Genomic DNA, 144,179 nt, shown 5'->3' with positions numbered 1-144,179 from the left:
TGATAAACCAGATGGAGTAACCTTGATATTTCCGCTCCTTCCCCTGACCAAAAAAATGAGCAAGCAGGAAATTTTCAGTCACCACCATTTTGTGGCCTGAACAGCTGCTCTATTTCAAAACGGTCTCAGAACAAATTAATCGCACTGGGACACTCACATTTGTCACTTTGTTAATCACATGGCTCAGCTTTTCAAAGAGAACATTGTTTAGGCTTGGATTCAAATCTTTTGCTTTAGGAGCTTCTTGCAGGCCAAGCTCTGCTCAGCCTCATTTTCAAGCAGCACTCTAGCCACTGGGGAGACACAGTATTCCTAAAAGGATGGCTCCCTCTTCTCTTTAATACATAAAATAATAGACAAATACTCAAATTATTATGAAAAATAAACTTGGGAACCCTCCACTCCAGGACCTCAGATGAGAGAACACAGAGGTACTTCTTGTGGGTGGGATCATTTTTTTCTACAGTATTTGAAAAGCAATGGACTGGGATTATAACTGATTTTTTTTTCCAGAGAGGTAGCCATGTTTATTTCAGCAAAAACAACAGAGTCTGGTGGAGACTTAACGATCAACAAATGTATTAGGACATAATTAAGCTTTTGTGAGTTTAAGCTCCTTTTGTCAGATATATGAAGTGAAAGATCAGATGCCAGGGATTTATACATGCATACCCAGATGGGTGTGTTACATCAGTGATAATTCAATCACAGTGGATGTGGCCCACTTCCAATAGTGCTGAGAAGGTCAGGATACCGAAAGGGGAAAATTACTTATTGTAATGGGAGAGCCATTCCCATGCCCATTCTAACTGTGTCAAATGTGCATATGAATACCAGCTTAGCAGTTTCACATTGCAGTCTACTTTTGAAGTATTTTTGCTTAAGAATGGCAACTTTCAAGTCTGTAATGCTTATGCCCTAATAAATGTGTTCGTTTTTAAGGTGCCTCCAGACTCCTTGTTCTGTCTGTTTTGTTTTTTAATTGAATCTTGAGATTTGAAAGCCATTTTATTGGTTCTGAGGTAGCTAATTGTACCCTCTGATGTCACCACTATAAGTGTGAATGGGGCATGTCACACAGTTTCTACATCACCATATTCACAATTAGGCAATTCTGTGATTTTCCATTTGTGGAGAAGATATCCACCTCTTGCAAGCACTATCCTTAATGCATATGAATGCATTCCTCTGTCTACAGGCAAAGCAGAATCCTGGGACTTATTCCATTGCTCTTCAATTAGGTCTTTGTTGGTGAGGCTACAACTGGCCCATGTTTTGAACCAGTGAGAGCTGGCGTCCTTTCCGTTGGCCTGTAGCATTGATACAAGGATCCAGAAAGGTTTCTTGTATCTCAGTAGGGAGTGCAGAAGTGAATTGAGATTTTGATGTACTGGCAACTCTGAGGCAGCAAGGCTCTTGTTGTTTGCTGTGGTCCCAGACCACACCAGCATCTTGCCTGATGTTGGCTGGTGCAATGCCTGCCAAAACTGGGAGCCAAGGCAGTAATTTGAGAAAACCATTACCAATCCTGAACATAGCATTAATCTCAGTGTCAATGCAGAGGTAAGTGCTTTTGAAGCTTTGGGCTTCTCTCAGCACATGAGAACTGGCAATTCACTCAACCAACTTTGCAATATGTATCAAGTGCTTGGAGGTTGTTATTCATGACTTTTTCTTGGCTATCAGAGAGGGTGCTTACTTTGCTAGTACAATGTTGTGTGCAAGAATGAATTTTAAGGATGATGCGACTTTAATGTTACTAGTATAGATACTGAACCCCACAGGTGCTAATACAAATCTCCTTGATTTGCTGTCAGATTCACCAAAGGTGTATGGTGAATCTTCTATTACTCATGTCAGTGATGAAACTGATTGTTGATGGGCATAGAAAAACCAATGATAACTTCATCAAGAAACCTGTGGGTCATACAATTTTTTATGTAGAAGAAAGGTTAGTGAATGCTGATGCTGGTTTTAATTATTTCTGGTAGCTGGAGTCTCTGTAGGGCTGTGTCTACACTGGGCCACTTATTCCAGAAAATCAGCCGCTTTTCCGGAATAAGCTGCGAGCTGTCTACACTGGCCCTTGAATTTCCGGAAAAGCAATGACGCTCTACTGTACAAAATCAGCCGCTATTCTGGAAAAACTATTCTGCTCCCGCTCGGGCATAAGTCCTTATTCCGGAACACTGTTCTGGAAAAGGGCCAGTGTAGACAGCCCAGTAGTCTTTTCCGGAAAAAAAGCCCCGATCGTGAAAATGGCGATCGGGGCTCTTTTCTGAAAAAGCGCGTCTACATTGGCCACAGATGCTTTTCCGGAAAAAGGGCTTTTCCGGAAAAGCAGCCTGCCAATGTAGACGCTCCTTTTCCGGAAAAACTGAAAACGGAATAGTATTCCGTTTTAAGCAGTTCCAGAAATTCATGCCAATGTAGACACAGCCAACGTGGTTAAGGCCAGCACCTGGACACAGCACTTATGACCAGTTCTAAATCCAGCCTGCTCTTTGGGGACTAGTTCCTCCAGTGTAGTCTGTAACCTTTGAAACTGAAGCATCTTCAACAGTTTCTAGCAACTGATAAGGAAGGAGATGGGCCATCATCCTGTAGGGTCTGTGGTTTCTTTTCCAAACATCAAAATGGCTGAGATCTTAACTACCGTCCACTCTTTTGGTATTATGCTAGAAAAGTCAATATTGCTGAAAAAGTCTGCTAGCCACCTCCATACCTTTAGACCAAGGCTCTTCAGGAATTCTGGATATAACCTCTCTATTACTGCTGCTTTCCCGTACTTATGGTACGTATAGACTGCAGGCTTCTTTCGGAAGAAACTTTTCTGGAAGAGATCTTCTGAAAAAACTTCTTCCAAAAGAGAGCATCCACACTGCCAAAATACATTGAAAAAGCAATCTGCTCTTTTGAAAGATAGTGTCCACGCTGAATGGACGCTATCTCACATTTAAACTGTGATTACTATGGGCGGAATGGCCACCAGGAACCTGTGCTTTTTCCTCTTTCCTCTTCTTTTGAAAAAACTCCCTCTTCCACATCCACACACACCTTTTTCAGAAAGAGTTATTTTGGGAAAGGTGTTCTTCCTCATAGAATGAGGTTTACCAATGCTGGAAAAACCCTGCGTTCTTTTGATTTTCTTTCGAAAAAACTCAAAAGTAGTGTGGACGTAAGTGAAGTTTTTTTCAGAAAAACAACTGTTTTTCTGAAAAAAACTCTACAATCTAGATGCACCCTTAGTCTTGGAGAGACCCTTGTCCACTTTATATACAGTGTAGGGGACTGAAAGGGATGAAGTTAACTGGCACTGGAAAAGTTGTTCGTGGACTTGCTAGATATGTTTATCTATCGGCACATGGGAGCTGGCAATTAACTGTGTAGAGATGGGATCTGTTCTTATTTTGCTGTAGTTTGTAAGCTGCTGGAGCCATATTGACTAAAAAGACAAAGGAACTTTCAGATTTTGCAGCTTGACCTTGTGAAGTCAAACACTATCATGGTATTGCCCCTATATTGAATCCCCTTGCAATATTGAATTGGTGTCTGATATCTTTAGGCCTAAAAAGTTGTGGTAATGATCATGTGTGACACTGACAGAGCAGCCAGCCAGTGTATGTTCCATAGCAACTTAACAAGAAGCATTGCATTTGTAATCAAGACAATCCGTTTATATAAGGATAGAAATGTAGCCGTGTTAGTCTGGTGTAGCTGAAACAAAATACAGGACTATGTAGCACTTTAAAGACTAACAAGATGGTTTATTAGGTGATGAGCTTTCGTGGGCCAGATCCACTTCCTCAGATCAAATAGTGGAAGAAAATTGTCACAACCATATATACCAAAGGATACAATTTTAAAAAATGAACACATATGAAAAGGACAAATCAAATTTCAGAAATCAAATCAAATTTAGCTCACAGACATTTACCTTCCCCCCCGCCCATCCTCCTTCTGTTCTGAAATTTGATTTGTCCTTTTCATATGTGTTCATTTTTTAAAATTGTATCCTTTGGAATATATGGATGTGACAATTTTCTTCCACTATTTGATCTGAGGAAGTGGGTCTGGCCCACGAAAGCTCATCACCTAATAAACCACCTTGTTAGTCTTTAAAGTGCTACATAGTCCTGTATTTTGTTTCATTTATATAGGGGTACCAAAGAAATGTTAACTAGCAATCCCCAACTCATTTGCTGTGTATTGACAAGAATCAAAGAATAGTTGCTAAGAGTATTTCTTTATGTTAACCTGTATCTTGTTAGAAGTTTACCACAGTAATCCAATTAACTTTTACATGATGATTCCCTTTCATGTCTTAATTGCTTTACATTATATATGCAACTGGGTTCAGTTAACCTTAAGATCAAAGATGTGAGATACTACAGGAAATTAATATTGTTTACATTGTCTTCAGCTTATCACTGATATAATGAATGATCAGACATCATCTTACAGTGCAACTAGTTTACTGGTGTATGCATAGAAAATAGAAAATTAATTGCAAAGCAAAGTTCTGCATCTTACCTGCATTACCTATTCTTCCCCAGAAGAAAGCTCTGCTGTGTTAATTTTTTGTGAGAAGATTTGTCAACAGCTAGAGAGCTCTAAAAAAGAAACTTCGGATCAAAACTTTTCATCTCAGATTTGCTTAATCTTTTACTGGGAAAATCTAGGCCATAGGACCAAGATCTCCAGGATGTTAGTTGTATACCTCTGGAATTCTCATGGAAAAATGCTGACAGATTCCATACCTGAACTGCCTTTTGGACTATAGCCTTTTGAATTGATTCCAAGTCCAATCAATTTTTTTTTTCAAACTATCACTTCTATGATCCTGATTTAAGAAAACTGAGAAATCACACACAAACCGCATACTCACACTTCCTTAACCTTGGAAGGTAATAAAGTGATAGGGAATAGCCAGCATGGGTTTGTGAAGAACAAGTCATGCCAAACTAATCTGATAGCTTTCTTTGATAGGATAACAAGCCTTGTGGATAAGGGAGAAGCGGTGGATGTCATATACCTAGACTTTAGTAAGGCATTTGATACGGTCTCGCATAATATTCTTATTGATAAACTAGGCAAATATAACCTAGATAGGTCCATGATAAGGTGGGTGCATAATTGGCTGGATAACCGTAGTCAGAGAGTTGTTGTTAACGGTGCTAAATCCTGCTGGAAAGGGATAACAAGTGGAGTTCCGCAAGGGTCTGTTTTGGGACCCGTACTGTTCAATATCTTCATCAATGATGTAGATATTGGGATAGAGGGTATGCTTATTAAGTTTACAGATGATACCAAACTGGGTGGGGTTGCAACTTCTTTGGAGGATAGGGACATAATTCAAAATTCATAATTCTTAGCAAGTTAGAGAAATGGTCTGAGGTAAACAGGATGAATTTTAATAAAGAGAAATGCAAAGTACTCCACTTAGGAAGGAACAATCAGTTCCATACATACAAGATGAGAAGCGACTGTCTAGGAAGGAGCATGGCGGAAAGGGATCTAGGGTTAATAGTGGACCACAAGTTGAATATGAGTCAACAGTGTGACGCTGCTGCAAAAAAAGCAAATATGATTCTAGGTTGTATCAACAGGTGTGTTGTAAGCAAAACTCGTGAAGTCATTCTGCCGCTCTACTCTGCACTAGTTAGGCCTCAGCTGGAGTACTGTGTCCAGTTCTGGGTGCCACATTTCAAGAAGGATGTGGAGAAATTGGAAAGGGTACAGAGAAGAGCGACAAGAATGATTAAAGGTCTAGAGAACATGACCTATGAAGCCAGGCTTCATGAACTGGGCTTGTTTAGTTTGGAAAAAAGAAGATTAAGGGGGGACATGATAGCGGTTTTCAAATATCTAAAAGGGTGTCACAAGGAGGAAGGAGAAAATTTGTTCCTCTTGGTTTCTGAGGACAGGACAAGGAGTAATGGGCTTAAAGTGCAGCAGGGGAGGTTTAGATTGGACATTAGGAAAAAATTCCTAACTGTCAGGGTGGTCAAATATTGGAATAAATTGCCAAGGGAGGTGGTGGAATCTCCCTCTCTGGAGATATTTAAGAACAGGTTAGATAGACATCTGTCAGGGATGGTGTAGACGGAGCTTGGTCCTGCCTTGAGGGCGGGGGAGCTGGACTCGATGACCTCTCGAGGTCCCTTCCAGTCCTATGATTCTATGATATGATTCTATGATTAATAGATCTTCTTTTATTAATACATGTCAGTTAGTTTACTAAGAATTATTTGGCAGCATGATATTTTGGTAAAATCTGAGATTCAAATTAATCTGAGAGTAAGTGGGAAATAAATTGGATTCTGTCTCCATTTTTTAGGGCACATGGGAAAATTCACATGTCCCGCTGTGGACAACTTTTAGCTTTTAGAAGAAGGAAAGGAAAATATAGATTTTAGAGATATTGGGGAATAAAAACCTAGATTACACATCAAACAGCATATGAATGATACAGGAAAATGATGAATCAAGCATCACACTGAGTCTTCAGACCTGTGGCATCTTCACATAGGTTTGCCTGATCAACACTTCACTTCTGGAGGTTCCACTTGCTTGAAAGCACTTTAACCTTACCTACCTTGGTGTACTCAGCAGCTCCCAAACACAACAGCAGCTCCCAAACACAACACACAGTACAGCAGCTCCCAAACACAACACACAGTACACACCACCGCTTCTCCCTTATCCACAAGGCTCGTTATCCTATCAAAGAAAGCTATTCTTTGGGAGTGGTAGATGAGAACCAATGGCTGAAATGCCTAAAAGGTACTGTGTATCGTTTCTTGTTAACCAGTGTGGTACTTCAGAAGCGCTTTTATTATTGGCTGGGTGAATCTAATTATAGAATAAACCACCAGTTTTGAGGATTGTCTACCCTATTTCTCACAGTCTGCCCTGAGAGTGACATTTTCATTGTCACCCATCCTGGCACCAGTCACAGTGGAATATGGTGAAAACTGCTTTATTGAGCCCTATAAGATTCACTGTACAGCATGATCAATCAGCAGATTGTAAATTCTAGCATGGCTTGGGGAGGAATAGAATGATTGGAACTTGTTGACCTATGCCAATCATGACTGGGAGATGTTGGCTATTGGGTAAATCATGGAGAATTCACCATGTGGATGCTATTAGGTGGCTATGGATGCTAAGTGGCACAAAACAAAGGTCAGCTGTGTATACTTCTTCCATCGAGATTACCTGAATCTGCCACAGTCTTTGGCATTGTGGAGGAGATACTAGTCTTTAGTAAAAGTCCAGGGTGTCAACTTTTTGCCATCACAGTCATTTTTTGTTATTGTCCCATTCTTTAGCACTGGTAGCTAAAGAAATCACCAACATGGATAGTAAGATGGCTTAGTGTTGGTAACATTGGAAGTGGCTATTCCATTGTACATGTTGAGGAATTTCAGTACACAGATCTTGGTGACTGAAGACCAGGAAATGGACAGAAATTTTTACATCATGTTTTATGTATAACTTAAATCCACATTAAGAGTGCTGGCTTGATTATATTACCAGATATTTCCTTCTCTTTGATCAATGTCCTTACCTCTTCAGATATGTTTCTTATAGTGCAAGAACCTCAGACTATTTCTATGCTACACTTTTTTGGAAAAAGGTACGTAAATTGCGTTCTGCAATTTGCGTACCTTTTTCAGATTGTTTTTTCAGAAGAGGCTTTTCCAAAATTTGGCCCATCTAGACTGGGCCAAATTTTGGAAAACCACCTGTTTTGGAAGAGCCCTTCTTCCTTGTGAAATGAGGTTTACAGGACATCCGAAAGAGCACGTCTGCTCTTCTGCAAAAAATGTCGGAAGAGCAGATGGTTTCCCTGGCTATGGTGAAGTTTTCCTGGGATACTGGCGGTATCCTGGAAAAACTCTGTAGTGTAGACATAGCTTCAGTGGTACAGGGATTGGGATCAATATATAAAATACACATATCCTGGATCTCTGTAAGGCTCTTTCTTTATAGAGCACCCTTCTTCACATAAACCCAAATAAATTTAAATCAGGCATAAATTCACTAACTTCACCTCACTATGGCCTGGTCTACACTGCATTAGAAGGCTGAAGTAAGATATGCAATTCCAGATACATAAAATATGTAGCTGTAGTTGATGTATCTTACATTGTGTTTTTACATTGTCCACATGGTGGGAGGCTGATGGGAGCAAATGATCCCATTGGCTTCCCTTACTCTTTGTGAGGAGCAGGAGCACTGGTGGTGATGGGGTGCCCTTTGAGTCTATACTACACCTACTAAATCTAACCCCAGAAGATCAACCATGGCAATGTCAATCTTCCATACAATGTAGAAGTGCCCTAAGTGCTGTCTCATTCTCTCTCTTTAAATGAAACAGAAACCCATTTTAGAACATTTGCCTGATAAATAAATGTTCACAGGTTAAAAAAAATGCCCTCTCCTAACTCTCTCTCAGTCCCTAAAACATACCATGGTGGATGAAACATTATCCTAACTGGGGGCTTCCCTACTAAATAAAGTTAGAATAGTACTGACCTGTATTCAAAATGGTACAGGTATTGGAACACATCCCTCACAGCAAACATATCTCTTGATCTTGAGTTAATCATTTGCTAAATCCACAGGGATATCTTTATCTCTTGTATCTATAACTTTTGCTGTTTCAGTCTGAATGGCTCAGCTTTCAGAGAGAGACTAAGGAGAAACCTGTAAGTTTGGTCACTCATAAAAAAATGTCCTGTTCAGCATCAAGCCACATCTAAACTATAGCCATTGTAATGGTACAGCTATGTCACTGCTGCTGTAGTGCCATAGCTATGGCAGTTCCTACATGAATGGAAGGGATTTTTCCATCAATGTTAATCCATCTCTCCAAGAGACAGTAGCTAAAATGATGGAAGAATCTTTCTGTTGATAAGCATATCTATACTAGGGCTTAGGTCAACCACTCCATAGGCACACATTTTTTTCATAGCCCTGAGTGACATAGCTAGTTTGATCTAAATTTTAAGTGTAAACCAGGCCTCAGAAACAATGACTGAGCATATCAGTTTACTGCTATATCTTCTTCTGGAAGTTTCTGACTCCTTCTGTTTGAGCTACCCTGTCCTACACAGAATATCCAGCCATGATTGTAACAGAGAAGTAGCCATGTTAGTCTGGTCTAGCTGAAACAAAAGACAGAACTATGCAGCACTTTAAAGACTAACAAGATGGTTTATTAGGTGATGAGCTTTCATGGTATATATGGTCATGCCAATTTTCTTCCACAATTTGATCTGAAGAAGTGGGTCTGGCCCACGAAAGCTCATCATCTAATAAACCATCTTGTTAGTCTTTAAAGTTCTGCATAGTCCTGTCTTTTGTTTCAGCTATGATTGATGTCTCTTCCCTTAGGGAAAACCCCCAAATTTCACAGTATGGCACACCCATACTGCCACTTGCTGACGTTGATGTAAAGGCATTGATTTTGAGGGGAAGGAGAATTGAAAACTAATGGGCTTGTGAGAGAGAAGTTGTGTATCTGGTTTGCGTGCATACTAGCATTTGTGTACTGGACTTAGCAGCTGGGGGCAGAGGGCACTATGACAATATTTGGATGTAAAAAAAATGAGAAAAGGGGGAGGGAGAAATAAATTGGATTCTGTCTCCATTTTTTAGGGCACATGGGAAAATTCACATGTCCCGCTGTGGACAACTTTTAGCTTTTAGAAGAAGGAAAGGAAAATATAGATTTTAGAGATATTGGGGAATAAAAACCTAGATTACACATCAAACAGCATATGAATGATACAGGAAAATGATGAATCAAGCATCACACTGAGTCTTCAGACCTGTGGCATCTTCACATAGGTTTGCCTGATCAACACTTCACTTCTGGAGGTTCCACTTGCTTGAAAGCACTTTAACCTTACCTACCTTGGTGTACTCAGCAGCTCCCAAACACAACACACAGTACAGACTGGGATAAAGATTTTAGCATGCTCTGCAAAGGTTAAACAGCGAGAATGTGATTCCCTGGTAATATTTTGAGTTTCATAAAACCTTCATATAAAAAACTATTACTAAGTTTAGAATTTAACAAAACTATTGGGAGGTCCATAAAACTCCCCCTTTCCAACCCTATCCCTAATTTAAAGAGTTGATTTTTCAAGGGAATTCTAATAAAAAGTGTGCATTTCTAAGTGAAAGTCTCTTCTATGCAAATAATAATGATTCTACCTTGAAAATTATTCTTGCCCTGTTTCTAGGGCTACCATGGGAATAAAGTTTAAAAAGAATTCAAACAACAGTTCAAACATAGCAGCCAGAACTTATGTTTTGATAAGAATCAGACAGAACTCACATCTCAAAAGTTTCAGGTTCTGTTCTAAGTTTAGGACTACTGCAGGCTGAATAATAAAATAGAATACTTATATTTTACTATTCAAGAAGCAAAGTTCAAGAGTATAGAAAGAATAATAATATTCATGAATACATTTGCTAAGTTTGGTTTAAAATGATTTGTGGGGTCATTTGGTGAGGGATCCCAATATTTGTTATACCAAGACAGCTGCCAGCTATAATCCCCTACCAGTTTCATGAATTTTGTCATGAATCATTGTCTATCCAAAAGGTGATACTATAAATGTTATTCACTATTTATTATTCACTATTTTCTTGTTTAAACTGATTCTGTCAGTCAGGGAGTAAAAAGTACACCATGAGACCTATTTGACACTGAAAATAGTCTAAAGAAATAGATTGCAAACAACCCACAGTCAGAAGACTACTCATCCAAAGTAGCCAATGAATATTTACAAATATAAATACATTGAAAAATCAAGATCAGCTCATAAACAATAGATTAACTCTACAAAAAGGCAACATTAGTTATGAATATTATACATGGCAATTTGATCCCGTCAGTTGCCACAGTGCTATCTGACCCTCTAGTCTGATAAGCTATTTCTAGAATTTCAGATTGGATTCTAACTTTGAATTATCTCTTTCATCCAGAATAAGAAACATATTTGAAAGAAGAAAATATCAATTGGTTGCAACAGGTTCTGCAAATCTCTTTCCCGGGTTTCTTCTTCAACTCTCCAGAGAAGTCAATTATTCTGTGCTCTACCTCCAAAGAAACACATGGTATGGAAAGTTTGGGGGGGAGGGGTTGGTGTTTTATTAGGGGGAGGGTTGTTCTTTTCTTTTTCATTTTGTTTTTGTTTTCTCTTTTTTCCCTTCACACCATTTTGGAAGAGAAAGCTGACACTGCAGGTTGCTCAGTGCTCCACTAACACTGTGATGGGCTAGAAGAACACCATTCAGAATGGTGTGTTCTGGGCAACCATGTCTATGAGTTCTTACTTCACTGCTCTTGGGAAGCTCTGCTCTCTGTCTTTCCTTTCTCATCTTTTCTCTTTCTAGCTCAACATTTTTCAGAGAGAGTAAGGGTTGGGCATGCAGAACTGCTTTGAATGCTTTCCAAGAGCCTTCAATTTGTGTAAGGGTTCCTGTTAAAATAAATAATCAATTTCATAATTACCAATAATTCATAATAATGAACTACATAAACAAAATGTTATTTGGCTGGCACTCAAACCAGTCTAATGCATTCACCTTCTTCATACAGCCTATGCATATTTAAAAGCCTTACTAGAAGGCAGCATCTTTTAATCTAGCAAGCATGAGACAGGATAATTATTGGTTAATTGGCCAGCCTTGACCCTATACTTTTGTACACCACACAAAGCAAAGGGGAAACCAAATGGGCCTCACTGGTTCATAGAATCATAGGCTATGACTACACTACATGCTTCTTGTGTAAGAAGCCTTTTGCACAACAGTTTTTGTGCAAAAACTTCTTGCACAAGAGCACATCCACACCTCAAAGCACATCACAAAAGTGATGTGCTTTTGCGCAAGAGAGCGTCAACACTGCACGGACGTTCTTGAGTAAGAAAGCTCTGATGGCCATTCAGAGAATGGCCATCAGAGCACCTCTGCTTTTTCCCATAGTGGTTTCTTGTGCAAGACCCCACTGTGGAGCGTCTACACTTGCCTTTTTGCACAATAGCTCTAGTAAAAGGAGGTATACCTACACCAGAAAAAGCCCTCTTTTCTGCCGTTTAACTGTTGATTTACTTGTGCAAAAGTGCATTTGAGATGTGGACATTGCACGGGTTTTTGCAAAAACCTTGCAGTGTAGACATAGCCATAGGGTTCAAAGAGACCTTAAGAGGTCATTGAATCCAACTCCCTGCCTAAGCTGGACCAATCCCAACAATTCATGCTCCTCCCTTACTAGAAACAAAGATATGCCTTATCCCTTCCTTAGACCCTGATCTATGAAATTGTGTCCCTCATCTGAGAAGCCACAGGTACAAGCAAGCAGGGCTGAATTTTGCTTCAGAAAGACAGTCAGTAGAGTCCACTGTGGTCCAGGGAACAAATCAGTCCTTGGTGTCTGAAAAAGTAACTTAGCCTCATCTTTAAGAAAAAGTACATAGTAGGATACTGAGTCTTAAATAGCTCTCTTCAGCTCAAACATACTTATTGCTGTGACAAGCTCTTGCAGTTTCTCCAAAGTATAATAAAAAAAGAAAAAAATACAGGCATTCTTGAGTGCCTGTCAGTGGTAGATGCAGTACATTGAACTTCACCTTAAGATAGGCCTTCATAGTAATACTTGGGCTTTAAACCCCTGTCAGCACTGTCCATTTCTGACTGTGAAAGGATCAACACTCCTTTCTTCTTTTCAGATAAAGAGAATTCAGTTCCACCCATCCCCCTTCTTTTTTAAAGATCTCATCCCTATGGCACAACATTTTCCCTGTGCATAGGCAATGTCCTGTCTCAATTTATGCATCTAATCTTCTGAAAAGCTCATGTGATTTTCAGCTTTGTTCAAGCATTTTCTGAAAGTGTCTAATTTCGTCTTGATGGAAATGCAATTTCTTAGTTCCCTAATACAACCATTCACTTTATCCATTCCTCCTCTAATTTTAAAGATTATGTCTTCTTCTGATCTCATTATTACTACACTTGTCATTCAAAATGAGAGGAGGAGGAAAAGAGTTGGAATTATGGCTCCCTGATGAATTCCATCTGTGCTTATGGAAATCAGGAATTTGATGTTCATTTTGAAATGGCAACACAGCAAAGTAGAAGCCAATACAGGAGCACTAAATTATACAGATTAATGAAGTAAACAGAGTTTGGAAAGTCAGCTCAGTGGCAATGCATTGCATTATTATTGTTATTTATTTGTATTTCTGTGGTGCCTAGGAGTCCTAGTTTTGGATCAGGCATGGGGGGGAATTTTCTAATTGTTTTTACTACTTGTCCCTTTCAGATAAGGCAACAAAAATGATTAGGGGTTTGGAATGGGTCCCGTATGAAGCAAGATTAAAAAGACTTAGACTTTTCAGCTTAGAAAAGAGGAGACTAAGGGTACGTCTAGACTACAGAGTTTTGTCAACAGAAGTTTTGTTGACAGATACTGTCGACAAAGCTTCTGTCGACAAAGAGCGTCTACACTACATTCAGTTCTGTCAACAAAGCAAACTGCTTTGTCGACATGGCAGTGTAGACGCAAGGACAGTTTACATTCAATAACGCCTTCTGTCAACAGAACTCTGTCGATAAAGCCTCTGTCAACAAAACTCTGTCGACAGAAGGCGTATGCCTCGTAAAATGAGGTTTACCAGCGTCTACAAAACTGCTGAGTTCTGTCAACGTTATGTCGACAGAACCCAGCAGTAGTGTAGACGCAGGTATAGTTTTGTCGACAAAAGTCCACTTTTGTCGACAAAACTCTGTAGTCTAGATACACCCTAAGGGGGGATATGATAGAGGTCTATAAAATCATGACTGGTATGGAAAAAGTTAACAAGGAAAAGTTATTTACTTATTCCCACAATATAAGAACTAGGGATTACCAAATGAAATTAATAGTCAGCAGGTTTAAAACAAACAAAAGGAAGTTTTTCTTCACTCAGCACACAGTCAACCTGTGGAACTCCTTGCTAGAGGATGCAGTGAAGGCTAGAACTTTAACAGGGTTCAAAAAAGAGCTAGATCAATTCATGGAGGTTAGGTCCATCAATGGCTATTAGCCAGGATGGGTAGGAATGGTATCCCTAACCTCTGTTTCTCAACTACAAGATCTTTATCAGGAATTCTTAACACTTAAATATTCACCTGGGGAAGTGAAGAAACAGACTGACAGAGGCAGACCCAACAAGGAAAATATCACAGCACTATAGTGCATCACTGATCATCCTGGAAAACAATCCCTCACTCTCCCAGACCTTGGGAGACAGGCCAATCCTTGCCTATCCCCTAACCTGAAGCAAATACTTTCCAGCAGCCACATATCACTCCTCAGATATACTCACTCGGAACCTACCCTGAAGCAAACCCTGTTGTCAACTCTGTTCACACATCCATACAAGCAATACCATCACAGGTCCTAACCACATAAGCCAAACAACTGCACATCCTGCATAGTGTGATATATACCATCAATTGCCAGCAATGCGCCTTTGTCATGTATATTGGCCAAACTGGACAGTCTTTCCGACAAATGATAAGTGGACACAAATCATACATCACAAATGGTAACACGTAGAAACCTGTGGTAACACACAGAAACGTGTTTTAACCTGGTTACTCAAACATGGATTTAAAAGTAGCCATTCTTCTACAAAGGAATTTCACCAGCCATTTAGAGAGAGAGAGAGAGAGAGAGAGAGAGAGGAACTGACATTCATCTACAAATTCAATACTGTTTCTCTGGGCTTGAACAAAGACATGAAATGGATTGAATGTTATAAAGCTAGTCTTCCCTGCATTTAACATCTCATTTTACATCAAAAGCTAAGTATGGGACACTTCCATCCCATTTAATTAGCCTCATTAGCACAGGTCCTACAATTGACAGGTACCTTTCTTCCCTCCTCCCTTTCTTTATGTTATAAACTACTGGGTTTTTGTTTTTCCTCTCCAGCTCATCACCTGATGAAGTGGATTTTGCCCATGAAAGCTCATGATGGTGCATCTATTATTCTTTGTCTGTAAGGTTCTATAGGACTAGAGAACAAAATGTGACAGCTTAGCTGATATTTGTTACATTGTTATCCTTTTTTCTTCTTCCTAAATTGCTCTTAAGCATGGAATTGGCTTTGATCCTGAGGTACAAGTTATTTTATTCTATAGTAGTACAAGAAAAGAATTAGGAAGACTGGATACTGTAATCATCTTAATTGGATATTTTGAAGCATTTGGGCAGGCTCTTTAGGTATATACAAGAAGAGAGGGAACCAAATGGCATAGCTCAGCTTTTTCCAGTCTCATGCCAAGTCAGTATGTACACAGACCCAGTATGTACACAGGAGAGCAATCACCTTACAACAGGATGCATTTGTAATGCTAGGTACCATAGATACAAATCTAGCAACCCCATGTCATCTCCAGTTGCCCACAATTTTTTAAAGGATCTATGTGACAAGTGAGGCTGTTTATTATCCCATAAAAATTGCACAATAAGCCTATTTATTCATGGAGAGAGTAAGGGAGAGACCTTGAAAGGCATTAGGTTAATGAGATAAGTCAATCTTGGACAGACATTCATTTTTTCTACTTCTATTTTCCCCACTAAGAATAGAGGGAAGATATGCCAGCCCTCTATTTTCCATACATTTTGAGTTGTGAAATTCTGTTTACATAGCTAATTCAGGTTCTGTGCCCAGTATTTGAGCACCCACAGTAGGATCTGTCACTAATCAATCCATTTGACACTCTCCAGAGAGGGAGCATTTGGGATTTCTAGAATAAGTTAATTCTTCAGCAGGAGAGAAACAACTCAGGAAAGCCTTGCCTAGTCTACTTACAAAGTGCATGGTTAACATCAAATTCAGTTTTAAGTTTACATAGATACAGTCCTGCAGATGTATGTTCAAATTCTCCAGTTGAACTGCTGCTCTTTCCATTACTTCTTCCATGTGGCATTTCCAAGTATGAATATCTGTATTTTTACCCAAATTTTATATACATTTTTTAAAATATACCTTTGTCTTAAGGGTACCACTGAAAGTCACCCTCTCAGCCCTGGCCTACACTAGGGAGTTAATCTGAAATATTCCCCTCCCCCCCCAACCCCTCGCTTAGGTCAAAATAATAAGCAGAGTGTCCACACTACCATACCTGTTATTTCAAAATAAGGAGCTGGTTATTTAAAAATCTGTATTCCTGCTTTCCACAGGGAATAACACTAGTTTCAAAATAGTTATTTCAAAATAGTGTTAGTGTGGATGTTCCTCTGCTGCTAATTTGTCCTCCAGAGACCTCTCAGCTGCAGTTCTGACTGCTCTGGCCATACCTGGCATCTCCACTGCTCCCCTTCTCCTGCAGAGATTAAAACTCCAGGCACCATGAGATGAGCAAGCCGAGAAAGCCCCGTGCAACACAGCAGGAAGCAAGGGAACACAGAACACCTATTGGGCATCCAAAGCCTCCCAACCAACCGGAGGCAGGTGCCACTGCCAGCCCCATCCCTGAGCTCCCCTCCCCTCTCCTCCCTATTCCCTTATTCCAGGTTCTTTACCCAGTCCTGTTGTACATCCCCCAATACACAATCCTGTTGTTTCAGAAAAGAAGGCCCTTCCCAACTAGAAAAGTCTCCCCCTTGCTTTTGCAAAGGTTGTGGAGCACACAGCAGGCTGCCATCATGAAAGGGCTGTTGAGCTCATGGGTAGACTCCTGAACCTCCCCTTTAAACAGCCAAATCCACATTTAACTACCATGCAGCATCTGTTGTTGAAGTGCTACATCCTCTTTAAACAGCCAAATCCACATTCAACTATCATGCAGCCTGGCATTGAAGTGCTTCTTGGGGTGGGGTGGGGGAGCATGTCCAGGCTGCCCATGTAGGGCTTCATGAGCCAGGGAAGCAAGGGATAGGCTGCATTGCCCAGGATGACAATGGGCATGATCACCTCCCTTACTCTGATGGTGTGGTAGGGGAAAAAAGTACTGGCATGCATCTTTCGGAACAGGAAGGAATTCCAGAAGCTGCAGATGTCAGGCATTTTCCCCAACCAGCCGATAGTGATGTCAGTGAAGTGTCCCTTGTGATCCACGAGGGCTTACAGCACGATGGAGAAGTACCCGATACTGTTTATGTAGTCCAAGGCACAGTGGTTGGGGGCCAGAATGAGGATGTGCATGCCATCCATGGCCTTTCCCTCACCCCCTCGCAGTTGGGGAATCCCGTGGCAGCAAAGCTATAAACAATGCTGTCTGCATTGCCCAGAGTGATAACCCTCTGTATTAGCAGCATCTTGTTGATGGACTTGACTACCTGCAGGAGCACAGTCCTGACTGTGGATTTCCCCGTGCTGAACTGGTTCCTGATGGAATAGCAGCTCTCTGGCATGGTGAGCTTCCAGAGTGAGATGGGGATGCAGTTCTGCACCGGGATGGAAGATTGCATGAGGGTGTCCTGTCACCTGCGGGCAGGGGCGAGCCAGTCACAGAGCTTGAGGAAGGTGGCCTTCTGCTTGAAGAAGTTTTGCAGCCACTGCTGGTCATCCCATAGCTGCAGGATGATTCAGTCCCACCAGTCCAAACTGGTCTCCCACCATAAGAAGCAGCATTCCGTAGGGTCCAGGGGACTGAGGGGCACGTACAGCAGAAGGAGTGACAGGACCTGGGTAATCAGGGCCTGCAGTCAAGGCTGGTTCTTGTCCTGCTGGAGCAGCATGTGGGCAGTGTGAATGAACTGTGCCATAAAGCGCAGCATGAGACCTGTGAGTTTAGCATTGCTTTGCAGCAGCTCTGGCTCCATGTTGTGACTGCTGTGGTGTCCACAAGGGCAACCAGAGCATGCTGCATCCATTTTGTGTCCCACGAGGAAGGGGGCAGTGGAAGAGTGGCATGTGAGATGTGGCCATAGAGAGGAGCCCCCGTAAGCATGCATCACAGCTTGCCTGACCAAGCAGCCACAGGAAGCCTCCACCCTCCTGGTGCCCTCCCCAGAGTGCTTCTGGAGGCTCTAAGCCCAATGCAGGCTACAATCAGGGATGACACACTATTTCAAAATACTTCTGAGCTATTTCAATGCTCCCCCGGAGCGGGGACCCGATATTTCAATTTTGTTAAATTGGGAGTTATACGTCAATTTTAATTATTTTGACATAATTTCCTGTGTAGTCATGCCCTCGGTGACATCAGAATGGAGTAATGTTGTATAATAGCATAATTCAATGTAGCACTCAGGAAAAGGTCTGCTGTCTTAAGACATGGGTCACAATGCTCTGACAATGAATGTGTCTGTGATGATACCGGACAGATGGAGCTTCAGAAGTTGCTAGTATTTTCTGAGGCCAGGTCAGATATTCTATTCCAGTGAAGTTGTTGGCTTTGCTTCTTTATTACCTGTACCACAATATTATTTAATACTTAGTTTTCCTGCCCAATTCTTTAAAAATAGAGCAGCAGTCCGAATAAAGTCACTTATAGTAAGCTATGATGTAGTGTAGTAGAGCCAAGACATAACAGTGGGTTCTGAGTGCTTCAGAGCAACATAATTTATGTAATAGGACCACTGTCAGCTACTGCAAGGTACAGGAGAATAGATAATAAGGCTGATTATTCCTTTCCTGTGTGTATTATAGGGTATATGAATCTGTGCCTTGCTCAAATCAACTGGCTACATTCCTATTAGTGTTAACATATCTAGCATCCTTTACTCAAGTTTCCCTGTGGAGACACACACCAAGCTGCACAGGTGACTACAGAGTCTCCACATGGGGAATTTCTATGAATTGGGTGAATAGCATAATGAAAACTTATCATTTCTACATTTCAGGGCCCTACATGAACATAGAAGAGGATGTGCCCCTTAGTTACATTTTAAAGACACAGAGACTCAACAGTACTTAGAAAAGCAGCTGATAGAAAAGCCAGTTAGGACATTTTTTTAAAAAAAGTTCCATGTTACCAACACTTTAGCACGTTGAAACTGAAAACATGTCACTGATGCTGCTTGCTGCACTTCTCTCAGCATGGACAGTAAAAATAGATTAGGCCAATGTAATTTTGTTTATAGTCATTTGAGTAACACCTATGAGGCTGCAATGAGTTACTAAACTGTGTAACATCTCTTCTACTCCTGCAAGTAAATGCAGCTGTATATTCCACATAGGGATGCGCATGATGAGGACATATCTGGAGTATTGCATCCTCAGTGGTGACAGATGACAGAACAAGGAGCAATAGTCTTCAAGCTGCAAGGTCTAAGTTGGATATTAGGAAAAACTATTTCAATAAGGGTACGTCTAGACTACAAGCCTCTTTCGAAAGAGAGCATCTAGACTGCAACCTCTTCTTTTGAAAAAGTAAGCCGCTTTTTCGAAAGAGAGCACCCAGGCAGTCTGGATGCTCTCTTTCAAAAAAGCCCTGTTGCATTCAGGAACGCCTTTTTTTGAAAGAGCACATTCGAAAAAAGGCGTTCTTCCTCGTGAAATGAGAGTACTGCCGTCAAAAGAAAAGCCTCATTCTTTTGATTTAATTTTGAAAGAACGCGGCTGTAGTCTAGACGCATGTGAAGTTTTTTTGAAAAAAGGCTACTTTTTTCGAAAAAACCCTGCAGTCTAGACACAGCCTAAGGGTACATCTAAACTACATCCCTCTTTCGAAAGAGGAATGTAAATTAGACATTTCAAAATTTCAAATGAAGCCAGGATTTGAATTTTCCACGCTTCATTTGCCTTTTCTGAAAAAATCCTGTAAACCTCATTTTTTGACACTGCTTGGTCCTGCCATCCTGGTCTTGCTGTGATTGGTCTGGGACTGGACCTGATGACCTCTTGAAGTCCCTTCCAGTTCTAGGATTCTAATGACTGTATAAAAATCATGCATTTCTCACTCATCTCTGACAAAAACTCTTCCAAATGGAGAGATCTACACAAGAGGCTGGTTCTGCTGAAGCATGGAAAATGTGCACTCTGTTTCATTTTTAACAGTAATACTTCAAATGTACCAGTACTGTCTGATCCATCTGGCTAGAACATCAGTAGGGGTTGGAGGAAGTTGAAAGACTGAATACTTGCACACTAAACTTCAGTATCGTATAAAGATAATTATGCTACATGGAAATCAGATAGTAGAGCAGCACTAGCTGACAGTTCAATTGAAAACTTACTCCTGAGTGAAATACTCACAGAAACTGATAATTTAAAAAAAAAACTGCTTAAATGTTTATTGAATGTCATTCTTTTTCTTTCTGAATGGGGATTGGCTTTGTTTGGTTCCAGTCAACATATCAGTGACCCTGTAAACAGAAACTTTCTTGGTATACTTGAACTTCTTAGCAAGTATCGTCCACTTTTATCAGGCCATGTTAAGCATGTTTGTGAATCACAAGAGAGCAAAAAATGCATTCAAGTCCATTATCTGTCTACCAGAATACAAAACGCATTTATTGAGCTGTGTGGAACATTTGTGCAAACAATTGTTGGAGATACAACATATGAAGTACTTTTCAATTATTATTGATGCAACTCCGGACTGTTCCCATAAGAACAGATTACATTGGTTGTTTGATATGTTAAAATTGCAGGAAGTTCAAAGGTTTGATTGAAGAACCTTTTTGTTCATATCATTTTGCTTGATAATTTCATGAAAAAAATGGAAAAGAAATCGCTGCTCATGTATAAATTTTCAAATCTGCATGGACCATGCCTATGACAATGGATGCAATGTCTGGGAAGTACAATAGAGTACAAGCAGTCCTTCCTGAGCAAAATCCAAACTGAATTTTCTCCAGTTGTGGCAACCAAACACTAAATCTTGTTGGCACTGATAGTGCTGAATCATGCAAGGAAGCAATCACATACTCTGGAACAATCCAGTAATTGTACAACCTCTTCAGTAGAAGTCCTCTAAAGTGGAAAATTCTGAAGCAGTATCTGCCTGTTTCCATTCACAGCATGTTGATGAGATGGTCAGCACGAATTGATAGCGTTAAACTAGTTGCACAGCCTTTGGACTCTGTGAGAAAGGCTTTAAGTGAACTTAAATCTCTTACTATCACAGCACAGGCTCACACTGAGCTTAAGTCAACAGATGACTTTGGTTGTCCAATATGTTAAAATTGCAGGAAGTTCAAAGGATTTAATTAAAGAATGATTCATTTTGTTAGATAATTTCCTGAAAAAACTGGAAAAGAAATTGCCGCTCATGTATTAGAAATTCTGGAAGGTTTCAAATTAAATTTTCAAGTCTGCTTTGGCCAAGCCTATTATAATGGATCCAATATGGCTTGGAAATACAATGGCATACAAGCAGTCCTTCTTGAGCAAGCTCCAAACTGTATTTTCTCCAGTTGTGGCAACCATATACTAAATCTTTTCCGTGTTGATTGTGCTGAATCATGAAAGGAAGCAATCACATATGAAATTAATCTTGTAATTGAAGCATGCAATGCTACAGTAGATGTTGAGAGGGATAACATTGAATGACTTCTTAAATATATTAAAAAAAATCGTGATCAATGGTACACAATCCTTTCTGAGTCCAAATCAGTACCACAGAATATTGACATTTCATCTGAATTTTCCACCAGTAACAACCTAGCGTCTCAATCTAATGCAGAAAGGCACTATCGAGTTAATTTTTGTTGTTGTTCTTGACTCCATCAAATCTGGTGTTACACATTGATTTGAGTCACTGCTACTAATTTACACCTTTTTTGGAGTTCAGAAAACTAAGTGGTAAGATCTATATTCAGAGGCTGAACAGTTTTAACAGAGGTACAATGAAATTTCAAGAGATCTCTGTGATGAGATCATCTTCCCGAAATGTATGCATTTCACCAACTTTAAATTGGACTGCAAGACAAAAGAACTGCTTCAAGAAATATTCGATCTTGTCCTGTCAACTGTATTTCCTTATATCACAATTATGTTATGTATCAGTGGCTTCAGGTGAATGCACATTCAACATGTTAAAACAGGTAAAGAATTGTCAGCATTCTACAGTGGGACAGGAATTTGAACGGGCTCACAATGCTTAACGTTAACAGTGATGTTGCATGTAAATTAGATTTTTCTTCAATTATAAACAAGTTTGCACATAACAAAGCCAGGAAAGCACTCCTAAAATGAAGAGTTCTGCTTGAAATGGAAACACACAATTAAATTTACTTTTTTTAGATACTTGCTACAGGTATAATGACTTAATTGTTAATACATTTTCATATATTTTCATATATTCTTTTGGCTTTAGTATGACCATGTGGATGAGAAGTTAAATATGTTGGGACCTGGGGCTGGACCTGGGCTGAGGCCTCTAAACTCAAAGGCTACGTCGAGATTGCATCCCTTTTTCATAAAATAAACCCTTTTACGAAAGATCCCTTATCCCTTATTTTAAGAGGGATAAGGGAACTTTCGTAAAAGGCTTTATTTTCCGAAAGATCTGCGTCTAGACTGGTGCTTTTTTCCAGCAAAGCTCAGTGCCGAAAAAAAGTGGCAGCCATTTTTATGCTAATGAAGCGGGGGCGATTTAAATCCCCACTTGATTAGCAATTGCGATACGTCTAATTTGCATCCCTTTTATGAAAAAGGGATGTAATCTAGACGTAGCCAAAGTGTCCTGGGCCTCTGTCATTCTCTGAGAGGTTCAGTAGGTTCCAGATAAGGTCCTCTATTAGAATAGCTTTTTTATCAAAATGGAAACAATTCGCAGTGTGTTCATTGGCCCACAGAATTCAACCAATGGTAGCTTCTACCTAGGATATCTTGGAATACCTGCTGTACCTTCAGTCATAAGGACTTGCCATTAATTTATTGAAAATGCATATGGCAGCGACACCATCATTTTATCCGCCCATTCTGGGAAGATGAATCTTCTGCAAAGTCATGATTGAGAGATTCTTAAAAGGGGGTAGTTATCTTCTTCTTCAGTCAGGGCATGTCGACACTGGGAAATTATTTTGAAATAACTAAATTCAAAATAACTCCTGAAATACCTATTTTGAAATAAGCTTATTCCCTGAGGAAAACAGAAGTACAGATTTCAAAATAACCATCCCGTTATTTTGAAATAATGGGCTTGGTAGTATTGACATTCTACTTATTATTTTGAAATAAGGGCGGGGGGAAGTATTTTGAAATAACTCTCAGAATATAGACCAGGGCTCAGAGAGCTATTTCTCTGCACAGCTCCTAGAATTTTTGTCTCTTTCCACTTTTGAGTCAGAAAAGCTGAAGTCTAAGCAGTGATAACATTGACAAGACGAGTGTATGTGATGCACTCATCTGGCAGAACCTTCTTATACTCAGTTGTCTAAAGAAAAAGAGTCTTTAGGACCACTCCCACATTTTTCATCTAACGTGTTTTCTTGGTTTCATTTGAACCAGTTGGTATATTTACCTGTGATTTTTTTCCTAAATCATATTAATCTCTGGGGGAGCAATGACTTCACACATTTGATATGAGACAATTTCTGGCCTTCTACCTGGACATTACAACATTGTTTTGTTCTTCACCTTGCTTGTTTGTGTCATATGCAGATCATACAACAGGTCAAGCAGTCTCTTCATAGATAATGTCTAAATGGATAACTTCCTCTATTAAAAGTGACACGGAGTCCTGTGGCACCTTATAGACTAACAGATTTATTAGAGCATAAGCTTTCATAGGCAAAGACCCACTTCAGCAGATACATCTGACAAAGTGGGTCTTTGCCCATGAAAGCTTATGCTCCAATAAATTTGTTAGTCTATAAGGTGCCACAGGACTTCTCGTCATTTTTGTATATTCAGACTAACACGGCTACCCTTCTGATACTTTCCTCTATTAAGACTGACGATGAAATGGCTTTGACTATGGAGGTGCACACATACCTAAATGGAATACATATCTGCATGACTTCTCAGAGAGCCACAGTTACAGAAAGTAACCATTTCTTTTCTATTGATTTCAAGTGTCTCTTCATTTTGTTATATAAATAATTTCAAAGAGGCTGTGCCAAAACCTGCCTTTTGTAATCACACAGGTGCAATATTAGTAAAGTTTAACTCTCTAAATGCACCAGTATCCCTAGATCAGAATGTTCAAACTGTGTGGAATGTATTCTGAGAGGGTGTGAAGAGGTTAACCCCCCCCCCACCTTAATGTCCACCTTCTGAGTGGGGTGGCCAACAATTTTAGCTATTCTACTCTCCATTTTTAGTGGGAAAGCTCAACAAGAGCTAGCATGAGTATGGGTATGGCTACGTCTAGACTGCAGTGCTTTTCCAAGATACAGGAGGTATCCTGGAAAAGCAATGCCACGCCCAAGAAACGCATCCACTTTTCTGAAAAATTTCAAAAAAAGCGGCCATGCAGTTTCGCCATCCCTGTAAACCTCATTCAATGAGCCATAAGGTATATGTTGAAAGAGCAGGATTTTCTGAAATTTGGCACCATGTAGACATGCCCAATTTTGGAAAAGTGCCTTTCAAAAGAAAAGATACGCAATTTGTGTATCTCAAACTCTAACTCTGCAGTCTAGATGTAGCCTGAGTGAGCTGAGAAGCACAAGTATAGCTCCAAGAGCAGAGGTAGCCTTAGATATGAACTAGGTCCATTGGACTAGAATGCAGAAAGATGCACAAATGCATTAATCTTGCTTTGGGCCTTATTCATTTGAACAATATTTATTATGTAGGGAGAAGGATTACATAGAATTACCCCTCTCAGGTATAATTATCTTGATTTCAAAGAGGTGTTAGTTAAAATGTGCTTATCAGCTTCCAGCATTGTCTTCACATGCTGTAGGGTTTGAGGGTTTTTTTTTCTGGTTGAAACTTGTTACAATTTAAATCTAGGGCAGCTTTCACAGAAAGAGGAAACCATGACACTCTGACTGGTGTATAATGCTATGATGAAAGATGAGAAATTGCAAAGGGATTAGGGAAATCAAATGTAAAGAAATCAATCCCCAAACTATTCATTTAGGACCTACTTCAAGAAAAAACTGTAGCATGTGTTTCAATTTAAGCATGCACTTAACATTTCATTGACTTCAAGTACATCTTCCATTTAATAAGTATATACACATAAGCTATTCCTGAATAGATTTGCTTTCCTCCAATGAGGATTTACAGTTTCATTCTATTCTGAAAAGCAATAGACATAAATATATATGTGTAAACTTACATGTTTCACACTGAACTAATAGCCTCCCTATATATATTTGGAGCAAGTGTACTTTTCAAGTACCAGCAAATCTGGAGTCCTAGTTATGGATTTTCTTTGACATATTCAAACAAGTTTCCTCCCCAGATCTGTAGCACATGCACAAAGCATGTGAAGGCTTTCACAAGGTTATGAAACACACTTTACTCCTGTTAGCCTGGGAGAATTAATGAAGACTCAGGACAACAGGCTGGATTTTAAAACCACTTGTTCATAATCAGTAGAACTGTTAGCTATTTAGCAGCTTGTCATGACACTGAGGTAATGAAGAAAACCCGAGTTTTTTGGTTTGGCATAGTGCGAGAGCTCCCTCTCAAACTTCCCTTTTGCTGGGTAATAAACAAGTTCAGGCAGAATCTCTTTAACAAAAAGTCCCCTTTTCCAATTGCCTTATTTGTTAACACTAGTCATAAACTAAGTAAGGGTATGTCGACACTAGCCTCCTAGTTCGAACTAGGGAGGCTAATGTAGGCATTCGAAGTTGCAAATGAAGCTGGGGATTTAAATATCCCGGGTTTTATTTGCATCTTCCCGTCCAGGCGCCATTTTTAAATCCCCTTAGTCTGAACTAACTGCCCGCGGCTACACGCAGCAGTCAAACATTAACTTGAGCTAAGACCTTAGTTCGAGTTAACTGTTACACCTCATTCTGATCCCAGGTCCTTACAGAAACAGTGCCTGACTTCCTCCCTACCTCTGATTCTTCTTGGGACCCCTTCCTTTCGGTCTTTGTCCTTTAAGGTCTTTGCATATTCTACTGGAACTCTCAAAGCCTGAAAGAGCCATGCCAAATGGGCCCTTCTGTCTTTAAGGGCAGACTATCCCAATACACAGCTACTCAGGTACATTCTGCTTTTAGAACAATATTTTATATAACAATCATAACAATTTAAAGATGTTGCATTTAGTACCCCAAGTCAAATGACAAAGAAAACAGAAGTGGTTCCTATACTATATCTTCCTATTAATTCTATGCAGAGATCATTTTAAAGCTTTGAATTAAAATGTTAATGCCTTGAAGAGTTAGACAACTTTCCATATGTAGCATTTTAAAAATATGAACAGGAAACATTTGTAAAGTGAAAAATAAATGTTACTGGACCTATATAATTGAATCAATTATAATTTCTGAAGCTTTCCTATAATGTGGGCTTTAAAGGCTATATCTAGACTGCAAGCCTCTTTCGAAAGAGGCTCTTTCGAAAGATACTTTCGAAAGAGCCTCTTTCGAAAGAGAGCATCTAGACTGCACGCGGAATTTCGAAAAAGCAAGCTGCTTTTTCGAAAGAAAGCACCCATTGAGTCTGGATGCTCTCTTTCTAAAAAGCCTGTTTGCTTTCAAGAACGCCTTCTTTCGAAAGAGCACTTTCGAAAGAAGGCGTTCTTCCTCGTGGAATTAGGTTTACCACCGTCAAAAGAAAAGCCGCATTCTTTTGATTTAATTTCGAAAGAACGCGGCTGCAGTCTAGACGCAGGTGAAGTTTTTTCGAAAAAAGGCTACTTTTTTCGAAAAAACCCCTGAGTCTGGACATAGCCAAGTGAAAACCTCTCTCATTGAATAGCACATTTGAAAGCTTAGGATTCCATTCGGGAACTTTAAACTACTCCTCTTCCTCTTCCTCTTCCTCTTCCTCTTCCTCTTCCTCCCTCCCTCCCTCTCTCTCTCTCTCTCTCTCTCTCTCTTCTTTCTAACATTTGTGGGCAATCCTTTACAATAAGTAGTTAATAATTGTTAATGCTATTAGTATTCACTGTAATAACTTCAATGTGGCTAGTAAAATGTAATTATACAAAGATACCTGTGTAATTTAGCTTTAAATAATGTTCTTTAAATGATTAGCTTTGAAATTGCCTGATTTACACCAGTTCAACTACCATCTCATCAATAATGTACCACACATGTACATATTATAAAATGGAGGAGTCAGACAAAAAGCGCTATTTCTGGCATTTGCAAGTTTGTACTGCACTTAACTCAGTCTTGGTGTTTCATTATAACATTAAAAATATGGTCTTGTTCTCCTAAGAAGCTGTGTACATTTTTGTTCCCTTGTTATATATAATAATTTGGAGTTTCACAAGTGCTGCTAAAGATATGGAATAATCTCATTTCTAAATAAAGTCAAATTTATTAGTTCACAAAGGAAACAGTCTAGTGAATAAATAGCTAAAATGTCTTGACCCAGAGCATTTGTAACTCCCAGCATTATAGTGAAATTAGAAAAGCTGTTTCACTCGTAAGGTAATTCAAGTTGGACCTCCTGGTCCAGCACCCTTGGAACTTGAGCTGTCCCTAACCAGGGAGTTGCCGGATCAAGGAAGTCAGCGCTCCCCACCTGGCTGCCTTACTCACGGGCTACCACATGGCTTCCCAACTCTGCTGAACCAGGGTCTCCCAGGTTTCCCAGCAGGGACCACTTGGCCACTGCCAGCCCTGATGCTCAGGCTGTTCCCGGAGGGGGCCACTCACTGCCAGCCCTGTTGCACCAGAGATTCCCCAGTAGGGGCCACCTGGCCACCCAGCCCCACTGCTAGGGCTGCCTCACTACTGCTGGGGATTCTGGCCATCCACCTCCACCAGCCCCACTTCGGCTGTGAGATTACACAGCAGAGACTGACCGGTCACCCTGACCCCACTGTCACTGGAGTGTTCTTGGGGTTCGTGGCCGGGGCTGCCCAGCCACCAGCTGCAGCTGGGAATTCCATGGCTGGGGCAGAATTCCCCAGTCACATGGCCCAGCTGATTCTGGGGGTTCCTTGGCTGGGGTGGAAGCTCCCAGGCACTGCCTTCCCCAGTAATGCCAGGTATTCCCCAGCCAGGGATGGGGCTCCCCAGTCACCTTGCTCTGCTAACAATGAGGGTTCCCCAGCCAGGGCGGGGAGGGCTCCCCAGATGCCATCTGGCCCACCCAGAGCTCCCTAACCCCTGCGTTGCTCCTGCCTCCAGGCTCTTTGGTCTAGAAAAAGCAACAGTTGCTGGACCAGAGAGTCCCAGATTTGGGACTTCAACCTGTTGTAATATAATAAAAATAATAATTAATCCAATTTTCATAATAAGGTTGTTATGCCAACAAGGGTCCTGATTGTGTCATAAATCAGGAAAGTGATTGAATACTGGAGCATTCTACAGAACTGAAGATATGGATTTAAAACTTGGTGGTGTCCATTCCAGCATTCCCATGGAGCCAGGAGCCTCTATAATATCAGGTAAAAAGGAGTCAGAAGTTCAACCAAAGACTTTCTGATAAGAGAAAAATACATGAAGTTTCTATTTTGTAAAGAATGGTATAGTGTACTCTGAGGGCATTCTTTACTATATAGGGTATTGTATAGTGCCCAAGAGTGAAGTCTTTGGGAATGTCTATACTGGGAAATTATTTTGAAATAAGTTATTTCAAAATAATAACTCCCAGAATAACAATTTTGAAATAACGCCATTCCTCTTCACAGGCAGGAGTTATTTTTTTGAAGTAACAAGACCATTATTTTGAAATAAGGGTTTGGGTGTGACGCTTACTTTGCAATTTTGAAATAAGGGACATGCCCTTTAAGAATAAAGGTTCATGCATCTGAGGTACAAAAGCAAAGAGTTGCCGCACTAAGGGTGCATCTACACGACACCGTATAAGATACACAATAAGGTAGACAACAGGAAAACTGAAAGGAGGATCTGCAAGACAGATTCAGCAGTTTTTAGAGAGACAAGGTGGCTGAAGAGTACCTGTAATACCTTTCATTGGATTAATTTCTATTGGTGTGAGATATAGTCCTTTGAGCTACACAGAGCTCTTCTGCAGGTCTGGGCAAGGTACTCAGAGTCATAGCTAAATATAAGGCGGAGGGGATGGGACAAAAAGAGAAAATAAATTTTTCTAATTTCTTATGCTAAACTAAGGGACTATTCTAGGTGAAGTTGAACATTAACATCCCTCCAGTCATAGAACAGCAAGATAAATAAATTGAGATATAGAACACTGTAATAAGCTGTAAACCCAAGCAATGTATCATGCAATGGTATACATTTAGGCTCACCTTTGAAAGGTGTTGTGCAGGTTTCCTCAGAGGATGAGGATGAATAAGTCAGATATAAACTGTCTGCATTATGGAATGTCTTTCATCATTTTCCTCTAAAAGTTCATTAGAGAGTGTAGTGATTGTCTGGGTTCATCTACTCTGTTGTTGGAACATTTAGTGCACTGGCAACAATAGATGAAACATCCATAGACATGTCTCCAGCGCCACAATGCATCTTTCAAGATCCATGGGTCCTACACATGACTATCATAATATATATCTTTGCCAGAGCACTAAGTGCCCAAACAACTATGCTACAGGTGTTTTATTGAAATAAAGATGTAGCCTCTGAATACATTTCCTAGATCTGAAGAAGAGCTCTGCATAACTTGAAAATTTGTCTCTCCCAATACAAGTTGTTCCACTCAAAGCTATTACCTCACATAGGGCTTATCTAGACTGCGCTAAAGTGTCGAAAGAGGATAGGCAAATTCTGTGGGAATTTGCATATCTTCTTCCGATCTCACTTTTGAAAGTGAGAGCTTTCGAAAGTGAAAGTAGTTTGGACGAGGTTTTTTTCGGCAACCCTCCTTTTAAAAAAGCTGCATAAAACTAATTTTTTGAGGAAGAACCTAATTTTTCTCCCACGGAATTTGCATATCCTCTTTAGACACGTTAGCATAGTCTAGATAAGCCCCCACTTGTCTCTCCCATATCTTGAGACCAGAATGCCTAACAAAACATTGCATACAACTACAGAAAGGTACGATACCAGCTATAGTTTCTAGCATTAGATAGTGGGTTATTACTGAAGGGAATGTTGGGCTTTACTACTCCATTATATAGTATTTTTGCAGTGATTTCAGTGCACTCACTCCAATATAAATTGTAGTGGTGAATCATGGGCCAGTATGTGTAGAAAGGCAAAAAACACTGTGTCCTACACAATCTGAATTTACCTGTGTAAGAGTCATTCCCCAGCCTAAGAGTTTATTTCATTTCTCTCAGATTTTATAAAACCTTAATTCATGAAACTTCTTGGTGTGTCCCATGAGAACAATGTTTAGTCAATAAGAAAAAAAAACAAATTTACCAGCTGAGAATTCATATTTAACCAAAAACCATCCTTCCTGAGTGCCTAATTATGGGGCATAATTTTGGTCCCCTTCCTTTGCATTTTACGCTGGGGTTCCTGTTAACGATGGACTACAACAAAGAAAATTTAATAAATGCTCAATATGAATTCGCATATAAATAGACCAGTTCAATCCATAAATCAACTTATTATAAATGAATGTATATGTAGTACGCAAGTTTATAGTTCATAAGGAAAATGCCCTGCTGGACATTTTGAAACAACCTACTCAATAGTGTTCATGTTGTTCAAGATTAAAATTAAAACAATAAACTTAACTCTGGATGTATCTTCATTACTAAAGCATTGGATCATTTACTTTAACAGTGTCAACATGCTCTCACTATTGCATTCAATTTAATTAGGAAAAGTAGTAATATGCAAGAACACACCTCATGGTGTCCCAATACCTTGGAGGAATGTGTTATCAGCTCCTAAAAAAAAAGGTAACCTTGTCCTCTTTCCCCCTCCATGTTGTACCAGTTACACTGTGGAAGACTGAGGACATGTCTACAGTAGGAAACTATTTCGAAATAACTTAAATTTGACTTAATAACTCCTGATTTACAAAATTGAAATAGCATGTCCCCACTACAGGGAAGGCTCAAAATTAGTCTGAGGCAGGCTCTGTTAATGTGGATTTGCTACCTCAACTAAAAGCCCCAGGAAGCACTGGGGAGTAATTACCTCAAATTATTCCGGGGAGTAGTTATTTCAAAATAGTGGCACCAGAGCATCCACACTAATACTATTTTGAAATAAGCATTATTCCCTAAGAAAAGCTGGAGTACAGATTTCAAAATAAGCAGCCCCTTATTTCAAAATAACTTGCTTTGTAGTTTGGACACTACATTCATACATTTGAATTAAGGGTGTTTATTTCAAAATAAAGTCCTAGTGTAGACCAGGGCTAAGAGGGAAACTATTATGTTCTAGGAAAAAAAAAGATATCGAGCCAATTCAGATACGTAAAAAAGATGTATAGCACTTGATCCTGCCTTCTTTGTAGACAACGGGAGATTAACATTTACATCAGTGTGTGTAGGATCGGGCCCATTATACATTAAGGAAGCTGTTCTGATAAATGAGAGATAAAGAGGAAGGGAAAGATGAATGCTCTGGCTGGCCATGCATTGGCATCAGTGCATCCTGTGTTTTCATCTGGAGAGAGGAGCTGCCATACTTTTATGATGTATTCTCCAAATAGCTCTATGAAGAGCCATTAGTCACATCACTGCCAAAAGAATCTCACCAGTGATTTTTTTAAAGTTTATTTCTTTCTATTTTTAAGCCAATGATTACTTTTGCAGAGTCTAATTGCCACTACTGGCAACTGGTTTAGGTGGAAAGAAAGAAAGAAAGAAAGAAAGAAAGAAAGAAAGAAAGAAAGAAAGAAAGAAAGAAAGAAAGAAAGAAAGAAAGAAAGAAAGAAAGAAAGAAAGAAAGAAAGAAAGAAAGAAAGAAAGAAAGAAAGAAAGAGTTAGTTTCCATTATGAAGAAACTTTAAAAATAACAGAACTTTCTCATGCAAAAATAATCATCTTTTGATCTACATACCCCGAATTGGAGGCCTTTACTCAGTCCTTATTCAAGGAACAATTCTGCTCTCTTACTTAAAGAATGAGGAAAATCTGAGTTAGGATTTGGCTCCTTATGGCAGAAGATGATACAACTATTTCCCACAACACAATAGTAAATTCTCTACACCTCCCAGATTAGAAAGATATCCCGTACTTACCATTACATTTGTCATGCTTTTTTTGTTTTCTTTGTTGTTCTTTTACATTAAACTATAATATGCAACTTGAGATAGAGACGGTTCATGAACATACACTTATTTAAATGCTTGGGGAAGCTCAGAAAGGGCTGTGTGCAATGGTGCCTCTCTCAACCCTCATTCTCTCTAAACTTATGCCCAATGCCAATGGCCATTTGGGCTATTCTGTAACTGGGGATCACAGGGTTGTAAGCACATCCTGGTCATAGAGCCTGCACTGGAGTTGTTAAGCATGGATAACAGTGACATATTACCCACTACAGCATCTTAAGCCAACCAAAGACCATTCTAAGAAGGCAGATCATAGCTAGAACTGCCATCCTGGATAAGAGCCCTCGTCTGTTGTATCTCTGACAGTGGCTAGAAAAAGATTCATAAGAAGGTGTTAGCAGATGTGGAATAATCAGCCCCCATGTAGGTCACATCTTGGTCTGAAATTGAATGGAAATAAAATCCTTAAGTGAATGGGCAGGCTACTGTTAGGGAAGTCATGTACTGCAGACCACAATAAAACTGGCACAGAACAGCCAAGAATTTGGCCAGTCAGTAGAAAATTGGATACACATCACTGGTCACATTTAACTCATCAGTTTCCTATGGAAAATCAGGATTCTTCCTCTCTCAGAGTGGAATTCATCAGGGCTGTAGGAAAGAATCTTGAACCAAAACAAAACCAGATTTTGCTTTCGCTCCAGCCAATGTGTGATCCATCAACCAACCTTCACCAACCTTCCCCACTTCCACTGTATCTAGGATGATGCTTTATATGCTGCCAAATCCCTAGCGTATGTTTATGATGCAGCTGGGAGTGAGCTTCCCAGCCCAGGTAGATAGAACTGAGCTGGCTCAGCTTGCACTGGTGTGCTAAAAATAGCTGTATGGATATTGCAGCAGCTCATGGTCTCAAGCCCATCTAAGTTTGAGCTTAGGTGGTTAGCACAAATTGGTACCAATGCTCTAATGTACATGTTGCTATTTTTAGGTCCAGCACAGATAGTGTGAGTCTATCTATCTGGATGGGAAGCTTGCTCCTAGCTGAAATACAGACACACTCTTAGGGTATGTCTACACTACAGCGCTAATTCGAACTAACTTAGTTCGAATTAGTTAATTCGAACTAAGCTAATTCGAACTAACGGATCCAGACTAAAAAAACTAGTTTGAATTAGCGTTTTGCTAATTCGAACTAGCATGTCCACATTAAGTGGACCCTGAACCGGGGTTAAGAATGGCCAGAAGCAGTGCTGGCAGGGCATCAGATGAGGACTTAGAGCGTGGAGCTTCTGCCTCAGGCTAGCCGAGGGCTGTGCTTAAAGAGACCTTACCCCCACCCCGGACAGACAGTTCTCAGGGGTGCCCCATTTGCAAAGCAGTCCTGGCTTGGAGTGCCCTGAGTGCCCACACTGGGCACATCACAGCACTCGGCCATCAGACCGGCTACACTTGCTGCAGGCTGCCATCTGGGGAGAGGAGGCAATTGGGGGACTGCAGGAGAGCTTCCACCCCCAGAAGCTCACAGAGCCAGCCCAGTCCTCCCCATCGGGGGCTTGTACCCCATTCCTCCCTCACCTCCTACCACTTACCCTTCCCTAGCCCCCCTTCCTGATGTACAAAATAAAGAAAACATGTGGTCAAAAATAGAATCTCTCTTTATTGACCAAAACTCGGGGAGACTGGGAAAAGGAGGTGGGAGAGTGGAAGAGAGAGGGTGGGAGAGGGGAGGGCAACTAAAATGATCAGAGGTTTGGAAGAGGTCCCATATGAAGAGAGGCTAAAGAGCCTGGGAATTTTCAGTTTAGAAAAGAGGAGACTGAGGGGGGATAGGATAGAGGTCTATAAAAGCATGAGTGGAGGGAGAGGGTACATCAAGAAAAGTTCTTCATTAGTTCCCATAATAGAAGAACTAGAAGACACCAAAGGAAAGGAATGGGTAGCAGGCTTTAAACTAGTAACAGAAAGTTGTTCTTCACAAAGCAGAGACAACCTGTGGAACTCCTTGCTGCAGGAGGCTGTGAAGGCTAGAACTAGAACAGAGTTTAAAGAGAAGTGAGATAAAGTGATGGAGGTTGGGTCCATGGAGTGGTATTAGCCAGGGGGTAGGAGTGGTGTCCCTGCCCAAAGTTTGTGGAAGGCTGGAGAGGGATGGCACAAGACAAATGGCTTGGTCACTGTCTTTGGTCCATCCCCTCCAGGGTCCCTAGGGCTGGCCGCTGTCGGCAGACAGGCTATTGGGCTAGAAGGACCTTTGGTCTGACCCAGTACGGCCATTGTAAGCTCAGGGTCGGGGGTCTCAGTGGACCCCCTTGATTTTCATGCACACCTGCTCCTGCCCTAGATGGCCACTTTCCTGTGCCCTAGATGGCCACTTTTCTAGCTCTCCTGCCCTAGATGGCCACTTTCCTGTGCCTAGTGCGGAGGTCGTGGACGAGGTCCACGATGTCCGCACTAGACCAGGCTGGTGCCCGCCTCTTGCGGTCCCGGGCAAGCTCCCGGGAGCCGCCAGCCTGGTCCCTGGAAGAGGGGGAGGGCTGGGAGGCATCGGGTGGCTGGCTCGAGCCGTGCCAGGTGCAGGGTCTGCTAGCTGGGTGCTGGCAGGCTTGCACCTGGCACAGGCATCGTAGCCAGCCCGTGCCCCTTTAAGGGGTCCGGGGCCGGGAGGGGGGCAGAAGAGTTTCTCTGGTGTTGGCCAGAGTGGCCACCAGGGAAAGCTGGGGAGGGCTAGCCTCCCACTAGTTCGAATTAAGGGGCTACACACCCCTTAATTCGAACTAGTAAGTTCGAACTAGGCTTAGTCCTCGTACAATGAGGTTTACCTAGTTCGAACTAAGCGCTCCGCTAGTTCAAATTAAGTTCGAACTAGCGGATCACTAATGTAGCGCCTATGAAAGTTAATTCGAACTAACGTCCGTTAGTTCGAATTAACTTTGTAGTGTAGACATACCCTTAGACTCTTATAGCTAAGATCCATTTCTATCTGATCCCCTCCGATGCTCATAACTGTACCTTTGATACCTTTGGGGGGATCATTGGTGCCCTGACCCCCCATTACTGGTGTTTATTGCTATGGTCTGGTGCTCATACCCCAAATTCTCCTGAGAATACCAACTGGCATTTCCCCTCTCCCTCCTGTCACTACAATACAGATATGACAAAGATCTCCAGAAGGATCAGGAAGTAGACAAGTCCTATCACCATAAGGCAGGTGTGGGGGAAACACTTCCTTTAGTGCTGCCAGCCAAAGTTAGGTTATGCTTCTGGACAGAGGGTTACCATGCAGCTTATCAAAATAGTTGGGATTTTTTAGTAAGTAGCAATTCAAATGAGTAAGCCATGACAGTAAACTATCAGTGGAGAAGTGGTGTAAACCTCTGCAAATGGACACTGCTGGGTTAATCTCATTCAACCCATGAGCTTTGTTCTGCTTTAGAATTAATCATGCCAGAAAAGCTGACTGGACTAGAACCAGGAATGATCTCCTCAGCATTTAGCATTACTGCCATAAAATGGAAAAGAAGGAAAAGAAGTGGGGGGAGAAGAGAGAAAAGGAAAGAAAAAAAGAAAAAATGATTTTTCAGCATTGTACTATTGGACTTTGATGGATTCCTATTGTCAAGCTACTGTAATTTGTTAAGATCAATGGTTTTAGTTAAACTCTAGTCCATGGTGCCCCATCCTCTAATTCATTTACTCTGCAGATGTTTTTCCTTTTGTAAAGGAAAGAGAACAAGGTTGTTCTCAGGCATTTTATTATTTTGGTTTTTTTGGGGGTTTTTGGTCTGTAAAGCTCAAACTGTAAAATTCACATCCTTAATGGGCATTTTAGCCAATACCTTTGTCTGTAAAGCTAAATGTGTCTGCTAATGATTCTTGTGTCAGAAGTCCCCATTAAACATCGGTACATACCAATAGTTACTGCTATGAGTATAGGATATTCCAGTGGACCTGAGAAACAAGTTCAGCATGTCCCCTCTAGCTTTCAATCTGCCTTTCTTGTGCCTTGAAACCTTTGCCTCAACTACAATGTTTCCATCACTACACAACCTGTCTCAAGGCATCTGGTGGCTTTACTCCTCACTACCATGTTCTCGAAACCTGGGAATGCTGTCACTTGCTTTTACCCCCTCTTACCCCAAGCTTTCTCTGGCCCTATTTTCCCCATATTTCTCCCTCATAACTTCCATCTTGCCACATTCCTTAGTGATTGGCCAGAGAGGATGCCATTGCCCGTTGTTCCTTTGGATGGGCAAGTGACAACCTGTGCATCTCACATGGTCAGCTACTTCAGGGATTATAGAAAATGCCAAGGGTCAAACACATAGTCAAGTAGTCTGAAAGCAACTGCCTTGCATGTTTATTTCCAATGTGATGGCATTGAATGCATCCACAGAATTCTCCTTTTGTGCTAAAATGTTTTATGTCTGTCCAATATTAGTATTTGAGTAATTTGCATTGTCATTTTTAGTTACAATAGACACTGTTCTGTCCTGACCACTGTAATAAACAATGGCTAAAACCTTGCGCCTTCACACCCAGCTTGGAATGATTCCTGTAGTGCATTTTGGTGTTGTGTTAAAGCTACGACTATTTCAAAATGCTCCTCAGGGCATGTGCAATATAAAGAGATTGCTAAATCACCAAGTGTTTCTAAATTAGCATGCCTGGCTAAGTGTGTAATACACATGTGAGAATATCTAGGTAACTATGTGGTTTTTCACACTAATGAAGTAGCAGCAGCTGGCCCTTGGCTGGCTTGTGCGTGTTAGCTAGCGAACCGGATGTCTGCTATTCCGTTCTATTTTAATTGAGGATGGCAAAGCCTTTAATGAATTCTGCCTACAAATGGCAGTTTGGTGAGCCTGAGGGAACACCCTTCTTTGAACACATTTTCTGCTGATGGAAATTAATTGACCTGCGTTCCTCGGGAGCTCTTACCTTAAATTAGAATTTATAGATTCACTGTAGAAAGTACACTTTAACACAAATGCTGTCTGTGCTATCCTTTTACCCTTTGCATCATATTCCCCTCACATGCTACATCCTGAACCCTGTTTAATCCATTTGTTTGACTTGTAGTGATTTTATTGCCTACCACTTGTCTGAGGCTTCTGTCATGTCCTTTCATGTAATTACAGTAAAACTCCAGTTGTCCGGCATCCAGTGGTCCGGCACTCCTGAAAGTCCAGCACCACCTGGAACCCGGAAATGCTCCAGGCAGCCGGACAATTAGAGCTGCTCTGACCCAGGCTTCCCCGAGTCAGCCGCTGGTCAGTTTCACCAGCAGCTGATTTGGGGACACCCGGGGCATAGCAGCTGGGGTGCTGTTGGGTTGGTCCCGCAGCACCGCCCCCCCCCCATTTTCCCCACCCCACCCCAGACTCCTCATAGCCCCCCCTTCCAATAGTCCGGCATATCTGATAATCTGGCACCCCCTGGGTCCTAAAGCTGCTGGATTATCGGAAGTTTACTGTATATAATTATAATACAACTTTATTTTTTTCCTCCTCAAAGTGTCCAAAATGAAAACATTTATGAGATATAAATATTACATTGACATACTTTCATAACACCTTTTGGTCAGATGCCACTCTCTTTCCTCTTTGGCTCTGCTTTCATTTGTCCTAATTGTTGGAGATCTTGATGTCCCCTTTGAACAACTTGTTTTTCCCTGCCATTTCCTGTCTGCCTGCCACCATCTCAGTAATATTGTCTCTGTGTGATACTCTGAATATGCCACGTCCTTTCACCATAACTATTTCAAATCCCTCTCCTGTGACATTTTCCTGACTCCATAACCTTTTTCATGTCAACTTACCCATGCATGTTATCTCATCTGCATCCTCAATGCTCTCCATTGGCTGCTCAGTCATTCTCATTTAAAATCACCATCCTTAGTGGCCTGTGTAATGGAGGTTCTCGCTCAACAACTATCCTCCCACCTGTCTCCTCTCTGTCTTTGGCATATTCTCATCACTATTGGTATTAGAACCAATTTGTCCATCGCTCAGCCCATTTGAACCACGTTCCTGTATCTCTCAGCATCATTGATTCTCCAACCCTCTTCATATCTTGGCTCAGATCCTTATTTGATGTAAATTGGTGCAGCTGTATTGACTCAGTTCTCTCATCATATTGCTGTCTTTAATTAAAACTTGGTGTGCCTGATGCGGGATGAAGGGAGACTCCAGCACATGAGACATAAACAATGCTCACTTTTCAGACAGATGAGATTCTTTCAACTGTTAAGTTGACTTTGTTTTACAATTGGAGTTTTATGCACTGAATGTGATTCATCCCCTTAGAAAAAGGCTTTTAAAATTGACTTTGTTGTATGCATTTTGTACCAGTGCCATAGAGTAGTGCAGTATGATACATTACAACTTACATTAGGCTCCCCCAGGGTGCAGCCTCAATAAATTGGCTGATATGTATATAGTCAATATTTCTTAGAAATTCCTGAGCAGAGAGGTTAGTAAAATGTGCATCTAGCATGTCAGCCTAGACTGTTTTATTTCCACCACACTATCTGCAAAAGGAGGAGCTTCATCCCTGGTGGGTTGGCCAACATTTTGAATAAGCATTTTTATTTTGCATACATTCTTGCCCTTTCAGTTGATAATTCTTTTGCTTTAATCTGTTGTAATCTGACACCATGTGTTATTAAATACCTGAGAAGATTTCAGTAGCGAGGAGAGAAATTGAGAGAAGGAAATAAAATAGGTGTGTTGGCAGATATAAAGCTATTGAGGTCCCAAAGGGCCCCACATATCTCTGCTGTACCACTCTCCTAGTTTCCCTATGAAAATAAGGTGGCATCACCTTAGATATTGGGACAGGAGGGCTCTGAGGGAAGTAGATTCCCAGTGGAGTTCCTTGCATAGCTCAGGGAAGTCAAGACAGAGAATCCTTTGGGAGTCTGACATTAACAAAAAGCAGCTACTGAATTGCTAACAAAGGGTCTTGCAAAGTTGCCCTCTTTATTTAGCAGAGGTTTTTCATGGGTTTTGTGGCTTTTTCTGGAACTGAGACTCAAGCATAATGATATATTAACATATGATATTTAATTTTGCACACTTTTTGCAAGTTTTAGTAACTCACACACTCAGATTGCTGCCCGCACTGGGTTGCTTCATTCTCTAGCATGGCAGGCAGCAACAGAAGTCATAGTAAACAACATAAGAGCAATCAAAACTGTACCCAAGGTGACATTAGTAGAGAATCTACAAGATGTGATACACCTGCAGTTTTTAATTCAAAATAAGCGATTGTACTATTTAACTATTTAAAAAAGGTGAACAGTGCAAAAATTATTACTAGTATAAAATAGTACAGAATATATTTGTGATTAAAGACCCTGAAAATGTATATCCTATAGGAAATGAAGAAAGGCATATATATCATGATCTGTTTATATTTCAAAACTAGAATAAAGACCCCTCAAGTCTACCTGTGAGATATCGAAGAGACCACAGCTGGCACCTCCATACTACAATAAAAGACCCGAGGCACAACTGCAGCTAGCCAAGGTCAGCCAACTGGGGTTTGTGGAATTTGTAAGTACAAGTTTAAAGTTAAGCTCAGACCTAAGTGATGTCCTAAATCAAGGCCTTGGTATTACTCCTCAACTAAGCAGCAAGTCTCTTGCACACCTCTTCCATTACATACAGCAGCACAGTGTCAATATGGGCGGGGTACAGAGGAACAATGGAAATATCTGCTAGATCAGAGGCAGGCAATAATTTTTGATGGGGAGCCACTCCAAGATTTTGGAAAATAGTCAAGGGCCACACTTTTGTATGAGGAGGGTGCAAGGTCTGGGTCAGAGGTTGGATGCAGAAGGGAGCTTGGGGTGCAGAGGTCAGAAGGAGCTTGGGTAAAGGAGGGGGTTGTGATCTAGGGCAGAGACCTGGGTTGCAGGGTCCAAGAGAGGGTTTGGGTGCAGGAGAGCAGAGTCTAGGAAGGAGTTGTGACCCAGATGTGGGGAAAGGATGGTGCAGAGGGAGGTGGTAACCTGAGGAAAGGGATTGGGATGCAGGGAACAGGAGGGGGTATGTATGCAAAAGAAGATTCTGGTCTGGGAGAAAGGTATAGGAGGAGGTGCAGGGGCTGGGAGCAAGTTGGGATGTGGGACAGGATAGGGTACCAGAGGCAGGCTCTGGCTAGGACATGCTTATCTAAGGAGCTCACAACCAGGAGCCCAATAGGATCCTCTGGCAGTTTCCCTACCAGCTAGTAGTACCACAACACTCAAAAACACTGGCTGTAGCATGTGGCTTTCTGCACTGGGGCAGGGGAGGCTTTGTGTACTGCTCCTACTCCCAGCACAATCTCTCAGTTTACTCTTTGCAGGAGCAGAAGTGCTGGCTGCCGACAAGGGCACCATCTGAGTTAGATTTAGTGAGTCTTAACTAGACCCACTAAATCAAACTCACAGCAGCAGCAATCTTCCCCAGAGTGAAGACATAGCCTAAGGTACTTAGATAGCTCACGATCTTTAATATATTTCTCCTCTTAGTGATCCTGCCAAGTGTGGAAATATAGTGTTATCTTCATTAGATAAATAGGAAACTGAGGCAAAGAAATGCTAAGGGATAGATATTCAAAGTATTTAGGTACCTAATTCCCATTGATTTAAGTGAAATTAATGGGAGTTAGGTATCTACATGCTCTTTAAAAATCAGACTTCCTATGTGAACCTGAAAAAGTCTCTTAGGGTCAATCAAATAGTAGAAAATTGAATCACAGTATCCAGGGCCTAAATAAGCACTCTAAAACGATATCACCTTTTCTCTTTCAGTCTCTTTCAAGATATGCTTCAGGGATTTATTCAGGATTTATACTAATGGATCTGACAGCAGAATTTGCCCCAGTGTCTAAGTCCCAGTGAACTACTGGTGGTAACATATGGCTCTTAATCAAGAGTAAAAGATAATGAGACACACACAAGAAACATTAAAACCAACCTCAGTCTATTTTAGTCAGTGAGAATGGATTTATATGATTTGCAGGTTAAATATAACTGAGGCGGATTGACACAGGCACAGTACAATAACTGAAAGTACTAGTAATTAGTGTTATGGACAGGGGACCCTTCAGAAGCTCTATGCATTAAATTACTTTGAAAAAATTAATGACTTAATGTTCTTTAAAGACTTTTAAAACTTTTGGAAAAAAACAGTGTTTTAATGTATTATTATTCAAATACACTTAAAACACTTTTTTTGCCCCACAAAATGTAGAGTTTCAACACCCTGCAAAATGAAATAGGCCAATAACTCTTCTGGCTACATCTCTTCACAAAGATCCTTTAACCTTGAAAGCAATACAGGAAAGGAACATTGGATCGCAAAACTGGAGATACATACCTTACTAAAAATATTTTAAATTATATAAGCAACAGTTACTATAAATGAGGGGTTCTCAATGTGTTTGTTGCAAATGGGGAAAGCCAGGTAGATCTCTGAGTGTATGTGCGTAGGGTCCTGGTATGGAAAAGATTGAGTACCACTTCTGTAAACAGTCCCCCACACCAATGGTCTTTCTTAAATATCTAGGACTATACATTTAATAATCTATATTCCCTATGCCCCCATCGGTCACCATCACCCCTTTTTACCCCTTTTTCCACTGAGCAGCTTTAAACTACTTCATGTTCTCTTCACTTCAATAGATCCCTGACTTTATGGATTCAGGCACCCCTAATACTACCCTCTCCCTCCAGCCAGCTTTGAATGCACTTAATTTTTATACAGAGAACAAACCCCTCAAGATTTGGCCATGGCTGGAAATTTCAAACTCACAAATTCCAAGTGCGTCTGAGATTTCCAGAACTAAATTCTCCTATCCCTAATTAGTATGCCAAGAGCCAAAGAGATTAGTTTTATATACGGGGATATTGAAGTAAAATACTAGTGTTTCATAATGAAAATGCATTTCTTTGATCCTTTGCTTTAGTGAACAACTAAGCATTTCTTTTTTCTGCCTCAGACTTTAATGGCAATTAGACTGAATGGGTGGGAGGATATATTATCCTTTAGTAAACCTTCAAGTCTATTAAAGAATATTTTAAATTAGAAAATTCTATTGATTAGGTGAACCAGTAACACAGTCTTCATGTAACAATTCAAATCCATTTTCTGAGATAGTACATCCTCTCAATATTTACTTACCAGAGGATGTCAGGAGACTTGAGGAAATAAAGGTTTGTTAAAGGGCTGCTATTAATTTGGTCTGATTACAATTGAATCTTATAATCAGCCTCATATTTTAGCAGGAATAACATGCTGTTTCAGTGCATGGGAAATAGCATTTGGTTTATATATTTCTATCAACATCAATGCAAGCTGCAAATTTAATAAATAATACAATTTGGTTTAAATGTATCTTATAAAGTGCACATTTTTCATTTCTGTGATCTAGCTACTTTAACTTTCCAACAAACTTTCGTTTGGAGAACGTATAAATATTGTAGACAGGGAGGAGCTCTCTTTGTGCACAGATTTTGCCACTACAAGCAGCTCTAATTTAGCAAGTATATAGTTCGTTGATGGGTTCTTTTTCCTTTGAAGTGATTTTACATATCAGATTATTGGGTATAAATGTATAGCTTCCATGGGGTAAGCTATTAAAGCTACTGTACATCTTTAAGAGGCTGTTAGATACTGATTTCCCACAGACCACAATCAGCTCTTTGAAACTGTAGTGTTTGTGACAGAACAAACTCCATTAACTTGTTTTATTAGTACTGTGTGCAGTCAGGAGGATCAATGCTGCAGAACATGATGAAATGACTAACCATCTTCATCAATGCACAGCAGAATGTTTTCTCCTAACACAGAATATATAATTACTGCTCATACAAACAGGTAGAATTTTTATCATATTTCACAGGTAATACTTGGAAATCTAAGGCTTATATTTATGAGAGAAATACAAAAATAAATTAAGCTTCCCTCCACCTCAAGCCCACTCATCAGTCTAATTTGTTACCTGCTGCTGTTGTAATTTTTGTCTATATTATAGAGAATGATGCATCACATAAAAAAATTCTATTGGTTAATATAATGACGAAACAGTTCAACAAAAGCCAAACACACCTCAGAAAGGAAAGATTTACTGACCAGCTGACTCCCAAAGACCCATTAGTCACAGTTTGACAGCAGTACACTAGGTGAACTGCAAAGCAGAGTAAATAAAGCAGAATGAATCCAGTGGAACAAAGTATATTTTACCATATAAGTAAACCCGCAACAGATATCACACCATTAAAAATAAGATCAGCTGTATATTTCTGAAGCAGGTATCTTATACTACAGATGGCACAGCTGCCAGTACTTATCTGAAGAGAGAGGTATTTTCTTCTAAAGTAAATCTTACAACATTAGCCACTTCAGAAATATAAATGGCTTTTTCTCTTCTCTTTGGCCTCCATTTTCTGCTGCCTTTTTTGCTTTGCCCATTTAAAATGAAAGTTAGGTTCAGAACCAAGCAGCTTCATGGGATTTCCAATATAAACTTTGAGCACATTACATTTTAGCCTAACAAAATATAGGAAACATGAGGGTAAGCAATCATAAAGAAATGATTGAAAAGATGACTCAATACAGATGTAGAATGATGCGAATCATAAAAAAAATTAAAATCTAATCCTGTCTACTTTTTGCCAGCAAGAATGAGTTTATGATTTGCAGATTGAATATAACTAAGGAGAAAGGTTGAATAGATAAATCATTGTTATGAAAAATACCTTCTAATGGATAAAGGTTCCTTTTACTTTATAGCAGTGTCTGCTCTTGCTGCTATAGTTAAGGAGTTGTCAGCAGTTCTATTATGTACATCCCTATATTGTGAAGTATGTAATTTGGTCATAAAAAATCACTGCAGGCTGAAACTTGAAATGTGATTTTAGGCTGAATATGATTTTTTTTAATACATTTAAAAAAATTAGTTGTAATTTAAAATTAACAGGATTATAAAACAGGTCTAAATTTATTGGTTTCAGGTTTAGTTTAGGTGATTATACCTTAAACAGTCTCATTCAATATGAGATGTGTCAGTTTGGTAGTCCCCTAAATGAAACAGCAATACTACAGGCAGAGCCAAATTTTGCTTTCTTACTTATATTTCATCTCACCAATTTAAGTGATATAGAAATCTATCCAATGATTTTTAAAAACAAGTATTGCATACTCTAAGCAGCTGCTTTCGCAATCTGATTTTGTATAAGATTCTCACACTGGCTCCATAATATGCAGCTAAGTACTAATGATAGTGGACAGTCATATCCAGTGCTGCAATGGCTCTGACTAAATAGAATGTGAGTTAACCCTCAAAGGTCAGGAATTAAGTGTGGTGGCTGAAACTCTCTCCTTAAAGGACGGCAGATCCTCTTTTTCCTCAATGCAATAATATGAAGGTTCACAAGTGCAAAAGCCCTTAATACCACGCATACACTGTAAGTCATTTTCAAACAACAGAATGGCCCTGCTGGAAGAAGTCTTTTTACTGAGTGGCACCCTTTGTAATGCCAGCAGTGTGAAAGCAGTTCCAGAATGTCAGATGTTAACCTATTTTCCATTCTTCATAATAAATCAGAACAATGAGGAGAACACATGACCCGAGAAATATAAATTAGGCACTTTAGGTAAGTAAACTTCTCTTCTACACGTGCTCCTTTTCTGTCTCTTCCCATCAAAAAGTCTTTCTTCCTTCCCCACCCTAATTTGCTCCCTCTCTCTCTTCTGAGAGAAATAAGATCCTCTTAATCTGTTTAATTCTCCCTTAGGCCTTCTCAAACTGCACAAATATGCTCCTGCTCACAGCCATATTTCTCATCTACTTCGCATTGCCAAAGATGGCCCTCTGCTAAATCTCCACTACTGAAAACTTCCTTTCTGTTCCCTCTTCACGCCCTGCCTGAAACTGCAATCCTACTAGCTTCATGCCAAGCAGACCCTAGTAACTCTCAAGAATATTGTCTGCAGCAGCACTGAAAATAGTTTTCTCCCATATGTGCTAGCAGTTAAACTATATTCAGCATCTATTCAAAATATCCGTTGCTGGTGACATTTTTCACCAATGGGTCAATAAGGGTGTGTCTAGACTACAGGGTTTTGTCGACAAAAGTGGACTTTTGTCGACAAAACTATACCTGCATCTACACTGTCGACAAAAACCTAGTCTAGATGTACATTAAGGGTATGTCTAGACTACAGGCTTACGTCGACATAAGTTTTGTCGACAGAATCTGTCGACAAAACTTATGTCGACATAGAGTGCCTAGACTACATCCAGTTCTGTTGACAAAGCAAGCCGCTTTGTCGACATAACAGTGTGGACACAAAGGAAAGTGTAGATGCAATAATGCCTTCTATCGACAGAACTCTGTCAACAAAAGGCGTTATTCCTCGTAGAATGAGGTTTACATACGTCGACAAAACTGCTGTGTGAGTTATGTTGACATAACTCAAAGGCAGTGTGGACGCAGGTATAGTTTTGTCGACAAAAGTCCACTTTTGTCGACAAAACCTTGTAGTCTAGACACACCCTAAGTGAAGACAGAGCTGGTGTAAGACATGATCTTACTATGGTGACCGCTGATGTTGAATGTTTGAGTCATTGTTTGGAAAAGCACAACAAAGACACTTACGTAACTTATGAGTAAGAAATGGTGCTAATTATTCTTTGTTTAAAAGTCAAGTTTTTAGGGTTGTAATTTCTTCACCAATGGAGTGAACCACTTTTTAAAAAAAGATCTCTAAGTACTAACAGTAAGCTCGATAGATGTATTGGAGCATAAGCTTTTGTGGACAAAGACCCACTTGGCCAAATGCATGAAGTGGGTCTTTGCCCACGAAAGCTTATGCTCCAATACATCTGTTAGTCTATAAGGTGCCACTTAAAGACTTGTCGCTTTTGCAGATCCAGACTAACATCTTCTTTAATTTACATTACTGTCTCTCACTTCAACAGGTGTTTGGGGTTGGAGTGGCACCAGAGCATTTAGTTGTATTATGATCTAGATTATGGAATCCTTACTTACATGAAATCTTACTTATATACTTTTACTAGTGGGGCTGTGCCCCAGGCTTGCTATGCTTGCCAACCATCGTTTTTCTGGCTGCTTTCACAGCCAGAGACGGTAAGAGCGTGATGACATCATTCTATTGCTCGGCAGGAAAATTGTATATATATGTGTACATACATACAGAGAGAGAGAGAGAGAGATTTTCAAAGGACTCTACAAGGAATAACCAGTCAAAATCCCTGGAAGTCTTCAATGTAAATCTGCACTGTAGTAACTGCTAGTGCACACAATTAATGTAAGTTCAGTTCTGCACCAGTCATGACACTTCTGCAATAAATAGTAGGGAACAGTTCCAAATTGTAAAACAAGGAGACAGACCAACTGGAGCAGCTCTCTGCATAAAGGTTCTTTGAGCAGAATGTCACACCTCAGTTTAGCTGACACTGCGGATAACATTTGTCCTAGCTCAACACGCAGAAACACTGCAGCTGAAATTAATATCAGAAATATGTAGTGTTTGATACCCTCTGTTATATTTATTTATATACAATTTGCTCATTATTTTCTAAATATAATTGTAGTCTGCTGCAAGGTTACATAATGCAGTTAAAATTGATCTACCCCTTTTCTTACTCAAAGTATCTTAAAGTATTACACATACTTGCCGAGCAAATACTGTATCTGTTCTGCTGTGTGAAAAGCAGTAGCCAAAATATAATACTTTTGAGCTCTTAAACAATGTAGTGGGTTAATGCAATTCTATCACTGATTGTGCAGATGCCTTGATAACAGGTTGTTTTTATAGCCAGACATATGATGCCATCTAAAGTTTTAAGCAATTACCAATATAGGATTCCTGTGAAAGTGAGGGCTCTTCACTTAGCTCTAACCCTTTGTCCCACATGGTACACTGGGATTATTTAAGCAGAGATGGCTGAACAAAAACTGGCATGCCAATGTACAGAGTCAACAACACTAAAGCTATGACTACACTACAGAGTTTTTCCGGGATACCAGAGGTATCCCAGAAATACTCTGCCATGCCCAGGGAATGCGTCCGCTTTTTCGGATCAGTTTCTGAAAAAGCAGGCGTGTTCTTTTGGAAACCCTGTATTCCTCATTTAATGAGGAATAAGAGCTCTTCTAAAAGAGCAGGTTTTCCCACATTTGGTCCTGTGTAGACGGGCCAAATGTCAGAAAAACCTCTTCTGAAAAAAGAATCGGAAAAAGGTATGCAAATTGCAAAGTGCAATTTGCGAACCTTTTTTCCAAAAAACCCTGAAGTGTAGACATAGCCTAAGTGAGGTAACTGTGCCAGAGCCCATAAAATGTTTTGCAGACATGTACCAGGAAGTGCACAAATATCAGTAGAAAGTATAAAGAACACGTCATCTATTCTATCAGTCTGTTCTGCTTAGCTTTCACGCACAGCACAGCACAGCACAGCACAGTTTAGACATATAGAAGAGTGGTTCTAAGCCCCCATCTGACAGTGAAAGGCAGAATCTCCTTCTTTGCATATTTGAGAAGAAGCATCATCTAAAGCTGTCATCTAAAGATCCAGAAGCACAAACTCCAATAGGACATCTACATTGCACAACACCAAGAGAAAGGATAGATGATGACAGATTCTATCAGTTCCTTGATATGTTTTTCTCTGGATCAACATTAACTTTATTCATCCAGCTTCCTCTCTGTCCAAAACAGAAAGAAAAAGTGTAGTATTGAAAGGAAGTACCTACTTAGATGGAAATTACACTGGGTTTTGAAGTACATCAGATTCTGATGCTGACATGGTGCAACAAGGACAAGTTCCAAAAGTTAGGATCCTCATCTGAGATCTCCATGCTGTCAGTCTCAGAAAATTTAAGACTAGTCTTAATGAAATTAAATGGGGCAGGAGTTGTTTTGTGAGTAAGTGGGTTCCAGTCTATTTGCCATTTAAAATATAATTCACATTAAATACACTGGATTGCACTCAGAAGTGAATATGTAGCCAAATAAGAGTGAGAAAAATTGGTTGTTCCAGGTATCTGGCACCCCACTCTACCTAGGAGGTGGGCAGCTGCATTTCCTACCAGTGATAGTTTCTGGGTGGTCTCCCATAATAGCACTAATGATAGCATGTTGCAATAGTTTCAGCTGCCTGAAACTGAGATAAGTCATTGTTAATCTTGTGATCTCTCCCCATGATAACAGAGTAATTACCGAGTGTCATCATTGTAACAACTAGCAATCTGTGCTGGTTGTATCAGAGGCATTTTGAACATTTCACTGTAAAGGGATTTAACAGAATGCCCAGAATAAAGTTAATTATACTAATGCATTCTAGGAAACAAAATTAGGATAGTTTGGCCAGAACTTCAGCTAGTGAATATCAATATAACACCATTGATTCATCTGATTCACATTAGCTGAGGCCTTCACCCTCAAAAGCTTGCAACACAATGTACTCTCATATTCCTAAAAGAATCAGAATGATTTCCTACAGATTTCAGCAATTCCTAATACAATAAACCAAAACCAATACCAAGGATAACTCCCTGCCTGTTTAAAGATTTTTAAGGATTTAAAAGTATTACACGCTAATTTGAAAGGTCATTCATTTAAACAAATGTGCTATTACACATGGCTACAACAGTTTTTGCTCCTGATTTTTCAATTATTAACTCCTCTTCCACAGTAAATTTGATCTTTAAAAATATAACAACTTATGTGATTAGAACAGTTCAAACAAATGAAATTGAAGGCCTGATCCCACTGTCCACTTATCATGGTGGATAGTACTTTACTCTATGAGTAATCCAGTTGAAACTAATGAGAGTAAGTTATTACTCACTTGCGCATGTTTGGCAGAATCAGTCCTTAAGTTATTACTTGAGTAAACTCTTTTGAGTCCTGGATACTACTAATGCAGTATAATTGCAGGGAAATGCAGTTCCCATTAGTGGCTTGACAATGATTCATGCAGCTTTGCATAATAGAACTGGTCTTACTAATGCTGATTAGGACACACGGGGGCTGGTATTCATATTTTATATTTAGTTTTAGACATTTTTTGTCTACAGTTAGCATAGGAATATGAGCAAGGGTGAAATTTTACCTGTGAGGATTGCTCCCCCTCATGTTCAGCTTAAAAATTAATGAAGAGTTTGACCCATCTACACAATTTCAATAGCAAAGTCTGAAATGTCAGGGAGCAGTTCATATCCCCACATACTATCTGGCTACATATGCTATTCTTAGAAAGCCCCCACATTTCCCGAGGTATAACAGAAAAATATTTAAAACAAAGCATCTGCAGAATATGTAATTAAAGAGCTGTATGAGAACTTCCAGGTCCAGCCTTCTCATCTGTGGAGTCTAAGTAGAGAAGAAATGGAAGAACGTGGAAAGTGATAATAAATATAAATGAGAAGCGATCATAGGAAACTGATATGGAAAGCAACACTACACAAGACGGCTTCTATGAGAGCTGATTTTTTAAAAAAGTGGTTGGTATTTAGGAACAAAAAGAATCCCAACAATTATATTTCTCCATTACCAGTTGTAAGTTATAAACTTGCCAATACAATGCAGAAAAGGCAAAAGAATTGAATAAATATTTCCATTCTTCATCCGGGGAAAGTTAGATGATGTAGTGATATCATATGATGACAATGAAACTTTTTCAGTCCCAAAGGTAACTCAGGAGGATGCAGCTGCTAAAGTTAGCCATTTTTAAATTAGTAGACCTGGATAATTTGCGGCTAAGAGTTTTCAAAGAGTTGGTTAAGTAATGTGCTGTAACAGTAACGTGGATTTATAGAAGCTTTTGGAACACTGGGAAATGTGAAGTCAATATTTTAAATGGGATGACCTATACAATTGTAGGTCTGTCATTCTGACATCACTCAAAGGCAAAATATTAGAATGGCTGATATAAAACTCAATTAATCAAGAATTAAAGGAGATAAATATAATTCATGCCAATCAGCATGGAAAATAGATCCTGCCACAGTAACTTGAAATTTTTTTGTATAAACAAAGTCAAATATTTGGCAGTAGTATATCCACTAGTGGAAAAACTGTGTTCAGTTCTGGTGTCCATCACTCAATAACCATGGTGACAGTTCAGAGAAAAGCCACAAAAGTATTAAAGGATTATAAAATATGTGTGTAACCATCCTCACTCATCCTGGGATGAGGTTTACCTGGGAAGTCGAAAAATGCCTTTGTTGTCGACTGCGTCGCGTCCAGACTACCACGCTGAGCTGACAAACAATTGATTGTCACAGTGTGGCAGCCATTTAAATTTAAACTAAGCAGCGATTATTTAAATCACCACTTCATTTTCCTATGCCGGGTAGCCTAATCTACATGCTTCTGTCGCCAGAGGCATGTAGTCTAGACGTACCCGTAGGGTCTGGCCAGGAAACATGGTCTAGAGGCCAGGGCTACAATCCATGACTGGCTCAGACATCTTGTTAGGGGACCTCGGGAACTCCCATTCCACTAGGCTCCAACCCAGAGTCCTTTGGGGCTACCAGTGATCTGACAACTGAAAGTGCTTAAGGTTGCTTTGCCTGACCCTCTCACCATCTCCTTCTGGGCCAATTCTGTCCAAGGTTTTCCCCTTGCTGACAGGGCCGGCTTGATTCCTGTGCCCCGGGCAGTGGGCGCACAACGCATGCGTGGCTCCCCCCCCGGGTGTACAGCACATGAGTGGCCCCGCCCCCGGCATGCTGCTCACCTTACAGCTGCAATCAGGCATGCAGTACCTGATGGCAGCTCTAAGGGTTGCTGCGAGGCCCCTGGCTCCAAGCGGTCGGCGCCTGATTGCAGTTCTAAGGGGCACTGCACAGCCAGGCACGCGGTGCCCCTTACAACTGCTATCAGGTACCCCCCATTGGTTGGCGCCCCAGGCAGCTGCCTGGCTAGCCCCTCCCTCCCTTTAATCCGGCCCTGCCTGCTGAGGTAGTCCACACAAAGGAAGTAAAAAGTGATGATTGATCTCCAGGGTCCATAAGCATGGAAGAGGAGAATCCTTCCCTCTATGTCTCTGGCATGTGCTCTTCCTTCCCCCAGAAAGGGCTCTTTGGGTCAGTTATCCTTGAGCCTTTCCTCTACTCTACACTGCTGACAGCACAGGTTGTAAGTTTGCTCTCTTCCAGGTCTTTGCCTAAATGAACTGTTTCCCTGTCTTTTAATTCCTTTTCCAGATGGAGATTTGCTGCCGGTATGGCAGGGTGGGTTTGCTAGGCCCAAAATAATTCCTTAATCCCTCATTGCCCATTGTGGGGTATGTACTGCATTGTGATTGGAGCTCATCCTCCTAAGAGTAGTTAATGGGTGACTTGATCACAGTTCATAAGCATCTACATGAGGAACAAAACTTTGATAATGGGCTTTTCAATCTAGCAAAAGTAAAAGAACCCAATACTTGGAAGTTGAAACTCAACAAATTTAGGTAAAAAATAAGGTGCAATTTTTAACCTCTGTGATGGTTTTTAACCTCTGAAACAATGTAGCAAGGATTATGGTGGATTTGACATCACTGGCAATTTTTTAGTCAAGTTTGGATTTTTTTTCTAAAAGATATGCTCTAATCAAGCAGAAATTAATTTTATGGAAGTAATGTAGCCACTGCTACAGAAGAGGTCAGTCCAGATGATCAGAGCCTTATAATCTATGAATCTGCATAGCTCCCGGGAAGCCTCATACAGAGAACCTGACTAGATGTGTAGGAGACATTAAAATCAGAGGGCACCGAAGAAGATAACTTCAACATCAATTTGCTGTATTTAAAAAAGCATTACCATGGGAAAACTGCCTTTCTTTTTAATACAGAGGTCATATTCAAATGTAGTTCCATTTAGAGTCAGGACCAGAAAAGAATGGCTGTGATATATGCATGTACATAAATACTTGGGAGTGGGAAGAACAAGTTGGGGTCATTTGCACCAAGACATAATTATAAAAATATATTAAATATTTGGATTCTACAATTTCTAATCTGATATCTGTGTTATTGGCATGTATGGATATGAAAAAAGTAAATGAAACTGCTTATACTTGATTTTCTAAGGCTACGATATGTTTGGGAAAAGGAAAATATTCATACCTTCTCTTCAATGTACACACAGTACTGCAGAGGTTAAAATTTAGTTATTCTCTTCATCAGAACTACAAAAGAGATGTTTACTTCAGCTGTTGCAAACACCATAAAATTAAAGCAAATAAGTAATGTGTATGCAATAGCAAACAAAATAAATGAGTCAGGTAATTATAAAAAGAACACTGACCTAATAAAAATTGGTCTGATATTTAAGAAATTTCAGCATGGCAGTACTAATGTTATTAAAAATAGCAGACTCATGACAAGTATTCATTAGAATTTGCACATGTGAGAATGCACTTAATTACAAATTACATTCTGCAAATTTTTTAGAAGCTGTAAATCAATGTAACAAAGATTAAAGATTTAGAGAGTAAGGTATTACAATAATTTTCTAATGTTTAATATTCTTAAAAGGAACAGATTGAAAACACTGCAAGATCTTCCCTAATTCAAAAAATTTAAAAGAACAAATATTATTTGGAAATGCTAATGTCTGACTTATAGGCATTTTACTATAGGTAACATGGAACATTATCTCAATTAGAGTAGAATAGATTTTTATATGGAAAGTACGTGTGTTAAAATATTATTTAGCTGTGAGCCAAAGTAGCATATGCAAATGAAGAAGGCAAATGGCAAACTTCAGGTGATACATTTCATGGATTGTGTAATTTTCATGCCCATTTTTTTCAGCAGCCATCAGCACTGTTGTTCAAATGTTTGTACAAAACAGCCCCTCCTTTACTGTGCTGTATCAGCAGTTTGGAATGTCCCACCTCACTACTAATTCTGAACTGCTGTTGAGAAGAGAGTAGCAAGTGGAAGATGAAAAGTAAATATGAAAATGGAAGACATCACCATGGTAAACAGAGAGAACAGAATGGGCAGGATGAAAGGCTCAGAAGAGAGGAAAGAAAAGATGACAGAGGCTGATTCTGCAAGGTGCTGATCACCCTCAATGTCCACTGACTTCAATGGAATTGAGGCTGCTAAGCATCTTACTGGAGGAACTCAGCAATTTCCAGGATCAAGCAGGTCCATGGAATGCACAAAATACCAGAAGAAGCACAAGCAGAAAGGGTGCTAGAAAGAGGAGGAGGGGGAAATGGATAAAATAAAAGAGTCGGGGGGGACCATTAAGGAGAAATAAGTGAGAAAATAACAATCCTTAACATGTGAAACTTGAAAAATATTAATTATGGCATAATAAGAGCTCAAAATTGAAGAAGAGTGGATTCACTTTAGCTGCTTCATAGTTTTAGACAAAATCCCCATTCCATTTGTTTGTCCAACTGTACTGTATTATCCCAGGCTATGTCTACACTGCTGGCTTCTTGCGCAAGAAGCTTTTTGTGGAGGAGATCTTCCACAAAAACATCTTGGGCAAGAGCATCTCCACACTACAAAAGTGCATCACAAAAGCAATGCGCTTTTGTGCAAGAGAGCTTCAAGACTGCATGGACACTCTCTCGAAAGAAAGCTCTGATTGCTACTCAGGGTATGTCTACACTACAAAGTTAGTTCGAACTAACTTTCATAGGTGCTACACTAGCGCTCCGTTAGTTTGAATTTAATTCGAACTAACGGAGCGCTTAGTTTGAACTAGGTAATCCTCATTCCACAAGGATTAAGCCTAGTTCGAATTTACTAGTTCGAATTAAGGGGTGTGTAGCCCCTTAATTCGAACTAGTGGGAGGCTAGCCCTCCCCAGCTTTCCCTGGTGGCCACTCTGGCCAACACCAGGGAAACTCTTCTTCCCCCCTCCCGGCCCCGGACCCCTTAAAGGGGCACGGGCTGGCTACGGTGCCCGTGCCAGGTGCAAGCCTGCCAGCACCCAGCCAGCAGACCCTGCACCTGGCACGGATCAAGCCACCCACCCGATGCCCCCCAGCCCTCCCCCTCTTCCCGGGACGAGGCTGGCGGCTCCCGGGAGCTTGCCCGGGACCACAGGAGGCGGGCATCCGCCTGGGCTAGTGCAGACATCGTGGACCTCGTCCACGATCTCCGCACTAGGCACAAGAAAGTGGCCATCTAGGGCAGGAGAGCTGCCAGCCTGGCCACCCAGGAGCAGGTGTGCATGAAAATCAAGGGGGTCCACTGAGACCCCCCACCCTGAGCCCTGAGCTTACAATGGCCGTCCTGGGTCAGACCAAAGGTCCATCTAGCCCAGTAACCTGTCTGCTGACAGCGGCCAACCCTAGGGACCATGGAGGGGATGGACCAAAGACAGTGACCAAGCCATTTGTCTCGTGCCATCCCTCTCCAGCCTTCCACAAACCTTGGGCAGGGACACCACTCCTACCCCCTGGCTAATACCACTCCATGGACCCAACCTCCATCACTTTATCTCACTTCCCTTTAAACTCTGTTCTAGTTCTAGCCTTCACAGTCTCCTGCAGCAAGGAGTTCCACAGGTTGACTCTTTGCTTTGTGAAGAACAACTTTCTGTTACTAGTTTGAAGCCTGCTACCCATTCCTTTCCTTTGGTGTCCTCTAGTCCTTCTTTATGGGAACTAATGAAGAACTTTTCTTGATGCACCCTCTCCACCCTACTCATGCTTTTAGAGACCTCTATCCTGTCCCCCCTCTGTGTCTCTTTTCTAAGCTGAAAAGTCCCAGTCTCCTTATCCTCTCTTCATATGGGACCTGTTCCCAACCCCTGATCATTTTAGTTGACCTCCCCTCTCCCACCTCCTTTTCCCAGTCTCCCCCAGTTTTGTTCAATAAAGACAGATTCCATTTTTGAACACAATTGTCCTTTATTTTGAACAGCAGGAAGAGGGGCTAGAGAAGGGTAAGTGGAAGGAGGTGAGGGAGGAATGGGGTACGAGCCCCCGATGGGGAGGACTGGGCTGGCTCTGTGGGCTTCTGGGGGTGGAAGCTCTCCTGCAGCCCCCCAATTGCCTCCTCTCCCCAGATGGCAGCCTGCGGCAAGTGCAGCCGGTCTGATGGCTGAGTGTTGTGATGTGCCCAGTGTGGGCACTCAGGGCACTCCAAGCCAGGACTGCTTTGCAAACGGGGCACCCCGTGAACTGTCCGGGGTGGGGGTCGGGACCCTTTAAGCGCAGCCCTCGGCTAGCCTGAGACAGCATCTCCACGCTCTAAGTCCTCCTCTGATGCCCTGCCGGCACTGCTTCCGGCCATCCTTAACCCTGGTTCAGGGTCCACTTAATGTGGACATGCTAGTTCGAATTAGCAAAACGCTAATTTGAACTAGTTTTTTAATCTGGATCCGTTAGTTCAAATTAGCTTAGTTCGAATTAACTAATTCGAACTAAGTTAGTTTGAATTAATGTTGTAGTGTAGACGTACCCTCTCAGAATAGCCACCAGAGCATCTGTGCTTTTTTCCATTGGCTCTTTTTGTGCAAAAACTCCCTTTTGCCCATCCATGCACACCTTTTTGTGCAAGAACTCTTGCATAAAAAGGAGCTATTCCTTGTAGAAAGAGGAATACCTAAACTACAAAATTGCCTCTGTTCCTTTGATTTACTCTAAATTTACTTGAGCAAAAATACACTTGAGGTGTGGATGCTCCGCAGGTTTTTGCGCAAAAAGAGCTGGGTTTTTTTTCACAAAACCCTATAGTGTAGATGTAGCCACAGAGTTCAGCTCTTCATTCTGCACCCTGTAGTTCTTCTGTTTGTCTTTTATTTGTTTTGTATTCATCAGTGAGTGCCTTCCAAGTCAAATACTAGCAACATCTCTAGTAGACTCCATGGAGTCTTCTGTTCATCTCCTTTGGATTGTTGAAAGTCTCCTGTGGGGGTAGGTCTCTTTTCTTGTTGTTTGGTAGAAGGTTTGAAAGAAGAAGAAGAAGAAGAAGAAGAAGAAGAAGAAGAAGAAGAAGAAGAGTGATGGGGTGTGTGAATGTCATTCTTTCCCTCTCTAATGGTGAGGTCCTGCTTGTAGGATTGTTGAGCTTCACTTGTAAAAATAGCCACATTAGGGTTACTCACAGAAAAATTCGCTAACATGTTTAAGTGTCCATCAATTGTATCAATTGGTCCCTTAGGGACCAGTCCAATGAAACAGATAAGGCACATGCTCAGTTTTAAGCATCTATGTGGGATAATTGAAGAAACGGTTCAATGCATTGCTGAAATATGGTCTAGATAAGTAACTTTTAATAATATTTTTCTTATTGAAAAACAAACTGAAAAAATAATAATTATACACGAGTTTTGCTTAATATTGTAGGATTTGAAGAGACATTGAGAGGTCACCTTGTCTACTCCCCTGAACTCATAGTGGGACTAATTATAATTTAAGCCATCAATCCCCCCTCACAGATCATGTTCTCTGGAATGTTTTGTTGCTTTTCTCTGGATTTTTTTCCAATTTGTCTACATCTTTCCTGAACCCAGAAAAATGTGGAACTCTGAAAAATACCACAGTGGAGGCCTGGAGTAGAGTGGGAGAATTATTTCTTTTCACTTGCTTACAACACTTCTGCAAATACATTCCACAATGATGCTTGCTTTGTGTTACCAGCAGTGTTACCAGCCAAGTGTGCTAAGCACTGTCAATTATGGGGATGGGCTATCTTTTTTTTTCTTGTTGTATTTAGTCATTTAGTAGGCCTGTGCAGGAACTTGGCATAATAAAGACAAGTGGGGAGGATATGTGTGGGCCAGCTGTCAAATGAAATGATCTTGACTCTACACCCTCGCTGATATGCTGGGGGTAAGTGTCTGAAAAACAAGAAGTCTGGATATATATCAGAACTGTTTTTATGCGGTAATGTGACTGCCAGACTAGCTCCTCAGAAATTACTTACTTAACATTTTTTATTAGTGAATTATTTTTGTAACACCTGTTTTTTACCTAGTGACCGATTTTGTTTGGTCAGCTATGTAACATTTTTTAATTGGCATATCTCTGTAGCTTTTTGAGCCTAAGAGGGCAATTTTGAGTCTGGGTCAAGAAGATTACTTTCTGGACACAGAGAAAATCTCTAGCCAGACAGAAGGTCAGCCAGGCACAGATAATCTTCAGCCAAATCACCTAAATACTTCTCCAAATTCCTGAGGGCTCATCCTGAGGGGTTAATTATCAGTTTGGGGTCCTCTATAACCTATTGGGTTTGTATGTGCTTGAGACTAAACAAAGCAGTGGCTTCAATAAGGGCATACTTGTGGGAATGCTGAAAACTAATAAAATACTGGCTTTAAGTGAAAGCATGTGCTTTTGATTTGTTTGTGTCAATCATGTACCAGATAGAACTACTACATTTCCCTTGACTTGTCCTGACATTGTTCCACAGAAAATAAATTTACTGAGATTAATAGGTTTTGGGGTGCCCTTGTTAACACACCTACATCCCCAGCTCTTTCACCCTCTCTTCTAGAGCCCTGTAGTCATTTCTGATCTATTCAGGGTCAGATCTTGTAATATCCTTAGTGCCTACATACATAAGTAGTATGGGGTAGTAGTTAGAAGGCTGCATAATGTCTTGTTTACATATCCTTGGAAAGCAACATACCTCCAGGCCAAGATATGTATGTCTGTGTCTCTCCTCAGAAGGGAGTCACCAACCACCACTATGCTACATTTTCTCCTGGGAGTAGTGGCTGAGATCCTCTCAGGCTTGAGGGTACATGGCATTTCCTTCTCCACCTTTGGAGGCAATTCCTCATCACTCATTACCAGGGCAGGATAACCATTTTTCATCACTATGGTGGATGATTGGGAATAAGGATGGAGCACTGCTTGCTGCCAGCCGTAACCAGCAGCCAGTGTCCTCCTGTAACTGAGTCATAACTGCTCTCCCCCAGGGGTATGACATAAGTCTTCTCTAGCTGGATAGCTTCCTCAACCAATGACATCTCCATATGAATACTCTCAATAAAGTCCTCCTGGGCACAGATACTACCAGATGCACCTCTTCCTGCAGCTCTCCCACTGCATCCTGAGAGATTCCACCATCAGCAACCTTTCACACTTGGATGGTGCCACCAGTGCAGCTTTCGGAGTGTGGGGAATCCAGGCTACAGTCTTTAAAAATCTACATCAGGACTGTACAGGCATCCTTGGTCAGGCTCTCGACCTGGATACACGTGCAGATAGAGAAAAAAGGTGCAGTGTTGGCACTGGCACTACTGCCCTTCCTAATCATAGCAATTGTATTATGGCTCCCTCTGACTAACTTCCTTTCAAACTCTGTGGCTGTGTCTACACTGGCACCCTTTTCCAGAAAAGGGATGCTAATGAGACTCTTCGGAATTGCAAATTCTGCGGGGGATTTAAATATCCCCCGCGGCATTTGCATGAACATGGCTGCCGCTTTTTTCCGGCTCGGGGTTTTGCTGGAGAAAAGCGCCAGTCTAGACGGGATCTTGCGGAAAATAAGCCCTTTTCCGGAAGATCCCTTATTCCTACTTTCAAGGGAATTCCTACTTTCAAGTAGGAATAAGGGATCTTCCGGAAAAGGGCTTATTTTCCGCAAGATCCCGTCTAGACTGGCGCTTTTCTCCGGCAAAACCCCAAGCCGGAAAAAAGCGGAAGCCATGTTCATGCAAATGCCGCGGGGGATATTTAAATCCCCCGCGGAATTTGCAATTCAGAAGTGTCTCATTAGCATCCCTTTTACGGAAAAGGGTGGCAGTGTAGACACAGCCTGTGTTTGTGGTCCCCTGTGTTCATTAGTTCCCCTTGCTTGCTTAGTGAGCATTCTGTGTAGAGACAGCTGCACAATTTCTGTTCTTCCCATTAAAGTTTTCCTTGTGTTCTGATCAGGCCGACCAATGGGGGTGGGGGAAAGGAGTAAATTGCCCTGGGACCTTGTGATTCAAAAGGGCTCAGGGCTCCCTAGCTACTGCTGCTACTACTATGGTGGTGATGGTGGCTGGAGCCTTGGGCCCTTTAAATTGCCACCAAAGCATCACTCCAATGCTCCATGTTTGCAGATGATACCAAACTGGGTGGGGTTGCGACTTCTTTGGAGGATAGGGACATAATTCAGAATGACCTTAGCAAGTTAGAGAAATGGTCGGAGGTAAACAGGATGAGGTTTAATAAAGAGAAATGCAAAGTGCTCCACTTAGGAAGGAACAATCAGTTCCATACATACAAGATGGGAAGCGACTGTCTAGGAAGGAGCATGGCGGAAAGGGATCTAGGGGTCATAGTGGACCACAAGTTGAATATGAGTCAACAGTGTGATGCTGTTGCAAAAAAAGCAAATATGATTCTAGGTTGTATCAACAGGTGTGTTGTAAGCAAAACTCGTGAAGTCATTCTGCCGCTCTACTCTGCACTAGTTAGGCCTCAGCTGGAGTACTGTGTCCAGTTCTGGGCGCCACATTTCAAGAAAGATGTGGAGAAATTGGAAAGGGTGCAGAGAAGAGCGACAAGAATGATTAAAGGTTTAGAGAACATGACCTATGAATCCAGGCTTCATGAACTGGGCTTGTTTAGTTTGGAAAAAAGAAGATTAAGGGGGGACATGATAGCGGCTTTCAAATATCTAAAAGGGTGTCACAAGGAGGAAGGAGAAAATTTGTTCCTCTTGGTTTCTGAGGACAGGACAAGGAGTAATGGGCTTAAAGTGCAGCAGGGGAGGTTTAGATTGGACATTAGGAAAAAATTCCTAACTGTCAGGGTGGTCAAATATTGGAATAAATTGCCAAGGGAGGTGGTGGAATCTCCCTCTCTGGAGATATTTAAGAACAGGTTAGATAGACATCTGTCAGGGATGGTGTAGACGGAGCTTGATCCTGCCTTGAGGGCGGGGGGCTGGACTCGATGACCTCTCGAGGTCCCTTCCAGTCCTATGATTCTATGATTCTATGTGGCTCTGATGGCTGAGGGCCCCTGCTGTGATCCAGGGGGTGGTGAGGGCTGGCTGCCCCCATCTCCTTCCCTTCCACTTGAGCCCCCCCCCCTCTGGGGCACAGAGCTGCCCCCTCCCCCCCACACACATACCTTGTTTGTAGGCCCGTGGAAGCTGTTGGCCCACCCTTGGTTTTGACCTGGCTCAAAACAGCCTGGATTTTTCTACTTTCAAGAGGCACTGCAGAACTCTTTTATTTCATAAGGGTTTTGAGGTGTTTAAGGGAATATTGAGATGCTGTTTTTGTACTGTGGCATTGGGAGATTTTTTTTAGAGCCACTGCCTTTAATAAAGTATTAGCCACCACATTGAATGCTTAGTTGGAATGCCTTCAGATACTGTTATGATGAGGCTGGTATATGAAACTCCATAAAAGATAATAAATGAGACTGAGATATATATTTTGATTTTCTAATGTTAAACAACTGGGAGGGCATTCATAGGCTTGAAATAGGTGCCCTTTCTTGCTATAAATTGAAATATAATAAATCAATTAATTGAATTATATATGCATTGCTGATCACAAAGGTAGGATTCAGCTCATGCCAAGCTGTTGCAGTAAAAGGAAAATTTAGCACTGCTGCCATGCACAAGTTTAATCTTCATTATAATTAACACTACTTTCTACTGACAAAAACAAATGGAGCTGCTTTGGCAGAAAGCAATTTTTGGAATGAAATGTTATTGAGCACAGATGTACTATGATTTTATGAGACATTTCTCCATTTTCTGTTTGAAAAGTACACAGTACTACAACCATGTGTCTATATTTGTTAGGGATAGATCCTCAACACAGTCTGAGAAACATAATCTGTGCATTGAGGATTTCCATTATGGTACAATAGAGAATTTTCCAGTAGCCCTAACAGCTAATGCTGCTTCAATCACCCATACTAGGAATGGCAGGTGGATTTTCATAGTGATGGATCCATTAGACCAGACTCACCATGACTTGCCTATAAACTCTCTCTTCACTAGTCTATATAGGGTATAACTTCATCCCACTGTAGTCAGTAGCAAAACTCCCATTGGCTTCAATAGGGCAATTACTTTACACAGAATCTATGCTCTATAAAATGGAGGGGACATACACTCCTTGCATCTATTTAATAACCAGTAACTTACATGGCTCACTATATTGTCTGCACAAGTTCCCTAAATACAATCCTAATTTCAGCACAGGAGAACTGCATTACTTCTGTGTAGGGAGAGCTCACTATTGCCCTAGCAACAGACAGCAGGATTTTGCTATTACTTTATTGTCTTGCCAAGACAATGTTGATGCAATAAAAACAGCAAAGAGAAGGAAAGGAGAAAAGTAATAGCATGGAAAGAGTGACTGGAAACTAGAAATAAAAGCAAAATGTCTAAATTTCACTTAACATGCAAAACTTTAGTGGCTGATCTTATAGGACAAGTATATAGAACACATGTTTCTGGAAGAAACCAGGAAAAAAATGTTTAGCATTCTCACTGGGCTCTTCCGTTCTCTTGCTATAGAGCACATGCAGCCTCAAGGGTGATCTTGAATGTTATCTCTGCAGCTGAGTGATTTTTAGAGGTTTCATTGAATAGAAGGGTCACAACCCAGAGTACATTCTTATCTGTTTTAATAAAAATGACAATGAACTGTGCAACCCTCCATGGTCCCCTCAAGCAAAATGAAGGTAATGTCGCTCCTGTCAGTACAGACAAGTCTAATTGCAGAATTAGGGTCTAGAGCATGGAAATTCACTGCATTTGGGATTTTAGCTAAGGCTGTGGAAGGACTGGTGTTCAATTTTGTGCTTCCCCTGCTTTTCTAAGTTTTTTATTATTCCCACCAAGGAGTAGTTTGCTGTACAGAACTATGGATCATGCATGATGCTTATAGCTCAGCTCCATGACAGGTCATTCAAACAACAATTTATTCCCACATAACTAGAGATGCTATAAGTTTCTTTTTCCCCAGATCACAAAGCAGTATAGAAATGTTGTGCAGTACATGATCATAGTACAATACATCTCATAAAACTGGGGCCTTTTATTGTACCTTACATATATGTGCAGTGCCTGGTTTTATAAGAGACACATGACTCTGCATATGAGATCACAATCAAGCCTTAAGACTGAAACTTCAGTTTTCTGTTTAATTTTGAATATATGTTTTAATTTTAAAATTCTCACAGAAAGAAATTTAAGACAATTCTCCCATGGAGGGACAATCAAGAAGTATAACTGGAGAAGTGAAATATAATTATCTCTTTTATCAGAACATACGGCCACTGGATCTTTTTGATTGTCTCTTCTTTTGGTGGTGGAGATGGAAGCAGTTGAAAAGAAATTAGAAAAATAAATCATTAATATTCTTATACAGGCTGAATCTCTCTAGTCTGGCACCCTTGGGACCTGACCAGTGCTGAACCAGAGAATTCGCCAGACCACAGCAGGTCAAATATTGTCTAGCAGCATTACCAACACTTCCACTGCTTACTAGAATCATAGAAGACATTTAGCGGTAAATTAGAGCTAACTAAAATCACAGAACACTGAAATTCAGGACTTATGGTATAAACAAACTTCATGAGAAAATAGGGCTATGACTACACTGCAGAGAAAAGTTGGAAAAAGATACACAAATTGTGAACCGCAATTTGCATATCTTTTTCCACTTTTTTTCCAAAAGAGGCTTTTCCGAAATTTGGCCTGTCTACATTTCAGAAAAAACTCCTCTTTCAGAACATCTCTTATTCCTCTCACCAACAGGAATTCAGAGAAACTGTTCCAAAAAAGCGGATGCATTCCTTGGATGTGGCAGAGATTTTTTGGGATCCTTCCGGTCTAGACACAGCCTAGGAAACTTGCCACACCCATGGTAAGTAGGCATCTGGCAAACTAAAATCATGTTGGGCCATGGATGTTACTGGACCAGAGAGTGTTGGACTAGAGAGGTACAATCTGTCTGAGGAAAACTATCCAAAATATATACAAACCTGGAGCAAGGGATACTAGCCTCTTTCACATTGGATATGTTGACACTACAGAGCTTTGTTGGAAAAATGGCCATTTTCCCCACAAAACCTGCATTACGTCCACACTGCAATCATGCTCTTCCAAAAGTAAATTGAAAAAATAGCATTGGTTTTCCAGCATTGGTAATTCTCTTTCCAGCACTGGTAATTGGAAAAAGATCTTTTGGAAAAAGGCATGTGTGGATGGAGAGGAGGGTTTTTTTGGTTTTTTTTTGGAAGAAGAGGCCCTCAGGAAATAACACAGGTGTCCTGGTGGACACTTCGTCCAAATTAATCAGAACTCTATAGTTTCTGACTCTTGGCCCCTCTTAAAGCTGCAGGCCCCCTGGACAAGCCTTGTGGTAGGAAGCCAGCCTGAGAGCAGCACCTCGCCGCATGGCTCTCCCTGGCGCATGCCTTGCCAGCCATGGCAGAGCCTCAAGGCCCCTGCATCCCCCCTGGCCCTTGCAGGGAGCTGCCCCAGGAGTCCTAGGACCCACCTGGGGGACCAAGAGGAGGGCACCCTCCTGGTCCAGAGTGGAGATCCTGTCCCTCCTCGAACTGGGGGTGAGGCTGATATCTTGCAGGATCTCCACTCCAAGCACCGAAACACGAGAACATGGTCGAGTCCCTGGCAGAGTGTGAACATCCACCCTGGACCTTGGAGCAGGTCCGGAGTAAGGTAAAAGAGTTCCATAAGGGATATGACCGGGCCAGAGAGCGCAGCTCATGCTCAAGGGCAGGATCCCACACCTGCCCCTATTACCAGGAGCTGCACCAAATCCTGGGGGGTGGGGAAACATCTTCCCCACCCATCACTGTCGACACTGGCCTCGAGACCCCTATCGTTGCCTGGACGGAGGTTATGGTGGAGGAGGAACAGGAAGACCAGGGCCAGCTGTAGGAGGAGGAGACGGAGACCGTCATCCTGTCCCTGGAGCCGGTGCCGGTCAACCAGGCCTCGTTGGATGCTGGGATCTTCAGGTGACTGGTCTCAGTTTGTAACACACACATGGTGGGGGAGGCGGGCTCACAGGGGGCAGGGTGGACATCTCCATTCATCCCCTTGCTCCTTGGCCTTGCTCTTGGGACATCCCCTTCTCTGCCCTGAGGACAGTTGGTCACTGCTCCCAGAGGAGGGCACAGCCTCAGGGACAGTGTCTGCATAGATGACTGACTGCCTCTCCCTCTTTGTGTTCTCCACAGCCAGACCAGCCGGGACTAAGGAGTAAGCCACATCATCCATGCCAGTTACCACAGCCCAGGGGATATGAAAGTATGTCAGGGTCCAGAAAGACCTCATGTGCCAGCATGTCAGCATCCTGTGCCACATGCAGCAGACCCTGGTGCAGAAGATCCACGAGGACACTGCGTGGCGGAACTGTGCATGGGACCAGCTCATGCAGTGGTGTGATAACATGTGTGCAATCATATCACTCATGGTGGCACACCCGCCTGTCACTCTTCCTGCCTTCCACCCTCCTGACCTTCCTGCTATACCCATGCCCTCTCCGCCTGCCCCCTGCCATCGCTGACCCTGCTCCAACACTCCTTTCCTGTTGGGGAGGCCCAGGAGAGAATTACTGGGGTCCTTGAAAGAACCTCTCCCTCAGGGCCTCCCAGATGTGCACCCCAGTCTGATGGGCCTGGTGGGTGGCAGCTGTTCTCAGATGCTCGAATGGTCGCCTCTTGCGGCCGGCATCTGCTCCCCACCCTGGGAGGAAGACCTCTCCCTTCCTCTCCACAATGTTGTGGAGGACACAACATGCTCTGACTACCTCGGGGATGTTTTACTCCCCCATGTCGAGGCGGGTCAGAAGGCACCTGAAACATACCTTGAGGGTGCACTCCACCTGAATCTGGGCCCAGTTCAGAAGGGCATTAAATTGTTCCCTGCTAGGGTCCAGGTGGCTGGTACAGGGTTTCATAAGCCACGGTATGAGGGGGTAGGCTGCTTCCTCCATGATGCACAGTGGCATCTGCATGTCCCCAGCTGAAAATTCACCATGGGGAAAGAATGTGCCCACCTTCAGCTTCCCACACAGGCTGGAATTATGGAACACATGGGCATCGTGTGCCCTGCCCAACCACCTGACAAAAATGTCAGTGAATTGTCCATGGTAGTCAACCAGGACCTGCAGGACCATAGAAAAGTAGCCCTTCCTATTAATGTAGTAGGCCACTCGATACTCCAGTGGACGGATAGGTATGTGGGTCCCATAATTCGCTCCATTACAGTTTGGAAACCCCAGGGCAGCAGATCTGGCCACGATAGGGTCCAGGTCTCCTAGGCAGATGACCTTCCACAGCATGATGGAATTGATGGTCCTCACCGCCTGCAGAAGGAGATAAACAAACACACAAAACAGAGAATGAGAGATGGAGTGCCTGAGCCTTTGGGAGGTTCCTGTCCCCCTCCCAGCCCTACCTCCCCTTCAAACACCCCAGGAGCCGCACCTTATGAGACCCTCCACCCCAGCAGCAGGGCTGTGTGAGGGTGGGGTGGCACAACCCCCCAGGGATGGGGCCTCCCCCCCACTGCATGCCTCCACACCTCCCAACCTCCCTTTCCCAAGGGTCTCTCTTTTTCAGGACTCCCTCCTCCACTCCCCATGCAGGGACTACAGCCTGAGAGTGACATACTTCCATGAGGATGGCCCCGACGGTGGACTTCTCCATGCCAAACTGTCTGTATACTGACTGGTAACTGTCGGGGGTGGTGAGCTTCTGGAGGGCTATTGCGACCCGCTTCTCCAAGGGGACGGCAGGCCACAGGTGAGTGTCATGCCTCCAGAGTGTGGGGGCGAGCCAGGCACACAGCTCCAAGAAGGTGGCCTTCCACATGCGGAAGTTTTGGAACCACTGCTGATTGTCCCACTGCTCCAGGACCAGCCTTTCCCACCAGTCCGAACTGGTATCGAGCCTCCAAAAGTGCCTCTCCACTGTGGGATGCGGTTGTCAGAGTGTAGCTTCCACACACAGAATGAGCTTGGGGACCAGGTCATGCAGGACCAGGAAGGTAGCTGGTAGTAAGTGCTGCAAAAACTGCAGCATAGCTGTGTAGGGCCAGCTCATGCTCAGGGGCAGCTCCCACTCCATGGCTCACAGGAAAAAGCTGAGGCATCCACAAAAGCTGGGCAATCACAGCAGGCACTGTGAGAGCTTTGCTGTCCCTCAAAGAGGTAGGCAAGCACGCAGCAGAAGCAGAGAAATGGCTGTCCGGGGGGGTCCCTTTAAGCGAGTATCTCTGTAAGGTTCCGGCACCAGCACTGGGAAGCAACTAGTGATGAAAACTCTGGCTCAAGTAGTTCTGGATGGCTTTTTATGTGAGAGAGCATCCAATCAGTCTGGACACTCTCTTTCAAAAAAGTGAATCACTTTTTCAATGCGCTTTTGTGTGTGGATGCTCTCTTTCAGAAGAAGGTTTTTCAGAAGCTCTCTTCTGAAAAAAGCTTCTTCCAAAAGAAGCCTAAAGTCTAGACATAGCCATTGACAGCTGCTAAAATTGTGCCACAGATTTAAAATGAATGAGTCTTGGGGAAGGATCCTAGTGTAATTAAGAGTGGTGAGATGTGGCAAATAATAAATGGTAAGCAACCAGATTGTTGCTGTTATAAATAGGGCTTGCCAAGTGGCGGCGAGCCCTGTTCACCAGCCGCGCGGAAGCGCACGCCGCGCATGTGCAGACCGTGGCTCCGCCGTCTTAAAATCTACTTGCTACGGGTGAGTAGATTGAATTATTTGTCGAGCCCTGGTTATAATCATTCAATAATCTGTTAACATCTATTAGCATCTGATAACATGAAATACATTTACTTGAGTTCTTTATTAAAGCTGCATTCAAAATTCTAATTGGATATCACCAAAACCATCCACTTCTAAGCACCTAGCAGTCTTTTGACCTAACTCAGGTCACAAAACTCAATACTCTTTTCTGGTCATAGACCTAGAACTACTCAGGGCATAAATTCCCTGCTTCTCTAACCAAGAATATAAATACTCAAGTAATACTCTAGAAAGAAGAGTAGAAAGTTTGGCCCAATCAACACAGTATGATTAATTATTCCAAAAGAAAAGAAATACATCTGAGAGTACATCTACACTGTGGAGCTATTTCGGGATATTGGAAATATCCTGAAATAGCTATTCTACATCTATTGAAGCAACCCATTATTTCAAAATAAATTTTGAAATAATGGGCGGCTTATTCCAACATCCCAGTGACCCTCATTCCATGAGGGTTAAGGGGCATTTTGGAATAGCAAGTTATTTTGAAATTTGGTGCTGTGTAGACAGCAGAAAATTATGAAAGAAACTATTTAGAAATAAAGTATAAGCTATAGCATAGTGCAAATTACATAGTTTATTTTGAGCTGAGGGTGTTGTGTAGACACACCCTGAAAGACTTGTGCAGATTATAGAATTATCTATTAAAAGCACCCAATTGACTTAGGTCTGGCATTGGACAGCAAGAAAATGAAGTGCAGACCCATAATTTTGTACTACAAGTAAATGAACAAAGGGAAGTCTCAATAAATGCTCTTGAAAAATGGGTGTGCCTCCCTCCCTTGATGATCCTTTAATGGCTGAGATAGCCTAAAGGAGAAAAGTGACTTTAGTAGAATGAATATTGTGTAAGTGGTTTAAGAGATAAAGAGATAATATTACAGTTAGCCAGGACATTGTACTCCATTACTTGCAGAAGTAATTGGTCCTTATTTTCCTGGCTCTTGGTTCTACTACAAAAAGGCAGCTATTTTAAAAAAGAAAATAAAAAAACTTCCTTACTCCATCAAATCAAGTGTTAGGCTTCTGTGAAAACAAAAGCATTCTATGGATGTTAACCCTGTCTTCCCTCCCTGTTCCCTGCCCAGTGTCTTGTTACTTCCCCACTCCATCTATGTCTGTAATGATTAATATCAGGCTCTCATCCAGCACAGAGAAATCTGTGAATGGAAATCTGTGCAGACCTACGTGTCTTTGGAGAGACAGGTTGCCACCTGAATCAGAAAGGGCAGAAAGAGTTGCTCTGAACGCATTCAGACCCACCAGACACATCTCTGAGGCCCATCAAATCTTAAAAGGGAGGAGCCAAGCCCAAAGGTAAGCAGTGACAGAACACCTTAGGTAAGCAGTGACAGAACACCTTAGCCCCAGAGAGCAGGGGCGGCTTACCAGGAGAATGACTAAAGAGTTCTGAGACTTGACCCCTTTCCCCCTGATGGAGTAGAAGGATCTTTGTTTCCCTTTTTTTGTTTAAAACCCAAAGCCTTTGGCCTGGATACTTCAAACACAAAAGAGTTAGAGCCCCAGATCTTCAGAGACCCCAGACCTCTTACTTTGCAGGGAACTGCAGGGTGAGCCTGCATTGTTTTGTAGACTGCAGTGTTATTTGGTTTGTCCTTACCATTTTTGGACTACTTTACACCTAAAAAGGTAGTTTTCACCTCTCTAGGACTTACAACTCCAAGATCATACACTGCATTTTAACCTGGCTATACAGCCAAAGAAAGACCTTTTTTAACAAGAGAGTCACTCACCTTCACATTCTGTGGGCACTCAGGGCATGTCTGCATAGCAGGGCTAAACTCAAAACAAGCTACACAACTTGAGCTACGCTCTTTGCATAGTTTAAGTTGAAACAGCTTATTTTAAATTTGGTCATGTCTACACAGCACTTATTTTGAAATAGAGCACTCTTCCTCCAACTTCCCTTACTCCTCATACAATGAGGTTTACAGAAGTCAGAGTAAGAAGCCCATTATTTTGAATTTATTTCAAAATTATGGGCTTGCTAGATAGACGCGCAATATGTTATTTTGGAATTAATTATGTTATTCTGAAATAATGCTGCTGAGTAGGCATGCCCTCAGAGTTACATGCTGTGCCAGGGCCTGTTCATGTGGAGCCCTTTGAAGGGTAGTGGCCTAAGTTTGTTATCTGGGAAAACTGTAAAGACCTAGATTGTTTTGTGAAAGGGCAAATGAGCATCTTTCAGGATTAATCATATGACTTAATACGTACCCATCACTTTTCACTGGGGGTATGTCTACACTACCCCGCTAGTTCGAACTAGCGGGGTAGTGTAGGCATACCGCACTTGCAAATGAAGCCCGGGATTTGAATTTCCCGGGCTTCATTTGCATAAGCGGGGAGCCGCCATTTTTAAAACCCCGCTGGTTCGAACCCCGTGCAGCGCGGCTACACGGGGCTCGAACTAGGTAGTTTGGACTAGGCTTCCTATTTCGAACTACCAGTACTATCATGTACCGGTAGTTCGGAATAGGAAGCCTAGTCCGAACTACCTAGTTCGAGCCCCGTGTAGCCGCGCTGCACGGGGTTCGAACTAGCGGGGTTTTAAAAATGGCGGCTCCCCGCTTATGCAAATGAAGCCCGGGAAATTCAAATCCCGGGCTTCATTTGCAAGTGCGGTATGCCTACACTACCCCGCTAGTTCGAACTAGGAGGGTAGTGTAGACATACCCTGGTAGATCTAAAACCCTTTTGAAAAGAGGGGTGGGTTGTATTACTCAATTTTACAAATGTGGAAAATGAAGTATTGAGAAGTTAAGTGATTTACCTGATGTGAGCGAGTCTCAGAGATAAGAGCAGAAGACGGGTCCCCTAATCCTCAGCCACTTACTATGTCACAGTTCAGTGACCAATGGAAAAGGCCATTGTTTTCATTTACAAAGGACTGTGACTATAATACAGTGCAAGTCCACCTGGTTATTTGTACAGTAGTGGGATTATAAGCATTGCCTAAAATGAAAAAACAACAACATGGAAAAAATACCTCCTTACATCCAGAGATAGAGGATTGTTCGTTCTTTGTTTCAACACTACATGGGCACATATGTACCAAGACACAGAGTAAGAAAAGGAGCAAATTTCTTGCTGATTATTTGCAGTGTAGATCTAGGCAAGACTTCCAGATGAAGGCATATGTAACCAGTGCAGCTGGATATTTAATATGGTCTCTGTGCACTTAAAACTAAAAATATCACGAGGGCGTAGATTTTTTTTTATTATCAGTCAGATTCATTTGACAATTACCAATTACATTTTTGAATTTTTATTATATGTTAATGGACTGTATTAATTAAAGAAGATGGAAATTCACTAATAATGATTCATTCAACTTGGGGTACCTTAAACTGAGAGTTTATGAGAGGTGAAATTCTCCATGGATATCTCATTTGCATTGTATTCATACTGCACCTCCACAAGGATTTCTAGTTTGCATACTCATCTAAGCCAACATACCAAACAAGACCAGGAAGGGGAAGAGTGGACAGATGACCTTCTTATGGCTACTGGGGGTGAAAATGACAATGACAATAGAATCAGTTCTTCCCCTGGGTCCCAGCAGACTAACACCTGTAACCTCATCTGATTATATAAATCTAATTGAATGCACAATCGGTTATTGGTGAGGAACATTATCTCTGTAATAAACACACTCCAAATTTACCTAACTCCAGGGAAATAGCCTCTCATGCTGTTAGTCCTTTTGTGATTCATGACTAATACGTATTTAACAGAAATCTTAGAACAGGAAATGAAAAAGTGAAGATGATAAATCTGTTTCACTTAGAAAATAATCATATAACACTGTGGCCAGTTAGTTCTAATTTATAGACAGCATTCCCACCGGCAATCTTAGGTGAAAAAAGGGCTGGGGTGATTTGAGAACCATGTAGGGCATCTTTTACCCACTGGAACAGTTAACTGTAGGGAAACACTAATTAAGATTTCACTGCTGCAAAGCACTATTAACAGTAGTTGAATAGAATGAGTTTTTCTGGAGCTCAATCTTGTTTCCTTGTTAGGATCTCCTTGCTGAAGCTTGGATTGTTCAGATTTAATCTGTCTCAGTTCTTTTCCTTTTATTCCCCTATAGACAAGAAACACATTTGGCTCTCGGTGTCCACAGAAGATTGCTAATCTATAAATGTGTTCTTGCCCTTCTGGAATCTTCTACCCGTGACAATAATTATGATGGCTTGACAGATTCTTTGTATTGCCTCTAAAAACAATAGAGTAGAACCTCAGAATTCCAAACACCTTGGGTTGGGAGGTTGTTCGTAACTCTGAAATGTTTGTAACTTTGAACATTCTATGTCGCTCTTTCAAAAGTTTACAAATTAACATTGATTTAATAAAGCTTTGAAAATTTACCATGCAAAAGAAAAATGCTACTTTTAACCATCTTAATTTAAAGTACAAAAACTGATTCCTTACCTTGTCGAATCTTTTTTCACCTTTCCCTTTATTTTTAGTAGCTCATGCTTAACACAGGACTATGCTATACAGTATTTACTCCCCCTCTCGCCCCCGTTTGCCTGATTATGTATTTCTGGTTCCAAATGAATCATAATTCTGAGAATCTACTGTAATAAAAATAACAATATTAAAAGCATTCCTTATCTATAAAAGCAGCACTTATTTCCAAGCTCTTTTATCTGTCTCATTGTAGCAAATATATTATGCATTATACTTAAGTGTCCTGTAAAACTTCTAATAAGTAACAACTACTAAGGCTCATTTCCATTAAACACTGAATTGTGTAGCTGTTAGTGAAAGAATAAAGTGTCCAAATATAAAGTAGAATTCCCATATTGAGTGTGATTTATCTAAAGAAATATCCCATACTCCTGCTTATTTTTTTCTGTGTTTGTTTGGGGTTTTTTTGGTTTGTTTTGGTTTTATGGGAGGGGGGGAGGGGGTTTCAAAGGAGTCTTAGGAATATGGACTATACCAACCACAGAAAAATATTTTACTCTATTGTGATAATATTTGCCATACTGTCTATGGAAAGACAGTGAGACCTTTACACAATCAGTATAACTAAAATTCCTGATGCATCTTTCCCAATCTCCTAACCAAACACTTAAACAGAGCAACAGACAAAGGGAAAACATCTGTTAAACAGAGATTGCTAAATGACTCATGAGACACTTACAAGAGGATATTTTGATTTCTTTTGGTGGATAAAATATTTTTAAACCCATCTGTGAATCAAGACTTCAACCTTTTCCTGTCATGTTCCTGTCATGATCCTAGATCCTGTACACTGTGATCAGTTGATGCAAAACAGTATGTCTACAGAAAACTCAGTGGATTTCTTTGATGTTACTTAATTGGCTAAAAAGAAATGGGACTCATGCAGTAAATTCACAGAATATGATTTCTTCTTGAAACTCCAAATGAAATTTGTATTTTATACATATAATACATTATTTAATTTGAGATTTTATCCTGTAAAAAAGAAAAAAATACAATCGACTGAGTACATTCCAAGCAGGCATTTTTGAGAGAGGCCTACTATAGCCTCTCTCAGCATTCGATTTAGTGGGTCTTCACTAGAACCAATAAATCAAATGCCAGAAGTTCAGTCTCTGGTGTGACAAGTGAAGATGTCGCCTTGCTCTCCTTTATTCAAATGTATTAATCCTGATTTTAGACCAAACTCTCACACCTTTTAAGAGTAAACATCTCCCATTTTATTATAGAGGAGCTCCACAAGCATTAGATGGCATAATAACATAAGTCATTTTATCATGCTAGGTGCCAAATACTCATCTTCAACTTCTACTGAAGTCAGTGGGAACTGAAGGTACACAGAGCTTCCAAATGTATTCAGTACTTTTCAGGGTCAGACTGTAGGTCAGAACACAGATCAATGAATTTCATTGTTTTTATCATAAGGTGTAAAGTCTGGTGATGATTGTGAATCAGGAGAGTGAATCTGTGGGACTACAGGGTGCACCTCCCTAAACCAGGACTCCTTCATCCAGCAACATCAGTGGTTTGGCAGGACCACAGATGTTGCTGAACAAGAGAGCCCCAAGGCAGGATGGCCAGCAGCTGAGAGCCCCATGCAAGGTGAGGCTGGTGGTAGTAGAGCCAGGCGCTCAGCAGACCGGCTGCAGTAGCGTAGCCATGGTAGCAGGGCAAGGGCAGCCCATGCCAGCCAAGCAGTGGGGACAGAGCTGCAGCAGCCTGGCCAGCAGTAAGACCAGGCTATGGCAGCCCAGCATGAGAAGCTCATCTGGGACTGCAGCCAGTTGGAAGCCTGACTGGGGCTGCGTGCCGGCCGGCAGTGGGATTGGTGCTGCAGGAGAAGGACCAGGGCTGCGTGCTGCTGTGTCGACAGTGGGGCTGGAGCAGCAGCTATGACAGCGGGGCTGGGCCAGCCATGTTGCCCGGCCGACAGCGGGGCTGAAGGAGCAGGCAGCGGGAGGAGAGGCAAGCTCAGGGGACCAGAATCAGGGGACCTTCCTTGGTCTGGCAAATTCCCTCCTCTGGGACCATTCAGGTCCCCAGGGTGCTGGACCAGTGAGGTCATTTTATTATATTGTTTCATTGTATGGGAAGCTTTATATCCCTATTTTATTCTATACCTGGCATCCTTAAACTTGCTAGCACACACGCCTAATATTTCCGAATCAGATAACATTCCCTTCAGTCAATTCAATAGCAAATTGTTTGTCAACAAGTTTCAGCTTTAGTTCTTTTAAAGGCTGCTTCTCTACATTGAAAATAAAAAGCTTATGTCAGACATAGAAGAATTGCAAGCTACTGCCACATAACAGGAAGGCAAAAGATGTTAGAGCCACCATAATTCACAAAGCAAACCTGGTGGACAAGTGGGGATCCGCAATAAAATTAGGTTGGCTCTGAGGTCAATGCACAGATTTACACAAGGAAAATTATACCGGCATAAGGAAGTGGCCCCCCCCTTTTTTTTTTACCACAAAATTGCCTAGGTAGAGTGAGCTCTCCTGAGAGATTAATTCAGAGCATACCTCTAGCAAGATGAAAAGAATGTTCTGTCCTCAGAATCAAAGCCAAGCAAAAAGGGAAGAAAAAAATCCTAAGCAGCAGAGACGACAAAACACCCTATCAGTCATACAACCCGCAGCATGAGAGAGACCTAAAGGAATTTCCAGGGCTTTTAGTGAGATCAGCAAAAAGTCAGATAGATAGATAAAGAGAGAGAATGTCTGGGGAACTTTAAAAAAAACCCAACCTTTAACTTATTTAAATCAACTTAGTTTTTTTCATTTTCTTTTAAAAATTAAAAATAGCTTAAAATCTCACAAATATGGTTTATTGACACCATAATCTAGTAACTGTGTATTAAGCAATACATTACAACCATGATATGTTTTTACTTGAAGCTATATTTTAATTGAAAGTTATCATTTTGCAATAATATTTTAAAACCAAAGCACCTTAATGCTTGTAGACATGCTTATCAGAAGCCCTGATAACGGTATAGCTTTCATAGTTTAATGCTAGAGCCTTGAGAATTCTTTCCACAAAAAGAAAAAAGAAAAAGAGAGCACAGGATTAACATAAAAGGCACCTTGTCCAAACCTTCATAATATGCTGATGTAGTATAACTTTCATTACATTTTATTTTGTAGTCTTTATTTTTCTCCAGCTATTTCTTGAAATTATACTCGTAGGCTGTAATCTGCCTTTGTAACAGCATTGTGGTGGCCACAAGTAAATCTAGTTCCTTCTACCTAAGATAATAGATTGGCTGCATCTAGAGTGGCATGATTTTCCAGAAATGCTTTTAACGGAAAAGTTTTCTGTTAAAAGCATTTTCAGAATAGAGTGTCTACCGTATATTCTGGCGTACAAGACGACCTCTGAAGTTAAAAAACATCCCCCAAAAATCGGGGGTCGTCTTGTACGCCGGATGCCCCGCCGCCGGAGGCCCTCCGCGGCTTTGAAAGCCTCGGGGGAAGCCGGCGGCGGGGCATCCCAGGCGCGCATGGGCTGCCCCCCCGCCGGAGCCCCTCCGTGGCTTTGAAAGCCTCGGGGGAAGCCGGCGGCGGGGCATCCCAGGTGCGCATGGGCTGCCCCCCCTCCGGAGCCCCTCCGCGGCGGCGCGGAGGGGCTCCGGAGGGGGGGCAGCCCATGCGCGCCTGGGATGCCCCGCCGCCGGCTTCCCCCGAGGCTTTCAAAGCCACGGAGGGGCTCTGGTGGGGGGCGGGGGGGCAGCCCAGGCGCTCCTGGCGGCTTTGCTCCCGGTGCCTCTGGTCTGCTGGGGACCTTCTCCAGCAGACCAGGGACACCGGGAGCAAAGGAGGCGGAGGGGCGCTGGGGTATAAGATGAAACCCTATCTTTTAATTAAAAAGATAGGGGGTCGTCTTATACGCCCAGTCACCCTATACGCCGGAAAATACGGTAGTTTGGCACGGACGCTTTTCCGCAAAAGCACTTTTTTCGGAAAAGCGTTCGTGCCAATCTAGACGCGCTTTTCTGCAAAAAAGCCCCAATGGCCATTTTTGCGATCGTGTCTTTTTTGCGGGAAACAAATCTTAGCTGTCTACACTAGCCCTTTTGCCCAAAAGCTTTGCCCGAACAGGAGCAGAACAGTATTTCCACAGGAAGCACTGATTTCTTACAGTAGGAAGTCAGTGCTTTTGCGGAAATTCAAGCGGCCAGTGTAGACAGCTGGCAAGTTTTTCTGGAAAAGTGGCTGATTTTCCGTAAAAACTGGCCAGTCTAGACACAGCCAGTGTGGATACAAGTCAGGCCATTAAAGTTGCAAGTTCTCTAGTTTGCACCTGCAATTCATTGTGCAAGCACAAAAATACAGGTGCTAGTGTGTGGGGAGCAAAATGAGACTCAGTCCTTTGAAAAATCATAGAATGAATCATACCTTTTCTTTTTTTCTTTTATTTCTTTTTTACGTACAAAAACACATAACACTAAGTACACTCAATGGGTGTAAGTCAGCTTTGGAGTGGAGGTACATCAGAAGTCCTGCTGAATCACTTGATCCGCTTGCTGTATACTATAACTAGATTTTAAAAAATTAGGAAAATTCATGGAGGCTTGGTCCATCAATGGTTGGTTATTAGTCAAGATGGCCATTGACTCAACCTCATGGTCCAAGTGTCCCTGAACTTCCATCTACTTGAAATTGGGTCTGAATCACTGGGCGTGGATCACTCAACATTGCCTTGTTTGGTTCATTTTCCTCTAAATCATATAAATCAGTTCCCTCTAAATCATCTGTGGCACTAGCCACCGTGAAAAGATTACTGTGCTAGATGAACCATTGACCTGACCCAGAATGGCATTTTTACATTCAGGCGGTAAGGAAGGACAGCTAACAGAGTGGCTGCATGGGACAATGGTATCCCATGTGTGTCATGAAAAAGTCTCCACATTGCTTGCACAGAAAGTGGCAATGCAGGGAAGGGTCATCATAAGCCATGTACTTCTACAAATTTGGCCACAAATTTGGCCACAGTACAAGATGAAATCATTTCCTATTGATACCCGACATCAGTTCCACTTAAACACCCATGTGACTGAAGTGGTGTAGAAATCCTGTTTTTTTTAATGAGTCTTAAGTCATTTATAGAATTTGTGCCAACTCCCCAGGGGTAAGGAACCTTAAGGCCATGGGCCGCACACAGTTCATCAGGGTTAGTTACTGGCAGGCTAGAAGATGCTTTATTTACCTGAACATCCAGAGGCACGACTGCTTACAGAGCCCAGAGGCCACAACTGAAGAAAGAAAGAAAGAAAGAAAGAAAGAAAGAAAGAAAGAAAGAAAGAAAGAAAGAAAGAAAGAAAGAAAGAAAGAAAGAAAGAAAGAAAGAAAGAAAGAAAGAAAGAAAGATTTTGTGCCTCCAACCTTCCAAGCATCACAGCTGCTCAATTTCTCAGGCTTTATACAGAATATGAATATGTCATTCCATAGGGATTGTTAATAATATATGTTCCCATTTGTGTAAAAATATCTGCATCTATTTTTTTCTGAAAATATTGATCTGCATCTTAAAAATAACCCTTTACAAAATATTGGGCATCCAAGCATACATGCATATAGACATTCCACAGGATGGCTACTTTCTCTGAAGCCTTCATATCCACCTTTTAGATGGCCTTTTATTAAGTGGGTGAATATTTATTCATTGTGCTTGATTACCATCATTCTGGGCGCTACAGAAAACCCAGACACAGATAATTTTTATTTTCCTACTTCTTGTTTGCTTTGAATGTTTCTTTTGCTCTCTTATATAAAAACACTATTTAAAGACATTGCTTAATAAAAGCGTATAGCCTACAATGGCATTAGCACAGGGTATGTCTACATAGCAAAGTTATTTTGAAATAACTTTACTAGCATCTACACAGCCAAACCGATATTTCGAGATTAATTCGAAATAGCAGAGCACTTATTTCGAATTTGGTAAACCGCATTCCATGAGGAATAATGCCAAATTCGAAATAGCTAATCCGAAATAAGCGTTGTGTAGATGCTTATTTCAAAATAGGGGGTCTCCAGCCCTTCCCAGGGTGCCCTTCTGGCCACTCTGAGCATAACCAGGAAAACTCCTCTCCTCCCCCACAGCCCTTAAAGGGGTAGATTCTGGCTACAGTGCTTGTCCCAGCTGCAAGCCTGCCAGCACAGAGCCAGTAGTCACTGCCCCTGGCCCAGCATGTATCAGCAACCCACTGGCACCCAGACTTCCACTGCTCCCCAGGAGCAGTCTGCCAGCTCCCAGGAGCCTGCCGGGGCTGCAAAAGGCAGGTGCCTTCCTAGTCCAGTGCAGAGATCAGGAACTTAATTCAAATTTGGGGGGAGGCCTCCAGTATTCATGATCTCCATCCTAGCCAGAGGAATGTGGCCATCTACAGGTGGATGGCTGACAACCTGGCCACCAAAGGCCACATCCGAACCCAGGAGCAGGTGCGCATGAAAATAAAGGAGCTGCTGCAGACCTATGCGAGGGCCACCTCCCAACCAGGGGCTGACCCAGACCCTTGTCCCTGGACCGCATCTTGGGGGGTCAGATGGTCTGTGCCTCCCCAGATCCCAGAGGGCCCTGACCAGGGCATGGAGGAGGAGGAGGAGGACAATGATGGCTAGGAGTCGCAAGAGCCTGGGGGAGCGTGGCACTCACCTAGGATCCCCAAGGCATCACAGCAGCCATGTCACCGGTGTCGTCCGAGGCTGGGGAGGCCTCAACATGTGACTGCCATCACTGTCCCCTTATTGGGGGGGGGAGAGGGGGCAAAGGGACACCAGGGACCATGCGTGTGGGCCTTGCTGACCACAGAGCATGCAGCAACCTGTGCATGTGCTGTGCCACCCTTGGCATGTGGCCCCGGGCTGGCTGCCACACAGGGGCCCTGGCCTGTTACCCACATGAGTGTATGTATGAAGGCACATGACGTGATCCTGACCCCGGAGAGGGACACTGCACGATGCCCTCCCTTCACAAGCCCCCTCTACGCAGAGGCAAGGCACCTCTCTCCTCCCCTCCCACTCCCACACTAGATACAGCACAGGGGCATGGGTGCAGTCCCGGGCCAGCTCACACTCCTGGGGATAGCAGTACATGCAAACATGGTCTGTGTGCAAGCACATTGGCTCTGATGGTGCGGAGACCTGCCATCCTCACTTTGTGGAGGGCGAGGGGGGCTGGGCTTAATCCACTGTGTCCCCAGAAATAACTGACCACTTCTCTTGTTTCTCCACGGCCGCACCAGCTGTGAGTGCAGGGTGCACCACCGCACCCAGGACATCCTCCCACACCCGGGTCAGCAGGATGACCAGGAACTAGGAGGAGTACCAGCGGCAGCACCTGGGGATCCTATGAGACCTGCACCGCACCCTCGACCACTGGGTGCATGAAGACCTACAGCTACGGTGAGAGAGCTGGCAGGAGCTGCTTGCCCAAGGCCATGCCATCTGCGACCACTTGAAGACCCTGGTGCAGAGATTGGTGCCTCCTGCTGCTCCAGCCCCCGCTGCCACCCCAGCTGCCACTCCTCCTCCCCCTCCCACATCTTTCTCCCCTCCCCCCCAACCGCCCCACTCTACATACCTGCTCCCCCCCAGGAAGCTGAGGCCCCCACACCCGCAGTGTTGGGAGACAGGTGGACCAGCAAGAACCTCAACCCTGAGCTTCTCCTCCCCCTTCCTCCCCTTGCCTCCCCCTTCCATCTCCCTCCTCCCAGGTTTACCCCTCTCTCACCCTCTCGCCTCCCCTCTCCCGCCCTCATTCCCCCCCCCCCCACCCCAGTTACGTTCAATAAAAAGAGTTTGTTTTTGGTAACACACGTGTTTTTATTTTACATCAGGAAGGGGGGTTAGGGAGCGGAAAGTGGAAGGACGTGAGGGTGGAATAAGGCACAGGGCCCCAGTGGGGCATGCCAGGGAGAATTCACTTCTCTTCTATCTGGAAGCTCTCCTGCAGGGCTTTCCGGATATCAACTTGGGGAAGCCCAGGACACCAGAGCCCTCGATGACCACGTTCACATCAGTGAGACGGATGACTCTGCAGAGCAGCACTCTGTTGATGACCTTCACCACCTGCAGAGGGAAACACAAAACCAAGAGTCACTGGGGTGTCAGGGTGGCTGACAGTGCTCCTTCCCTGCCACTGCCCAGCACCCCCTCTCCAGGAACAACCCCCTCTCCCCCCCCCCCCCCGCAATCCTGGCCATTGCTGGCTGTCCATAGTGTGGCTGGGACAGAACAAACCCTCCCAAGGAGGGGACTTGCACCACCTCCCCCCCTTTTCCCTGGGGCAGCCCATCCCCTCCTTTCTCACCCACCAGGAACAGTGGCTGGAGATTGCCATACCTGCATGAGCACTGCTCCAATGGTGGATCTCCCCACACCGAACTGGTTCCCCACAAATCGGTAGCTATCTGGCGTGGAGAGCTTCCAGAGGGTAATGGGCACCCACTTCTGGAGGGGGATGGCGGGCCTCATGTGCGTGTCCCATCGCTGCAGAGCAGGGACGAGCAACTCGCAGAGCTCGAGGAAGGTGTCCTTCTTCATTCTGAAGTTCTGGGTCCATTGTTGGTCTCCTTAACACTCCAGGATGTTGTGGTCTCACCATTTGCTGCTGGTGTCCAGACACCAGATGCGATGGAGCATGCTGGTGTCCAGGCACTGCTGCTGCTCCTCCTCATCCCCCATGAGGGTCCAGAAGAGGGGCTGGGGGTCGGGCTGAAGCACATGCTGCAAGGCAGCCTTTAGCAATTACTGCCAGGCTTGCAGCAAGACATCCAAAATGAGCACCAGAGTGCCCAGGGGCAGCTCTGGCTCCATGGTGCAGAGTGCTGTGGTGTTCTTAGTCAGGGCAACCAAAGTAGGACGAGAACAAAATGCTTTGCTGTCCCTCAGTGAGGTAGACTAGCAAGCAGGGAAAGCTGAGAACGGACTGTCCAGCAGGATCCCTTTAAGCACAAGCTTCAGATAGCCTCAGGCAGCAGCCACACAAAGTAACTACTGACCTGATGCCCTGCTGGAACTGGTTTCAGCTGGCCTTAAATGTGATTCAGCGTCCAATCAGTGTGGACACTTTATTTCAAAAGAGAAAAATGCTATTTCGAAATGCATTTTGTGTTTAGACGTGTTATTTTGAAATATCTTATTTCTAATTAACTATTTTGAAATAAGATATTTTGAAATAATGCTGTAGTGTAGATGTACCCACAATGTTTTGAGACTAGGATTTTTATAAGAGTATATTACATAAATACACTCAATAGATTAAATTATTCTTGTTAGGTCACCTCTCCTAGTTAATTGGGTTGGAATGTACTTTCTGAAAATGGAATATCATTGCAATTCTAGATGGTTTAGAGAATTGGTAATAAAATATGCATTCCTTCAGTTCTGTATCACAGTTCTAATCCAGCCCAGGTTGGTAGTGAATAAAGATAGGTCCAACAGCTGAAATTTCTATCTTGATTTTTTTCCCAAAGTTTACAGTATTTTGCAGTTGGTGTTTAAGTTTGGTCAATGACAACGTTAAACCTCCACTATAACATTCTGATCCTGATCAGAGTCTCCCCAAAATTCAGAGTAGATTTCTGGGAAACCATAGAACCTGTTAGACCCCCTGCTTAAGCGGCACTAACTGGCCAACTTCAGCAGTAAACCTGGTCCTTTTTTTTTTTTTTTTTTTTTTTTGATGGACCGGATTTCAATCAGAAAATGAAGTTTCATCAAAATCTAAATATTTCACACGATTGTATAGATTTTCATGAATCTTCAATGGGAAAAAAAAACACTGTTTTATTTTGACAATTTCAAATTCTTTCAATTATTTTTACTTTTATATAATATTTAAAATGTTATCCTGAAAATTGGCCACTCCATCTAGGTCTAAGAAATGCTGACTGGGTTGTTTATAGAAGTTGTACTCCCTCTGTCTCTGTTCCACCTGTTGTGTGAATAGACTGGAAGTCTGGCAGCTTTTACAAGTATGAATCCATTTGAAAAAATGAGAAGGGAATATTTTCTTCTCATGTTATTAAATCATCTCATGAACTGAAGATGGTGCTGAGGAGGAATACTGAAAGTCTATTTCAAAGATGAAGAAATATGTAGAAGTAATACTTAGAAGTAATATTTTATAAACTATATTGTAAAAGTAATCTTTAAGAAGAAAAATATAATTCTTGTATCACTAAATGTTTCTATTGAAAGTAAGATGTGGAGAATATGGGAAAGATTTATTTAAAATGTATAATATTTTAGGGCGGGAGCTGACATTGATGAAGATGATTGAAAACTAGCTTTATGGTCATATCAGCTCAAAAAAAGGAGTTCCTAGTCTATAATATGCTGAGCAATAGGCAAAATACATAATTCCCTTAGAACCTGACTTGTGCCATCTTTCTTAAAAAATAGTGAAATATCCCTTAACCGAACCAGTATATCACTCCTTCTCTCTGACATAGGTAGAACTCATGTGTTTCAAAGATAAATTAACTTCTTGATTTTTTTCACATTTGCATTTGCATTAGCAAAAAGCAGATTGAGTTCACAGCCCTTCCCCTCTCCACTCCTCCCCTCCCCCAAAAACTGTAATTTAAAACCATTTATTTACTTTTTTATGGACGTTTCCATATACGGTACAATTTCTAGATAAAAGATTTCAATGCTATGTATCGGACAAAGAAGCACAGACTTCCTGTCCCTCTAATAGACAGACAGAAATGCTAAATTAGCACAGAGCAAGGATACAAGGGTTGAGATTTCTAACACAGTTAAGGAGAATTTAACACACCTTCTGTTAATTTTAATGGGATTTACTACTTTGAAAACTCAACCTATATCTATTATTTCAATAACATTTCTCCCTGTCAACTTTTCTGCACCCTTTTTAACCATAGTCTCTCTCCTATTCCCTTATTCCTCTTCCCCGCGACACACACACACACAGTTGGCCTCTGCTCCATCTTTTGCCTTCTTTTTCAAACATATTTTTCTCTTTACCTTTTTGCATGTATCTGTCTCCAGTACTTAAATGGCCCCCATCACCTTGGCATCTGAACACCTCATAGTCTAGAAGTATATATCCTCATAGGCTCCTTGTGAGGTTCAAAAGAACTATTATCCCCATTGTAGAATCAGAGCACAGCGAGGCTAAGTGACTTGCCCAGGATTACGAAAGTTGCTTGTGGTAAAGCAGGAATTGAATCTAGATCTTCCATAACCCAGTCTAAACTCTAAACAATAGCCCATCCTTTCTCTCTTTCCCTTTGCCCCACTGTTTAGTGGGCAGAGCAGAATAGATGAGTTTGAGTTGAATTTTCCAACCCACTATGTTCAAGTGGGAATGAAATTCAACCAAGCAAGCTCACTGATCATGGCTCTTCATTCTGCTCTGCCACGGAGAAGCAAATATTCACTGGCCTCAAGAAAAACACCAGATCTAGAGCTGCAGCACAATGAGAAGCTACACACTTAAATAATATGCTGATCAGTTGAACACAGGAATATATCCCGTTTAAAAATATATTATTAAGAGTGTTGGGAAAGGAAAAATTACTCTTCCCCATGTGTTTTTACAGGAATGAATTGGAGCAGACAGACTGTATTGCCAAGGTTAAACTCTTTATTTTCAATGACACCAATTATTTTGAGCACCAAATGCTTCAATTATCTCAAGCAGCCAATTAACAAGTTGAATTCAAAAAAATCAGAGACCACTCTGAAATTGTACAGTATTTAAATTATTTTTTCCCATACAAATGGCATCACTTACAACTTTCTGAAACTCTGCTTTTCTGCATTTCTTTTTCACATCTAAAGGAGAGTAGTGGGACCAAAAGGTTTGCCATCTTCTATCTCAGATCACTGGCTGAAAGTAATGGGTAGGCAATTTCACAAATAAGGCCTCCTTGCTCCCAAACCAGAAAGTGTTGTAAAGGTAATCCCGCTGTGCAGATCTACATTGGGCAGTGCTGTTAAGGCATCAGGCAGCCTAATTTACAGCATTTTCTATTAATGTGCTCTCTGTGTTTGCATAAGATTTGTATCCTTAGAAAGGCTGATTCTTTGCACAAAGTATCGCTTGTATTGTGATGGTTCATGCCCTCCTATTAAGCTATTTCTACAATAAACTTTATGTCTCCTTAAAAAATGGTAATATATAATCCCAGAGCCAGGTCGGTGCATATTTTGAAAGACATAATTTGAAAAAAAATATCCAGATATCTGATTGTTGAGTTTATGGGTAATGCTGGAATTTGCATGTGTTATCTAGAGTGCCAAATCCTGTTCCTAACAACATATTTACAAAAGAGCTACTGCAGTGTAACTTCAGTAGCATTGCAGATGTATGAAATCATACTTAATAACAGATTTCTAAACATACCCAATTCCCTGTACTGTATTCATGATGCACAATGAGATAACTGACTCACTGTACCTTAGGAGAAACACAGGAAGACCAGATCTATGAGTGCATGGGCATGTGTGATGGTGCTGAGCAGTCTATGAAAACAATGCACTTCTCACCAATATACACATTTGGGCCACTCATCTCCCTTTGATTTTATGTGTGGATAACAGTCATGTCTAAGTATGTATAGGGAGCTGCTGAACTTCTTCTGAACATATATGTCCAAAACCTAAACCTACCATTCAGGGCTCTGCAGGTATTTAGATACTCAGCCTCTGACAGTGTCTAATACTTCATTAGAGGTAAAAATCCCCTATAATGGCCCTAAGTAATACCCTTATGAGGTGATCGGTTGAAGCCCAATAGCAGGAGATGTGGTTATCTTTAATAACTATAAAAGTTATTAAATGTCATAAAATTATACAGGCCTTTTAAAATTCAGCCACAGTAAATGTGTGAATGGCTCACGGTAGTGAATTCCACAGATTCACTCTTCCTGCATAAAGGCTCATTTCCTTTATTGGTATGAATAGTCAATAAAAAAAACCACTTCCAACCTAGGGTAAAGTGGTATTTGAAAGTTTGCCACCAGCCCAAAGACATGGTAAGAGGAGTGTGTTACTGCATAAGAGAGATCAGTGTTTGTCATCTATACCTGAACCTATGGGGGGTATGTCTACACTACAAAGTTAATCCGAACTAACAGACGTTAGTGCTTAATTCGAACTAGGTAAACCTCATTCTACGAGGACTAATGCCTACTTCGAATTAAGTAGTTCGAATTAAGGGCTGTGTAGCCACTTAATTTGAACTAGTGGGAAGCTAGCCCTCCCCAGCTTTCCCTGGTGGCCACTCTGGGCAACACCAGGGAAACACTTCTGCCCCCTCCCGGACCCGGAGCCCTTAAAGGGACATGGTCTGGTTACGGTGCCCATGCCAGGTGCAAGCCTGCCAGCACCCAGCCAGCAGACCCTGCACCTACCACGGCTCGATCCAGCCACCCGCTGCCACCCAGCCCTCCGCCTCTTCCCGGGACCAGGCTGGCGGCTCCCAGGAGCCTGCCCAGGTCCGCAAGAGGCGGGCGCCCACCTGGTCTAGTGCAGACATCGTGGACCTCATCCACGACCTCCGCACTAGGCACAGGAAAGTGGCCATCTAGGGCAGGATAGCTGCCAGCCTGGCCACCCAGGAGCAGGTTTGCATGAAACTGAGACCCCCGACTGAGACCCCCGACTGAGACCCCCGACCCTGAGCCCTGAACTTAGAACGGCCGTACTGGGTCAGACCAAAGGTCCATCTAGCCCAGTAGCCTGTCTGGCAACAGTGGCCAACACTAGGTACCTGGAGGGGATGGACCAAAGACAATGACCAAGCCATTTGTCTCGTGCCATCCATCTCCAGCCTTCCACAAACAGAGGCCAGGGACACCATTTCTACCCCCTGGCTAATACCACTCCATGGACCCAAACTCCATGACTTTATCTCACTTTTCTTTAAACTCTGTTCTAGTTCTAGCCTTCACAGCCTCCTGCAGCAAGGAGTTCCACAGGTTGACTATTTGCTTTGTGAAGAATAACTTTCTGTTGTTAGTTTGAAGCCTGATACCCATTCATTTCATTTGGTGTGCTCTAGTCCTTCTATTATGGGAACTAATGAAGAACTTTTCTTTATGCACCCTCTCCACACCACTCATGCTTTTATAGACCTCTATCATATCCCCCCTCAGTCTCCTCTTTTCCAAGCTGAAAAGTCCCAGTCTCTTTAGCCTCTCTTCATATGGAACCTGTTCCAAACCCCTGATCATTTTAGTTGCCCTCCCCTCTCCCACCCTCTCTCTTCCCCTCTCCCACCTCCTTTTCCCAGTCTCCCCGAGTTTTGTTCAATAAAGAGAGTTTCTATTTTTGAACACACGTGTCCTTTATTTTGTACATCAGGAAGGGGGGCTAGGGAGGGGTAAGTGGAAGGAGGTGAGGGAGGAATGGGGTACGAGCCCCCCCCCCCAATGGGGAGGACTGGGCTGGCTCTGCGGGCTCCTCGGGATGGAAGCTCTCCTGAAGCCCCTTGATTGACCCCCCCCCCCTCCGGATGGCAGCTTGCGGCAAGTGCAGCCGGGCTGATGGCCAAGTGCTGTGATGTGCCCAGTGTGGGCACTCAGGGCACTCCAAGCCAGGACTGCTTTGCAAGCGGGGAACCCCTGAGAACTGTCTGTCCGGGGTGGGGTTCAGGTCCCTTTAAGCACAGCCCTCGGCTAATCTGAGACAGCAGCTCCACGCTCTAAATCCTAATCTGATGCCCTGCTGGCACTGCTTCCGGCCATCCTTAACCTCGGTTCAGGGTCCACTCAGTGTGGACATGCTAGTTCGAATTAGCAAAACGCTAATTCAAACTAGCTTTTAAGTCTAGATGCGCTAATTCGAATTAGCTTAGCTCGAATTAACTAAGTTAGTTCGAATTAGTGCTGTAGTGTAGACGTACCTGGGATTAGATAGATCTGTTTTTCTCAAGTCAGATGATCTACTGGGTAAGGCAGCATCTTAGCACTGAGGAGACCTAGGTTCTGTTTCCAGAGCACTGCCCTTGACCTGCAGGATCACATTGGGCAAGTCACTTTACCTCTCTTGTTTTCCATCCCATTCTTTCTCTCTCACATTTATATAAGCCTGGATTGTCACTTCACAATCAGGCCTGCACATAGCAGTAGTCTCCTTAACCATGTGGGCAAAAAAGAGTGGCATTTCCTTCCTCTCCTGAGTCCCGCACAGTACCTACACAAGGCAATAAGATCCTACATCACCCCCAAAGTGCCTCTTTGACAATTTTTGTGTTTTCTCAAATACATTTCACTATTTAAAATATTTCCTCCCTTTGCTGTGTGAACTGTCTATAAAAACAGGGAAGTCTATTGGTGGTCTATTGTGAAGGAAAGCTGATTATTGTGAAACAGTGACACAGAATCCGCTTACACTCTGTCATATTGCGAAACACAATGTGCAAACAAGAAAAGAATCCCTCTTTTCTCTTCCTTCTGTATCTTTTGCTCATGATGACAGGCAGGAAAAATATTTCCAGAAAGAGGTGTGATTTTAAAGTTGACAATGGCTTCTCTATGAATTCATTTTACGTTACCATTAAATAAAACTAGAGAAAATGTGGCAGAGTCCAACAGCAAATCTGCCAAATAATAATGAGCCGTAATAGACAAATAATCCAAAAGCAACTGAGGGTAGGGGTGAAAACGGTCTGAGGGGTACTGATCTGAATGAGAAAGTCTCATACTGAGTTACAAATCTAAAGGATGTTGTGAAATCCATGTTATGATGAAAGGGATGAAGGTCTAGGATTGTGTTGGGTCTCAGACTGACAGAGTGAAGCCAGCTGGAGAGAAGCTGTAGCTCTGAGAAACTGTTTGCTAACAGTGTCATAGATAGGGGTATTGTATTTGGCTCTTGGTGGTCTATTGTGACTTGATTTTGAGAGTGCCAGAAAAAAAATGGATAGATTCCAGGGAAAGGGTGTGACATTCTTACAGGTGACATCACAGATGAGAAATATAAAATGAAGAGGGTTGGCTAGGGAGAAAAATAAGAGCTGCATGGAATGTATTACCCTAGGATACATACAGGTTGTCTGGGGTGGAAAGAAGAGAGTGCATTTGGCCCCTGTTCACAAAAATGTGTGCTCTGAAGCACATTGACCCTAACTTCTGCAAGAAGGACCCTGGTTTATGCAGAGAAGTGGTATTGAATGCTGCAGTGGAATGGAATTTCTGCAGCAGCCACAAATACTTTCCAAAAACACAGGGTTTGATTGAATTAAATATGAAAATAAATAATACACTCAGCGCAGTACCCTGGTGGGCTTTTTAAAATACAAAATGAATATTTCAGTGCAAATCTCAATTTTGGTTTCAATTTATTTCATGTTTCCTCTGAATTGTCAATGTCCTGCATAATTTTGTACTGCCAATACATAATGACACTGCAGAAGTGTCAAGGGGAAAGATGGAGTTGTGGGTATTATAGTGAAGGGCATATGCAGGTTTTATCACAGAGGAGATGGAGGTGGTTATGATTGAGGATGTGGCAGAGGCTTCCGGCACTGGGCAGGGAATAAGTCTTCTCTTTTCTTCCCTTCTCTCCTTTTAGCATGCCCAGAGGCAACTTGAAATTTTGGGGAGGTTTATACTTCTAGCGGTGGATCCTCAGCTCATGTAATTTGTCATGACTTCACTGAAGTCAATTTGCTCATTAGCTTGAAGGTAATGTTTTCTAGTTGTATTCTGGAGGGAATTATGCTTGCCCAGACAGCACGTTATTCAGCACGTTATTCATCGTTAGATTTCAGCATTAATGATATGCTGAGAAGAATAGAGAAATTCACCCCTTTCTTAGCCTTTGAGTTAGCAAGGTGTGTAATCATGTGTCTAACTTGTAGCATGCAACTGTCCTGGTATTGAAACATAAATGTGCCTTGGTGAACCAGGACCTCAGTGCTATTGCTTCATGCTATCTGCAGGTTGAGGAAGGCAACATGGCATTGGCTGACAAGTGGTTTCATAGTCAAAATGTTCTCTCTCCATCCATAGGGACTATGGAATTAATGTTATTTAAAATAAAAGTTTAGATTCTGCAGCCAACGGTTGTTTCCATGGTCACATCCACAGAATCACAGATCTGGGGGCCTGCTTCTTACTCATAGAGAGAAAGGGATATGATAGGAAATAAATAACCTATTTATTGTTAAAAGAACAGTTAATTTAGAAGGGAGAGAAGCAACTTAAAATAATTTCCCCTTTATCTCCTATTGTAACAATACAGATGGATTACCCATAGCATATTATACAAATGTAATACAGTTGGAGTTTGTCTAAAGCTGTAGCATTTTGCTGGGAGCATAAATTTTGGTGCTAGCATAGTTTACTGCTAGCCTTGGGCACTTTATAGAATGAAAGAGTGAGTTTATAATGAAGCAGCAATATTTTGGTGGCAACATAATATATATAGTTTTTCCTCTAAAGAAAATCATCAATTCCTTTGTTACATTGAGGATGGGGTGGGGAGAGGAAAGCCAATTGTAAAAATCATGAACAGAATTATACACCCTTGCCTCAATCCCAACAAATCCTCTTGGCAGCAAATAGCCCCAAGAACTGAGATTTTGCTTTATAGAACTCTAGATTTTAGTTGGAACAGGAATACAAATACTAATATTTCCACATTTTGTAAACACTGCCATTTTCCATTAAAACAAACAAGTTATTCTATCCTGCCCAGCAGAGTTTGCTCAAATGCCAAAACAACGTTTTTTTCTCTCTCATTTATGTCCACCAATTTTCAAATAAGCTTTTATTTTAAAGGTTTCCTTTATCATAAGCTAGAGTGAAGTAAACTGTATACAATTCATTGGACAAAATAGATCCAGTACTAGACAATGTTCCCTTTACCCTGTAAGAGCAGCGCAACAGAACTATAAAGCTGCCTTCATGCACCAAATGGCACAAAGGTGCCTCCATGTTCATACCATCAGTCACAGAGGAAAAGGGAGAATTCTGTGCTCTGTCAAACTCTGATTGTGTCATTACTCTGGCAGGCTATTACATGATTAAATCTGCTCTAATGTACATTGGGGTCCTACCCAGCCTGTGGCAGCCCCAGGATGAGGGATGCATTTAGGCAAAAGCCACATTGACCAAACTTCTCTTAGCATTGACAGAGTTCTGCTGCACCTGAGATCTGTACCACGAGGCTCTGTGGCCAATCCTGATGTTTTTACTCAGCTATTATTCTGATAAAGCTGTTATCGGAAGTCAATGGAATTTTTGCTTTAATAAATAACAACAACAATAATAATAGCAATGCCTTGTGTACAAGCCACTCATTAAGGCTAGAGCAGCACTGGTCTGGGAAAGCTTAGCCCCACAGGCACTGCTAGCATTCTCCTGGGGTCAGAGTATTATAAAGAAAGCTTCAGCATCCCAGGCAGGATAGGAAGAGACAAAGCTCTTATTGAGGCCCTTCTGTGAGTCTTTCCCCCCTCCTTTATGACATTACCTCATGGGTAGGAAGAACCGTGGGGGGGGCACCAAGAGACTGCCTGTATCAGCTTTGTCACTCCAGGATTTGGAGCAATGGACTGTCATTGAACAACAGTCATGCCCCGAGCTGAGACAATGAGTAGGATGGGACATGGTCCAGGGAAAGATGAGCAGGCAATCGGTTGAGCAAGTGAGCAGGAGATGGGCAAGCCATCCTGTGCCGTCACATTTTCCAGGCACTACATTGGTCCCTGGTGGATTGAGAGGGCTTGCATCCCTCTGCCACTTGAGATTCCTATGCCCTGAGATGGGTAAGAGACTACTAACAAGGACGTCAATACAGTTGAACCCTATTCAAGTGTGGCCCTGACTCAGCAAACTGAAAGGAAGACCTCCAGATCTGCTGACTCAACAGACAATCCTGCTACATGCTTAGAGCATGTCTACAGTAGGAAATTATTTCAAAATTCGAAATAATAACTCCCAAAGTAACTATTTTGAAATAAGCTTATTCCCTTAAGGGAGCATAAGTTATTATTTTGAAATAACCAGCTCGTATTTTGAAATAACAGGCTTGGCAGTGTGGACGCTCAGCTTGTTAATTCAAAATAAGGAGAGTTATTTTGAAATAGCTCTTTAGAGTAGACTGGGGCTTATATACCTACTAAGGACTTGAGAGTTCACCCTCAAAAAAGTAATTTCTCAATCTTGAGTAGTTCTCAAACTGCAACAGCCATTTATATAATTCTGAATCTTAACATAATGATACCAATTAATATTTAGTTAAGACTGTAAATAATTCATTTGTGTCATAAAGAAAATGGCTTTTCCCTTATATGATCCTATTCACATCTTTATAAGGAAAATGCAAATACTGATAGGAGTCCCCGGGGTACTACAGCATTTGAGTCATTATGCCAGTTTTCACAGCTCTGTCTTTATCTGTGATATGTGATCAGACTCGACTAGTTGTCACCTAAGAGTTCCAGGATTCCTGGACAGAGATTATGGAGAACAAGAGAGAACTCTGGTGGGATTTATAGGCCAGCACATAATTTGCTCACCAAGAAAAGTATAGACTAAAGAGGAAGCCCAAATTATAGAAAGCCCCTGTGATCCATCTTCTGTTAGGCTACCCCTACAGGATAAGGCAAAAATTACTTATTAGGGACTATTGCAACAATTTAAAATGTTATACCAAGCAAATTTGCATTTTTGCTAGGCCTGATAAACAACTCTTCTTTACTTGTTGGTGATAGGTATTATATAGGAAGTCATCAAGGGCTAGAATCTATTGAATCTAGTGCTTTGAGTGCATAAAATATTACTTCAGAGCTCACAATACATAGAGCACACTAACAAATATGTAAAATAAAATAAACATGTACCACAGCACTCAAAGTGACATCTTGCATTAAGGCTAGTTACAGGAGATCATCATTTATCTCAGTACCAAACTAGAGATTATTCTGCACCATTTGTGTTGGTATATAAAACTTAAATACAAGTCTTGACAGTAGTCAAGTTTGAGTGGACAACAATACTCACTGAGACATCTTTCATAGATTTTCCTCAGAGCTAACAGAAGGATCCTTCATTGGTGACTCTGTAAATATTGAAAATATGACAAATTTGTCCATATCGCTTGCCTGAATTGTTTGTACCTGTGGGAAACCAAACCCAAATGGTGAATTATTGAATATCATCCCTTGGCTTCTGAGATGAGTAAATTTGTTCTGCATACATAGTTAACAGTGTAACACCAAGAAGTCTTGTATTGTCTTGCTAAATGGCAGAACTATCCAGTGTCCCACCATCCAATTTTCCTACTACTCATCATTACTTTTGTATGAATCTTTTACTCTTTTGTCAACCTGTTTGACTAAGTTAAGATTTGCCCACTTAGGATGCAGTTTATCCTCTACAGCAGAGATTGGTGTCCTCAGCTGTTACCCCATCATCAGCTGTTGTGGTTATACTTAATGGCTTTTAGTGGTCTTGCTATATAATGGAATGAACTGAGACATGCATCCTCATTTTCAGATGCATACTATGTGCACAGTCCACTGACCCTCCATCTTAGCTCGAGGATAATGTTGGCTGGTTGCTATTTGGTGAAAATTATACCTGTCCATTAAGGACAAGAAGTCTTGTGACAAATTGTAGGCTATCGTCTGTGACAAGTTTATCCATTCCTCCACTGTGCACATATACTGTTTAGGTGATTTATAACACTGAAACTGGAAAAGTTGAGTAAATATGTATCTGGAAAATAGTCAACTTCAACCAAATATTTCTGTTCCTGTCACCTTGCTGTCCAATCAGACCCATTATGCAGGGTCTGTCCAGTATTTGAGTAACTAATCCTAATTCTTTATGATTGTTTCTTCACAAAGTTCACACGTTGTTATAATCATGTTGACAGCTTTCTCCGTCCCTTGCCAGACATAGGTGTTTCCTCTTTCATGACATACAGTACTGCCCAAATAGCCCTAGTGAAATCTCCAAACAATATTTTGCTTCACTTTTCCTATGATAACTATCCTTTGCACAAAGAAAAAAAATCTTTAAAATCTATAGAGCTACTTCTCCTTTGGAGGAAAGTCTGGATACTTTGGGGTATACTTCCAGTATAATTGGGTCAACTGCTTTTCATGGCACCATGAAAGAGACCTGCATGCCAGATTTTCAGCAGTGGTATGTCTGAGTTATAACAATGAATCAAACATTGTTTTTATAAGGTTTGCAAAGCTCTTTCATAAGATTCAAGTTCTTCAACCTTTGCAATGTTCCTGAATTAGTCAGACTGTAAGGGTGTCTAGACAGGGTATCAGCAATTACAGAAACTAACCATGCACATGCTCTGCCTGCAGATTGTACCACAATCATGAACAGAAGTGGACTTTGACATCCGACTGGCACACCATCACAGTCTTTTGCTATTTATCAAAGATATGAGTAGCTTGAGTTCAGTACAATGTTTGCAGACTCTAATATGCAGAATCACTGTGGAAATTTTTCACCTCCCCAAAGGCAGAAAGTCACTCCTCCTGAAAATGAGCATACAAAGTCACTGCATCAGTTAATATGTCAGGGTATGTCTACACTAGAAAGTTAGTTCGAACTAACGGACGTTAGTTCGAACTAACTTTCCTATGCGCTACACTAGCGCTCCGTTAGTTCGAACTTAATTCGAACTAACGGAGCGCTTAGTTCGAACTAGGTAAACCTCATTTTACGAGGACTAACGCCTAGTTCGAACTAGCTAGTTCGAACTAAGGGCTGTGTAGCCCTTTAGTTCGAACTAGTGGGAGGCTAAGGCTTCCCAGGTTTCCCTGGTGGCCACTCTGGCCAACACCAGGGAAACTCTATTGCCCCCCTCCCGGCCCCGGAGCCCTTAAAGGGCCATGGGCTGGCTACTCACTTTGTGCCAGTTGCAAGGCTGCCAGCACCCGTGCCTGCACAGCCTGCACCTGCCACACAATGAGCCAGCCATCCGAGGGCTCCCAGCCCTCCACTGCTCCCCACGACCAGCCTGGCGGCTCCCAGGAGCCTGCCCGGGGGCGCAAAAGGCGGGCGCCCGCCTGGTCAAGTGCGGAGATCGTGGACCTCATCGAGGTTTGGGGGGAAGCCTCCAATGTCCACGATCTCCGCACTAGCCACCGGAATGCGGCCGTCTATGGACGCATGGCTGCCAGCCTGGCCGCCAGGGGCCACCAGCGCAGCCGGGAGCAGGTGCGCTGCAAGATTAAAGACTTGCGGCAGTCCTACTCCCGGGCCTGCCTGCCAGGGGCTGACCCGGAGGCCTGCCCCCACTTCCACGCCCTGGACCGCCTCCTGGGGGCTCATGCCGTCCCTGCCCCCCGGGACGTGATTGACCCCGGGGCAGAGGGACCGCTCCTGGACACCGAGGAGGAGCAAGAGGGCTCTGAGAGCCAGGAGCCTGCTGCCAGCCTTCCCAGGACCCGGGACCCCCGAGGCACCCCACAGAGCCGCTCGCCTGCATCATCAGAGGCCGGGGAGGCGTCCACCTGTGAGTACCCTCGTGTTCCCCTTATGTGTACGGGGGGCTGGGGCGAGAGGGAGCCCCGGGACCGTGCGCCTGGGCCTTGCCCACCACGGAGCAGCAGCTGGGGATCCTGCAGGGGCCCTGGCCTTGCAGAGGGGAGCTGGGTTTCACACACCTGGGCCCCTGGGGTCATTGACCGCTGGTCTTCTTGCACCACAGCTGCAGCACCGGGGACTGCAGGGCGCACCACACCGCCTGCAGCAGCCGCCCGCGCCCGGGCAAGCAGGACAGCCAGGAACCAGGAGGACTACCAGAGGCGGCATCTCCGGTTCCTGGACCGACAGCTCCGTCTCCAGGACCACTGGGTCCAGGAGGACCTCAGGCTGCGCCAGAGGAGTCTGGAGGCCCTGGAGGAGCAGGGCCGTGCCCTGCGAGGCCACCTCCAGAGCCTGCTAGACCGCTTTCCATTTCCTCCTCCCCCTGCTCCCCCTCTTGCTCCCCCTCTTGCTCCTCCTGCTCCCCCTCTTGCTCCCCCTCTTGCTCCCCCTGCTCCCCCTCTTGCTCCCCCTCTTGCTCCTCCTGCTCCCCCTCTTGCTCCCCCTCTTGCTCCCCCTGCTCCCCCTCTTGCTCCCCCTCTTGCTCCCCCTGCTCCCCCTCTTGCTCCCCCTCTTGCTCCCCCTGCTCCTCCTGCTCCTCCTGCTTCCGCTCCTGCTTCCTCCACACCCCCTGTCCTCTCTGCCCCCCCCTCCACAACCATTCCCCACCGACGCCCCCGGACCCGCAGTGTGGCGAGACGGGAGAGGCACCCAGACTCCCACCCCTGAGCTTTCCTTTCCCTTCCTCCCTTCCCTCCCCTCCCCTTCCAGCTCCCTCGTCCCAGGTTTCCCCCTCCCTTCTCCCACCTTCATTCCTCCCTCCCCCACCCCAGTTCTGTGAAATAAACAGACGTTTTTGTTGGAAAAACAGGTGTCTTTATTTGACAGTAGGTAGGGAGGGGAAAGGGGAAGGGGGGGGTAGGGTGGAAGAAGGCCCCGGTGGGGCATGCAGGGAGAGGTCAGTCCTCCTCCTCCTCCACCTGGAAGCTCTCCCGCAGGGCTTCCCGGATCCGGATGGCCCCCCGCTGGGCTTCCCGGACGGCGGCGGTGCGGGGCTGACCGTAGTGTCCAGCCATGCGGTCAGCCTCAGCCATCCAGGCTGGCAAGAAAGCCTCCCCCTTCCGCTCACACAAATTGTGGAGCACACAACATGCCGCCACCACGGGAGGGATGTTGTGCTCGGCCAGGTCCAGACGGGTGAGGAGGCATCGAAAGCGGGCTTTCAGTCGCCCGAAGGCCCCCTCCACCACGATGCGGGCCCTGCTCAGCCTGTTATTGAAGGCCTGGCGGGAGGGATTGAGGTGTCCCGTGTAGGGCTTCATGAGCCAGGGCTGCAGTGGGTAGGCGGCATCCCCCACCAGGCAGACGGGCATGTCCACGTCCCCGACCCTGATGTGGCGGTCGGGGAAGAAGGTCCCGTCCTGCAGCCGCTGGCACACGGAGGAGTTCCGGTACACCCGGGCGTCGTGTGCTTTGCCGGACCAGCCCACATTTATGTCCGTCAACTGTCCCCGGTGGTCACACACGGCCTGCAGGATGACGGAGAAGTACCCCTTGCGGTTCACGTACCGGGACGCCTGGTGTTCCGGGGCACGGATGGGGATGTGCGTCCCGTCGATGGCCCCCCCGCAGTTGGGGAAGCCGAGGGCGCCGAATCCCCGGATGACGGCATCCGGGTCGGCGAGGCGGACCACCCTGCGGAGCAGCACCCGATTGATGGCCTTGACCACCTGCGGAGAGAGACACAGCAAAGCGTCAATCAGTGGGGCGCCCGGGTGGCTGGGAGCGTGCGTGCCCTGGCAGTGCCCCGCGCCCCACTCCCGGAAGCAACCCCCCTGGCGGCGTGTAGTACGGCCGGGACAGCCCGACCCCTCCGGTGCGGGGCGCTTTCGCCTCCTCCCGCCCCCCCCTTTGTCCCTGGGGCGGCCCATCCCCTCCTCGCAGCCCCCCTCCCCCCCGGCTCGGTGGCCGACGAGCGCCGTACCTGCATGAGCACTGCTCCGACAGTGGATCTCCCCACGCCGAACTGGTTCCCGACGGATCGGTAGCTGTCCGGCGTGGAGAGCTTCCAGAGGGCGATGGCCACCCGCTTCTGGAGGGGGATGGCGGGCCTCATGCGAGTGTCCCTTCTTTGCAGGGCAGGGGCGAGCCACTCGCAGAGCTCCAGGAAGGTGTCCCTCCTCATCCTAAAGTTCTGGGTCCACTGTCGGTCGTCCCAGCGCTCCAGGACGATGCGGTCCCACCAGTCGCTGCTGGTGTCCAGACGCCAGATGCGGCGGGGCACACCGGTGCCGGGGCGCCGCCGCGGCTCCTCCACGGCCCCCAGGGCGGCCAGGCGGAGAGGCAGGGGGCTGACGTTCCCCAGGTGGTGCCAGGCAGCCTCGAGCCATTGCTGGCAGGCTTGCAGCAGCAAGTCCAGAACGTGCACCAGAAGGTGCAGGGCGAGCCGTGGCTCCATGTTGCCACCTGCGGCGGTCCCCCCCGAAGGGAAGCACCGACACAGACGGGCACAGAGACCGACGCTTTGCTGTCCCTCGGCGAGGTTGGCAAGCAAGCAGGAAAAGCTGAGAACCGGCTGTCCAGGGGGGGTCCCTTTAAGCACGAGCCTCAGATAGCCTCAGACAGCAGCCACACAAAGCAACTGCTGACCTGATGCCCTGCCAGAACCGGTTTCAGCTGCCCTTAAATGCCCCCCTGCGTCCAATCAGTGTGGACGCGCTAGTTCGAACTAGCAAAACGCTAGTTCGAACTAGTTTTTAGTTCTAGATGCGCTAGTTCGAACTAGCTTAGTTCGAATTAACTAATTCGAACTAAGTTAGTTCGAACTAGCGCTGTAGTGTAGACGTACCCTCAGAGTAGTATGCAACTGGCATTAGCCAACCATCAATCTTATACCTGCATCCTGCAAAGCAAATATAATGCATGATTTATTATGTCTGACTCCTGATTCTTGCTCCCTCACTCTTGAGCTAGTACGCCTGACTTTTCATCCCTGGTTTTTTTTATCCATATAAATTAATACCATGCCTGATTTTGATGGCTTACATGGCAAACAAAATATTTAGGGCCAGATTTTTGGGTTGGATGCAGCCACTTTGCATCATAATTCTGGCCAGACATGGTCCTAAAGTTCAGTGTAGGGGCTCTCATTATGAGGCTGTTTTCTTTTTCACCAGCATAAGAGTATGGCATGAGGAAAAAATGGCTTGACCAGAAGTTCCATTGATACCACTGGCAGCCAAAGCACTTTGAAACAGCCCTTAAGTCTTTAACTTAGAACACAACCAAATTATTGAAGGCATAATTCAGCTCCCCCCCCCCCCACCAGTTTCAGCTGAGGAAATTACTATTTATTATTAAACTTTAAAATTGCATATCAACATTTAAGTGCATTGGTTTGTATGTGCAAAGCTTTAATCAGTGTGTAAAACAATAGATACCCTACATACAATAATTATTCAATTTGAGTGTTAAACATTTTTACACAGTTTCCAGTTTTATGTAAGCAAACAACTGCTCTCTCAAAATTCTGTAGGTGAAAATTAAGAAGCTGGTTAGAGGACATTTATTAAATATAGGCTTTGCTATTAGAAAGCGGCTCAAATTTTGGATCAAGATTTTCACAGCTAGAACCTCTCTATACAATAGTCCAAGATTTCTACTGCATTAAATGGATCATTGACCTTATCCAATATAGCATGTCCTTTGTTCCTAAGTGTAAAACTTGTGGATGGAAGACAAATGGCTAGTTCAGGGTTGGCCAACCCATTTAACAAAGAGAGCCAAACCAGTGGCAGAAAAAATGTGAAGAGCCGCAACAGAATTGTCAAGCCCCCCCCCAAAAAAAGAGAGAGGCTACCCTTTTAAGAAGCAAGCAAGCTTAGGCTTTTTGGCTATATCAGGCTCCTGTCAACGGCCACCATCTTGGGCACCATTTTGAATCTACAATCCGGTGAGCACAGGGGAGCTGGGGAGGAGGGGAGCTGAGGATGGAGGGGGCCAGGGGCCATTTGGGGGTGCAGGAGCGGCTACGCAAGCCGCACTTTTGGGGGGGGGAAGAGCCGCATGTGAGTGGGTTGCCCATGGCTGGGCTAGTTTGCAAATCTGGAAATGAATTCCTGAAGATATCAAGATGTCAATGACCCTCAACACCATTGGAACATGACTCTGCAACCTCGCACTCCCAAAATCTCTTTCCTTCTCTGTCAGCCTCATAATGTTATATTGTTTGATGCTGCTAATTGGAGAGTAGGACAAAGACAAACATATATATGCAGTATTCTATCTTGGACAGTGGCTACTGCTAGCTGTTTCAGAGAAAAGTGTGAGAAACCATAAAGTAGCAAGACAAATGGTCCCCAAGTAAAGTCTCTTACAGCCACTCAATAACTTGAGGTTACATACCCACTTCATTGAATAGCTTTCAGAATACTATCCTCCTTGAAAAGATTAAGGGCTGTATCAACCCTTCATTATTACTTGGTATTTTCCTACCATATGACTTCTAGATATTTCCAATCAAATACTTTGAGTACTAAGCCATTTTCTTTGGCCAGTATATATTAGGAAGATTAATTAGACTTAAAGGACTTGAATGGAAACAGGCCACTAGTAGGATTTATAGAGCATGTCTGTTCAGATATTTTGATGTTGCCTTTTAATGAAATATGCTTCTGACTTCCTTCTTCATAGTGCTATGTAATTGTTCAGTGTATATAATGAGTGAGAAAAAACTTATATCCTGTTATTTCACCAAATATAGCTCCTCCAGTCCACCTCTCTCCAGTCTTCTGATGCTTCCTCCTGTTCGCTACATTTCTTCCATTGCTGCCCTATGGTTTCCCAGCATGTGAATATGTGAAATGCCTTCAAGTTACATATCCAGCTTTGTATGTTCAATTCAGTTTCATTATATTTGTAGATTTCACTCTAGAAATAATAAACTCTGCAGCAGGTGGTGAAACAATAAACTTCGAAGCATGTGGTGCATTCTGAAACTCTAATGCTATTGTTACTGATGTACCTGTTTCAAGAACCTCTAGCTTTTAAACTGCCATTCCTTTTCCACTGGACTTTTTTGTTTTCTTACTCTGCAACTAAAGACCTTTGTTACTGCCTTTATACATTAAATGGCATGTTTATAATATGTTTAGTAGAGTTATGGTGTTAAAATGTGAGTGTATTCCTCATTCTATATTTATTCTACATGGAAAAAACTAAAAAATAAGGAGAAATATAAGATGCTTTCATCAAAAAGTATAGTAAAACTAATGTTTGTTACTTGTCATTAGTACCCACAATGTGCAAGGCATTCCCTTTTGAGACATTCCTATGTCCTCCATTATGACAGTATATAAACACTTGGAAATCTTTAATGTATTTATCCTCACAACAAATATCCCTGTATCATGGGGAAATACTACCACTCTCCTTTTATAGATGCGGAGCAGTGTTATAGATAAGCTAAGGACCAGAATTTTTAGAGCTATTTAGGCACATAGGCACAATGGAATTTTCAAAAACACATAAGTGCTTAACTAATATAAGAATTAGGCACCTTTGAAAATCTAATTTAGTCCCTAAATATTTGGCTCTGAGTGATGCTCAACATCATATGATAAATTCATAGTAGAGGCAGAGACCAGAACCCCCAATTCTGAAGGCCCAGATTAACAACCTAACCACCAGCCTTCTCTTCCTGTTAAACTATACCTACTTCTTATCACAAAGAGCTCATAAGAGTGGAACCTTAGACTTAAGAGCTTTATGCTCACAGAACCCCACTAATTTTAGTGCGGTACCCTGTGGGCATAAAGTCCTCAATTAAAAATAATATGAATTGATTCATTTGGTTAAATTTTGAGCATTTTTGTTTAGTCTCTGAATTATAAAGAGACACATATTAAAATATTAAAACATTTAAACACAAACATTAAAATGTTTGACATAGGCCTTTATGGTCCACTGAATGTTTCCCACAATTCCCATTTTATGAACCTAAAATCTGCCTTTTACATGGTTGGATTATTTTCCTCTCTAAAAAAGGCTATCCAGCATCGTAAGAAAGACACCTGCACTACTGCCGTGCCTATATACCCAAACATAACACAACTGGACAAAATCCTGGAAACAATTAAATAAATCACCATACTCAAAACAACAACAGCCCCCAAAACCCCAAACTGAGCTTCATTCCTGAAAAAGAAGGCTAGGCAGGTTCTCCCTCAGTTATATTAGGGACTTCGCCTTTGGTGCAGATTTTACATCAAAGGTGTTTAGATTCTGTGGTGATGGGTAGTAGTTTAAAGCCTGGAACAGACAAGTCCATCTAGTTCCCTAAGCTACTTCTCGTAAAGACCTGTAACTTTCAAATTCTTTCCTGAGTGACAACTTTGAAGTACATGATTTAATTTCCCATGTGATTTGCCAGGAGCCTGATTTGAAGTCCACTTAAATCAGAGGGATTCTTTCTTCTTATTGTACTGTAGTCATTTTTGAATCAGCCCCATACTATGATTACAAGCCACTTTCTTCATCAAATAACACATATGTACAAAGTCTTATCACATATTTTTCTACTATATGTACTTTACAGGGTCTTGTTCTACACCTTCATAATTCATTTTAAATATACTCTATCCATCACCTGTCCCACTTTTGTTGGTTTTTTCTTCAATCCATATTACAGGATGGTGCTATTATAAGGTAGTTGGTGTCCAGACCTCAGTCTAAGATCATTAATACTATAATGCTGTCCCAAGAACTTTAATATGTGTTCTAGGCATCATTGACTGATTGTGTTGGCCTGACTATTATTTATTCACTGGCATTAACTTGGTGGACTAAGCATGGTTTGTACTACATAAATATTGATTAGATGTAAGTTATATCAATGACTGGTACTAGAGTAATTTAATGTGTATGGTTGCTGAAAAATAACTCAGTAGACTATGTGATCAGAACATATATTTTGAATTACAAAGGGGGAGGGAGCAATAGCCAAATGAGTAATGGAAAGATATAACATAATAATCGAGCCTGGGAATTTAGTGGATGTCTCGTCAGCATTTAGAACCAATAATTAAACAAGAATCAAATGAGCAAAACATGCATTGGAATGCTTTTTTTAAAAAAATCATTTGTAAGGTATTCACTGGTTAATTAAGTCAAGGACTTAATGTAAAAATTTAATTTCATTCTCTCCAGATATTTGCTAAAGAAAGCTTATCACCAAAGCATTTTATCCTGCACTAACTCTGAATTGTTTTAGATTTGTGCTGGAATTCGGAAAGTGGCTGCTGCAGATAAAGCTCAAGGTATATATGAAACTTTGAAGTCCATTTGAGCTGATCTTGGGTCAGTTCCCCTGGGTCACGGATTTAAACAAGAAAAAGCAAGTTATCTTTAGACCTGTAAAATGGCTGCAACTCTCTGTAATTGCATTCTTGAGTCATATTTTTCTTCTGACTTGATAACAATATCATTTTTACACATATGTTTTTCTATTACTAGCGTTTTAAGGAAGACACTCAAAATACTTCTGTGAACAAATGCCTCTTACTAAATAAAGCACTTGTTCTTGGGCTGAAATATTTGATAATTTCTCCTCATAAATGATTCTGTTTATTTTTAATCTTTAGCCTTCTTCATTTTTCACTTAGTTGCTTGTTAATTTTCAGGCTACTGACTATAAACTGCCACTATTGGTTTTAAGGGCCTTAACCATTTTGTGTTGGAGGCATCCTTGAGCTTTGTAATTATTACACTTATTTACCAGCCACAATTTAGTAATCCTACATCTTGAGTCAATAGGTCACAATGTCTTTATTATGAGCTCAGATAGCTATTATTATAGTTTATTACTGATAAAGGCCTTGTCTCTGAAGTGCTAAGCACTTTGCAAATCTATAGCACAGAAACAGCCTCTGCCCCATGCGACTTTCAACCGAAGTATGGTATGGAAAATACCCCATCCGGAAATCTTCATCTCTCCTCCCTTTTAAACCATAAAAATTCTTCCCTTCATTCTTGTGCTCTCTGCATGAAGGTAGCTTTTTAAGAATGACTATTCTTTTCCCCTTATTTCTTGCCTATCCCTTTCATTTCTTTTCTCTCTCTCTCTTTTTGGTATAGGGTCAACTTTGCTTCATCACCTGGCAGGATGTAGGCTGAGAGTGTAGAATGAGAATAATTTCATTTATGGTCAGATATGGGCTCACATTTTACATCTGAATTTATATTTGCATTTTTGTTTTTTTCAAGGACAAAACCAAAACTATCCTGATCTTGTATTTTGGGTATTGGCCCAACTCCCTGGTTCCTTCATGGCTGGAGCACACATGGGGAAAATAGTGTATGCTTAGCAACCACGGAATGCCAACCTCTCCTACAGCCGCCTCAGTTCTTCCCACCTGCCAACATCTGCACCAATTAACTCCTCCTCCTCCCTTCCAGCTCCTTACCCTTCCTCCTAGAGCCTCCCACCTGCAAGTCAGCTGTTTTATGAAGTGCATATGGTGCGAAGACCTGGGAAAAGAATGGGGATGAGGTACATTTGGGAGACAGGGCATAACTAGATGGGAAGTGGTGGGGCAAGGTTGGGGCCTTGGAAGAAGAGGTTGAGTGGAGTAGGCCAAGGACTGGAGGATGTGGGAAGAGGGATGGGGGGTGTGGGAAGGGGGATGGGGATTTGGGGGAATAAGTCTGATGCTGGCCAGAGGTTGTGTGCCCTCAGGGAAAGTTGGAAGCTGACAACTGTGTGTTCAGAGCTGGGTAAATGAAGGTTGTTTTTTTTTACAGTTTAGATTATGTGTGATATGCTACAGCTAAACCAAAAATTTAAGTAATTCTTTCCCTACTTCTAGATCTTTAGGAGATAGGTATCTATACACATGGAGGTCACAGATTCAGATTTAGGAATATATTGTTATGTTGAAGGCTTTAGAAAACCCTTTTTACCATGTATTAATTTAGGATATTAAATATGGAAATAATTTAGGCACTATACAATGGGCAAGAGGCAAAAATCTTAGCCTTTAATAGAAAAAAACCCAATATTTTAAAATTCTCTGATTTCAAAGATATTTCTCACCAGTTGAATTCAGCAATTGATTGTAAATACCCTGGCCAGCTAGGTGATTTGAATCTACAGCCAATCACAGACCTTATTCAAACTGATGGGCATATTACCCATCCATCTTACAGGCTAAATGGAAGAAATATTTAAGTACCTTTATGAAATAAAAGAGCTAGACACAATGAAAGCCACTGACAAAGGCTATAAGCCACATGCAAGGCTGGTCAACAACAAAGCCATGAACACTGATGAGTTTCCCTAGGGACTGGTGGGAAGTTTAAGAGCTGGGGCATTTTTTGGCTGAAGATCTGTTTGTATATTTCAGAGGCAGAAAATCAGCAGAGGGCAAGTACTTTACTTATGAGTATAGCCTATAGAGCAGTGTTTCTCAAAGTGGATCCCAGTCTACCCTTGAGAAAGCTACTAACAGGCTGTGCTGGTTCGTTTATCTAAAGGTACCACAGTACCAGAGTCTTGCGGTTCCCATTGTCTACGGTTTACCAGTTGCAGCCAAGGGGAGCCATGGGAAGCAGCATCCCATGCTATGCTGCTCCCCACAGCTCCTCTTGGCTGCAAATGGCAAATTAGAGCCAATGGGAACCACAAGACTCCATGGCTGTGGAGCATTTAGATAAACAATCCGGAGCAGTCCATTAGCTGCTTTCTCAAAGTGGGCCATGGCCCACTTTAAGAAAAACTGCTATAAAGGGAGCAGAGGGAACAGGAGAAGCTGAAAAAGCAGGCATCGAAAGTGAGGAAAGAAACTCCATCCTGCCATTAAGTCCTACGTTGTGTAGGAAAATAGATCTTTGTACATGCTTGGTAAATAGGATTGTAAAGAAATACCTGACTGCAGCATTAATTTTTCCTCCTAAGAAGAATGGTTTGACAAGATTCCACATATTGGCCAACTGATTGGTTAAAGGGCAACAATATATAGATGAACACAGTAAATTAGTACCTTCCCACTGCTAAAATTCATAAGAAGTATACACAGTAATCCAGCCCTCAGCATATGAATATACGGCAAACAGACGTAAGGCTTAAGATTAGTATTAAGATCAGTTTATTGAATTTTTATAGGAATATTTGCTATAAGATCAGCAAATAAGCCATCCTACATAATGCAAAAACACATTTTCCTAGAGAAAAGGGAATCTCAATAGTTATGGAACCCGAAATGATAAGCATTAAAAAATTTAGCCATTTCTTTGACCTGTCCAATGTGGAAGAATCTACCACTAGTTTCTATGATCCACCATACCACACTATCTTTTCTAGCCAGAAAACCCTGTGATAGCCATTCTTTATTGACATACACTTACCTGATCGTTTCTGTCCAGTACATTCATCAAGGCAGTTCCTCATTCTGGCACTCTGAGTGCAGAAGGTGGGGACCAGTATTCCCTCTAAGTTGCAGGACAGCACAGCTTCACAGGTGATTAATCAGCCCCACCTAGTCAGTCAGCTCCTGAGCCTCTGACTGGGTGGGGCTGTTAATCACCTGTGAAACTGTGCTGCCACCCAGCTTTAGAGGAAACACTGCTGGGGACCTACAAGAGACGTTAAAAATACCTTCCTACTAACGGTTTGTATTATAACTCTAAAGTCAGATTCCCGGGCCTTGCATTTTTATTGCTGTTACTACCCAAATGCAACCCCCCCCCCCCCCCAACCTAGGTGTATTTGGGAAATCCTTTCTCTGAGATACCTTCAAGCTCTTTATCCTTCCCTCTGGAGAGAACTTAAAAAAACTGTAATTTCTCCTAGTAGCAAGGCTTGTACTCTGGGGCACTTGCACACAGAACCTCCTGCCTTCTAGGACACAGGCATCTGATCATGGTCTTAAAGGATGATTTTTATTAACAAAACAAGAAAACAGACGTGATGAAACATTTCTTGGTACTAGGTGTTACAGAGCAGCTAACAGAAGAGACAAAAACACAAGTAATTGATTCCCCGGGATTCAGTTTTGAAAGTTACAATATAATGAACTGCTCAGCACAAAGACATCCAACAAACCCAAAAATTAAAAAAATAACCTGATTGCATCTGGTTAAACATTCTGGCTACGTCTACACTGGCATGATTTTCCGGAAATGCTTTTAACAGAAAAGTTTTCAGTTAAAAGCATTTTCAGAAAGAGCGTCTAGATTGGCAGGATGCTTTTCCGCACACGCACTTTTTGTGGAAAAGCGTCTGTGGCCAATCTAGACGCGCTTTTCCGCAAAAAAGCCCCGATCACCATTTTCGCAATCGGGGCTTTTTTGCGCAAAACAAATCTGAGCTGTCTACACTGGCCCTTTTGCCTGAATGGGAGCAGCATAGTATTTCCGCAAAAACACTGACAATCTTACATGAGATCGTCAGTGCTTTTGCGGAAATTCAAGCGGTCAGTGTAGACAGCTGGCAAGTTTTTTCGGAAAAGGCAGCTGATTTTCCGGAAAAACTGGCCAGTCTAGACACAGCCTCCCTGTTCTACTCACATATCGGTTGTTCCAAGATTCAGTCCTTCCTTGGCGTGGATGTTGCTGGATTCTCCATGCCTGTTTTCTTGGTTTAAGTCATATCTCCCAGCTCTGCTCTGGTCACACAAGAACAGGAAGGTCACTGCTACCTATAGCAAAGACCACACTCTGTTTCCATTGGCTCTCCTGGCTTCCTGCCAATTCACTTCCTGCTTCCCTAGCTGGTGCTACTTCCAGATTCCAGCCTACTGCTGCACAGCAGTTTTGCCAAGGCTGGGAACCAAAATATCAAAGACACACTGAGCAATTACAAACTTAAATAGCTCTGGAGTGGGGCAGGGAAGTTGTCAGAATCTCCATGGTGGCATTCTCTGAAAGTCTTCCAGGGTACGTCTACACTACAGCGCTAGTTCGAACTAACTTAGTTCGAATTAGTTAATTCGAACTAAGCTAATTCGAACTAACGCGTCTAGAACTAAAAACTAGTTCGAATTAGCATTTTGCTAATTCGAACTAGCAAGTCCACATTGAGTGGACTCTGAACAGGGCTTAAGGATGGCCGGAAGCAGTGCCGGCAGGGCATAAGAGGAGGACTTAGAGCATGGAGATGCTGTCTCAGGCTAGCCGAGGGCTGCGCTTAAAGGGTCCCGACCCCCACCCCGGACACACAGTTCTCAGGGGTGCCCCGCTTGCAAAGAAGTTCTGGCTTGGATTGCCCGGAGTACCCACACTGGGCACATCACACCACTCGGCCATCAGCCCGGCTGCACTTGCCGCAGGCTGCCATCTGGGGAGAGAGGGTAATTGGGGGGCTGCAGGAGAGCTTCCACCCCCAGGAGCCTGCAGAGCCAGCCCAGTCCTCCCCATCGGGGGCTCGTACCCCATTCCTCCCTCACCTCCTTCCACTTACCCTTCCCTAGCCCCCCTTCTTATTGATGTACAAAATAAAGATAACATTTCTTCCAACATTGACTCTGTCTTTATTGAACAAAACTGGGGGAGACTGGGAAAAGGAGGTGGGAGAGGGGACGAGAAAGGCTGAGAGAGGGGAGGGCAACTAACATGATCAGGGGTTGGGAACAGGTCCCAGATGAAGAAAGGCTACAGAGACTGGGACTGTTCAGCTTAGAAAAGAGGAGACGGAGGGGGGACAGGATAGAGGTCTGTAAAAGCAGGGGTTGGGTGGAGAGGGTGCATTCAGAAAAGTTCTTCATGAGTTCCCCTAAAGAAGGACTAGAGGACACCAAAGGAAAGGAATGGGTAGCAGGCTTGAAACTAGTAAGAGAAAGTTGTTGTTCTTGACAAAGCAAATAGTTAACCTGTGGAACTCCTTGCTGCAGGAGGCTGTGAAGGCTACAACTAGAACAGAGTTTAAAGGGAAGTGAGATCAAGTCATGGAGGTTGGGTCCATGGAGTGGTCTTAGCCAGGGAGTGGTGTCCCTGCCCAAGGTTTGTGGAAGGCTGGAGAGGGATGGCACGAGACAAATGGCTTGGTCACTGTCTGCGGTCCATCCCCTCCAGGGTCCCTAGGGTTGGCCGCTGTCGGCAGACAGGCTACTGGGCTAGATGGACCTTTGGTCTGACCCAGGATGGCCATTGTAAGCTCAGGGCTCAGGGTCGGGGGTCTCAGTGGACCACCTTGATTTTCATGAACACCTGCTCCTGGGTGGCCAGGCTGGCAGCTCTCCTGCCCTAGCCGGCCACTTTCCTGTGCCTAGTGCGGAGATCGTGGACAAGGTCCACGATGTCCGCACTAGCCCAGGAAGGTACCCGCCTCTTGCGGTCCAGGGCAAGCTCCCGGGAGCCGCCAGCCTGTTCCCGGGAAGAGGGGGTGGGCTGGGGGACATCGGGTGGGTGGCTCTGTGCTGTGCCAGGTGCAGGGTCTGCTGGCTGGGTGCTGGCAGGCTTGCACCTGGCATGGGCACCGAAGCCAGCCCGTGCCCCTTTAAGGGGTCTGGGGCCGGGAGGGGGGCATAGAGTTTCCCTGGTGTTGGCCAGAGTGGCCACCAGGGAAAGCTGAGGAGGGCTACCCTCCCACTAGTTCGAATTAAGGGGCTACACACCCTTTAATTCAAACTAGCTAGTTCGAACTAGGCTTAATCCTCGTAAAATGAGGTTTACCTAGTTCAAACTAAGCGCTCCGCTAGTTCGATTCAAATTCGAACTAGCGGAGCGCTAGTGTAGCGCCTATTAAAGTTAGTTCGAACTAACGACCGTTAGTTCGAACTAACTTTGTAGTGTAAACATACCCCCAGTTCCACATGCAGAGCCAGTAAAATAGGCAGAACTACAAGGTCTCAATGCCAGGATTAAATTATGATATTAGAAACAGGAATTTAGATTTATTAGGAACTGGGGAATGGCAGGGGAGGGGGAGAGGTATGCACTTAAGTCAGGGGTGGGGAATCTCTGGCACTTCAGCCGCACATGACTCATCAGGGTTAAATGCTGGTGGGCTGCCAGATGATTTGTTTATCTGAGTGTCCACAGGCACAGAGCCCCTCAAGTATCAGTGGGTTGCTGTTCCCAGCCAATGGAAGCTGCGGTAAGTGGTGGCCCACCATTGGGAGCTGAGGAACTCCAGGCCTGCAGACACTCATGTAAACAAACCTTCTGGTGGGCCCCTGTGGCTAACTGTGATAAATCATATGTGACCCATGGGCTGGAGGTTCCCCACTGCAAACAGAACAAAATCAGGGTTGGGGGAAGCTAACAAGTGTGGAAGAGCACACAGTTCAGGCGGAGACATCCCATAATGATTATTAAAAGGGGAAATTTCCTAGTAAAAAAGATAGGAACAAAGTTGGTAAAGCACAGGTAGCAGCCAGTGAGGAACAATCAGCTGAAATAGAGTCACATCTCAAAATTGCACATTGGTGCACAAAATTAAATATTGACAAAATATACAAGAACTTCTATACTAATGCTAGAAGTCTAAATATTAAAATGGGAGAAGTATAGTTCCTGGCATTAAAGTAGTCTATTGATTAGTAGGAATCATGGAAATTTGAAGAAATGAAGATACTCAATGGGAAATGATAATACCAGTGTATAACACATACAGGGAAAACAGACTAGGCTGTGCTTGGGCAGGAATGACATTATACATGAAAGAAAGAATACAATCAAATAAGGGAAAAATCTTCACCAGCACAAACTGAACCATAGAATCTCTATGGATAGGGATTGGAATGTGCTACCAACTAACTTACCAGGAGGGTGACAGTAATTATGAAACACAAAAGCAGGATAGAAAACCTACAAAAACAGAAAGTACAATAATGAATGATTTGAACTTTCCTTATGTTGTCTTGTGTGACAGATCCAGACCAGCTGGCTACTGCAGACTGATGGAAGGTAGATATGCTGGTCTCTGAGGGGTATGTCTACACTGCATAGCTATTTCAGGATACAGAAAGTATCCTGAAATAGCTAACGCACATTTACACAAGCCGCCCATTATTTTGAATTTTTTTTAAAAAAAACGGGCATGCTATTTTGGCATCCTGGCAACCCTCATCCACAAGGGTTAAGTGATATCTTGAAATAGCACAAGTGATATCTTGAAATAGCACATTATTTTGAAATTTGATGCTGTGTAGATACACCAAATTAAAAAAAAAGCTATTTTGAAATAAATTTGAAATAAGATACGCAATTTGTGAAGCGCAGATTGTGTATCTTATTTTGAGTTTAGGGTACTGTGTCAATGCACCCTGGGTGAACAGTTTTACAGTAAGCTGAGTAACCAGCGCAGGGAGTGTTGCAGTGCAATCAGGAGGAGCTAAGAGCTTGCCAGAAGCAGGGCACCATAAAGGATTGTTTCTTGCAACAGCTAGTCCTAGAACCTAAAAAAGGAGACGATTCTTGATTTAGTCCTAAGTAAAGAATAGGATTGGGTTATATTTAACTATGTCATCTTGATGGAGGAGGAGGGAGACAATATAAAAGAAACCCTACTTCAATGTTAAGCTCAAATAAAAAAAAATAGAACTCCACAACAATGATGACACTTCTTAAACAGAAATGAAAAGGAATTGTCACAAGGATGATATGCCCAGCAAGCAACATGGAGATTGTTTTAAAATATCATAATAGAAGCTCAAACTAAATGTATATTCAAAATAAGACAATCAGTGTGCATCTACACAAATTTTTGCTAGAGAAATCTATATCAAAATAGCTCATTATTTTGAAATTTGGCACATCTACATAGTGCCATATTTCAAAATAATGAGCTATTTTAAGACATCCTGTTACTGGGATGCCAAAATAGTACACCCATTTTTTGAAAAATATTTCAAAATAACGGGCAGCTTGTGTAGATATGGGCTAGCTATTTTGGGATACCTCTGGAATGCCGAAATAGCTGTGTAGTGTAGACATACCCTCAGAGAACCAAAAAGCTATGGCTAAACAGCAGCGTAACGGAAGCTGTTAGAGACATAAACATATCATTTAAAAAATGTAAATCCAACTCTAGCAAAGATAATAGGCAGGTGCACAAACCCTGACAGATTAAGCACAATAAGACCGTTCAAAGGAAAAAATGAGAAAAAAAAACCCCCTTGTTAAAAACACAAAAGCTAATTCATAGAATCATAGGACTGGAAGGGACCTCGAGAGGTCATTGAGTCCAGCCCCCCCGCCCTCAAGGCAGGACCAAGCTCCGTCTACACCATCCCTGACAGATGTCTATCTAACCTGTTCTTAAATATCTCCAGAGAGGGAGATTCCACCACCTCCCTTGGCAATTTATTCCAATATTTGACCACCCTGACAGTTAGGAATTTTTTCCTAATGTCCAATCTAAACCTCCCTTGCTGCACATTAAGCCCATTACTCCTTGTCCTGTCCTCAGAAACCAAGAGGAACAAATTTTCGCCTTCCTCCTTGTGACACCCTTTTAGATATTTGAAAACCGCTATCATGTCCCCCCTTAATCTTCTTTTTTCCAAACTAAACAAGCCCAGTTCATGAAGCCTGGCTTCATGGGTCATGTTCTCTAGACCTTTAATCATTCTTGTCGCTCTTCTCTGTACCCTTTCCAATTTCTCCACATCTTTCTTAAAATGTGGCACCCAGAACTGGACACAGTACTCCAGCTGAGGCCTAACTAGTGCAGAGTAGAGCGGCAGAATGACTTCATGAGTTTTGCTTACAACACACCTGTTGATACAACCTAGAATCATATTTACTTTTTCTGCAACAGCATCACACTGTTGACTCATATTCAACTTGTGGTCCACTATGACCCCTAGATCCCTTTCCGCCATGCTCCTTCCTAGACAGTTGCTTCCCATCTTGTATGTATGGAACTGATTGTTCCTTCCTAAGTGGAGCACTTTGCATTTCTCTTTATTAAACTTCATCCTGTTTACCTCAGACCATTTCTCTAACTTGCTAAGGTCATTTTGAATTATATCCCTATCCTCCAAAGAAGTTGCAACCCCACCCAGTTTGGTATCATCTGCAAACTTAATAAGCGTACTCTCTATCCCAATATCTACATCATTGATGAAGATATTGAACAGTACGGGTCCCAAAACAGACCCTTGCGGAACTCCACTTGTTATCCCTTTCCAGCAGGATTTAGCTCCGTTAACAACAACTCTCTGACTACGGTTATCCAGCCAATTATGCACCCACCTTATCATGGCCCTATCTAAGTTAAATTTGCCTAGTTTATCAATAAGATTTTTTTTTAAATATATAAGAAGCAGGAAGTCTATCAAACAGGCATTGAGGAACACTAGACATTCAGGGTATAAAAGGAGCACTCAAGGAAGAAAAGGTCATTACAGAGACACGAAATGATTTATTTGCATTGGTCTTTTCTGCAGAGAATGTGAAGGAGATACCCATATCAGAGCTATTCTGTTGAGTGATAAATCTAAACTACCCACATTGTGATGTCAATAAATTTTAGAACAAATTGATAAATTCAACAGTAATAAGTCATCAGACCCAGATAATATTCACCCAAGAGTTCTTGGATGATATTCACCCAAGGAATTCAAATATGAAATTTCAGAACTATTAACTGAAGTATTTAGCCTACCATTGAACAGGCTTCTAAACAGATGACTGGAAGTAATAACTTACCAAAAAAAATACTACAGAGGAGATTCTGGCAGTTATACATTCATGAGTCTAACTTCAGTATCAGGTAAATTGGTAGGAGGCATATTAAGGAACAGAATTACCAAACTCACAGATGAACATGAACTTGGGAAAGAGTCATCATGATTTTATGCCTCATAAATCTATTGGAATTCTTTGAATGCATCAATAAGTATGTGGGTAAGGCCAATCCAGTTGATACAGCATATTTGGATTTTCAGAAAGTCTTTAACAAAGTTCCTCTGCAAAGGCTCTTAAATATTAATGGGATAACAAGGAAGGCCCTCTTCTATATCAGTAACTAGATAATAGTTAGGAAAAATGGTAGGGATAAATGGTTAGTTTTCACAGTGGAAAGAGGTAAAGAGAAGGGTCCCACAAGGATCTGTGCTGAGACCTGGGCTCTTTAACTATTCATTAATGAGCTGGAAAAGGAAGTGATCAGTGAAGTGGCAAAGTTTGTAGCTAATACAAAATTACTCAAGATCATTAAATCCGATGCTGCCTACGAAGAGTTGCAGGGAAGATTTCACAAAACTGAGTAACTGGGCAACAACATAGTAGATTAAATTCAACACTGTTAAAATTAATCGCAGCTACAGACATATAATGATGGGTTCTAAATTAACTGCTGCCACTCAAGAAAGAGATTTAGAGTCACTGTGGATAGTTCTCAGAAAATTCCAGCTCAGTATGCAGTTGCAGTCAAAAAAGCTAACAATGTTAGGAACCATTAGTAAAGGGATAGAAAATAGCACAGTGCCACTAAATCCATTGTGCGTCCACTCATTTAATACTGTGTCCAGTTCTGGTCACCCCATCTCAAAAAGGATATATTGGAACTGGAAAAGGTTTCAAGAAAGGCAACAAAGATGGTCAAAGTTATGGAATAACTTCTTTATGAGGAGAAACTGAAAACATTGGGGCTATTCATGTTAGTAAGGAGACAATTCAGGAGGAATAGATAGAAATCTATAAAATCATAAATGGGAAAAGACTTGAATAAAAAGGAAGCACTGGGGAATAATTACTTTGAATGACTCTGGGGAGTAGTTATTTCAAAATAACAGCAGCTGAGTGCCCACACTAACCCTATTTTGAAATATCAATTTTGAAATAGGAGTTATTCCTCATAGAATGAGGGGTTATTATTTCAAAATAATAAGCCTGTTATTTTGAAATAATTTCAAAATACAGTAGACTTCTGATAATCTGGCACTCTTGGGACCCAGGGGGTACCAGATTATTGGATATGCCGGAGTATCAGGAGGTACTCCAGCAGGGTGCTGTGACTGGTCTCTCAGGACCCACACTGCTTGGAGGGGTCAGCGGGGAACGGCGCGGGGAGGGGCGAACCCTCCGCCATGTTGCAGGGAGGTGGTGGAAGCCTCACACAGCCAGCTTGCAAGCAACGGCGGCAGAGAGGGGGCAAGAGGCAGGCAGCTGTTTAAGGCAGGTGGGGAGTGTCGGTATGGGGTTGGCGGAGAATGCTGCCTGCCTCTTGCCCCCTCTCTGCCACTGCCAGTTACAAGCCGTCTGCGTGGGGCTTCCACCGCCTCCCCACAACATGGCGGAGGGTTCACCCCTCGCTGCGTCCCCTCCCCTGCCCACCTTAAACAGCTGCCTGCCTCTTGCCCCCTCCAATTGTCCGGCTGGCCAGAGCACTTCTGGGTTCCAGTTGGTGCTGGACTATCAGGAGTGCCGGACCCCTGGATGCTGGACAATTGGAGTTTTACTGTAACAGGCTTGCTGGGTGGACATTCACCTTGTTATTTTGAAATATCTCTTGTTTAGACCTGTCAAAAATATATAATATCATGAGCTTTTGAGGGTTAATTGGATAGCTGAGTTACTAACTATTGAAGAATTATGTGCTTTTACAAATTTCTTCAGAAAATTTGTCATGGATTTGTTTCACCCAGAGTTTATAGCAATCTTACAGCACCACCTCTGGAGCGAAAATTTAGCATATCCTAGCCATCTGTACACTAAGACAAGGGAAGGGAAACTTCAGACACTGAGAGTCATTTTTGGCCCAAATATGCTAATCTGTAAAAATGTACATCGATTCTGACATGTGATTATTACTAATGCACATGTAACACCAAAAGACCTCAGCCAAACCTGCCAGGCTCACCTATAAGGAAAGGCCATGCTATGCTAAAGAACCAGGCGCCCCAGGCTACTTAAATGACCACTGGTGTGCAGTGCAGAGCACTCTGGGTGACAATAAGGGCTGGAGGGGTGGGGGCAGCATGTCACATTTTGGGAGGTGCTGAAGGCTGACTGCCGGGCCTCGGCCTTTTAGTCAGAATCCCTGCCCCTTCCGAGAGCATGTTGTTAGCTCCCTAGAAACCTGGGACTTCTACACCTTAGCACAGTGGTCACCAACCCATCGATTGTGATTGACTGGTCGATCGGGGGGCTCGACCAGTCAATCGTGAGGCATTCAGGGCCCCCCATTTCCACTCACCCCCAAAAAGAAGCCCCCACTGAGGGTACCTCCAGAGATGAATGGAGGTAGTGCGGCTTTCCTGCAGGGTGGTGAGGGGAGTCCAGCAGCTGCACGCCATGTCCGGGATTTCAGGAACCACGTGTGCTGCTCACCCCTCCCCCAAACAGCTGATGCATTTCTTGAAACACCAGGTCCTTGTGTGCCAGTGACTTCATTTCCCCTTCTGCCTTCCTGCCTCATTTTCCTGCTCAGGAATCACGCTGCTGCTGTGGGGAGTAGAGGAGCAGGGCACACGCTGCCTGACAAGTTGAAGCTGTCACGGTCCTGGGACTCCCACTCCCCCACCCCACTCAGAAATGCAGCAGGGGGAAGGAAGTCCCTGGCGCATGCGGACCTAGCATTTCAGGAAACACGCCAACCATTTGGGGAGAGGGTGCACATGCATGTACTTCCTGAAACCCCAGACATGGAATGCAGCTGCAGGACCCGCAAGTACTGGCCCAAGCTGTCCCTGTCCCCTCCCTCTGGCCAGACCCCCGCATGAGTATTCTACCTCCAGCCCCCACCAGCACCCTGGCCTTTGCCCCAGCACCCTGCCCTCATCCCCCACCAGAACCCTGTCCCCTGCCCCCACCAGGACCCTGCCCCAGCACCCTGCCATCTGCATCAGCATCCTGCCCCAGCACCCTGTCTGCTGCAATATCACCCTATCTTCTGCCCCAGAACCCACCAGCACTCTGTCCCCTGCCCACACCAGCACAGTTGGGGCTACATCAGTGAGGCTTGAGGAGGCTTGGAGGGGTTGTTGTTTTGTATCATACTGACCATGACCCCTGACTTGAAACAGGTTCCCTCCCCCTCTCATAAACAACAGACAATGCTGAAACATTTTGTGTTTAACATAATATTTTATTTAAAAATGAAGCCTCTCCAACAATCCCGCATCTGGCCGCAGCAACATAACACTCCTGCACTCCCCCAGACCCCAGATCTGAGCCTATCTTACACTGGAACCCCCTGTCCTGAGCCACTGACCTCCCCAAACTCCTGAACACTCTTGTCCTCAGTCTTCTACCACAACACTCCTGCACCAGCCACACACTGCAAATCTGTGTCCTGAGCCCATCATACTCCTAACCTTCCTGCCCTGAGTCCCTCACACACCCCAACCCAAACTCCAGCACCCTCACACGCCTGTGGCTTGCTCAACACCCCAACCCTCCACCAGACCCCAACACTCCCTAGCCTGGAGCCCTCTCCCCAAGCCAGCATCCCCTTCTCCACATCCTCCTGCATCCAATTCCCTCCCAGAGCTTGCACCTCTCACCCTTTCCCACACCCAAATCCCTCATCCCACCCCAGAATACTCATCTCCTGTCTCAACCCAGTGAGGCTACGTCTACACTGGCCCCTTTTCCGAAAGGGGCATGTTAATTTCACAGGTCGTAATAGGGAAATCCACGGGGGATTTAAATATCCCCCGCGGCATTTAAATAAAAATGTCCGCCGCTTTTTTCCGGCTTTTAGAAAAGCCGGAAAAGAGCGTCTACACTGGCCCCGATCCTCCAGAAAAAAGCCCTTTTCCGGAGGATCTCTTATTCCTACTTCAAAGTACTCTGAAGTAGGAATAAGAGATCCTCCAGAAAAGGGCTTTTTTCCGGAGAATCGGGGCCAGTGTAGACGCTCTTTTCCGGCTTTTCTAAAAGCCGGAAAAAAGCGGCGGACATTTTTATTTAAATGCCGCGGGGATATTTAAATCCCCCGCGGATTTCCCTATTACGACCTGTGAAATTAACATGCCCCTTTCAGAAAAGGGGCCAGTGTAGACGTAGCCTGAGAGTAAGGGCTGGGGATAGCAAGTGATGGAGAGGAGGGGAACAGAGAGGGCGGGGATGGGGTAGATCTTGGCTTGTCCTGACATTTAAAAAGTGATCTTTGGTATAAAAAGGTTGGATACCACTGCCTTAGCATATTAGCCTCTACAGCTTGAGCTTTGTGCCACTAAAAAGGACAGAGCACCACACCAAAGCATGGGTTACACTTAGTTTTATCCAGTCCTGGAGAATCATTTAAAGTTATCTGGGGATATCTAGACTGACTGTCATGCCTTCAGGTAACTAGACACAAGGAATAATGTCACTATCAGTTCCCTTGGATTCAGTAGAGTAAGGAAAATGTATATTTCAAAGGAACTTGTGACCAGTGACACCTGCTTCAGTTTAGTTTTCATTAATTCTTGATTATTACTTGAGTCAAGAACAATCTGTGCACAATTTTATCAAAATCTGGACAAGTTTCTTGCTAAGCGACCATGCAGATGCTATTTTACCTTCTTCCCTAATTGTTAAGCCAGTCATGTAGTGTATTAATGAGTACTATGTTATTAAATAGATGCCATGTTACAGAGTGACCAGAGAGAAAGAAACAATAGCAAGGGGGGAGGACGATGCACGGTCAAGGACAATTTTACTTAGACAAATGAGTAGGCTAAGAGCCACAGCCAGGAAAACAAATGAGTAGGCAGCAAAAGAAACAAATGTGCAATAAAACAAAACCCCACAGGGCAGAACCATGTCTGTGATAAAGGGGACAAGCTATATATTTTAAAGGTACAACTGGAAGGGAATTTTATGTACAGTTTTTCTACAAAATGGTTTGAGGAAATTCTATATTTTGGTACTAACACCCAGGTACTGCACCTATTTACTGATCCATCCCCTGCCATAACAACATCATTACACTCCAGTAATGAGCTACAGTCCTTTGACCAGCCAAAATGCAGGGCTTTCCAGTGCTGTTTATCCTTCATTTTTCAGGAATATTTTGATGCCTGTATTTGATCCCTACAAGCTAGATTAATAATTGGATCACTGGGTGCTGTTGCAGCACAGCAGGAGAGCGGATTACACAGAAACTCTGAAGTAAAGAACTAGATGCCTAACTCGATTAGTGGTGGGAAAGCGAATTGTTCAAATTCTAAGAAAGACTTGGCAGTGCATAAAGGTAATAAGTTCCCAGTCTTCCTAAAGCTGGGACTTTTCAGCTTGGAAAAGAGATAACTAAGGACAGATATGATAGAGGTCTACAAAATCATGACTGGTTTAGAAAAAGCATATAAGGAAGTGTTATTAACTCATAACACAGGAACTTGCATTTTCATATCGAAAGCTATGAATGGGACAAATCCAGCCTACGCAATTAGATCCATTAACACATGTCCTACAATTGGCAAGTAACTGCTTTTGCTGTTATATATACCTTGGATTCTGTTATTTCACTCCAACTCACCTGATGAAATGTGTTTTACCTACGAAAGCTCATGATCGTAGATATTTGTTAGTCTCTAAGGGTATGTCTATACTACCACCCTAGTTCGAACTAGGGTGGTAATGTAATCAACTGGAGTTGCAAATGAAGCCCGGAATTTGAATTTCCTGGGCTTCATTTGCATGTTGCCGGGCGCCGCCATTTTTAAATGTCCGCTAGTTCGGACTCTGTGCCCCGCGGCTACACGCGGCACGAACTAGGTAGTTCGGACTAGACTTCCTATTCCGAACTACCGGTACACCTCCTGGTAGTTCGGTACACCTCCCGGTACACCTCCCGGTAGTTCAGCTGGCCTTGCAAACCTGCTCATGTGGCCTTTGGTGGACAGGCTGGCAGGTATCCTGCCCTAGACGGCTGCATTCCTGTGCCTAGTGCGGAGGTCAGGGACGTTGGAGGCTTCCCCCCAAACCTCGATGAGGTCCACGATCTCTGCACTAGACCAGGTGGGTGCCTGCCTCTTGTGGCCCAGGGTAGGCTCCTGTGAGCTGACAGCCTGGTCCTGGGAAGAGGCGGAGGGCTGGGTGGCAGCGGGTGGCTGGCTCATGCCGTGCCAGGTGCAGGGTCTGCTGGCTGGGCACTGGCAGGCTTGCAACTGGCACAAGCACCGTAGCCAGACTGTGCCCCTTTAAGGGCTCCGGGGGTGGGAGGGGAGCAGAAGAATTTCCCTGGTTGTGCCCAGAGTGGCTACCAGAGCAAGCTGGGAAGGGCTCGCCTCAAACTAGTTCAAATTAAGTGGCTACACAGCCCTTAATTCAAACTACTTAATTTGAACTAGGCGTTAGTCCTCGTAGAATGAGGTTTACCTAGTTTGAATTAAGTGATCCGCTATTTCGATTTAAATTCGAACTAGCGGTTTGTATGTATAGCTGCTATTAAAGTTCATTCGAACTAATGGCTGTTAGTTCAAATTAACTTTGTAGTGTTGACATATCCTAAGGGTATGTCTACACTGCAAAGTTAATTCGAAATAACAGCCGTTATTACAATTTAACTTAGTGTCTATACACGCAAACCATTATTTCAAATTTAATTCAAAATAGCGGAGCCCTTAATTCGAATTTGGTAAACCTCATTCTATGAGGAGTAATGCCAAATTCAAAATAGCTATTTCGAATTAAGTGCTGTGTAGATACTTAATTCGAAATAGGTGGCCTCCAGCCCTTCCCAGGGAGCCCTAGTGGCCACTCTGCAAAACTAGGAAAACTTATTCTCCTCTCCTCCAGCCCCGGAGCCATTAAAGGGGTAGACACTGGCCACAGTGCCTGTGCCAGCTGCAAGCCTGCCAGCCCAGAGCCAGCAGTGGCCACTGGGGCCCCTGATCCAGTGGCCCCAAAATATGAGCCAGCAAGCCACTGGCAGCCAGCCCTCCACCACTCCCCAGGAGGAGTCTGCCAGCTCCCAGGAGCCTGAAAAGGGCTGGAGAAGGCAAGTGCCTTCCTGGTCCAGGGGTAAGTGGAAGGACATGAGGGAGAAATGGGGCACGAGCCTCAGGTGGGGAGGACCAGGGAGGCTCTGAGGGCTCCTCAGGGTGGACGCTCTCCCTCAGGTCCTCCTCAATCCTGATAGCCCCCCTGATGGATTCCCTGGATGGCAGCCTGAATCTAGTGCAGCCGGGCTGATGGCAACGACCCAACAGGATGCACCGACGTGCCCAGCGGTAGCTCTGGCTCCATGTGGCCGAGTGCTGTGGTTTCCCGAGTGCGGACACTCAGGGCATTCCAAGACACGATTGCTTTTCTGTCCCTCATCGAGGTAGACAAGCAAGTGGGGAACCCTAAGAATTGTCTGTCCAGGGTGGGGGTAGGATCCCTTTAAGCGTGGAGTTCAGTTAGCCTCAGTCAGCCCTCCCACACACTAAGTCCTAACCTGATGGCCTGCCAGCACTGGTTTTGGCCAGCCTTAACTTCGGTTCAGGGTCCACTCTGTGTGGACATGCTATTTCAAAATAGCAAAAAGCTATTTCGAAATAGTTTTTGTGTATAGATGTGTTATTTTGAATTAGCTTAATTTGAATTAACTATTTCGAATTAAGTTAATTCAAAATAGCACTGTAGTGTAGACATACTCTAAGATGCCACAGGACTGCTCATTGTTTTTTGAAGTTACAGACTATGATGGCTACCCCTCTGTGACAGGAACTAGTGGTCATCATATGACATGAATAGGCAGCAGGTTCAAGATAAAAAATATTTTTTTCAGACAATATACAGTCAGCCCATGGAACTCCTTGACAAAGGATGTTGTGAAGGTCCAGATTATTACAGGGTTCAAAAAAAGAACTAGATAAATTCATGGAGGATAGGTCCATTAATGGCTATTAGCCAGAATGGGCAGGAACAGTGTTCCCTGCCTCTGTTTGTCAGAAGTTGTAAATGGGAAACAGCAGATGATATCCTGTTCTGTTCAATTCTTTTGGGGCACCTAACATTGGCCACTGTTCGAAGAGAGGGTACTGAGCTAGGTAGGACTTTGGTCTAACCCAGTCTGGCTGTTCTTATACTCTCCTAGGGAGCAAGGCAGATCATCAAGCCTTCCACTACAGATTGGACCTCCCTTGTCAATCACCTTCAGGACCGGACTCATCCCAAATGAGGGAATTTTCTGGATATGGAGAGATCCCTGCCACTGGCCTCCCAGGATGCTCTGCCTTCCTGCAGATGGCTCCGCTCCAGTCCCAGTGCCATTAGGCTCCAGCCTGTAGGGCTTGGACTTGGGCTCCAACACGCTGGGGCTCCCTAGGGATGGCCTGGCTTCTCCCCTGCCTGACTGGAAATCCCCAGGGACAGGATTGCTGGCTGGCTGTTTCTGCCGCACTCCGCCAGAGAGCCCCAGGGACGGGGCTTGCCAGCTGCCACTCTTCTGCTATGTCCTGGAGAGGGGGCTTGTTGGCCCTCCTTCTGCTGTGCTCTGCCGGGATTCCCAAGCCAAGGCTTGCTGGCTGCCCTGCTTTTGCCCCTGGCTGCCTCACTGCTGCCCTGCCCAGCCATGGCTTCCCACAGATGGGGCTCACTGGTGCCCCACTGACTGGGGCTCCCAGAGGACAGGGGTCCCAGCTGGTTTGCATTCCCAGGCTCCAGTGCTCTCTGATCCAGCAAAATCTGTGGTCCAGAGAGTCCTGGATCCTGGAGGTTCAACCTGTACAAAGCCAACACAGGAGGAGCAGAGGCCTATGCAGGAAATAAAGCTGCATGCTGAATCCTGAAAGGGAGATTCTGATTTTGTTTATTTGGCTGCTGGAGTTAACAATGTGCTTTGTCTGGAGCACATGGAAGGAATTTTTCTCAGTGCTGAGCCTGGTGCCAAGACTAAGAAAGTGTGGGGGTGCCTCACCTGTATTGGGGTTGCCAGCAGCTGGTTTTCCTTCTTTCACAGGGTGAAGAAGGCTAAAGACAAGCCCTAAGTTGTGCTGTATCTGGAATGGACTCGATACCAACTGTGAAGTAGCTGGGATATAGGAAAGTCCTACCTGTGACCTGTGCTGGAGGTTCCTTAGAGGAACTGGTGGCTGGTTCCTTAGAGGAACTGCTGAGGAGACCTCCTACATCGAGGAGCACAGCAAGAACTCAGACTATTTACTCAAACCCCCAAATTTCTATAGATCTTCTATCACTCAATCTAGATTTGCAAAGTGGGCATTAGTGTATTTTTGTCTTGTCCTAAAAATAATACCAAAGGCTCTAAAGTTTCCTCTGTAAATTAAAAGACAAAGTCACCAGAGAAGAGAGATCCTGCTATGTACCTATCTTGTTTCCTGAAGCAAAAGAGGAGAGATTCAGCTCTTGTATCCTATTCATCTCTCCTGTCTTTTGTCTATGGTTAGAATACACTTCTCTGATTTCTTGCTGTGCTTTAACTGAGAATCCTGATTCTTTATGCCTAACATGCTGTCCTCCAAATACACTGCAGCAGCCACATCAGTCACTTCAGGACAAAGTGCTCTTGGAAACAGTACACTGTTTTCTCCAGCAGACAAATAAAACAGATGGTATGACTGAGACCACTGCTGTTTGGCTTATAACTCGGATGACTTCGTTAACTCTGGGAAAGGGCACATAGGGTATGTCTACACTACAGCTCTATTTCAAAATATCTTCTTTTGAAATAGTTATTTCAAAATAGCTTATTTCGAAATAATGTATCTAGACACAAAATGCATTTCAAAATAGCGCATCCACACTGATAGGACACTGAATCGCATTTAAAGCCATCCAGAACCAGTTCTGGCAGAGCATAAGGTCAGGAGTTACCTTGTGTGGCTGCTGCCTGAGGCTATCTGAGACCTGTGCTTACAGGGACACCCCCCCCCCCCCCCACAGATAGCCGGTTCTAAGGTTTCCCTGCTTGCTTGCCTATCTCTCTGAGGGACAGCAAAGCATTTTTTTCTCTGTGTGCTCCATTTGCCCTCACTCAGGACACCACAGCACTCTGCAGCATGGAGCCAGAGCCGCCCTGAACACTCTGGTGCTTCTCCTGGATGTGAGCCTCGCAGCACATTCTGCAGGCAGTAACAGTCTCCCTGGTGTGCATCCACTGGGGGCTTGTGCCTCATTCCTTCCTCATGTCCTTCCACTTACCCCTCCCTAACCCTACTTCCTGCTGTACAATCAAAGACACATGTGTTCATTACAACAAAGCCTCTTTATTGAACAAACCTGGGGTGAGGAGGAATGAAACTGAGGTGAGACTGGGGAAAGAAGGTGGGAGAGGGGAGGGAGGAAACTGGGAGGAGGGAGCTGGCAGGGGGAGGCAAGGGGAAGAAGGGGGAGCAGAAGCTCAGGGTTCAGGGTTCCAGCCCAACTGTCTCCCAGCACTGTGGGTACGGGAGCCTTGTCATCCCTGAAGGTGTGGGGAGGGTGGGGAGGAAGAAGTGGGAGGGAGAGAAGGAGTAGGAGGAGGAGCAGTAGCTGGGGAGGTACCAGGGGCTGGAGCAGCAGGAGGCAGCAAGCTCTTCCCCAGGGTCGATGACCGCATGGGGGACACTGACCATCCTGCCCCCCCAGGATGCTGTCCACATCATCAAAATAGGGGTGGGGGTCTGGGTCTGGTTGGGAGCTGCCCCCTGTGGCCCTGGAATATGCCTGCCGCAGCTCCTTCATTGTCATGTGAACCTGCTCCTGGGTTCGCATGTGGCCTTTGGTGGCCAGGCTGGCAGCCATCTGCCTGTAGATGGTTGCGTTCCTCTGTTTTGTGCAGAGAGCATGGATGTTGGAGACATCCCCCCCAACCTGAATTAGGTCCCTGATCTCCACAGGCAGGAGCCCACCTTTTCCAGCCCTTGACAGGCTCCTGGGCACTGGCTGACTGGTCCTGGGGAGCAGTGGAGGGCTGGCTGGCACTGGATGCCTGGCTCATGCTGGGGCCACTTGGTCAGGTACAGCAACTGCTGGCTCTGAACTGGCAGGCTTGGAGCTGGCACAGGCACCGTGGCCAGAGTCTACCCCTTTAAGGGCTCCGGAGAGGGGAGAGGGAGAGGAGTTTTCTTGGTGGCCTGGGAAGGGCTGGAGGCCCTCTATTTTGAAATAAGCATCTACAGAGTGCTTATTTCGAAATAACAATTTCAAAATTGGCGCTATTCCTTGTGGAATGAGGTTTACCAATTTCAAAATAAGTGCTCCGCTATTTTGATTTAATTTTGAAATAGTGGCTTGGCTGTGTAGACGCTGGTAAAGTTATTTCAAAATAACAGCTGTTATTTCAAAATAACTTTGCTGTGTAGACATACCCACAGGAAGGACCTGTTTCTCCATTGCCTTGCATCTTGTATAGACATTTACATGCACGGTGCATAAGTGTAAGATACCACTGTCGTGATACTCACTTTGCATACATAAGTGGGGGAAGGGGTCCGTTATTGTGGGGAATTTTCCTGGCTTCCATATTACCCTGGTAAAATAGGCTAGTCCCCACTCCCACTTCCTTTCCCCGAGTTCACCCTGGCCTTCCACTCTCCTGTGTGGTAGAGTCATCATAATCCTAACAAGACTGGGCACAATCTTCCTGATTGACTAGCCCCCCAGCCCTGTTGTGGTCACATAGGCAGGAGTTGGGGTATCCCCACCCTGGGTTGCTCTATCTCCTCTGGACATTTCCCTAACCCACTGATCGTTACCTAAAGTTCAAGCAAATACAATTTATTAAACAGCAATCAATTAAATGGGAAAAATGGGAAAGGTTTATAGGAAAAGAAATAATCTTGCTCTGTGGCATCATAAAACAGCGGTCTCTGGAATGCAAGGGAAGATCACACTCTGTTCCTCACACATCCCAGGCTTCCTGCCCAGGCCCTGGCTGTGCTGCAGGGATGCTGTGGATAGGGTTGTCAGGTGTCAGGTATTGGACCAGACAGCCTGGTATTTGCAGCATGCGTCCGGTAGAAAAAAGAAAAGAAAATACCAAACATATAAAATGTAAAATATAAAAACCTATTTCTGTTTTGTTTGGATGGAAGGCCGCTTGGGACATTCATCTTCCACCATGTCTTGCAGGGATGGGATGAGTGTGCGGAGATTTAAAGGAGCCGTGACACTTTTTTTATTTTTTTGCTTAACCAATTTTTTGTGTGCCATATTCGATATTTTTTGTGAAACTATCTGGCAACCCTAGCTGTGGGTCAGACACTTGCTCTGGCAGCGGCCACACACATTTGTACCCTTCTTCAAAACACCAGCCACTCCAACCCCTCAGACAAGGGTATGATCTCACCTCCACGTCTGGCCTGCAAAGCCTCTTGTCTGGGGGCTTCTCTCTATGCTGGGCCCACTGCCCAGGATCCCCTTCTTATACTTCACAACTTCTCTACACCTGGCTCCGGACTGTTCAAGCCTCAGATCCAGCTCCACTCTACCCCCTGATGGATGCTGCTCTTCTGCTAACTCTCTGCATTGCTTCTCTGGCCCCTTTGGCTCTGGTTGCTGCAGCTCTCTTCCCAGGGGAGGTCTGCTCTCTGGGCTGCTTCTGCAGCTGTACTCTAGCACTGAACTGTTTCCTGGGCTTTTTTCCTATTTCTTCTGTTTGGCTCATCTCTACTCCCCTACTCAGCCCAGGCTCCTGATCTCTCCTTAGCTCAGCCCCTCCCTGTCAGTCAGGCTGGCCTGTAATTGTTCCAGGCAATTCCAGCCCACACAGATGATAATGCTCTCTTGGGGCACATCTTCACTCACTGTGCTGGAGATCAATGTTCAGATTGAGCAGGTCGAGTATAGATCCATAAATCAAATGCTGAGAGCAGCTCCAGCCAGCATCTGTACTCCTCCCAGTTGTGAGGAGTAAGGGAAGCCGATGGGAGCATTTGCTCTTGTCAGCCTCCCATAGAGGGGATGGCGCCAGGCTCATTTTAAGTTCAGCCAACTCCAGCTATGTGTTCGACACATCTGGAGTTGTGTACCTTAAGCCGACCTTCTAGGTTTTATATAGACCTGGCCTCAGAGAGAAATCCAGAAAACTTCATAATAGGTTCTTTTATCCTAGAACGCAGCATATAGAAAGTGTACTATATGAAAACGTCATACAAAATATAGGCCAGAAGATTGTTGCTTAGAGTGAAAACCTTGTGTGGCAAAGCTCTGGCTATTCCCTGTGGGTCATGCACTACTGGCAGATAGTGTTAGCCTCAGAGGCTCGCTGTGGCCCTCTCTTTAGTACAAGCAAGAGCCACAGGCTCATCACAGGCTAGTTCATAAGTTTGGGGCAAATTTCCCTCTGGAGTCCTGATCTCTCTTCTCTAGGCAGTTTTTTATGTGCTGTGGCTAGATTGGGGGGGAAGGAACCCAGGCCCACCCCCTACTCCAGGTTCTGCCCCAGGGACCTTAAGGTGATGGCAACAAGTGGGGTTATTGCCACTCTCAATCTGGCAGCTTTTCCCTTGGCCACTTCCCCAAACAATCCCTCCCAACACCTTTCCTTTGGTACCTGCTCATCAATCCTCAGCTCACACCCACATAACTTTTCCATGCAGTACTTCCTCTTTCCTGTCCTTCACTCTTTTTCCTCCCTCCTTCCTTGCCTGGGGACAACCTTTTAAAGCAGCATGACAAGCCTTAATTTGCTGCAGGTATTTAATTAGCCTGTGGCTTCTATCAAGTTCTAATTGATCCCAGGTGCCTGCCTGATTAGGCTGGTCTTAGGCATGGCCTTTTTTTTTTACTCAGGAAAGAGAAAACTATTCATCCAAGCTCTAGCATGTATTCCCTCCACAAGTGAGCGGAAGACGGCTGGTCTCAGTCTATCACACTGGCTATATTTCCTTTCAGGAGGTAAAGAAAAAAACATATAGTACTGGGATAACTAAAATGTATCTAAGTTCTTTAATGTAGTTACCTAAGCAGAATTTTACTCAAGACCTCCTCATGCAGCAATCTATTGCAAAAATATTGGACCCTAGATAGCATGATGTTTGGTACATTAAGAATGCACAGACAAGTATGGATAGATAATCATAGCTAGGTATTCTCAAAGAGTTGTATATTATTGCCAGAAGGGTTTTCTACATCCCTGAGTTCCCCTTGGAAGGAACACAGGTGATTTTACAAATTTATATAGTATTTCAAGAGTACCCAAGAATTCTTGAATTTTGCAAAACATAGAATCATAGAACTTGAAGTGACCGTGAGAGATCATTGAGTCCAGTCCTCTGCCCTCACAGCAGAATCATGCACTGTCTAGACCATCCCTGATAGATGTGTATCCAACCTGCTCTTAAATATCTCCAGTGATGGAGATTCCACAACTTCCCGAGGCAATTTATTCTAGTGGTTAACCACCTAGACAGGTAGGAAGTCCCCTCTCAGTCTTCTCTTTTCTGAACTAAACAAGCCCAAATCTTTCAGTCTTCACTCATAGGTCGTGTTTTCTTGCCCTTTTTGTTGCTCTTCTCTGGACCGTCTCCAATTTCTCCACATCTTTCTTGAAGCATGGTGCCCTGAACTGGACACCATACTCCTATTGAGGCCTAATCAGCACAGAGCAGAGTGAAAGAATGACTTCTCAAGTCTTACTCACAACACTCCTGTTAATGAATCCCAAAATCATGTTTGCTTTTGTTGCAACAGGGTCACACTTTAACTCATGTTTAACTTGTGGCCCACTTTGACCCCTAAATCCCTTTCTGAAGTACTCCTTCCAAGACAATCACTTCCCATTCTGTATGTGTGAAACTGATTGTTCCTTCCTAAGTGGAGTACTTTGCATTTGTCCTTATAAAACTTCATCCTATTTACCTCAGACCATTTCCCCAGTTTGTCCAGATCATTTTGAATTATGACCCTGTCCTCCAAAACACTTACAACCCCTCTCAGCTTCATATCATCTACAAACATAATAAGCGTACTCTCTATGCCAATATCTAAATCATTAATGAAGATATTGAACAGAATCAATCCCAAAACAGACCCCTGCAGAACCCCACTTGTTATGCCATTCCAGCATGATTGTGAACCGTGAATGGTTATCCAGCCAGTTATGCACCCACCTTATAGTAGCCCCATCTAGGTTGTATTTCCCTAGTTGATTGATAAGAAGGATGATTCAACTAGTTGATAACTGATAAGCAGGAGCTTATTGGTTAGCACTATTGACTAGTTGCATCCTGCCTTCCCTTGCTGCAGCTCTGCAATATTGAAGGGACTGGGCAGCCAGCACGCACAGATGCTGGCTCAGTCCCTGGTCCCGGGTCTCTCGTCAGTCTGCATAACCTCCCCCACTGCTGCTCTGCATTGTTAGGGACAGGAGAACCAGCAGGCAAAGATGCTGGCTCAGTCCGTGGTCTGGGTCTCTCTGCATGACCTTCCCTGCTGCCACTCTGCATTATAAAGGACAGGGTATAAAAGAGCAGATATAATTATGGACTCACAGACTTCAAGGTCAGAAAGGACCATTGTGATCTTCTATTCTGATGTCTTGCATATTACAGGCCACAGCACCTCACCCACTCCTGTGATTTATTCCGCAATACTTCCCTTCCTTCCATTCCTAGTTTGTCCTTCTGGCAGTGAGTTCTTTGATCACCTAGTAAGACTTAGACTGAAAGCATCTAACGCAGCACGCTGGGCTGAAATCAAACAAAGCTGATGCTCAGCATCTCTCAAGAGCTGCTCAGGACTTCACAGGATCCTTCAAGTCTCAGTCTTCAAAAACCAATCCCACCATCTCTCCTGCTGTGACACACACATTGTTTTTTTAGATTTGCCCACATACAAAACTCAATGCAGAAATCCTATGGGCAGAGAATAATTTGCTAAGGTCCCACTCTGCATTTCTAAATACAAGCAGCAGTTTCCTTAGCCTGCAGTGTCTTTGGCTCCTCACTCATCTAGAATAGAGGAATCTAAACTATGCTTGAATTTCAGCACCTTTAGCACATGCTGTTTGGAAACCAGTAAACCAATTTCCCCTGCCCCTGATTGGTCTCTTGAGGAGCACAGCATGTTCACAGTCATTTTCAGATGCCAAAACTGTCATGACAAAGTCAATTAATATGGTAACAAGAGAGTTAGCATCCAAAACAGTGTTTCCTGAGGGGCTTGTCACATAAGCCGTGGAAGACATTAGAAACAGTTACAATCTGCATTGCTTTCCCCAAATGCAAATTTCTACAAACCTTTGTGATTGTCAGTGTCTTGCAAATATGGAACCAGATAAAGATAAAAGACCCGCTGCAGTTAGGTGCAGAGCATCCCATCTCTTTACTTCAGTAGGAGATCAGTATTCATCAGATCAAGCTCTAAATACAATTAAATGTTTACCATGTACAAATACAAACAAAGAGCATTAATTAAGTTTAGCCGGTCTGGGCAGGGAAGCACACAAAAAAAAACAACCCCCCCCCCCCCCCACACACACACACCTGTGAAGTGCCCTTTACCTATGCTTGTCAGAGGCTGTTAATGGGTGCTGGGATCATTTGATGATCACCTGTTCTGTTCCTTCTGGGGCACCTGGCACTGGCCACTGTTGGAAGAGAGGATACTGGGGCTGGATGGACCATTTGCCACAGAACAGAAAACGAAGCTATGCTCATATAGTCCCGGGTCGAGCAAGGAGCAGGCATCCATTATGATAGCTTTGGATTTGCTGGTTTTGGGTTGGACTGTGGTACACATATGACATTAAACACATTGGGCCATATTCTCAACTGTACCTTATGTACAGTGGACAGAGGTAGCAGAGCATGAAGGAGCAGGGTCCAGTTCCACAATGAGCTGGTTCTAAGTATAATTTAGAATCAGATTTAGTTTACTTCTGGGCTGCTCGAAATGACATTGGTTGTCTGTAAATACAAGGAGAACTACGCTAACCAGGACTAGCCATAACACAGTGGTTTGAAGGCCATGCCCCCTGTGGCTAAACAATTTTCCCTGCACACTTTCAATACTGCAGAGAAGGTGGCATGAAGCTCTGCTCAAGAGAATCTTCATCTGGCTGCTTCATTTTGCATCAAGGCATTTGTGCCACCGAAGCATCAAAAACAAAACAAAATGTTGGTCTTTGTATTTAAACAATTGCATTTTTAATGGCAAGAACATAACATAAGCATCATTTACTTTAATGGTGGTCATAAATGATGATGATTTACCCAAGAAACCATCTTGGTCTCCACGGTAATGGGTATTAGAGAATTTTGTAATAATGTGTATTATTCTATACACTGAAATAGAACTGTCCTGACCTCTTGGGCTCATACATACTTCTGCAGCTTTGTAAAAGATGTATGTGAAACTGTTCCAGCCTTTCATTAAATCCTTTACTCCCCCCCCCTCCAGTGGAAAATATATATATATATATATATATATATACAATGGACTCAACGCCTCCTGGCTGTCTTTTCCCGTGTGTCTTTACAATTATCTGCTTGAGATGTGTGTTCTCTATAGAAAAAATCCATGTCAGAAATTGGGGGATCCAGATTTTAACACACATTATCTAGCCTCTTTGCAATTTTTCTCTTTTGAAAATTTCAATAGGCTGGAAAGCTGCATAATTCTTAGAAACTAAATAGTTCCCACATTTCAGCTTTTGAAAGGGGCATACAGATATTGAGAGAGAGAGAGAGAGAGAGAGAGAGAGATTCTAACTAGCTTACTGCATGTGCAGGCAAAAAGATACCCCTCCAGCAGTGAAAGTGTCACCTTAGCCCTCGTAGCAAAAACACAAAAATAGTACCACAAATTTTCTGGGTAAGTTTATTGTGCCTATATAATACTGGGGGTGCCAGTGTTACATAGACAAAGCTATTTCATTATTCTAAAGATTGTGCTTGCCACCTGTTGCTACACTGAAATCTGAGATTCTTTGTATTCTAACTGTAGGGAAGTAATACAATGCCTCACATACCAAAGGGGGCAACTGTTGGCAAATTCTAACTATTAATGACAACTATTATATCATGGATGTCATCACACATACATGCATATCAAGACACTAGTAACCAGAGGAGTCACTTTTAGTGCTGCATCCCTTGTTGTAGTTTTCTCAGCAAGCTAGCCTCCATTTAGTGTCTGTCATTTCTCACAACCATCCCAGCAGACATCTGATATGGTAGGGGAGTATACATCTCCTGGAGAAATTCCAGCTTCCCATTGACCTGGGGGCTGTTTCATTTCACTTCAACAGCTCTTCACTCATCAGCTGAAATTCTCTCACTACCCATACAGACTGCACCCCAGCGATCTAGACAGCAGCCATGTTGTATCAGCACCCTTTATCTAATTATTAGTCAGAGGCAGATGGCGGGTAGGAGGAGTATCTTAATAATGTCCCAGTTTCAATTTTATTCACTTCTTCAATTTCTTTTATGACAAAGATTTCTCAGATAAACATCCCCTTCTTGAGAAGTTGTTTATAAATCCATATGTAGTCATGAAAATAGGCATTTATGCTATGATTTGTTGAATAGAGCAGCATAATGACTAGAACAGATCAGGAATTGTTGTGACAATATATTTTCCCATTGAAAAACATTGATTTATCAAAATTGCTACTGTGGAAACAGGTCAATATTGATGAACCTCTCAACTCAAAAAAAAGTTGAAGAAAAGTTTCAAAATTGTCAAAATGTTCTGTTTTGATTTTTAAAGTGAAAGATTTCAGTTTCCTTATTAAAAGTGACCTTTCATTTTTGAAATGTAGGCAAGTAATAGTCTTTTAGAAAAAGTGCAGAAAACACAATACAATTTTTCAAAATTATCTCAATACAGGCAGTCCCCGACTTACGCGGATCCGACTTATGTCGGATCCGCACTTACAAACAGGGCTTTCTCGCCCCGGAGCTCGCAGGCAGTGGTCCCGCCACCTCGACCTCCAGGGCGAGAAAAGCTGCTCCCGGTGCCCCTGGTCTGCTGGGGACCGTCTCCAGCAGACCAGGGGCACCGGGAGCAAAGCTGCAGCCACAGCGGTTTCCCGCGCTTCTGAGGCTTTGCTCTGGCAAAGCATCAGAGGCGCGGGACCCTGCCGCGGCTGCAGCTTTGCTCCCGGTGTCCCTGGTCTGCTGGGGACCGTCCCCAGCAGACCAGGGACACGGGGAGCAAAGCCACAGCCGCGGCGGGGTCCCGTGCCTCTGACGCTTTGCCAGAGCAAACCCTCAGAGGCACGACACCCCGCTGCTGCTGCAGCTTTGCTCCTCGTGTCCCTGGTCTGCTGGGGGGGGGGGGGCGCAGCTAGTGTGCCCCCCCCAGCAGACCAGACTTTTGTTGTGGACCCTGGGGCAGAGCAGCTGGCGCACTGCCGGTTGGTCCCGCAGTGCCGCTCTGAGCACTACTGGACCAACCCGGCAGCACCCCAGCTGCTCTGCCCCAGGCGTCCTGATTCAGTCGCTGCTGGTCAGTTTCAGCAGTGGCTGAATCAGGACGCCTGGGGCAGAGCAGCTGGGGTGCTGCTGGGTTGGTCCAGTAGCGCCGAGGAGCGGTGCTACTGGAGCAACCCAGCAGCACCCCAGCTGCTCTGCCCCAGGCGTCCCCAAGTCAGCCGCTGCTGAAACTGACCAGCGCTGATTACAGGAAGCCCGGGCAGAGTTGCTTTGCCCCGGGCTTCCTGGAATCAGCCATTGATCAGTTTCAGCAGCAGCTGACTTGGGGACGCTTGGGGTTCTTAAGTTGAATCTGTATGTAAGTCAGAACTGGCGGTCAGTTTCAGCAGCGGCTGAATCTGGACGCCAGTTCCGACTTACATACAGATTCAACTTAAGAACAAACCTACAGTCCCTATCTTGTACGTAACCCGGGAACTGCCTGTATTTCATTTACATAAACATTTTGATTAACCCAAACATTTTGGTTTGCTTTGTCAGTTTCCAAACATTTTCCAGATTGAAGTTTCATCCCAGTGCAATTGGAACATTCTGAATATTTTCCCCCTCAGCTCTACTAATGATGAATCCCAGCACCAGAACCTGGACTGCTATACAAACACCCTTAGAAATTTTCAAGAGTGCCTAAGATTATTTATAAACCTAAGTTCCATTTTAAAAGCACTAACTTCATGTAGGTAGTTTTGAAAATGGGACTTGTGCCTCCATGTTACAGAGGAGATGTTGAAAATATTACACTTAGTCTTTGGGACTCTGATTGCTGTCCTCTGAAACTACAATATTGCTCCATTGTTATGTGGGAAAAACAACCCCCAAAGTGTTGGCTGCTAAAGACAGAATGAATAAATAGTAAACTTTACTGATTCTTTCCAGTTTTACAGACTTTTTTTAAGTCAGAAAGAGTAATAGAAGGTCCTATAAGTAGTCCCTGTGGGTATGTCTACACTACAAAGTTAGTTCGAACTAATGGACGTTAGTTCGAACTAAATTTCATAGGCGCTACACTAGCGCTCCGTTAGTTCGAATTTAAATCGAACTAGCGGAGCGCTTAGTTCGAACTAGGAAACCCTCATTTTACGAGGATTAAGCCTAGTTCGAACTAGCTAGTTCGAATTAAGGGGTGTGTAGCCCCTTAATTCGAACTAGTGGGAGGCTAGCCCTCCCCAGGTTTCCCTGGTGGCCACTCTGGCCAACACCAGGGAAACTCGTCTGCCCCCCTCCTGGCCCCGGACCCCTTAAAGGGGTACGGGCTGGCTACAGTGCCCGTGCCAGGTGCAAGCCTGCCAGCACCCAGATAGCAGACCCTGCACCTGGAACTGATCGAGCCACCCACCCGATGCCCCCCAGCCCTCCCCCTCTTCCTGGGACCAGGCTGGCGGCTCCCGGGAGCTTGCCCGGGACCGCAAGAGGCGGGCACCCACCTGGGCTAGTGCGGACATCGTGGACCTCGTCCACGATCTCCGCACTAGGCACAGGACAGTGGCTGTCTAGGGCACGAGAGCTGCCAGCCTGGCCACCCAGGAGCAGGTGTGCATGAAAATCAAGGTGGTCCACTGAGACCCCCGACCCTGAGCCCACAATGGCCGTACTGGGTCAGACCAAAGGCCCATCTAGCCCAATAGCCTGTCTGCCAACAGTGGCCAACACTAGGGAGCCTGGAGGGGATGGACTGAAACAATGACCAAGCCATTTTTCTCCTGCCATCCATCTCCAGCCTTCCACAAACTTGGGGCAGGGACACCACTCCTACCCCCTGGCTAATACCACTCCATGGACCCAACCTCCATCACTTTATCTCACTTCTCTTTAAAATCTGTTCTAGTTCTAGCCTTCACAGCCTCCTGCAGCAAGGAGTTCCACAGGTTGACTCTTTGCTTTGTGAAGAAGAACTTTCTGTTACTAGTTTGAAGCCTGCTACCCATTCCTTTCCTTCGGTGTCCTCTAGTCCTTCTATTATGGGAACTAATGAAGAACTTTTCTGGATGCACCCTCTCCACCCCACTCCTGCTTTTAGAGACCTCTATCCTGTCCCCCCTCCGTCTCCTCTTTTCTAAGCTGAAAAGTCCCAGTCTCTTTAGCCTCTCTTCATATGGGACCTGTTCCAAACCCCTCATCATTGTAGTTGCTCTCCCCTCTCCCACCCTCTCTCTTCCCCTCTCCCACCTCCTTTTCCTGGTCTCCCCCAGTTTTGTTCAATAAAGACAGATTCCATTTTGGAAGACATGTGTCCTTTATTTTGTACATCAAGAAGAGGGGCTAGGGAGGGGTAAGTGGAAGGAGGTGAGGGAGGAATGGGGCACGAGCCCCCGATGGGGAGAACTGGGCTGGCTCTGTGGGCTTCTGGGGGTGGAAGCTCTCCTGCAGCCCCCCAATTACCCCCTCTTCCCAGATGGCAGCCTGCGGCAAGTGCAGCCGGTCTGATGGCCGAGTGCTGTGATGTGCCCAGTGTGGGTAGTCCAGGCAATCCAAGCCAGGACTGCTCTGCAAGCGGGGCACTCCTGAGCACTGTCTGTCCGGGGTGGTGTTCGGGACCCTTTAAGCACAGCCCTCGGCTAGCCTGAGAAAGCATCTCCACGCTCTAAGTCCTCCTCTGATGCCCTGCCGGCACTGCTTCCGGCCATCCTTAAGCCCGGTTCAGGGTCCACTTAATGTGGACATGCTAGTTCGAATTAGCAAAACGCTAATTCAAACTAGTTTTTTAGTCTGGATCCGTTAGTTCGAATTAGCTTAGTTCGAATTAACTAATTCGAACTAAGTTAGTTCGAATTAACGTTGTAGTGTAAACGTACCCTGTAGTATTACATCCTGCATGTAGATACAACATCTGTACAGCCTCCAGGGGGGATTATAAGCATTCTTTGATTTGATGCGGAAAGCATTACCCCATTCATTCTCCCAGCATGTACTGGTCTGAGGAGAATCCCATTAGGTTTGAAGTGGCATTTTTCTACCAGGGATAGCATCACTTCAGCCATGGCTCCTCACAATTTGCACTACTAAAATGAAGTATAAAGATTTACCATTTTAGGAATGATTGAACCACAGTATGTATAAATACTTTGGTCCTCAGGGGAATCACTCCTAACAGAGAGTAGGCAGTACTTGTACCTCTCTCCATCCCCTGGTTTTGCTTGGAGTGCCATAGAATTATTACTAGAAGTAATTTACCTGAGAGATGCCATGACTCTTCATATCTCTTGCCTTCACTATCCCCATAAACTCAAAGGCAGTTCTATCCACCTATGGGACAGTTTTGGTTGAATGCACATCACTCCTGATGAAATCAGGGCTGTAGAGTACTGGTACCAATGTACTTTCGCCATCAGACTGACTTTCCACCCCTCGAGATCCTGCATTTGGTTAATACCAACAGTACCTGCTGTGTCACACAAAGCTAAATCAAAAGTACGGCTATCAAAAGATAAATGCATAACCGTATCTATTAAAGCAAGCAAGTGACAGTCTATTTTCCTTTGTGTGTGGCATTGTTTTTCTTGAACTTTCCCATCAAGAAGAGATATTAATTCTGTATATTTAAAAAATAAAACAAAACTGCATCTAGCATTGTAACATCCCATTAACTAAAGATGAGTGAGCAATTAGGACTTTAATTTCTTTCCATGCTGAAAAGAACTATCTTTGCATAAGACAATTATATAATCTTATTACCCTTCAAAGGGAGAGAGGCGTTTTAACAAAATGTATTCTAGTCATTATAAATTGTTATTTGGATTGAAGCACTAGTGAAGTATGAAATCTGGGAGGAGCCAAGAGAGAATAAAGATAAAAGAGTGATACAAAGAAAGTACCTCTTTCAAGATCCCACAAACTTTCATAACTGTCTTATGACAGCAATATAGTATTTCATGCATATTTTGACATTGTAAAACTAAGATCTTTAATGAAACAACCAAACCAAAGCCTTAATTTATCTAAACATTCGCACATGCATCCCTGCCATTTGCTTATATCTGTTGCCTGTATATTTATCTGTTGTTCCTTCTAAATTTGAGTATTTGATGGTAATACAATTAACTTTTATGCAGATCTGCTGAGGAAAGTTATTTCATGACTTGCATGGGAAACTTACAAATTAGGACATCATCAGATATTCATAGTTCTTGCAACTGGTTAGCCATCCCATTAGTTATAGTCAGTCTAAAAATAACAAAAACAATAGTCTGTTCAATATCTTCACTATCACTATTGTGGTGGATAAAGGTTTGAATTTAAGGAGATGGCCATGCAACAATGAAGTAACACAACTAATTGCTCTATTCCTCATAGTTCTGGATCCCATTTGAAAGAGTAAATCACTTTTGTGTAGTGATCAATAAAATGTGTCTAATAAAAAAATAAGGAAGAAAATATTAAAAGAAAATGAATGTGTCACTGAGACGGTATGTCTACACTACAAACATAAGTTGACCAGTGTTAGTTTCACTTATGACCATTGCAATAATTACTATGGTAATTCATGTCCATACTATCCTCCTTCAGTCTGTGGTGTGTGTCGTCACCAGGAAACCTTCCACTGACTTAATAGGGCAGTATGGAAGGCTCTCAGCTCTATATGCAGCTCCCCCTCACTGGGACCCCTGCTGCCCCCACCCCGAGCTCCCTGCTTTCCATGGCTTTCAGCATCCTACCAGGAGCATATCTGAATTTCCTTCAAATGCAATTCTTGGTTCCCTAATTCCTGACAGGAGCTTGGTTACACAGAGATTCTCAGCTCCCCTCACTGGGAGCCTGGCTGAATGGAGGATCTCTGCTCCCCTATTCAAACAATCTAACCTAACTACCTTTAAGCCAAAATCTTAAATAACTGCATTCTGTAAATAATGTGTACCATAACTCTACTTAGCTAAGAGCAATTTGTAGGCATTATTCTTTGTTGTGTATGTGCTGTCTTGCAGAAACTGCAGATCCCAGGACACAAAGCTCAAGTTGATCAAATTGTCCTTGGATGGGGCAGCCTGTTGTCTACAACCAAGATGGAATGGTACATACTAGGACCTGTAGTATTCATGAGTCCTCTGCGTACACTTATTGAGCCTGCTGTAGGCTGCAAGATAGAGTTATTGCACAAGAGCCACATTTTACCCAAAAGTCATTTTATTTACCCTTCTAGTTAAATGTTAATGTCTATTTCTTACCATTTTTTTCTTTAGTTTCTCTGTGGGCTCTTTTGATGGCATTAATGTAACAAGCAGAATTAATATTTTCAGAATAAAACGGTTACCTACCTCTCATTACTGCTGTTCTTTGAGATGTGTTGCTCATGTCCATTCCAAGTAGGCATTCATGAGCTGCATGCATAGTCATTATACATTTTTGGTTTTGTTTTTGTTTTTGTGGGGTTTTTTTCACTAGCAGTATCCATCAGGTCAGCTGGGAGTCCCATTGGAGTTGCACTTTCAAGACAGTGTCTATAGGTTCCTGCCAACTCGCTACCTTTTAATTTCTTTCTTACCACATTATCTGATAGAAGGGAAGCCAGAGGATTGTGGAATGGACATGGACAGCACATCTCCTAGAATAGTTACGAGAAGCAAGTAACCATTTTTCTTCTTCAAATGCTTGCTCATGTCAATTCCAAGTAGCAGACTTCCAAGCCTTACCTGTGAGGCAGGGTGGAAATTCAAGGTATCACTAACTGTAGAACCACTTTGCTGATCATCTCTGTCCTGATGTGTAGTTGCATAGTGCAATCAAACAGTGTGGACTGATGACCACATTGCTGCCTTGCAGATGTCTTGGATAGGAATTTGTGCCAGGAATACTGCTGAGGGTGCCTGAGCCCTTGTAGAGTATTCCAGCAGTTCTGGAACATCTTTGCCAAGCCATAGTATACCCAGATACAGGACTTGATCCAAGAAGAGGTTTTAGGATGAGACTCGAAGTCCCTTCATATACTCTACAACTACAATGAAGAGTTGCACTTATTTTCAAAATCGCTTAATTCTTTCTGTATATATGGCTAATACACGTGTGACATCCAGGAAGAGGAACATTCATTCTCTATTGCTAGAGTACAGCTCAGGAAAGCATGCAGAAAGAAAAATATCCTAGTTCATGTGGAATTGTGAAACCACCTTTGGGAGAAAGACCAAGCACAGTCACAACTGCACCTTGTCCTTTTAGAAGACTGAGTATGGGTATTTTGAGGTTAAGGCCTTAAGTTCAAGCACAATCCTCACCAAAGATATAGCAACCAAAAAAGCTACTTTCCGTGAAAGGTAGAGCAGGAAGCATTTTGCTAAGGGCTTAAAGGGAGGTCCCATCCGTCTAGAGAGCACATGGTTGAGATTTCATTGGGGAACTGTCTGTTTTACTTGAGGTACAGACTATCTAATCCTTTGAGGAAGCAACCTACTACTGGGTTTGTGAAAACTGAGTGACTGACCAAACCACATTAGAAAGCTGAGATAGCAGCCAGGTGCACTTTTACTGATAATACTGACAGACCTTGCTGTTTCAGATGCTAAGGAGGAACTCTCTAACAGGCTCTGGGCAGGTGAGCACCGTGTCTACACTACACCCCTCTGTTGGCAAAGGGATGTAAATGAAGCACTTTGAAAGTACAAATGAAGCGGGGATTTAAATATCCCACACTTCCTTTGCATAATCACATCATGGTGCTGTTTTGAACAAGCGCCATGTAGAAAGTGAAACCGCAGTTTAGACATAGTTTTTTTCGATAACGGGGTGATTTTTTGAAAGGTCTTGTACTCCTTTAGGAGTACAAGATCTTTCAAAAAATCACCTCGTTGTCAAAAAAATAAAGGAGTACAAGACCTTTTGAAAAATCGCCCTGTTGTTGAAAAAACTGCATCTAAACTACGGTTTCACTTTTGACATGGTGCTTGTTTGAAACAGCACCATGACATGATTATTCAAATGAAGCTCAGGATATTTAAATCCCCACTCCATTTGCACTTTCAAAGTGCTTCATTTACATTCCTCTGCCGACAGAGGGTGTAGTGTAGGCGTAGCCTGAGGGGGTTAGTACTGAAGTTTCCATACTTCAACATTTGTGCATGAACAACAAAATAACGTATCAGAAGCCAGATAATTGATGACCATCAGAAGTGGGAAACTGACTGCAGAGCCAGCCTGTCTGGAGTTGGGGACACTGGCTTCATGGTAGTATTGTACGGGGAGATTTTGGCAAATCCAGGAAAGTGCCTGAACCACTATTGCTTACTGCTTAAACTTTAGCAACCAAGCTAGCAGGCCCAAAATTAGACCTAGACAGCAACTTCAGCATGACCACAGTCAGGGAGGAGGAAGAAAGGGAGTTTGAGTGCCACAGAGAGAGCAGCTTGACCCCACGTCCTTTCTGAGGCTCAAATCTCTAGTGAAATCGCTGAGCTATACATTTAGAAAAACAGGAAGCTTGTCTAAATGCCCTAAAACACATATCTATCAGGGCCCGCAGGCATGGAAACGCTGGAAAAAGAATTAACACATCTGGTGAAAGTAATGATCAGAAGAAATTCTCTTGCCTAACCTTTAAAAACTGCTTGCCTAACAAGTTTTTGAGTGACGTTATTGTAATACTAATGGATAAATAGGAAAGGAAAGTTTGAGCTAGGGGGACAGTCTTGGGGAATACTTGGAGTGATGCCTCGAGGACTCCTTGAGGACTCTTCACATCTGGACGCATCTTCATCCCCACCGGCAGATGGAAGACTGGCCATCGGAAGTCGGCCCAGTGTCACTCAAGAGCCACACTTAACTTCAGTAATTATCGAGGGTGGGGTTATTTTACTAACCTGTTGCGGACGTGTGTAACTGTTTGAGACTAAGTAAAGTTTAGCTTTAAGTGAAAGCACTCTTTTCTTGTCCTGTTTGTACCAACCATCTATTGGTTGGATGACCGTGTCTCTCCTGAATTATTTCCTGGCACCATTTTGCAGAGAGTAAAAGTTACCGAGAGGTTTGGGTTGAAAGAACCCCGAGGAACAGTATGTTCTAGATTGCAGGAAGCAAAATCAGTCCATGAGGGATTTGATGCTGTTGCTGTCATTTTTTTCACCAGTGGAAGCCAGGAAACATCTGCCCTCACTAGAGTTGTCACAGAAGCAAAAATGGTAGTGATTATTAGTGCTAGATCCATGCCCTGTTTTAAATCAGTTCCATCCCCCAGCCAGGCACAATGGCACGATGAGCCGTCACGCTATAGTGGAATGTAGCTTTGCACTTTGAGAGTGGGGTCATCTTCTCCCAAAACCTCATTTTTATCCCCTTCTGGCTATTTTGTCAGAAGGACCTGGTCGTCCAGAATAATCCCATGGTGACCTCCATCTATTTGTTCTTAGATTCATCCTCACAGGAACCCTGGCAACTGCCCATAACTATGCTTCTAAGTGGTCTTTTCACAGATTGCACACTCAGGGTATGTCTACACTTCCCCCTATTTTGAAGTAGGGAGGCAAATGAAGCATATTGAAGTTGCTAATCAAGTCTGGGATTTAAATATCCCGTGCTTGATTTCCATGTTCCCAGCCGGTCACCATTTTAGAAATTCACTAGCCCGGAGTAACTGCCCACGTGTACACATGGCAGTGAAATGGGAGTCCGATTGAAAGCCCCTAATTTGAATTAGCTGGTAAACCTCATTGCAGGAGGAATAGACATGCAAATCAAGCACAGGATATTTAAATCCCAGGATTGATTTGCAACTTCAGTATGCTTCATTTGCCTCCCTACTTCGAAGTAGGGGGCAAGTGTAGACATACCCTCTGTTTAAAAAGTGTCAGACAAGTCATTTGGTAGTAAGAGTCTGGTTATTTTCTCTCATTGCATCCTGCCTCCAGCACCTTGGTTTTATCTCTGCTCTGCTTTGCTCTGTTCTCAAGTCTCAGCTCAGCTAACCTCTTCCATGCCTTAGACTTTGGTATTGTTCATTCTAGAGATGAGCACCCTTGGATCATATTGCTGCTCTTGAGCCACACAAAGGGCTGTGCTATCAGTTTCAGGCCTTTGCTGAAGTCAACAGTGTACAAAGCATGAACTGGTAGGGAGGTGTCAGAGAGGTAAGTCAATACCACAGGAATGGATGCTGGGATGTGGCACATTGTACAATGACCCGTAGTGAGTACTTTGCATTAACTCCAGGCAAGAGAACTCCTGTGAAATTGCATAGTGCAATGGAACACTTGCAGAGTGACTTCCAAAAAATGAGGCATAGCCTTGAAGTTCAGATGCAATGCAAAGACTTGCCTATCCTCATGTTAGAAAAACTATGGACTCTCCAGCAATGCAGCCCGTGCTCCCTTTAAGCTGAGCAATTGGGTGGCCATCCACAAGAGATTCAAATGCCACCCAGCTGATTAGCAGACCACCACAGCACCCACAGCCAGCAGCATGTGTTTCTACTGGTGGTGCACACCCACACATGCCTGAGGGCACATGCCACAATTTATTCCACACACGGATGGAAAAAATTAGAGGGAACACTAAATGCAGCCCAATGTTCTGTACATTTTTGCTGTGAGGTGGTATCAATCCTACTGTCATCTTGGAAGCATTTATAGGTGGTGTTCAGGAGTTTGAGTCATTGCAAATGCTAGAGGATCCAAAAAAATGGTAGCAATTTTCATTAGACTACAGTAAATGAGCTCTTTTAGTTACCTGAAAGGGACATAGCATAATACATGCATACCAGTTTATTATTTACTAGTTACAACATGCAGTGTTAAGTGTCCCATTGTGTTTACTATGTCTTGCTGAACTAGCTATCAAATGCAGCACTCAAAGCATCATGACTAACTCAATCCTGTTAGCAGAGAATTGTATTTGTTCATTATTTTTATTATTTTATTATTATTTTAATATTTATATCACATACATACATGTGTTCAGGTGCTGTTGTAGATAATAAAATTGCTGACCATAATCCTAATTCTCTACTATCCATCTTCTTGTATATGCCCTGGATTGATACAAGGTTAAACAAGCTTGCTGCAGAAAGATTTGCTAGGGGGAGGGAGTTAAAGACAACAATTGCAGTTCCTCAGCATTTAAGAATATAGCCACACATATTTCACTGGTTTAATTTATAACTTTGAAAGGCGAAGCAGCAGGAAATAACAAAAACTAGGCCCTGTTTCCTAAGTTTGTTGTCATTGTTATGGAGACATAACTGCTGGTGGTGGAGATATACCCGGTATTCCCCCTTTTTTCTTCACACTCATCCGAAGAAGTGGGTTTTGCCCACAAAAGCTCATGATACATAGGTAATTGTCATTGGGAAGATTTGAACCTGGGACCGCTGAAGCTTAATATAGGAGCCTTTGCCCTCTGAGTTAAAAGACAGCTAGCTCCAAGCCCATGCTGTAGAAGTTTCTTGGTCTTATATGTTGCTGTGGTCTAGGTGACACTTCATGGAACAGTGAACCACACTAAGGCTACATCTACACTGTGGCAGTTTTTTGGAAAAGGAAATGCAAATGGAGTGCTCATTTGCAAATCTCGCACTCTCATTTGAATATTTTCTTCTGATCCTTTTTGTGGAAGAGGTTCTTGCAATAAAAAGCCCTGTGTAGACAAGGACATTTGTCAGCAAAACCCTGTTTTGCGCAAGATCCCTTATTCCTCAAAATTGAGGTTTATAGGATCTTGTGCAAAACGGAGTTTTTCTGATAAATGGCCCCATCTACACAGGGCTTTTTATCACAAAATCCTCTTCTGCAAAAAGGATCGGAAGAGAATAATGCAAATGAGAGCATGAGATTTCCAAATGAGTACTCCATTTGCATTTCTTCTTCTGAAAAACTGCCATAGTGTAGACGTACCCTAGGCATGAGGTTATATATACACATACCAGTTTATTAATTACATAGTTAAAACATGCAGTGTTAAGTGTCCCATTGCGTGTACTAGGTCTTGCTGAGTTAGCTATCAAATGCAGCTCTCAGAGCAATATGATTAACTCAATCCTGTTAGCAGAGTAGTGTCTGAGTGCATGTGTGTGTGCATCTATCTATCTATCTATCTATCTAAAATTTAGTCTCTAAATATGCCTATACTGCAAGCTTATTTCAAAATAAGCTATTCTGAAATACTCCAAAATAGCTTATTGTGAAATAGCATATCTACACTACAGGCGGGCCTCAAAATTAATCTGAGGCAGGCTTTCCTAGTGTATATGTGCTACCTCAATTTAGAACCCCAGGAGGCACTGAGGAGTAATTACTTTGAATGGCCCTGGGAAGGAGCTATTTCGAAATAGCAGCAGTGGAGCATCCCTACTACAACTATTCCAAAATAGTAATTTCGGAATTGGCGTTATTCCTTGTGAAATAAGGTTTACAGAAGTCAGAATAAGCCATCCATTATTTCAAATGTATTTCAAAATAACACAATTGATGTGTAGATGCTTGCACTGTTATTTTGGAATAACGACTGTTATTCCAAAATAACGCTACTGTATAGTCACACCTAAGGTGCTATAGGACTACTAATTTTTTTTGAAGTTACAGACTAACACGACTACCCCTCTGAGACTTTTAAAGGTGTTCCCTGGAATGCTTTTCCTTTGACTACAAGGACTCCTTTCCAGTGATCAATGTTTGTATGCGTAAAACTCTGCCTTTCATGTTTCCTTTTCTATATGGGTCAGATAATCAATGTAGCAATACCATTCTTCCTCAAACACTTTTGTTCTGTAGGCTATCACTGTAACCCTCAGCATGTACTCTTTCATTTTTAAATTGGGTTTGGGTTTATTTGGGAGCCCCCATTAGCAAACTGATTTCTAGCTTAGAATGTACACATATCTTCAGAAACTGATTTGCTGTGGCAACCTCAAAAAGTCAGAGGAGAGACATACATAAACTTAGAAAGTGGAAGTAGAACAACATCTAACTTTCATTATTTTGGATGATTTTAAATCTCTCTAGCTTTCACTGATATTTGATTTGATTTTACACCTTTTTCCAATTATCTGTACAGTACAATTTCTATCTGAACTTCTTTTTGCTATCACTACTGAAACTGTCTTAATCCTTATACTTGTTTTTTCCCTAGCTGCCTGTATTATAGTCATCTTTACTTGCATTATCATCAACCTTTCATTTCTGTGCTTTGCTACTTACACTTTGATCCATTAATTGGCTTTTTAGGACTTCGTCTTCTGATGTTTTTCTTTCTGTTCTGTCTGAAACATGACCCTTTATGAGCTTCCTTGTTCCTGCACTCATTACTGCAGCATATACCTACAAATCTTTATTTATTGTTGTCTTCTTTACTTTGTAGCTACCATCTTCCTAGATCAAATTATAAAGGATGAAAATAAACAAATAGCACAGGTGTGTAAGGACTAAATTAGAAAGGCCAAAGCACAGAACAAGATTAAACTAGCATGACACATAATGGTTAACAAGAAAATATTTTACAAATACAATGGAAGCAAGAGGAAGACCAAGGACAGAGTTGGCCCATTACTCAATAAGAAGAAATGGCAGAAGTGCTACATGACATTTTTGTTCAGTTTTCACCAAAAAGTTTAATAGCAATTGTACAGCTAACTTAGGATGTGTCTACATAGCACCCTAACCTCGAAATAAGCTATGCAATTTGCACTATGCAAATGGTGTAGCTTATTTTGAGGTAATTTCAAAATAAAATGCTATTCTGACAAGTCCCTTAACTCTTGTGGAATAAGGATTATGGGGATGCTGGAATAGCACACCTGTTATTTTGAAATATATTTGAAATAACAGGTGCGTTTAAAGACGCTATTTCGGGATACTTCTGGAAGAGGTAGATATAGCCCTGATGAGTAACAGTGAAAATGAGGTAGGATCAGAGGCTAAAATAGGATAAGAACAACTTAGAAATTCTCTAATCTGATGAAATACAACCTAGAATAGGGGTTCTCACAACAAACATTTGGCCACCTACTCTTGCTAGTTGCTGCTCTGACAATTTTCCTTAACATACTTAATTATATGTAGTAAAAGCAAGTGCACATGCAA

Source organism: Pelodiscus sinensis, chromosome 1, assembly GCF_049634645.1.
Source record: "Pelodiscus sinensis isolate JC-2024 chromosome 1, ASM4963464v1, whole genome shotgun sequence".
NCBI lineage: Eukaryota > Metazoa > Chordata > Testudines > Trionychidae > Pelodiscus > Pelodiscus sinensis.
Note: the sequence above shows the minus strand (reverse complement) of the source record.